This window comes from Cornus florida, unplaced genomic scaffold (assembly GCF_030987335.1).
Source record: "Cornus florida cultivar Cherokee Brave unplaced genomic scaffold, ASM3098733v1 CherokeeBrave_3.0.0_Hap2_Chr11, whole genome shotgun sequence".
NCBI classification, from domain to species: domain Eukaryota; kingdom Viridiplantae; phylum Streptophyta; class Magnoliopsida; order Cornales; family Cornaceae; genus Cornus; species Cornus florida.
Window position 1 is genome coordinate 33,281,638 of NW_026775581.1, and position 144,179 is coordinate 33,425,816.

The following is a 144,179-nucleotide window of genomic DNA, read 5'->3' on the forward strand; positions in this document are numbered from 1 at the left end:
ACCACCTTCCACCATTGCCACCACCGCCGCAGCCTTCTAATACAGCCACTACACTACTGCCACAACCTTTCATCACTACTATAGTCACCACCATTCACCACCGCTGCTGCCACCATTTATTTTTAAAAAAATTATAAAAGAATGTCATTTTGTTAATTTAATTTATTTATTACTAATAGGGATATTTTGGAGAACTCAATTTGAAATTTATTCCATTTTAAATTTTAAATTGGTGCAACCAAATACTAAAATAGTTATTATCATTCCATTCTTACACATTTCATATTTACAACCAAACAATAGAATAAGAATGTCCATTCCATTTCATTCTTATTTTCATTCTATTTTTACTTCCATTCCATTTCTGCACACTAAAAACAAAATTACTCTTCTGGTCTTCCTCTCCAATTCCCTACATTGGACACGTGCTAATGATTCTTTCCTTTTTCTTTTCCTTTCTTTTTTTATTCCAATTCCAATGGTCCAAACGCAATCAATCACAAATAATACACATTTGCTTGATTATTATAGTTCCGCCGTTAGGTTAGGCGTAGTAAGAAAGCAATGGCTGAGCAGCTAAAAGAACAAGAGCACCTGGATGTCCTCACCAAGACGGGACAGAAGTCTGGCATCTCCAAACCCAGGCTAGTTCCTCTCTCTCTCTCCTTTCCGAGTCCTCCGTTTGGTTGCTGAGAAAACAGCGAAAAGAAAATAAATTTAGATTACGTCTTAGACCCTGTGCTTCCTATTGTTTCAGTTCGAGAGCAATCATTCAGACCTCAACCCTTTTTTATGTTATGGAACACGTGGTTGTATTAGGCCTTTTATTATATGGTTGCCCAGTGACGAATACCTAATATCGACTTCTTGATTTCACAAATTTTCTCAGCTTCAAAACAGAGTGAAATGCAGATGTATCAATCAGTGCATCATCTGTAGTTTATTCATTTGATAAAATTGATTCTCCTTCTGGATTACGTTGGTGGTTTTAACTGTTTAGTTTCTATACTTATAGCCTGTATTTGGTTGCCTAGGAAATAAGGTAATAGGATGATTTTGAATATTAATATTCATATTGTTTTCATTTTTTTCAAGCGTCAACTCAACTATGTAACTGTATCTTCTGAATTGTTTGAGTTATTTATTTATTTATTATTATTTTTTTGGTCTCCACAAATAATCAGGGAGAAAAAATCTCTATATCTATAAACACATATTTTTTATTTACAATTCTCTAAGGGTTTTCTAAATTTAATGAAATTATGGATTCTATAATAAAATAAACACTTCATTATTGTGAAAAGAACTGCCCTTGTCTGATAAGAGTTCATGATAAATGCTTCATAGAAGATGCAAGTGAATATGAAAATGGTTGTAACAAGAAGATTTAGATTAGGCAGTAAAAAGAAAGATGAGTATTTGTTTACGGATCACTTGGGCTAGAATCGAAACAATTTTGGCACTTGTAGTGAGATTCATTTTTTTTACAAACAAAGGAAATTCTACAAACAAGTGTGACAGTTGCAGTGAGATTTGTTTTTTAACAAACAAAAGAAATTCTCACTGCTGGCAGCTTGAATAGAAATGGATTTTGTTTATGCACCACCTGAGCTGATTGTGCAATATCAAAAGTAATGAACTTTTATGCCTTTCCATGAGAGACCTGGAACATGATCTCCATACGGAACCTTATGGAATGAACTCACCCAAAACATGCTGCTTCTAAAAGGCATTCGGTGGCAAAGCGTCCTTCATGCCACTAACAACAAAGGTAACATACAACATCTCAAAAGAATCATCTACAAACTCCAATTGGTAATTATGAAGAGCCCCGTTAAAACTAGGCTAGAGTATGTAACTTTTAGTTTGGTTTAGAAAATTTCAAAAGTTTGTTAGTGTTAGTTACTTATCAGGGTCTAAGAAGGAATTCATGCTACATTCAAGGGTAATCTTCGTCTACAAGGACATAAAGGTAAATTAACACAGTGATGCACTTAACTAATTAGGGTTCGATGTGTACATAATTTTAATTTGATTGTTTTTTTCCTGGCAAAGATAAAAGATTTTAGTAAAAATAAACATCACAATACAAGGCTATCATGTTGGACCTCTGACAATAGTTTTAATTTGGTTTGATTCCCTATATCTTTTGTATTATGCATCCAAAAAGTTTTGAAAACTTCATTATTGATTGTTTTTCTTAATATTGAATTGCAATAGACTTTGATCTATCGATGGATCAATCGAGGTCCTTTGGAGTATTGTCGATCGATTACAGTGTATCTTGATCAATCGAGCTATTCGGAAAGCAATTTCCAACTTGGTTTTAAACTCTACTTCCCCTAATCTCTCTCTACGACTCTGTTGCCTATATATACATATTATGTGACTTATAGAATGCACTATTAATTTTCTTTTGCATTTATCATACTTAGTTTTGGTGTGTGTGAATTCACATCTTTTGCCCCATACTTCAACGAAGCGCTCAACATAATCATTCCATCCACTATTTTAGATTAAAGCCTGGACGACTAGTGGCTAAGAGAAAAATCACTAGAGAAGAAGATTTGTGAAGAGCGTATTGTCATGGCCTAGAGTTTTTCAGTGACACCCGTGCAACACTAAGGAGTAGTACCTCCTCACGTCAAGATCTTGGTCAGCCTAACTCTTGCACTCGCTCGTGCCAGCACACTCCCACTCCTGCATGTCACTTGTGTTGTAGTGTCTCATGCCCCTCTATTCGGCTTGCACACTCATACACACTTAGGCACTTGGTTAACAAGAGAGAATACTTCCAACATCTAGGACCAAAGCCCATCCTTTCCAGCATATACATCAAGAACTTCCAACAATCATGATCATGAGCCTTCTCGATATCAAGCTTGCAAATAATCCCTGGAATACCGCTTCTAGCTTTGGCTTTTAGACACTCACTAGCTACCAACACAGAATCCAAAATTTGACGGCCGCCAATAAAGGCATTCTGGGACTCCGAAATCACCCCATCTAGAACTCTTCTCAAACGGAGGGCTAAAACTTTAGCAAGGATTTTGTACATTGCACCCACCAGATTTTAAAGTACTTAGCCTCGATAGCACCGCCCTTCTTTGGGATAAGGGTAATGAAAGAATCATTGAGACTCTTCTAAAAGTGCCCATCAGAATGAAAAGATTCAAAGCTCCTAAAACCTCGGGCTTCACCACCTCCCATTTATGTTGGAAGAAAGACCATCTGGGCCTGGGGTTTTATCACCATCACAGCTCCTCAGGGACTCTAACACCTCCTCCTCCCCAAATGGCCGGTTAAACCAATCCCTATTCTCGATAGAGATCCCTGAAAACTCTAGCCCATCTAGCAACGGCCTCCAACTAGCAGTTTCCGTGAATAGCTTCTGATAAAACTCCACAAAGCTAGTCCTGATATCCTCTTCCCTTGACACCATGATCCCATCAAAACAAATCCTCCCAATATGGTTAACTCTTCTATTTGCATTCGCTAGACGATGAAAGAACTTCGTATTTTGATTATACTGGAATTTGAAACAAAATTCCCAAACGAAAATGCGAGAACATCGAGATCCAATGAAAGCCAACAAAGCAATTACACACAAACACAATATTTAACTTGGTTCGACTAAACTGGCCTATATCCACGGATGAGAGTGATTCCACTGTGATTCCTAGAGATATTACAACAATATAGTACCAACACCATGTACCACTCTATGAGCTTATCTTCTCGCTACTGGTGCCACCAGCGTTTTTCCTACTCTACCAACCCATAAATGAACCAATACAAAGTCCTCCTTGGTGCTCACATGTCGCCTGCGTGGCGTAGCCTCCCTGCACAATTAAGCGGGGTGTGACATTCTTCCCCATCCAATTCCTGTGATGCCCTCGTCGCAATCTCAATGCTCGTCCTGCAAGCTCATCTGGAACCCTTCCACGTGACGAGTTACTCCTACCGCCTGTCTTCTCTGCATGTGACCCATCTCTGAGCTTTCTTTCTCGCACGGGCGCTTGCTACTCGCAATGTCCATTGGCGCCCAATAACAATTGCCTTCGATGCGTAGCTTGGCTGCTTCTACTTGTCACGACTCCTTGTGATGTTGGCTTTGCTATTCTTCTACGCATCCTGACTTAGCAGAAGTGGGAGAAGAGATAAATATCTCACACAGGGCAAAAGCTCAAACAGATTATAAAACTGATATATTGTTAATTTCATTCAAGCTGCCGCAACAATAGAATGGTGAGCCTTATTTATAGCCTAATATGAACTTGTTCACCAAGTAAAGAATGCAACTTGCATTCACTTTCATAATTGCGGACCCCACTTTCTCACTTGTCACCTTACTAAGTAAAAGAATGCAACTTGCACTTGCTTTCATAATGATGCTCTCACATGTCAGTGATGTCACCTCCTTGCTCACTAAGTAAAAGAATGCAACTTTCACTCACTTTCATAATGATGCTTTCACGTCTCACCTCCTTGCTCACTAAGTTAAAGAATGAAACTTGCACCTTTTTGTTTACCCATATATATATATATATATATATATATATATATTACTGTATATTAAATCATGGATGTCCTGCATCATATCACATCCTCTACTGGCAAGGCGTACCACTCTTCTGTTGACTCCATGAAGGTCAAGGTCGTCTGCATGCCCTGCATGACTCTCGTGGACTCCCCTACTTGTTTCCCAGCGCACTCCATGATTAATTCCACGCTCATGGTCTTCTCATCTTTAGTGTTGCCCACAAACTCCTCGGTGGGCGTCAAGGACTCTTCCTTGCACAACACGGCCTTGCCTACCATGCCTACTCCCATGCTACCATCCGCTCGTCACTCCCGCACATCAGCCTCACTTACAGGAAGCTCCTCCTCCTCAAGCTTGCAGATGGGTGGCAAGCTCTCCTCCTTTCTTGGCATGGTCTCATCAACATGCCTTCACCCACTTGGCCCTCCTCTTGAGGCTCTCTTGTGCACTCTTGCACAACGGGTACAAACTCTAGAGCCTCCTCCTCCTTGGGCGCTAGTAGTTTGGCCATCACATAGGACACTCTCGCACATTGTGTGGCCCCTCACATAGAAGAGAACTTCACTGCCGGGACTTCTGCTCTACCAGCTCTAATCTCTCCATCTATATTATTGTCGCATAGAAGAAAACTCAATTCACGGTGCCCCTGCTCCCGCTGTTCCTGCAATCTCTCTAGCTATGAGTGCTGTCACATACAAGGCAACGCCACTCAACCTGCTCCTCAACCACTAGCTCGACATGGGGAATCCTTTTTTTTTTTTTTTTTTGGATAAATAAGATTGTATTACAAAAACAAAAGTGTTCAAAAGGGAAACACGTCCCTTGCAGGCAACAGAAGGCCAAATAGGGCCTCTAAATTCTCAAAGAGTCTAAAAAGTCAACTATCTCCTCCATGGATTTACAATTTCTCCCTAGAACCTAACAAAAAAGAGTGCTAATAATAGAGAACTTCTGCACAACAATAGGATTTTCCTTTCCATAAAAGGATCTCCTATTTCTTTCGAGCCATAAACACCGCCAAACGCATAAAGGTGCAACCTTCCAGAAATCACGGACTTGGGCCCTCACTATACACCCTCTCTATGCCTCCACCAAGTCTCTTGAGGACTTGGGCATAACCCACTGGAACCAAACAAACCCAAAAGCATAACCCAGCAATCCCAAGCCATAGGGAATCCTCTCGAGCTTGACGACTTTGTGATTGTGCCTTTGTGCCTTGAACGACTCTCCTCGAGTCCTGGCTTACCCAGCCTCCAGTTAGTGTGGCCTTCCATTGCTTCCTTGTGTATCTCTCCAATGCACTCGCCCAACGGATAGGGTTCCTCCTAGGCAGCACCCCGAGTGACCTCCTCACGCCGTCTCCTAAATGCTCGCCCTTGTCACCACAAGTCATGTGACCCAGGCGCACTTCTCACACGCATGTAACCAGTAACCTCGCTCTGATACCAGCAGTCATGGGCTTAGCGTTTCTTCACTACTCTAGCCACACCGATGCGGCACCAAGGCGTTGTACTTCCTTGCATCAAGACCTTGGTCAGTTTAACTCCCGCTCGCACGTGCCAACACACTCCCATTTGAGTCTGTCACTCGTGTTGTAGTGTCTCACGAGTCACGCCCCTCCATTCAGCTTGTTCTCTCACACACACTTAGGCAGTTGGTTGGCAAGAGAGAGCACTTCTATTATTACTACTCAAGTTGTTGTACAAGGTTCGCTCAAGTTTTCACTCTTACTTGGAGCTTGTTGGTTACAAATGAGCCTCCTCACCTATTTATAGGCATCCTCACTACTTTCTAGAATTCTCTACACAAATATCTACAATGCTTACAAAACTTCCTACACTTCTAGAATCTTCTATACACTAATACATATCTACACATACTCTAGATTCTTCCAAATCCCTCTATAATACTCCACAATCCTTTACTGAACTCTGGAAGAATCTAGAACTTCACTCTCCTCATACCATGCAGATGCCTCCTCAGCGCTTGTGTTTGGCCTTCATGGCGTATCTCCCTACACAATTAAGTGGTGTGTGACAGGATGCTGTTGATGAGCAGGAGTGAAGGATTGCCTGGAGACTTTCTGGGAAAAGTTTGAAGTTTTTTTGTTTCAGGAGGTAACTAAGGATTCTTGAAATAGAGTCTGTAAACCTAGGTTGTACTCTATTTTTAAATAGTGGATTTTGGTTAGTTTTTACAGAGGTACCGTCTTTTCCATCCTGCTAAAAGCTTTTCAAAACTTCTCAACCAAAGAATCTCACATCATTTTTGCCTTTAGAGTTGAGTCCAAAGGAAGTCTCGAGTATGAAGTAGGCAGAAAACTTGCCTTTAAACCACAGATTTCCTGCAGGACCAGTGACATCCTCTACTTCTCTAGGAGGTGAACCGTTAACCTTTCCATCGAACTAAGTACTAGAAGTTATTCAATCATTTTTTCTTAAAATTAACTTGGTCTAAACCAACAATGCAACACCACGTCTTTCTGAGAAAAAAAGTATAAAAATGTATGACCTATTAGTTAATGAATTAACTTAAAATTAAGCAGCCTCGATAGATGGCTTGCATCTAAAGAAGGTCATTACTCAATGGTCTCCCTATTGTTTCAACTTTCAAGTAGAATGGGTATGGAATAATTTCCCCATAACTTTTACAGGTCAGTAGGTCACCTTTTCAGATTTGTTTTTCACATGATTGTCAAATGGGGATTGATTTCCACTTGCAAGTCATTTTAGTGTTTCAACAATACAAAATCCTTCTTTTTTGTTATGTCTTTCTTTTTTTTTTGATAAGTAAAAATCGATTAGAAAAGCGTTCAAAAGGGGAACGCGTCCCTAATATAAAAACGAAGGCTGAACCTAAGGACTAATATAGTCCAAAAGATCAACTAAGTTAATGGTCGAGGAGCAAGCACTTCCTTTCACATAATAGAAAATAGAACGAAGAATATGAATTTTCAAAGTCGCCAAAGACGATTCCTTTCCTCGAAATTTATGCTATTCCTTTCTCTCCATATACACCACCAAACACAGTGTGGAACTATCCTTCAATAATCGAGAGCGTGATTTCTCACTAGGCATCTTCTCCACGCGTTAATCAGTCCTATGGAAGACTGAGGCATTACCTAATGTATGCCAAATATGCCGAAGATAAGGTTCCAACAATCATACGCCACAGGACAGTGCATAAGAATGTGATCCATAGACTCACCGTCTCTTTTGCTTAGACAACACCAATTAATGATAGTGTTGCCTTTCTTTCTCAAATTGTCCAACGTCAAAATCTTGCCCCAGACGGCAGTCCAAACAAAGAATGCTACTCTAAGTGGAGCCTTAGAGTACCATATAGTATTCCATGGGAAATAAGGACCAACGAAGTTGGAAAGACAAAAGAACATGGACTGAACACCAAATCTACCATGGGAGGAAGGAACCACAAAATGTCATCACTGCCTCTGCCAACATCCTTCTGCTGATACAACAAATCCAGAAAGACACATACCTCGTCCATCTCCCAATCTTGAAAAGAACGCCTAAAGTGCACATCCCATGTAACCCCACTGCTATCAAGCTAATAACAGTTAGCTATGCAGGCGTGCCTATCTTCGGCAATACTATAAAGTCTAGGAAAGGAATAAGAAAACAACTAATCTTCACACCATAAATCCTCCCAAAAGCGGACACGCCTACCATCACGAACTTTGAATATGATATGTGAGGAGAAGACATCCCAACCCTTCTGAATGAATTTCCACATGCCGACGCCTCCCGCAACAGAGATTGGACGGGAGGACCAGCCACCACTCTCCTCCTTAAAACGACACGAAACAATCCGTCTCCACTGGCGATGTCGTTCCCTACCGAATCTCCATAACCACTTTCCCAATAGAGCTCTATTAAAAGGAACCAACTTTCGGATACCTAAACCGCCTAACTTCAAAGGTTTGCAAACTTGCTCCCATTTAACAAGATGATACTTGAACTCCTCTCCCCTTCCACCCATAGAAAGTCCCTTTGAATTTTTTCAATCCTTTCAGCGACAGAGCATGGGATTTGAAACAAAGATAAAAAATAAGTAGGAAGGGACGAGAGAGTACTCTTAATAAGAGTGACCTTCCCCCCCTTCGACATATATTGCTTCTTCCAACCTGCTAACCTCTTCTCAAACCTATTAATTACCGGATCCCAACTCCCCACCCTCCTAGAGGAAACCCCCAAAGGCAATCCCAAATAAGAAAGAGGAAAAGCACCCACCCCACACCCAAGAATTGCAGCTAAGGAGGAAATATCCGGAACATCCCCAACTGGGACAAGCACACTCTTTCCAACATTGATCTTTAGCCCAGAAACCGCCTGGAAACAAACAAGAATACACCTCAAATATCTAAGTTGGGAGACATCGGCTTCACAAAAAACCAAGGTATCATCCGCAAACAGCAAATAGGAAATCTCCATCTGATGAGATACATCTTTGCCCACTCTGAACCAATTATGTCTTTCTTGCCAACAACCTAAAGCGTTGACTCGTGCTAGAATATCATGAAGGAGGATAAGGTGTGTCATCCCATGTATTGTTGTATCAGTTTGTTGAAACACCATCTCTTTTGACTGTTGCTAAAAAAAACAAACAGAAAACTAGCTATTAGCATGGCCACTACTTTGGAAGGATTATGTCTGAGAATATCTAGAGAGTATCAAACCAATAGCAGATACACTATAAATTAAACCATTTGGCAGAGGTGATATCATGTTACTTAATGCTCGGCGCCAGGTTCTTTTTGGATTCTTTAAGCACTTTGCTATATCTTAGCATGGGGGGAAAAGGGGAGGGGAAGAGGGAGGAGGGAGGGGTTCAAAACTCCAGCCATGTCTATAGGGGTAACTATCATTACCACATTAAACCCAAGGGCCGGTGGTCTCCGAGCTAGATGATAATGCAGCGCGATTAGTATTTTGTAGTTATTCTGGTGTCAGCCTCCTCTAGTGCCAAAGTGCAGAGTTCTAGTCAATAATATTTCTTTTATTTCAGAATGACAGAACCACATGAATTTATGAGCATTTTAATTGCTAGTTAATTTCTCTTACTTGTTTGATCTGGTCTGTATATTATTAGTTGTTTCTAAATCCAAATGAACATTTTTTTTTGATAAGTAAAATATATTAGAAAAGCGTTCAAAAGGGGAACGCATCCCTAATACACAAAAGCAAAAAACCTAAGGACCAACAGAGTCCAATAGATCAATCAAATCATCAATCGAGGAGCAAGCGCTTCCTCTTACATAACAAAAAAGAGAATGAAGAATATGAGATTTTAACTTTGCTAGAGACGATTCCTTTCCTTCAAAATTTATGTTATTTCTCTCTCCATATACACCACCAAACAGAGTGGCACAATCCTCCAAAAATCACGGGCATGACCTTTAACTGGGCATCTTCTCCATGCGTTAATTAATTGAATGGAATGCTTAGGCATCACCCACTGAACGCCAAAAATACTGAAAATAAGATTCCAACAATCATACGCCACAGGACAATGCATAAGAATGTGATCCACGGACTCATCGTCTGTTTTCCAAATGAATATTGTAAGTTGAATTTTTTTTTTACCTCGGGTCTCTCTCTCTCTCTCGATATCTTTATATATATATATATATATATATTTATATACGTACTTTATGTACTACATGATGGTTGAAAGGAAAAATTGTACACCGAATCTCTCTCTCTCTCACTACATATAGATTTATTGCATGTAATTTTTGTATTATATTGTGTGATAAACATATCCCCTTAAGTTTGAAAGGGAAGTTCTATTGAACCGCTATTACACCAGCCATACTTAATGGCACAAATTGGTAGGCAACTAGGAAACAACATATGCATAAAGTGAGTGTGGCAGAAATGTGAATGTTAAGATGGATTTGTTGTAAGACTAGAAAGAATAGAATTAGAAATGATCACATTTAGGAGATGGTTGGAGTAGCACAAATTGGAGATAAAATGATAGCAAATTGGTTAAGATGGTTTGGACATGTGCAAAGAAGACCTTTAAATGTACCAGTAAGGAAGAGCGACATAGTCCACATTGAGGGTAATAATAGGGGAAGAGGAATACCAAAGTTAATGTGGGCATAGTAAAGAACGATACGATAACATGTGGTTTGACTGAATCTATGACCTTTGATAGAGCGGAATAGAAACATAGGATTCTTGTAGCCGACCTTAAGTAGTTGGGAAAAAGGCTTGATGGTGGTTGTTGAATTTATGTACTACATGATGGTTGAAACATTTTATTCCTGTCTATTTATCGTTCTTTATAGTAATTTCACATTTTTTAAAACCCTTATCTAGCCGGCTTTCTATATCTTATTAAAAAATAACTTGCTATACCTTTTTTCTCATTTACATAGTTGTGATAATCGATTCTATTGATGGCCAAGATCTGTAGATGACCTCCATTGTTGCTCCACTTCATTTTATTTATTTTATTTTATTTTATTTTTTTGCTTCAAAATATTTGTATTAATCTTTCATCATGTTAAGAAACTAACATGGATTGTCACACCTTTTTCTGATATTTTATTTGCATTAAATCTTTTGCAACTCATATAGGGGGGACATTCACAGAGATGGGGATTACCATCGAGCTGTTCATGTGTGGATTTATTCAGAGAGTACGCAAGAACTACTTCTCCAACGACGTGCTGACTGCAAGGATTCATGGCCAGGGTTATGGGATATCTCTAGTGCAGGCCATATATCTGCTGGTGATTCTTCCCTTATCACAGCCAGGTAATTTATTCCTGTTCACCTGACCTACTTTCTGGCAAGGCTAGTTTAGCAGCGGTTTCTTTTCGTGTAGAAGTTTTTGTAAGCTGATCCATATGCTGCATCAATACTATGGATTAAATTCATTGTTTCTGTCTTTTGTGTTTTTGTTGCTCAAAGTTTACCAATTTTAATGAAAGTATCACCCACTTGGGCTAGCTGTTGCTGGTCTGCCATGGGAGGAGCAGGTGATAAGTAGCCATGCAACTAGGTGACTAATGCCATAAATAGTGTTGGCGAGGGACCAACGTCAAAAAATGATTTTGGGCTATCAATTTGTGATTTGTTTGGAATCATTTGCTCTTCCCATCATTTCTGGAAGTAACTTCCTTCGCTAAGAAGATTGACTTGTGAGCTTCAAAACCTTCAAGTTGCTTTCTCCATTATCATTGTGTATAAGATGCAATAATATAAGCTTGCCATTATTGAACTATGTTGGAGAATATTATTATAGGAACCCTTACTTAAATTACTCCTTAAAAGAATATTGCTACGAGACTTGTTGCCACATTTGTATTTGACTTTCCGTGTAATTCCTTTATTATAAAACACTTGTAAAGCAAGAATACTTGTAGAGCAAGTATTTTCTATTCTCTAGCTACAGGTCTTTCTCATTTCACCTATGAATAGAGTTGATCACTCTATACAAAAATCAGGAGAGTATAATAAGGATATGTAGCCCTTTGGTTTTGTGTGCCGTGGATATAAGCCCTAATGGCTGAACCATGTATATCCTCGTGTTCTTCATTTTCTATTTCTCTCTTCAATTTTGACATGGTATCAAAGCAGATTTATCATACCCTACTCTATAGTCTATACTCTACTTGTCTTGGATCTTTGGATCAACTTGTCTTGGAAATGAGCATGCGGAAAAATGCATCAATATAATTGATTGAGAAGTTGGCAAAAGCGAAAAAAAAAGGAAATGAAATAATAATATTTTTTTTTTTTGATAAGTAAAATTTTATAAAAGCGCTCAAAAGGGGAGCGAATCCCAAGAGAAATACACAAGGCCATAAAGGACCTCTAAGCCTTCAAAGAGGCCAAAAAAATCGACAATTTCCTCTAAAGATCTATGATTTCTCTCTGAAACCCAACAAAAAAGAGTGGAAAGAATAGAGAATTTAAGAGTAGAAATTGACATCTCCTTCCTATCAAAATATCTCCTATTCCTCTCGAGCCAAATACACCACCACACCTAGAGGCGTAGCACTCCAAGCATCCCGAATGTGAGCCCCCATAAGGCAACCTCTGCAAGCCTCAATCATCCCTCTAACGGATCCAGGCATAACCCAAAGAAACCTAAACAAGCCAAACATGAAATCCCAGCAGTCTCTGCCATGGTGCAATGGAGGAGAAGGTGGTCCATAGTTTCCTCATCCCGAAGGCACATATAGCAACGATTGACCACCACCTGATTTCTCCTCCTTAAGTTATCCTGGGTTAAATCCTTCCCAGAACAGAGGTCCAAGCAAAGAAGCCCACCTTGAGAGGAGCCTTAGAGCGCCAAACCGCCTTCCAAGGGGAGCGAATTCTTGGTTCATTTGTGAGACATTTGAAAAAGGACCTAATCTCGAAACGCCCCTGAGAGTTGGCTGCCCATGCCCAACTATTTGAATCCCTAACCACAATCCTCTGGCGATACAACAACTCCAAAAAATGAATGGCCTCCTCCATCTCGCAATCCTGAAACAATTGCTTGAATCGAACATCCCAAGCCAGTCTCCCGCTATCAAGATGATAACAGTTAACCACCATGGCCTGCCTATCCGTAGCAATCCTGAAAAGTTAAGGAAAAGTGAGAGCGAGAGGAGAATCCCCACACCAAACATCCTCCCAAAAACTGATCCTCCTACCATCCTTGATTCGAAAACGAACGTGTTTGGCAAAGTCATCCCATCCCTTTCGAATGACCTTCCAAACCCCCACACCCCGAGGACCACGCACCTCCAGAGAACACCACCCTCTTCTAGACTCCCCAAAACGACCCTCCTCTAAAGCCAATGCCTTTCCACTCCAAACCTCCATAACCATTTCCCAAGGAGAGCCTTATTGAAAGGCACCAGTCTTCTAAGACCCAAACCTCCATACCGAATCGGCCTGCAAACCTGATCCCAACGAACTAGATGAAACTTGAACTCTTCACCTCTTCCCCCCCGCCCCCGCCCCCCATAGAATATTTCGCTGCAATCTCTTAATCCTCTCAGCAACTGAAGAGGGAATCTGGAACAGAGAGATAAAATTAGTGGTAAGGCAAGAGAGGGTGTTCTTCATCAGAGTGACCCGACCTCCCTTGGAGAGATACCGCTTCTTCCAACTTGCCAACCTCCTCTCAAACCTATCCACCACAGGGTCCCAAACCCCCCCACATCTCGAAGGAGCCCCCAGAGGCAGTCCTAAGTAAGAGATGGGAAAAGAGCCAGTACGACAACCAAAAATATCAGCAAAGGACTCAATCTCAGGGACCTCTCCCATCGACACCAAAACGCTCTTTCCAACATTGACAACTTGGAACCCGATTAGAACACACCTCAAATATCTAAGCTGGGACACATTCGCATCACAAAGAACTAAAGTGTCATTGGCAAACATCAAATGGGAGACCTCTAACTGGGGAGTAGCATCCCTACTCCCCCGAAAACCTCTCAAAAACCCCAACTCAACTGACCTGCTCATCAGTCTGCTAAGGGCCTCCATCACAAACAGGAACGAGAAAGGGGAGAGCGAATCCCCTTGTCTCAAACCCCCCGAGTTAGAGAAAAAACCCGTAGGAGCTCCATTCACAAGAATCGAAAAGCGTGCACTGGAAATACAAAAAAGAATCCATCTCCTCGACGGATCACCAAACCCTATCCTCTCCATCAGGTAAAGAAGGAAGCTCTAACGCACGTGGTCGTACGCCTTCTCCAAGTCAAGCTTACACAGAACTCCCGGGACCCCACTACGCAATCGGGAATCCACACACTCACTAGCAATAAGAACTGAGTCCAAAATTTGACGACCTCTCACAAAAGCATTCTGAGAGTCAGAAATGACGCCATCCGGGACTTTTCTTAACCTTGAAGCAAGGACCTTGACAATCAACTTGTAGATACACCCCACCAAACTAATAGGGCGAAAAGCCCTAATATCCATCGCGCCGCCCACCCCCCCCCCCCCTTCCGCCGTCCCTTTCTTCGGAATGAGAACAATGAAAGTGGCATTCAAGCTCTTCTTAAAAGAGCCCTGAGCATGGAAAGCATGAAAAGTACCCCCCACCTCCCCTCTAACCACCTCCCAGCACTCCAAAAGGAATCTCATGGTAAAACCATCTGGACCTGGGGCTTTATACCCATTACAGCTCTTCAAAGCAATCAAAACTTCCTCTTCAGAAAAAGGCTCCTCAGAGGCAAACTGAAGCCCTTCAAGCAAAGGTCTCCACCCAACAGACTCAGTGAACAACTTCTCATAGAACTCTGAAATGCCTTTGCAGACCTCCTCCTCCTCACAAAAAAGCTCCCCCTCCACCCGAATCCTCCCAATATGGTTGCCCCTTTTATTGGCACTGGCCAATCTATGAAAAAATTTCGTGTTACTGTCCCCCTCCTTAAGCCACAAAGCTCTAGACTTTTGTCTCCACGAGATCTCCTCCACGATCGCAAGATTCCCGAATTCCTCCACACAAGATTCCCGAATACCTCTTTGTTCCAAATCTTAATACTTTCCTTCAAGAGACGCAAATTACCTGCAAGCGAATGACCGGGGTGCCAACCACCCCGAACCTCTCCCACTAGAGTCGGACCTTTTCTAGAAAACCCTCAGCCCGAAGCCACATATTTTCAAATCTAAAAGGAGAACGCCTACTTCGCAACCCACCACAATCCAACATCAATGGAACATGATCAGAGATAGGACGAGCCAAAGTAACCTGCACAACATCAGAAAACATCTCCTCCCACTCCCCGGACACAAGGAACCTGTCAAGCCGACAGAGAGTAGGGGGAGAATGGCCACTAGACTAAGTAAAAGGCCCTCCCTCCAAAGGCAGATCAATCAACCTAAACTCATCAATGAACTCTGAGAAGGACTCCATATCTGAAGTCCACCTACCTCCTGTCGACCACTTAAAAGGAGAACGAACAACATTATCTTCGACTTTTTGGTAATGAATCATGATATGCATCGATCTTATCTCAGTGTCGCGACCTTACCACGTCTCAACCTCCACGGAGAAATCAAAAGTTGCTCTATAGGCAATGATTTGGTTTTTAGGGTTGATCATCAAAGCATCAAGGAGCGAGAATCTGCCTTGCGATCATGTCTGGTAGGTCGCTTTGACAGCGATGTGGGGTGTATTGAAGGGATTGAGGTGTGGGCGTCAAAAAGTGGGGTGAAAGTTTCTCCCTTACCCGACTACTTACTCCTTTTCAGGTTTCCATCGGAGATTGAGGCCTAAAGGGTTTTGGATGAAGGAAGGAAGAGATGGGGCGACGCCTTATTATCCATCGACATTTGATACTTCGTGGTTGGCTGTTTTGCAGTAAAAGATCGAGTAATACGAAGGGTGATATTGTTTGGTTTGCCCCTCCATCTATGGTGCAACAAGTTATTTGAAGCAATTGGGAACTTATGTGGTGGATTTCGAGGTGTCGAGGCGGACGTCTCGGCGAGTGGACAGAGAATCCTCCTCTATGTCTCCGCTGGAAAAGTGATGCCAGAGTATGTTTTTGTTGAGGACCAACAAGTGGCTTTCAGGGTCAAGTTAATAGAGGAAATCACACCTCGCATCTACCAGCCGCAGTAGTAGATAAGATTTCTATTTCTTTTATTAACTCCAGGCCCAGCCCACCTATTTCTACATAAGTAAGCCATTCACAGAGCCGTCGTATTAACGACACCTTTGCAATTTTTTGGAACTCACCGGAGAAGAAGAGATGGATGAACTTATCTACTGCCGCGGCTGGTGGAGGTCCTGTTGAGAAGGGTTATCGTCACTCTTAGTGTTGCACATGTATCTCATCTTCATCCCTCCTGATACTGCACAGCAGAAGGAACGAATTTTCAGATCTTCGTCTCGGGACCTTTTCAGAAATCGTCATGGAGTTAGATGGTCTCAAAAAGAAAAGCAGAAGTGGACTTCTACTTTCGTTCCAGGTATGCCCTTCAGTTTCACATCCTCAGAGCTTTAACGTTCCATCCTCCTCTTCTACCCCTTCTTGTGAGGTGTTGAGGAGTGCCGGAGTAGTGACGGAATTGGAGAAGAGGTGTGGGCTGTCTGTTACGGATACTGGAATTGACTTTATGCATGGGTTGAATACAGAAGGACATAAAGTTAGTGAGTCTGTTGTTTCCAGGCAGATGGAACTCGCTGACTGTGCAGTCAAGGAATTGTCTGAAGGGGTTACAGTCTGTGTGGGAAGAGACTTGCATTTTCAGTTGTCTAATGATGAGGCTGTAGCTCTGTTCAAAAAGCTTCGATTAAGTGTAGCGTTGAAAGGCCTTAACTGCTTGCCTATTGCAGTGGCTGAGCAGAATGAGTCTGGTAGACTCGTTGGGTTGGGTAATTTTGCTACATAATCAGATTCTATTTATAAGAATGATAGAGAGTTTGAAGAGGAGGTGGTTGATGATTTGGGATTTATCCAACAGGTTTGCTCTAATGAGCTTGCACCGTGGATGGAGAATGGTTCTGAAGTCCTAATGGAGGAACCACTAGCTATGGTGCGACCTGATGAAGAGGTTTCTGACATGGGGAAAGATTGGGTAGTTGACAATATTGGAGTCACTAGTGAGCTGTTGGGAGTCTCTTCAGAAGGTAATGACGATCAGACATTATCTATCCTTCAAGCAATTGTAGAGGGGCGAGAGGTTGCAGTGACCAATGAAGTTATGAACACGAGGCCCTTATTGTCCTGGAAAGGGGCACAGGAGATAAAGAATCTCATTTCTGAAGTCAACTACGAAGGGAAGAGAGGAGTGGTGAAGGAAAGGGGAAGGACTAGGAGTAGGAGTCTTAGGAAGGGAGGAGGGGAGATAATTTTATTTGGTTTTTAATGAAGTTACGAATCATTACATGGAATGTTCGTGGTTTTAATGATCCGAACAAGAGAAGGGTAAGTGAAGGTAGCTTTAAGGAAGTGGGGTGCCCAGGTTGTTTGTTTGTAAGAAACCAAGCTGGCATCCATTTCAAACGGGGTGGTTAGGAGTTTGTTGGGTGGAAGGTTTGTGGAATGGGAGGCCTTGAATGCTATAGGTACTTCGGGTGGGATCTTAGTCATGTGGGACAGCAAATGGCTATCTAGAACTGACGTGTGGATGGGGAGATTTTCTGTGTCTTGTGTGTTTAAGATGGAAGAGGACAATTTCAGATGGGTTTTTACTGGAGTCTATGGACCGGTTGTTGATGATGAGCGACCTATTTTCTGGGAGGAGCTTTGCCATGTCCAAGGATTGTGGTATCTCCCTTGGTGCTTGGGAGGGGATTTCAATTCCGTCAGGTCCCCGTCAGAGAGGTCTACAGGGGGAAGAAGGTTGTTGGAAATGGATCAATTTTTTGATTTTATTGATGAGCATCTTCTTGTTGACTTACCAATGGAAGGTGCAACCTATACTTGGTCAAATGGTAGGGATCCAATCACTCTTTCAAGATTGGACAGATTTTTAATTTCTGGGGAGTGGAAAGAGAAATTCCCGGATGTCGTTCAGGCGGTGTTAGCAAGGGTCACCTTTGATCATGTTCCTTTGGTCTTGGATTGTGGGGGTTTGTGTTCTCGAAGATCCCCGTTTAGATTTGAGAAAATGTGGCTGCGAGCGGAGGATTTCCAAGGGAAAGTCAGATCTTGGTGGGAGGGAGTTATTGTTTCAGGTTCACCCAGTTTCACGATAACAAAGAAGTTAAGAGCTCTCAAATTTGCTCTTAAGTAGTGGAACAAGGATGTTTTTGGGAATCTGGAATGGAGGAAGAACAAAGTCCTTGCTGATTTTTCCGAGATTGATCGTCTTGAGGAGGTGGGAGGGGATGTGGAGTCTCTATGCTCTAGGAGAGTTTTCTATCAGGCTGTTCTTGCTGAGATTGCTAGCATGGAGGAGATCTCGTGGCGACAAAAATCTCGGGCTCTCTGGCTAAAAGAAGGAGATCGGAACACAAAATTCTTCCGCAGATTAGCTAACACTCATAGAAGGAGTAATCATATAGGAAGAATTCGGGTGGAAGGTGTGGAGTTGTGGAGTGAGGCAGAGGTGCGTAACGGGATTGCTTCTTTTTATCAAAAGCTTTAGACCGAGCCATTAGTTTGGAGGCCCAAACTTGATGGTCTCCATTTTGAGGCTATTTCTGAGCTGGATAGAGATAGGATTGAGAATCCTTTAACTGAAGAAGAAGTTCTAAAGGCTTTATCAAATTGTAATGGGGACAAAGCTCTGGGGCTTGACGGTTTTACTATGCGTTTTTTGATGGAAAGTTGGGCAGTAGTAAGAAATGAGGTAATGGGTACTTTTCAGGAGTTTCATTATTCTGGCGTCTTTGAGAAGTCGCTTAATGCTTCATTTATTGCTCTTATCCCTAAGAAGGGTGCTTCTGACATAAAGGATTTCCGTCCAATTAGTTTGGTGGGCTGTATTTACAAACTTATTGCTAAGGTGCTTGCTTTAAGGATGAGGGAAGTAATGGATGGGATTATTTCGGACTCCCAAAACGCTTTTGTTGGAGGACGGCAAATTCTTGATTCAGTCCTTATTGCTGGCGATTGTGTGGATTCCAGATTGCATGGTGGTGTTCCTGGAGTATTATGCAAACTTGATATTGAGAAAGCGTACGATCATGTGAACTGGAATTTCCTACTCCATTTGTTACAAAGAATGGGGTTTGGAAGCAAATGGAGGAAGTGGATTGAGACTTGTCTTTCGCCTGCCAAGTTCTCAATTCTTGTGAATGGTTCTCCCGCTGGTTTCTTTGATTGCACTCAGGGTATAAGACAAGGTGATCCTTTGTCATCTTTCATTTTTCTTCTTGTTATAGAGGGTTTAAGCAGACTTATGCGCAGGCAGAGGACCTTGGTTTTATTAAGGGATTTAGGGTGGGTAGAGATTTAGTCCATCAGATGGACATTTCTCATTTACTTTTTGCAGACGATACCTTGGTTTTCTGTGATGCTGATGTGTCTCAACTCCAATATTTGAGGTGTATCCTGGCTTGTTTTCAGGCGGTTTCCGGGCTAAAGGTCAATGTGGCTAAGATTGTGCTTGTCCCAGTAAGGAATGTTCAGGATATCTCCTCTTTAGCTGCAGTTCTTGGATGTAGGGTGAGTTCTTTCCCTATTCCTTATTTGGGTTTGCCCCTAGGGGTCTCTTCAAGGATAGTGGGGAGTTGGGATTCAGTGATTGACAGGTGTGAGAAGAGATTGGCAGGATGGAAAAAGCAATACTTGTCCAAGGGGGGCAAAGTTACTCTTATTAAGAGTACGTTATCTAGCCTCCCCACTTATTTTCTTTCTATGTTCCAAATCCGTTGCTCTGTTGTGGATAGGATTGAAAAAATTCAAAGGGATTTCCTATTGGGAGGAAGGGGTGATGAGTTCAAGTATCACCTTGTCAGATGAGAGCAAGTTTGCAAGCCTGTGAAATTGGGTGGACTGGGCATAAGACGATTAGTTCCTTTCAATCAAGCTCTCCTGGGTAAATGATTATGGAGATATGGGAAGGAAATACATCGTCCTTGGCGCAGGTTAGTCTCTTGTCGGTTTGGGGAAGAGGACGGAGGCTGGTCTACACGTCTGGTTTCCCTTGTGGGAGGAGTAGGGATGTGGAAGTCTATTCGGAAGGGTTGGGATGCCTTTTTTGCTCATATTAGATTCAAAGTCCATGATGGACGTCGCGTTCGGTTTTGGGAAGATCTTTGGTGTGGTGATCAGCCACTATCTCATACATTTCCTAGATTATTCAGTATTGCAGTTGATAAACACGTCAACGTTGCTGACTGTTATCGGCTTGATAGTAGTGGGATTACGTGGGATGTGCACTTTCGGCGCTCTTTTCAGGATTGGGAGATGGATGAGGTATGTGTTTTTCTAGATCTTCTATATCGGCAGGAGGGTGTTGGCAGAGGTAATGACGACTTGATTTGGGTTCCTTCTTCCCACGGTCGTTTTGAAGTTAGATCCTTGTTCAGTTGTTCTTATTTTTGCTAATTTTGATAATTGTGACTTCCCGTGGAAGACTATTTAGCGGTCCATGGCTCCAACTAGGGTGGCTTTCTTTGTCTGGACCGCTATTTGGGGAAAGATTCTGACAATTGATAACTAAAGGAAAAAGGGGCAATTGTATTGTTAATTGGTGTTGTCTATGCAAGAAAGATGGGGAGTTAGTTGATCACCTCTTTATGCATTGCCCTGTGGCGAACGACTGTTGGAATCTTATTCTTGGGTTGTTTGACATGTGTTGAGTAATGCCACGATCTACTAAAGAATTGATTCATGTGTTGATTCATGTACGCGATTTTTGGAGAATTGTTCCACATTGTGTATGATGGTGCATTTGAAAGGAGAGAAATAGTAGAATGTTCGAAGGGAAAGAGTCGTCTACGGCAATGGTGAAACTTTACATTCTTCGTTCTCTTTTCAATTATGTGAAGAAGAGCTCTTATTCCTCTTCTGAAGATTTAGTTATTTTTTTGGATTCTTTGGGGCCTTAGTCCGGTTCCACTTCTGTATAAGGGACGCGTTCCCCTTTTGAACGCCTTTTTATGTTATTATTACTTATCCAAAAAAAAAAAAAAAATCCCCTGCAACACACCAAGGAAACATCCAACGTCTTCGAACCTCCCCCAACTCCTCCCAAAGCAAATGACGCACACTGTCCTCTGTAGGTCCGTAAACACCAGAAAAACCCAAGGAACACCATCCTCCACCAAAGAAAAAACACGTGAAAGAGAGAAACTCCCAACACGAGAATCCACCTTAGACACCCATTTGTTATCCCACATGATCAGGATGCCACCCGAAGAGCCAAAAGCATCCAAAGCAATCCATTCCACAAATCTCCCACCCCAAAGGCTATGCACAATCCTATCCGACATCGAAGCGAGCTTGGTTTCTTGCAAACACACCACATGACCTCCCCCTTTATGAATAACCGACTTCACCACTTTTCTCCTGACTGAGTCATTGAGACCCCGGACATTTCATGAAATAATTTGTAGCTTCATAGGGAAACAACTGAGTTAGCAAACCCTCCCCTCCTTCCACTATCTCTCTCCCTGGACCCCTATTCCTTCTTTCATATGTGATAAAATCTGTGGGACTCTACAACAACATCTCTCCCACCCCATCTTGCCTTCTTCCCCTACCTTTCACCCTCTCCCTGAGTTGAGAATTAAGAACTTCATGGAACAACCTCATTGCCTCCTCCTCCCTCCCTTCGAAAGACACTCCCAACAAAGAGCCCATATCCATCCCCTTCTCGTTCACCCACTCCTCCTCCAAAACATTCACTCCTTCAGCATCAGAAGGACTTCTCATCCAATGTCCCTCTGGACGAACAACAGCCAAAGGGACAGCCAAGTCCACAGCCTGCCCAGGATTCTCCCACTGAACCAAACCCAAATCCCTATCAAGTGTAGAGCAAGCAACTCCCTCCCAATCATTAAGGGCAGAAGAGGAAAGGGAACAATCAGCCATCTGTGTTTCAGGTTCCTCCTCACATTGAACAACTTTCGAAGCCAAAAGATCCCAAATTTCCTTCAACAGAACAGTGGCAGAAGCATAATCAATCTTCACCCTCACATCCCGTCCCACACAAACTGTAACACCCTCACCATTAAGCTCAGAAAGCCAAGCGAGACCTAGCCCACCGCTATGCCCCTCATCTGACTTGATCACCGAGTCACCTTCACCAACCGGGGCCAAAGAATTTGAAGCAGTGACCATTGCACCCTTCTCCAGCCCCGACGACCTCTTCGACCCCCCAACAGACGGAGAAGAGGAAGAAGAGAATGGATAGAAAGAAGAAGACCCAGAAAAAACAGTGGACTTACCCGGCTCAGAACCCGACTGCAAAGGCAACACCCATTTCTGCTTATCCTTTCGAGTACACCTTTTATGAAGTGCAGGAAGGAGGACTTTCTTCTTAGAAAGACAATGACGTTGCACAGGCTTCCCTCGCCGATCATCTCTGCAGCTCGCACTGAAAGAGCCATAGGGATGAGAAGAATTTCAGTCCACTGAGAAAGGCAAAGACAGAGGCCCAAACCTATTACTTAATCCAAGCTTAAAGTAAGAAGGGTCTGAATTCGGCCCACTTTTCAGCCCAGAAAACCCACCAACTAAAACATCATTAACTGGTTGGGAAATCGGCCCACAGACCATGGGCCCCTCACTCGGCCCACCAGAAGATGGAGACACATCACTAACCACCAAAGCCCCATTCCCCGGCCCAAGAACATGCCCATCATCACGAGCAGGCTTCGGAGCCTTCCTAGCCCATGCGTACGAACGGAAGTTTGAAGAAGCATTTGAATTAAACGTGGATACAGCTGTATTCCACTTGAAATGGCCATGGCTTGAGCACCAACCATGTGTATGGTTGAGGTTGCCCCCCCACCCACGCACTTACTGCACGTGGAGATCACCGCGGTGCCTTCTCTGATCCCATCTCTGCAAGAAAGACTGACGGCCACTTCCAGTGAGACCTCCACCCCACTGATTCGGCCGGAGACCTGCTTGCCAGCGACGATCCGTCGAGGAAGAAGAACCATCCCGCCGTTTCTGAGTGAACAACCTTCTAAAACACTCCGTATTACGGATCCACAACGCATCCCTCCATTCCTTCCATTTCTGAAACTCTGCCATCCCCTTCTCCCCCGAAGATTTCCACCGCAACCATTCTTTTCTCCTTTAGCAGGTGCGAACCATCACCCCCTTCCAAATTGTCCGTCTTTGGAACAAGCTCAGGATGTTTCTCCTCACAAATAGCCACCTTATAGCAAAACCTATCATCATGAATGAATACGAACGGAGGACAAACCTTACCGTCCGACATTGTGATATGGACTCTCTCTGCATCAATGGCTTCGTCGGCCTCCTCCCAAATAAACTCACCACACAAATCTCCAACCGTCACGAACAATGCATGGCTCCAGAGGTGAAGAGGGAGACCGTAAATTGTCACTTTCTTCAGCCCCTTCTCTTTCAACACCTCCGAACACCCCACCCTGAAACTCCAAGCATCCACATGTAGAATTGCCTTCCCCCAGTCACGTCGACCCTCTTTTAGCACACGAGATGCCACCGCCGAAGATGGAAGCCGAAAGAGAAGAAGAGAGTTCGGCAAAGGCGAAACCCCCACACCAGAGGAGACATTCCACGCTCGCGATGCCCAAGCAGCGATTTGAGCCCCATTACCCACTTCCTTATCAAACTTTCCCACCAAACACGACCGAATATCATCTTTTCTTCTTCCAACCGAGTCGTCATCCAAGAAAATCGAAGGCCCTCTGTATGGATTTGCAGATCTCGCAGATCCACCTTGGAACAAATGTGGCAACCTAGCTACCTCCAAGAACGAACGCATGACACACACCCAAGACAAGAAATCCACAGGAAACACAAACAACAGACCCAATCAGAGAAAGAGAAACTCGAAAACGAAAAGAAGCAGAGGATTTCACTGGAGTTTATGACTCCGGTGACTGGTTGGAGTAGTACACTCCGACTGCATCTCTACCACAGCAAGCTTTCTCCAACAGGGTCAAACGTACACTAGATTCATGCAACTTTAAACTCCATATATATATATATATAGTTAACGAATATAGACTTCATTTTTAGAAATTAAGAGATTTCGACTAGTAAAACTCATTTAAATCTAGTAATGAAATAATAAGAATAGCAACTAGTGCTCAAAATGAACAGGCAACAACATAATCAATGGGGCACTAAATTATAGCAAAAGGGATTGGAGACCTAGCACTGCTCAACTGGACAACAAACTGCATAAAAATGGGATACTGTCATTACAACAATTAGAAGAAAGAGAGAGGAAGAGGGCCACTCGCAGCAATATTTAACTGTGAGAATCCAAGAAAGAGTTTCTAATTTTTCAGAAAGAGTAAAAAAATATTGTAAGAGTGAAACTTGAACAGGTAAAGACAGCAAACAAGAAAAGATATGAAAAAAGAAAAAGGAGAGTGACAGGTAGAAAGTTGGGTACCATTTACTCGAAAGGACAGAGAATTAGAGTAAAAAATTGGGTACGATATGGAGAGAAATAAAGAGAGGTTCTCAAGAGATAGTAAGGGGAGAGAGATCAGAAAGTTGGGGTTCTCTAATTCCTTGAGTGGTTATTAAGAGTGAGAGAGAGAGAGAGAGAGAGAGATCATTGGATTCTCAAAAGAGAATGGTAGGATTTTGTAAGGTCAACCCCTTTTGTCAATCTTTTCAATTCAGAGCAACTCTCAAATAATCATACTTTGATCACGTGTCTTGTGGGCCACCATAACATCATGTATGAAGTTAAGTCGACAACTCTTGAGTGCAAAGTTAAGTCAACAGCTCATATAAGTAGAATCAGTAAAATATACCAAAGGACATACTTTAATCAGGCACACTTTTGTAAGCCCTTTTTTTTTTTTTTTTTTTTGTCACCTTGGCAGGCCTTGAACAACTATGTTTGACTAATATATATTATAAGTTTTTCTTTGGAGATTTCATAAAATTCAAAACGCAGTGCAAATGCTTTACCACTCAAGATAAGATGAATCTCTCTGCTTAATGTTTACATTTGTCGGTAAATTGTGAGAAGGCGGAATTGTTTTCAGAAGATCCAATTAAAAGTATTTACATTTGTTGGTAACTTGTGAGGAGACAATATTGTTTTAAGAACTTCCAATTAAAAGTGCGTTTTTGTTGCCCGTGTATTGTTAGAATTATTTAAATGGCTCTAGTACAACGGCATGTAAGCTTGTTCCTTTTTATTCCATTGGTCTATCTGACTGCTGCATTTATTTAATCATATTTTGAATATACTAGGGAGTTAGGGCAGCTCTTGTCACTTTTGTGATATTGTGGCCTGAATTTGGTGCGCTTATAACCCGATGACCCGTTGGATAGGAAATTTTTTTGACCCATTTTGCTCATGGGTTGTGGACCCTAATTAGTCTGTTGTAGCCCGATATATAAGGGCGCTTAGGGTTTGGAGTGGTGGACAAGAGAGACTTTGATATTCTTATAGAAACAGAGTGAGGGGCTGAAATTTGTAATCTCCGATTTTACACATAGTGAAAACTTTTGCCGGATCCCAACTGTGGACATAGGCTGCTACCGAACCACGTATAAATCTTTGTGTTCTTTGTTTGGTGTGCTTAATTTTTGTCGTGATTCTTGGTTCAACTTGATTTTGTTGCATTTGTCATAACAACTTTCTTAAGGTGCCTTTCATATTAAGAATAACAAAAATTCACCGCAATATTCATTATTTTGATCTAAATTTTACAATTTTAATATTTTTATTGAAGTGAATCTTAAAGAGAAGGATTATAAAATGTTATAGTCCTTTTGCTGCTAACAACTAGTAATAGTAGTAGAAAATGCTGTTTTTATTCCTTCATATTTAAATACAAAATTTCCGAGCTATATCGCAAAGAAGGAATGGAGGGGCTTAATGAGGTGGATAAATGTAGAAGGGAGTAGTGTAAGGCAGAGTTTGGTGAGATAGCTGTGTTGGAGGAGATATCTTGGTGGCAAAAGTCTAGGTCTTTGTCGCCCAAGGAAGGGGATAGGAATGCGAAAATTCTTCCGTTGCTTGGCGAATAAACATCGAAGGGGCAACCTAATTGGAAGAATTCTTATTGATGGAGTTTTGTTGTCCAAGGAGGGTATTAATGAAGGGATTGTGCCATTCAATCAGCAGTTGTATACAAAAACATCTCAATGGAGACCTTTGCTCAACGGCTTGGAGTTTGAGAGCATTTTAGTGGAGGAAGAGACGAATTCATATCCATATAGTATAGGCCACCTCTTTCTCTACGAAGACCCTTCGCTCCCATAAGAAGATCCTGAAAGACACAATGAGTATCGAAGAATGTTATGGAACATTTAAGAGCCTTAGTAATCTGACTAATGCACAATAGGTTACCAGTTAAACATGGAACATGTAAGACAGTAGAGAGAGATATAGAAGAAGTTAGAGGAATGGAACCCTCCACAGACACAATAGAAGCAGATCCATTTGCTGTTTTAACACCTTTTGTACTAGGATGAGTGCTATAAGAAGGAAAAAAACTAGATTCATATGTCATATGAGCAGTGGTAGAAGCTTGGAGAGGGTGTGTAGTGGGGGCCCAAGCTCGTGATTTCTGGAGGGCCACGCCCTTTATGTGCCTGGTGAGGTTTATGGCTTGAAAGAAATATGCAATCTTTTGAAGGAAAGGAGACTCCTATTGGCATGCTGAAGATCACCTTTATTAACTCTCTTTTTTGTTGGGTTCTTGGGAGATATTGTAAATCATTGATGAGATACTTGATTTTTTGGACTCTTTGAGAGTTTAGAGGCCCTATTTGGTCTTTTGTATTTTCTGAGGGATGCGTTCCCCTTTTGAACGCCTTTTTAATACATCTTTACTTAATTTTTTTTGTTGATAATTAAGCAAATTCATTCAAAAAACGTTCAAAAGGAGAACGCGTCCCAAAAACAACAAAGGGATTAAAAAAAAAAAAAAAAAAAAAATTTACTTATATTGGCTTATTTACAGGAAGCATCTTTTGTGGATAGCTTTTGGTTATACTCTTTCATCATTTGATCTACCTGGGCGTGAGAATACTGTGGCTGGACAGAAGCAAAAAATTTAGAGGTAACCTCAGACATGCTTCTGTGTCTATGGTGTGAAGAATTGAGGCCTTAGGATGTGTCCAAGAATAGGTCAGCGGTAATTGCTCAGACCGGTGATCCACCCAGGCCACACTCCAATCCCTCATTCCGTTTCTTTTCTCTCTTTTTGACCCTATTGCTTTGGTACCATGTTAACAACCCTCTACTCTAAAAGCTTAAGCTGCTAGAGGGGTTGTAACTTTAATATTTAAATCCTTCAACATCGGATTCTTCTAGCTTTCGTTGTTTAGGGCAGGGGATCCGTTGTCCCCATTCCTGATTACCATTATGATGGAGGCACTTAGGAGGTTGATTAGTAGAGTAGAGGCAGTGGGCTATATTAGAGGTTTCCAGGTGGGGAGGGATCCCTCTATTCAAATGGAGGTTTCATATCTTCTGTTTGTGGATGATACCAGTAGAAATATAAAAAGTAGAAAAATGAGAGAATTGTGTAAAGGCTTGAATGAGATTTATAATATGTAAAGGCTTGAATGATATCAATCACTCATTCACAACTCTAGTATTTATGGATAAAATGAGAGCACATACTCATATTACAAGAAAAGAAACTAAATCAAATCTAAATTAAATCTTTGCTACTATGGCAAGTCATTTCATAAATCATGGCTATCATATATGTTAACATATGCATAATCAGATCTATGCTAATATGGTAAGTCATTCCATAAATCGTGGCTATCATATATGCTAACACTCTCCCTCAAGTTGGTGCGTGGATATCTGAAACGCCCAACTTGGACAATGCATCTTCAAACACGGTCTTGCTAGCACCCTTCTTCAGAATCTACAAGTTGCAGAAAGCAAATTTGACTAGATTAAAAATGTCGATCAATAAACCAAAAATGTCTCCTCAGACTATAAACAATTAATAATGTCTCCTCAGACCGTAAACAACCAATCACAGCTCCTCAAACCGTAAACAACCAACAAATTCTCCTCGGACCATTCCCCTTTATACGTATGTTTAAACAATGTAGAAGAAAGAATCAACAATGTCTCCTCAGACCATAACAAAGAAACAACTATGTCTCCTCAGACTGTTTTTGAATGGGTGGGTGCCGAACTCGCAATGCCCTCATTGCAGTCGGACCTCCCTGCCTACCCGACACCTCTCGGATGGGCGATGTCACCTTAGACCATTCCCGAATGGGTGGTGCCGAACTCGCAGTGCTCTCATTGCAGTCGGACCACCCTAACTCTGATACCAAGTAGAAATATAAAAAGAAGTTAAATGAGAGAATTGAGTAAAGGCTTGAATGAGATTTATAATATGTAAAGGCTTGAATGATATCAATTACTCATTCACAACTCTAGTATTTATAGATAAAATAAGAGCACATGCTCATATTACAAGAAAAGAAACTAAATCAAATCTTTGCCAATATGGCAAGTCATTCCATAAATCACGGCTATCATATGTGTTAACATATGCATAATCAAATCTATGCTAATATGGTTAGTCATTCCATAAATCGTGGCTATCATATATGCTAACAATGCCATTGTTTTCAGAGGTGCGGAAAATCAGTTGAGGCACTTGAGATGTGTGTTGGCGTGTTTCCAAGCTGTCTCTAGTCTGATGATTAATATTGGGAAGAGTGAGTTCCAGTGAGGGAGGTTCGGGAGATTGTTGCTTTGGCTGACATTCTAGGGTGTGGGATAGGAGCCTTTCCGATATCTTATTTGGGTTTGCCGTTGGGGTGCTCAATTGAGGGCAGCCATTTGTAATCTAGTGGTGGAGAGGTGTGAGAGGAGGCTTGTGAATTAGAAGAAGCAATATCTCTCGAACGGGGTTAGTTAACTCTAATGAAAAGGACCCTTTAGAGTCTTCCAGCTTATTTCTTATCTTTGTTTTTGATTCCTGCCTCTATTGTGAAGAGTAATGAGAAGTTGCAAGGAAACTCTTTGTGGGGTGGTTTGGGTGATGACGTCAAGTTCATTTTAGTTAATTGGGGAAGAGAGGGGGGAGGGGGCCTTGGAGGCTTGGGGTGGAGGACGTTTTTCTAGAAAAGTAGGGGAGGAGGGGTGGTTGGAGCTCAAAGGAGGTGAGGTCTCTCTGGGAAGGGTGGGTGTTGAAAATTCATTCGGAAAGGTTGGAACTAGTTTTCGAAGATATTAGATTCAGGGTGAGGAGCGGGAGGTTTATTTGGTTTTGATGGATGTTTGGCGTGGAGATTGGTCCCTTGCTTGCACTTTTCTGAGACTCTTTAGGATTGCAGTGGACAAACAGTTACTAACTGTTATTGTCTTGATAATAGGGTGGTGATTTGGGATGTGCACTTCGACTGGCCTTTTCAGGTTTGGGAGTTGTACGATGTTAGTGATCTTTTTTTTTTTTTTTTTTTTTTTTTTTTTGATAAGTAAATTGTATTAAAAGCGTTCAAAAGGAGAACGCGTCCCAAACTATACAAAGACAAAACGGAGCCTATGAACTCAAAGAGCTCATAAAATCAACAGTATCCTCAAGAGAGGAGTAGTCTCTCCCCTGACCCCAACAAAACAAATTACAAATGATAGAAAATTTTAACACCCCAATGGAGGATTCCTTTCCCTCAAAAGATCTTCCATTACGCTCTCTCCAAAGGCTCCACCAAATACAAAAAGGGGTCACACTCCAAAAAACTCTGGCCTGAGCCCCCACCCATTGGCCCTTCCACATATCTAACAACTCCCAAGATGACCGAGGCATGACCCAATGAATACCAAACAGGCCAAACATCAAACTCCAACAATCATGAGGAGTCGAACCTTAGACCCAATGCTTGTTGAGGCACTAGGGCCAAGTTCTAATTGTGATGTTGAGGCCCGAATTTGGTGTTGGGTTGCGTTGCGACCCATTTACGACCCGATGACCCGTTAAATGAGCATTTTGACTAGTTTTTGCTTGTGGGTCGTGGACCGTAATTAGTACTCTCTTGTAGCCCGATATATAAAGGCGTTTAGGGTTTGGAGTGGGATATAGAGAGATATTGAAAATTGCAGAAAAGAAAGTGAGAGCGAGAGTTAGGGTTTGGGGGCTAAAAATTGTAATCTCCAGATTTTCGCATAATGAAAACTTTTGTCGGATCTTCACTATGGATGTAGGCTTTGCCGAACCATGCTAAGGGCTCGTTTGGCATAGCTTTTGCTTCTGCTTTTACGTAGAAGAAAAAGAGAAGCGGAAGCTATCACTTCTATTTGGCTTCTACGTCAGTATTTGGGAACTATAATTTAAAGAGTTTTTAATGTCAGAAGAGTTTTTTTTTGCTTGTTTGGCAAAACATTTGCAGAAACTCTTTTACTATTGATATAACTATTTTGCCCTTACTATCCCGGATGAGAGTTCTGAATTATTAATAAACTTTTTTACTTGTATTTCTATTACTCTTACTTGTTCCTTTTACCTTTAACTGAAAATAAATGAAAGTTGTTAGCCCAATGGATATTTTTTTTTTGTGTTGTTATTATTTTTCTTTTCTTTTTTTTTTTTACTGAATGTATTGTACTATTAAAAATATGAAATAAAAGTACACATAATAGAGCATACCCTCTCAGAACCAGCAAAGCAAATACAACTAAGAATAGACAGGACTACTCATATAAAAGAAAACAAACTCAAAACAATAATATCTTCTAATATGATGTTTGCTTTCTCAAGAGTATCAAAGATATAACCATGGTTGCTCAAATGCTTTGGTTCCTAGCAAAGATCAAATTCTTCCCTCCTTGAACCTCTATGTATCCTTTGGTTCTTATCTAGTCATGTAGCATGCACAATAGCAGTAAACAGCATGTTGCTCAACTTGCTCCTCAAAGCTTTACCTCTCAATTTACTGGAAAACCAATCAGCAAGTGCATGAAATCTGAACCGGAGGAAGACTCCACTTTATAAGATTGTCAAATCATGTCCACAATGATTTAACAAAGCTGCTATTCAGGAACAAGTGACTCTTGAATCTTCTGCAGTAAAGCATGTTGTTCTTCCTTGACATTAGTAAACATATCAAACACATTTTAGTGGGCATTTTGTTTTAGAAAAAAAGTCATTGCCACATATATACTGAACCCACTTGCTTAAAAACTCAACAAATTGAATACAACTGATGTTGAATAATATTATAATATTAATAATTCTTGAATATAATCAGCAGCTTTCATAGCATACTCTCAAGTATTTATGCAAGGTATGATTAAGGGACATATTTCAATAGTTTTTGCAAATTTTTATACCAATATCTTTTTTAGTTCGACTCCTTGGAAACTAAAATCAATATCTATGACTGGGGTAATGAAATAAATTTTGAAACAAAAACCCAATTACAAGATCATATGATATTTTAAATAAAACAATAGTTCAGTACGTAACTTGTGAATGGTTTAATTTGCTTTCATGCTCTGCCGTTCTCTGATGCTTTGGACAAATTCTGGAATTTCCCTTCTTCATAATCAGTCCATCAATCAGGAATTCATCAATTGGATCCGTGAAAAAATAATAAGTGTGGGTCATTAGATGACAAATCCAACCTCCCCAAAATAAATAATTAAAGAGGCAAAAATCTAAGATTTATTCTTATGGCAGAATCCAAAAGAAGCTAAAACCAAGCTGTCTTTTCTGACTGCTAATATTGCAGAGTATACTTCATTCAAGTAGAGTCAAATAATAATAATAATAATAATAATAATTCTTAAGCGGGCATAAAACATGTTGGATACCTCTCAAATCTGACAAGTTTAATCAATGGGTTTCTGCAAATTACATCCTCAATTATACCAAGCCACTCTCATTCCAAATTTCGTATATTGGCCCTTCTCTCGGCATTGTCACTGGATTCTAAACTGCAATGTGATTGACATTCAACATCATATGATAAGAGAAAATCAGAATACCAATAATGAAGTTTCAAATTAAAAAATTAGTGGCAGCTGCTGATGGTCCTCTTCAGTTATATCTGAAACAAAGGATGAACTTGGTTGCCTGAGAGGAAATTTCAGAGTATATTGTCTCTGGCAGAGCAAGAGTCTTGATTGCATTAGGGTTTTGGAAGAAATAATTGGGACACATTTGGAAATTTATTTTTTTAGTAAGTAATAAAAAAGGTACGCTTGGGATTTTAAAAGTTTCATTAAATCACCCATTTGGCTTCCCCTTTTTTGTAGGAAGAGCGTTTTGGAGAAGCCGGGGGATACCAGCTTCCTCAAAACGCTCTTCTAAGTCCCAAAAGCTCTTTTGAAAAACTACCCAAACCTACTCAAAACAGCTTCCAATCTCAAAAAGCCAAAAGTAGAGTTTGAAAAGCCAATCCAAACAGGCTCTAAATCTTTGTGTTATTTGTGTGTGGCAGGTTTACTTTCTGTTGTGTTTCATGATTGTTGCTTGGGTTTGCCGCGTTTGTCATAACACTTATCCACCTAAGCCAACCCCTTGGGGTTGGTGTTATTTGGCTTTGTTGTATCACTAGAGAGTGGAAGGGGGGAGGACCTTGAAGGGTGGATTTGGGTGGATTCCTGCAGTGGGGAGTTTGATGTGGGATCATTTTACTGGGGGCTTCTAGATGCTTGGGGGGACTCGTTTCCGTGGAAGGCAGTTTGGAGGACAAAAGCTCCTCTGAAAGTAGCGTTCTTTGCATGTACGGCAGCCTTGGGGAGAATCTTGAAGATTGATAATTTGAGTTTAGAGGCGGTTGATTGTAGTAAATTGGTGCTGCATGTGCAAAAGAGACGAGGAGTCTGTGAATCTCCTTCTTTTGCTTTGTCAAGTGTCTCAGGATGTATGGACCATGTTCTTTGCTATCTGTGGTATCTATTGGGTTGTTTTAGATTCCACGGTGGGCATGCTTGAGGCTTGGCGTCAGTGTACAGTGGGTTTGCTGCAAACTGCGTGTGTAATGAGAACTGTGGTGAGAGTGTAATAGGAGATCTTTTGATGGAGTGGAAACTCCTAATTGGGCACTAAAGCATTCCATATGGATTTATTATTATTATTATTTTTCTTTTGGGTTTATGGGAGGAATTGTAAATCTTCAGAGGAATTTATGGTTTCTGTGGGTACTGGGTAGCTTGAGAGTGTATTGGGTGTTGTTAGGCTCTGTGTAGTTGTTCTTTGGGCGCCTCTCCTCTTTTGAATGCTTTTAATGAAATTATATTTGTCAAAAATATATATATTTGAATTTATTTTTCCAGAATTTTCCGACAAATCAGAACTTGTTGATTACTCCAGGTCTTTAATAAACTTCCGCTGAGAGGATTCCATTCAAAGCACCTTTCTTTTATTACCTGGATTTGGTGATATATATATATATATATATATATATATATATATATATATATATATATCCTTGACTATCCAAATATAATTTCTTTTCTAGAATTTCAAATCCGCATAGAAATTTATATTTCTTTTATGGTTTGCTGTTTCATTTTTCACTTAACAACGATGTTATGATTGAGTCAGTGCTGTCTTTGTGGTGCTTCTTGTGTTGTAACTCATTGCTTGTTTAACCACACTTGTAATTGATACATTATTACAATTTTCTGTGTGCAGGAGGGAGCTCCATGAAGAGCTTGGTGTAATCCTTCCGAAGGAGGCATTTGAGTTGATATTTGTTTTTCTTGAAGAGTGGTTGGTAGATCAAATCCCTTTGTTTTATGGTGGCATTAAAATTCCTCTTTATTCTTTTTATCATATATATATATATATATATATATATATTTTGTATATGTATACAAACTATTGTAATGCAATATTAGTCAATTGTTTGAGGTTTTGCTTTTTTATAGTTTTATTTATTTATTTTGAAGCCACAGATACATTTTACTCCGTGTTTTCAGTTTAGGAAATTATATATTATGAAGTTTATAACTGTTATATCTGCTGTTGTTCCTCTTTAATGTTTAGATGGTATTAGTTTTAATTATTGTCTTGAATAGTTGGGACGAAGGTTTTTTGATTTGAGCTCTAATAGGAGGAATGAAAGAATAAGAGGGGACAAAAAGAAATCTTATAACATGTTTAAGAAAAATGTCTCAGAAATCTCTTTATTTATTTATATTACCTTTGGGAAGTAAAAACCCTTTTACATGTTTGATCCTCACAGTTCTAATATATGTGCAAAGGAGATTGTATATATAATTTTTTTTTTTTTCGGATAAGTCAAAAGAGATTGTATTTCCGAAGAAAAGAAATCAAAAGATCTCAATGTGCAAATTTTTTACCTTCCATTTGTCTGATAATTTTTCACGGTAGTGCCAGGACAATTTTGCTCTTAACTACTTTTCTTCAAAGTGTCCTCATAGTCGTTCAGGTAAATAGTTCATATTGATAATACTTAAATTATTACCTCAAGGGAGGGAAGGAGGGTATGCCCATAAACTCCGACCCATTACTTATGGGGTCATGCGATGGAGAAAATTGGTTTATGATTACGGCTGAGGATTTCAAGTTGTACTGGAAATTATGATGGCACTGCTTTGGGTTGTGTCAGAGCAGGACTAGCAGCTGATTTGTATCTGTTGGGGTAAGATGATGAGAAAAACTTGGATGAGGTTTAGAGTGTTTATTCAAGGGATCAATTTGCAGCCTTGCCTAGTTAGTTTTGCCTTCATGCAAGGAAGCAGATTATATCTAAAGAGGAGCCTTGGTTGTTTTATTTTCTGGCTCTCATGTGAAACTTTAAAATTTTGAAAGCGTGCATCATGAACATTATTGTAATATCAAAACTAGTATGTGGCAGACCCAAGCTGTGATTTGGTCTAATGCTCAGTGTAGTACTTGAAACACAGCCCGTTAGTGGGAAAAAGAAAATTATTTGTTAAGGAGAATTAAAATACAGGCCTTTAAAGTTATTTACACTTGGGTCAAAAGTGGCTTAACAAACTGTGAAGGTTAAGATTTCCCTGCAGTTATCATTGTGTATTATTTATAGGCGTGTGTTGACTTGTTCATGCCCTCTTGTCAACGAGAAGTTTCCTTTGTCTGACCATGTTCACTGTGTCACATTCATTTGTTGCATGTATCCATGTCGCATGATTTTAGTTGACTTATGTCATGATTATTTCCTTGAATATATGTTTGGTTCATGAAACTTAATGTTACTTCAGGTGCTCTTGTGCTTGTGCCATTATTCTGTTTTAAGGTGGCAAACTTGCCACTTTAAGCTTTGGCCTGTTTAGACCTGAAACTTCTGTTAGTCAATTAACTATTATTGGCTTTTCATTTGATTGCAGTGTCATAAATGATGGAAAATTCATCAATAATGAATTCAATGATGTATATCTAGTGACAACTTTGGCTCCAATTCCTTTGGAGGCCTTTACTCTTCAGGTGAGGAGGTTAATGCATGACACTAGCTCAGTTAGAATACTGTTAATGAATTTAATCCTCATAGTTTAGTAATAAATGTGTGCATCATAAAATAATCCTTTATGGCAGCATGAAGCATCTGTTGCTGTTGCAATAGGATTCTCTTTGTTTTACTCACTAGATTTCCATCTTATTTTATTTGATCCAGGAAGCATCTTTGCAAAGTATTTACATGTCTTATTTAACAAAATAATTGATTAACAACTTACTTATATACCAGTAGGAAGTTCACTTACCTGACATCTACGTGGACTGCTTTTTATACCCTAAATAAGCGCCTATTAGGGAATGTGCATGGGAAAGGCATGCCATGCCTCGGACTGTGAAGTTTGGCTTCTTTAGTGGTTGAGTTAGACTTTTCTAAATAAGCAAAAGTTGTGATGGAAGGTATTCATTTTTTTAGGAAAAATATTAGAGCAAGAAGTCATAGGAAGACCTATGAATAGATAGTTTGTGATCTGTAGGTGTGTACAATTTTTTAGGGGCCATTACAGCTCCTCAAACATGGAGGGTATCTCCTCTTTCGATCCATAACTTCTCGTTTGTAAGGGGGCTAGTAATTGCCCCCACAGTTCAATGGGGGGTGACCTTTGTGGCCTCCCACCTTCATGCCATACTGGCTGAGGCATGCCTAGCCCATTAACAACCTTGGTGTGGCATCGACATGCCTTTGGCATGGTGCTTGTGTCTTCATGAGTCTGGTGGCAGCTTGTGGGACTGTGGGAGTTGGTGGAATAATCACGCACTATTTGTGGGCAGCTAGTTTTAACAACTAGCACATTGACATTTAGTTTGTGGAACTTGGACTTGGTTGCAATCTTTAAGTATGGGATTATAACTCCTTAAGCAGGATCACTTTTTTATAATCACAGAGTGACAAATTTATATTTTGCAGACATAAGGGGGTAACGAGTTTCCTTCTGTCTCGTCTCAAGGGTGGGCAGCACTTGTGGGTGCTTATCCTAAGCCATGTGCTAGGCATGACACACTTGGCAAATATGGACCATTGGTGGTGCTAACTTTCATTTTTGGCAAGGTTGTGCCATTGGTGGGCTAAGTGAGCGAGATCAAGCACTAAATCCCAAGACAAGTCTTCCCACAAATTGAGGGTGGCAATGCATGGTGGGTAGGGTAAAACTCAGGCGGGTTGGCGGGTTGGAGGCCCAATGATGTAGGACAGAGTAGTGTGACTGATGTAGAGCCAGAAGAGAGAAGGAAATTGATAAGAAGAGAGGAGAGAAGAAGAATTTGGGGGTGAAGAAATCAATAGGTCCCTACTCAATATTATTCAATAATCATCAAGAGTTTCCCCTGTTAGGGTTTGTGTATGATGAACAAAGGCGGTGGGCTTTGGTTGGCTCGAAACAGTGATGTTTGTCTAGGTTTTGTGGTGCTGATGATTTTTGGTTGGGTGTTTTAGCACTGAATTTGGGGCTGATTTGATGAAATCACTTGAGGTTGCAATAATGGTAGTGGATGAATAGTAGGGTTGCGTGGGGTTTAGGTGAAAGTGACTATTGAGAGAAATAAAGTATGAAGAACACAAGTCAAGGATATACGTGGTTTTGCCACTAGGGCTTACATCCACGGTACATAAAGCCCAAAGGGCTACATATCTTTCATTATACTCTCTATTTTCATCTGATATCTCATTTCGTACACAATACAATGGTGGAGGCTCCTGTATATAGGAGAAGAAATGATGAGAATAGAAACAGATAGAAAATAGGAAATAAAATCAATACTGGAGGATTTTTCTCCACTCACTCCACTAATCAGTAAATCTTGAATGTTAGGGCAGTGGAAACGCGCGAATAAGAAAGATTCAAAGAAAGCCAACAAAGCAATCACACACAAACATAAGATATACATGGATGAGAAGAGATTCTACTATGATTCGTAGAGATATTACAACAATAGAGTATCAACACCACCGCTCCACGAGCCTATTTCCTCACTACTAGTGTTACCGGTGTTTTTCCTACTCTACCAACCCATATACTACCTCTACCCATCAACTCCCTCATGAGACTATATCTCTCTCAATCATATAAGTCTTAACCCACGACATATGTACCTATTTATAGAGTTACAAACATAATTCCTTGTTGGACAATTATTACAATTCCTTAGAGGCCAAGACTTGCCAAATAAGAAATTACCTAATAGAATACAACTCTAAAATAGAATCCCAATTAGAATAGGAATTTGAGACACAATTTTCAACAATCTCCACCTTGACTCAAATTCCATCCAGCCAATTATCGTTTTCCATGGCATTGATCATGACAATTCTTTTGCAGCTTCAATCTTGAGGATACTCCTGCAAAACTACGATTGTCCTCCACATTATACATTGCTCGATCAATTAAACCTCCAAGGCTCCACCTTGACTACTCGAGCTCCATGCCGTGTAACCAAGCCGATTGGCTCCACTTACAACTGAAGCTTGTTGCTGCACATGTTGAGACTTCTTGTGTTTTTTGGATTTCCTTCACCTTTGGCTCTGATACCAATTTGTTGGGCAGTGGAGGCGCGCGAATAAGAAAGATTCAAAGAAGGCCAACAAAGCAATCGCACACAAACAAAAGATATACATGGTTCTGCCAAAACCGGCCTACGTCCATGGATGAGAAGAGATTCCACTATGATTTGTAGAGATATTACAACATTAGAGTATCAACACTACCACTCCACGAGCCTATGTCCTCGCTACCAGTGTTACCGGTGTTTTTCCTACTCTACCAACCCATATACTACCTCTACCCATTAACTCTCTCATGAGACTACATCTCTCTCAATCTCATGAGTCTCAACCCACAATATATGTACCTATTTGTAGAGTTACAAACACAATTCCTTGTTGGACAAGGATTACAAATCCTTAGAGGCCAAGACTTGCTAAATAAGAAATTACCTAATAGAATACAAGTCTAAAATAAAATCCTAATTAGAATAGGAATTTGAGAGACAATTTCCAACATTGACTAATAGGAAACGACATCAATACTGGAGGATTTTCCTCCATGGCTCCAGTAAATCTTCAATACTCCCCAGACTTAACCATGTTCGTTTTTGGGAGGATCTTTGGTGCGGTGATCAGTTGCTGCCTCACTCCTTTCCTAGACTTTACAGTATTGTAGCCAATAAGCATGTCTACGTGATTGATTGTTATCAACTTGATAACAATGGAGTTACGTGGGATGTGCGGTTTAGGCGGCCCTTTCAGGATTGGGAAATGGAGGAAGCTTGTGTTTTTTTGGATACGTTGTATAGGCAGAAGGATATTGGTAGAGGGTGTGATAATATTTTGTGGGTTCCTTTAGCTCATGGTCGGTATGGCGTCTGATCTATGTTCTTATGTTTGTCCAATTTCGTTGGTCCTGAGTTCCCTTGGAAGTCTGTTTGGCGTTCTAAAGCTCCTCTTCGAATTGCATTCTTCGTTTGGACTGCCACATTGGGAAAGATTTTGGCATTGGACAATTTGAGAAAGAGAGGCAACATCATTGTTAATTGGTGTTGTTTATGTAAAGTTGATAGTGAATCCGTGGATCACATTCTTTTGCATTGTCCTATGGCATATGATTGTTGGAGTTTTATTTTTTGCATGTTTGGCGTTTTTTGAGTAATGCCTAAGCACTCCTCACAATTGATTAACGCTTGGAAAAGGTACCCTGTTAAAGAACAAGCTTGTGATTATTGGAAGATTGTTCCACATTGTGTCTGGTGGTGTTTGTGGCAGGAGAGGAATAACAGATCCTTTGAAGGAAAAGAATCGTCTTTAGCTAATTTAAAAATTCATATTCTTCATTCTTTGTTCTGTTATGTAAGAGGAAATGCATGCTCCTCGATTGATAATTTCTTTGATCTCTTGGATTTTATTGGTCCTTAGACCTTTTTTCTTCTTGTATTAGGGACACGTTCCCCTTTTGAACGTTTTTCTAATATATTTTCTTATCAAAAAAAAAAAAAAAATCTTCAATACTCCCTCTCAAGTTAGTGTTGCCAGGGACTTGTTTGTTATTATTTATATAATGTAGTGTGTTATGGGTAATTTCTGAAACTTCTTAGTATAAATATAATGTGGTGGAAGGATGAAAGGATTCTTTCATGCTTGCTCTCTTTCCCCATCTCTTTTTTTTTTTTTTTTTTTTCTCTCTCCTCCTCTTCCTTCTCCTTTTTTTTCTTCATCATCATCATCATCATCATCATCATCTTCTTCTACTTTACTCTTGTTTTGATTATCTCTTAAAGTCAATGTGTATTAGAGCATGGTTTGTAAAGCTCTAGGTTGTCTAGTTGAAATCCTAGGGCAAGTTTGTGTAAACCCTAGCAGGTGTGAAGGGTTTTGAAGAAATTCCATGATGGGATTTGTTTGCAAGGAAATAGTTTTTTTTACCCGTTTTTGATCGATTGGAGTCTCGATCAGTGGCTTTTTCATGTTTGTGTGGTTCTGCAACAACGGATTTTTCTTCGTCGTTTATGAATTTTGCAAAACTGTATTAGCTTCAACAAGATATTTTAAGATTCAAGCAGGAAGACCAAACTCTTGCTACATATTACCACACTCTGCGTGGTAAATGGGAAGAGTTAGATCACTACCAAGATTACATACCCGTGTGTCTGCAGTTGATGTTAAAGCATTTCGGACTATGGTAGAAAGGGATCGAATCTATGAGTACTTGGGTGGTCTACATCCGAAAAACAATTATCCCAACTTACAAGTGTTAAGCATGTATCCAGCCGAGGTGTTTTCATATATCTAGGCTCAGGAGAGTAGAATGAAGGCTATGTATGCACTAGTATACACTAAGCCTGGCCAAAAGTACTATTGTCTCAAAAGTTTGCTCTTGCCACACAACAATGGAACAAACCCAATCCTCCAAAAGGTGGGAAGCAGCATGATAAGAGCAAGTTGAGGTGTGATCACTGTGGGCAGCGTACACTAGGGAAACATGCTGGAATCTACACGATCACGCTACTCTAGCTTTACCCCTATTCATGCGAATGCTAGGCCAAGGCCTGGTCCATTTACGAGGTTATCGACAACACATGAGACTGCTCCTATTAGTCATGCTTTCTCAGGGCCACCGAGCTCTTTGTTCGGGGTTAAAGTTGACGCTCTTCCACATCTGCTAGCTCAAAATGCCTTCACTTCCACCTCTAACTTTGCTCGGTAGGTAACCTTCATTCGGCACATCATGTTTCCACATTATCTGGTGAGCTACCCTGGATCATTGATTTGACTCTTCGTATAGTTTATAATTTGGTAGGAATCAGGTTAGAGTGGCTGATGACACCTTCTCCTCCATTGTTTTTGCCTCTCCTAATCTTACCTTATCATATGTTCTTCATGTCCCAAAGTTTACCAATAACTTCCTTTCTGTCAGTCACATTACAAAAGGCTTGAATTATAGTGTAACCTTTTTTTTTGCCTCTCCTAATTTTACCTTATCCTATGTTCTTCATGTCCCAAAGTTTACCAATAACCTCATTTCTGTCAGTCACATTACAAAATACTTGAATTATAGTGTAACCTTTTTTCCATTTCACTGTGTGTTTCAGGACTTGGGCACAGGAAGACGATTGGAAGTGGATGTGGGGACAATGGCTTGTATTTGCTGGACGCAAGACCAACTTTTTATTATCTTGCAAATCAATCTAGTGTTAGAAATAGTAATGTCAATCAAGATCTATTGATGCAATGTCATAGTAGACTCGGTCATTTACCTATTCCTTTTTGAAGCATGTGCTTCCCTAGTTTGCTTCTATTGAATCTTTTAAGTTTAATTGTGAAACATGTGTTCTTGCCAAACAATGACGTGTTTCTTATCCTACTAGTATTAATGAAAGTACAATTCCTTTGCAGCTTGTTCATTCTGATGTGTGGGGTCCTGAATTTACTTCTTTACTTGGTTTTAGCTACTTTGTTGTGTTTGCTGATGACTTTAGTCGTTATACTTGGCTTTATCTTATGAAAACCAAAGTTGAAGTTCATTCCATCTTTAAAACCTTTCATAAGATGGTATGTACTCAATTTGGTTGTCCCCTCAAAATCCTTCGATCTGATAATGGAGGAGAGTTTATGTATGGTTGTTTTCCTCCTTTTTTACTGATAACGAGATTGCCCATCAAACCTCCTGTGCTGATACACCACAACAGAATGGTTTAGTTGAAAGAAAACATCATCATATTACAGAGGTAACCCGTTCTCTTCTAATTGGGATGGTAGTGCCTAAAAGTTATTGGGCTGATGCAACCTTAATGGGTGCATACCTTGTCAATCGCATACCTTCTAGGGTTCTTGGCTATAAATTCCCTTTCTTTGTCTTGCATCGTCGCACTGCCTTTGTTTACTGTCTCTCCGAAAGTGTTTGGTTGTGTTTGTTATGTTCATATTCATCATTGCAAGGAAAAAATGGACCCTAAGGGAATCCAGTGTGTCTTTCTTGGATACTCCTCCACTCAGAAAGGGTATCGATGTTATAACCCTACCACTTGTTGTCAGTTTGTCTCCATGAATTTTACATTCTTCGAGTCTGTTCCTTTTGCTTTTGCCTTGCTCGGGATTCTCTACGGGGGGAGACTACAATTCATGTGGAGAATTCATCTTTTACTCAGAGGGAATGTCCCTTTCCATTGTATGTTCCCATTCAGGGGGAGCTTCTCACTCAGGCGATTGTGTCTACTCCTCCTTACACTAGTGATTTGCAGCAAGGAAAGCAGCCAATTGTCTATACTAGGAGAGGGCAAAACAAGCCATTGACTCATCCCAGGACCAAGAAGTTTCCCTCGATCCACATAATGCCTTAGTTGACATTGATACTCCCAGTAACATGCCTGTTGATCTTGATGTCCCTATTGCCTTTTGCAAGGGTGTTCGTAGTTGTACAAAACATCTCATATCTTACTTTGTATCTTATGATGCCCTATCTCCAACATATCGTGCTTTGATTTTGTCTATCTCGTCGGTTTCTGCTTCTAGTGTTTCAAATGCTCCAAGTCAAACTCTGTGGAAGGAAGCTATGCTTGGGGAAATGAAGGCTCTTGAGAAGAATGGTACTTGAGGTATTGTGTTATTACCTAGGGGTTAGAAACCAGTAGGCTACAAATGGGTCTACACAATAAAGTAATAAAATATCATACAGACGTATAAGATTGATTATCAGGACACATTTGCTCCAGTTGCCAAGATGAACTCTATATGTATCCTTCTTTCTTTGGCAGCTAATTTGTCTTGGCCTTTACAGATGTAAAGAATGCTTTCCTTCATGGTGACTTGGAGGAAGAGGTGTATATGACGCTATTAGGGTTTAAACTTGCCAATGGTCAGAATTTAGTGTGCAAGCTAAATAAAGCCTTGTATGGGTTAAATCAGTGTCCGTGTTCTTGGTTTGAGAGGTTCAACACTGCTATCAAGAGAGCAGGGTACACAAAATCAGACAGATCATACTCTTTTCATCAAGAAGCACACCACTGCCCTTATTGTATACGTTGATGATATTATTATCACTAGAAATGATCCAGAAGAAATTCATCGAATGAAGTCATTCTTGGGGATAGAGTTTGAGGTTAAAGATATCGGATCATTGGATACTTTCTTGGCATCGAGGTGTGTAGATCCAAGAAAGGGGTATTCATTTCTAAACTAATGTATGTGTTAGATTTGTTGGCAGAAACTGGTACGCTTGGAGCTAGACCTATTGGTATTCCCATTAAGCAGAACCATAGGCTTAATGATGTGGATGGCGACTCGTTAGATGATGTGGATGGCGACTCGTTAGATGATGTGGGAAGATTTCATCGATTGTTTGGAAGATTGATTTACCTATCTCACACGCTCGAATATTACCTACGTGGTTAGTGTGATTAGTCAGTTTATGCATGCTCCACGTACACCTCATCTTGAGGTAACTCATCATGTTCTCTATTACCTCAAGGGTTCACCTAGTAAGGGGATATTGTTTGGCCGTCATAGCCACTTCCGCGTTGAAGCCTATATAGCTGATTGGACAGGGTATTTCACATTTGTTGGAGGTAATCTTGTTTCATGACGAAGCAAGAAACAATATGTAGTAGCTAGTTCTACTGCAGAGGTTGAGTTCAGATCCATGGCACATGGAGTTTGTGAGTTGTTATGGCTACAAATTATGTTGGATGAGTTGGGTTACCCTGTTCGCGAGTCAATGATTTTGTATTGTGACAATAAGGCTGCTATCAGCATTGCCCACAATCCAGTTCAACATTACAAGACAAAGCACATTAAAGTTGATCGACACTTCATCAAGGAAACGCTTCGTCTTAGGCTGATTTGTAGATGTCCGGTTCTGGGAGGATTATTGGTGTGGGGATTGCTCGTTGTCTTGTTTGTTTCCAAGACTTTTTAAGATTGCTGCAGATAGACATGCTATGGTAGAGGACTGTTATCGGCTTGATTGCGGAAGGCTAATGTGGGATGTGTGTTTTCGGCGTTCTTTTTCAGGATTGGGAACTTGATGATGTCCTTGGCCTGTTGGATCTTTTGTATAGACAGGATTTGGATGATAGATGGTTTGATTCCTTGGTTTGGATGCCTTCTCCTTAGGGGAGGTTTGATGTCTGTTCTTTGTTCCTTTGCCTCGCCGGTTTTCATGGTTCTAATTTCCCGTGGAAGACGGTTTGGCGTTCAAAGGCCCCTCTCAGGGTGGCATTTTTTGTTTGGATTGCGGCTTTGGGCAAGATTCTGACTTCGGACATTTGAGAAAGAAAAGACAGGCAACTGGTGTTGTATGTGTAAGAATGATGGAGAATCTGTGGATCACCTTCTTTTGCGTTGTGCTGTGGCCTATGATTGCTAGAGTCGTATTTTTGGTCTTTTTGGCATCCATTGGGTTATGCCTCGGTCTTCAAGGGAGTTGATTGACGGTTGGAGGGGCCAGAGGGTGGGGGGCCATGCTTGTGTATGGTGGAGGGTGACCCCTCTTTGTGTTTGGTGGAGCATTTGGAAAGAGTGAAATAAAAGATCTTTTGATGGGGAGGAAACCCCCATTGGGGCGCTGAAATTTGCTATTATTAATTCTCTTTTTAGTTGGGTGATGGGGAGAAATTGCATATCTTTAGATGAGATTGTGGACTTTTTGGGTTCTGTGGGTCTATAGGGTTGTATTTTGGTTTGGTTCCTTGCATATCTCTTGGGATGCGTTCCTTTTTTGAACGCTTTCTAATACATTTTATTTGATTAAAAAAAAAAAAAAAATTGTACTCCATACAATAACACTTGATTAGGTTGCTGATGTTTTGACAAGGGTGCGAGCAAGAGTTGCTTGCAAAATATGTTAGTCAACTTGGGCATGATAAATATTTTTTCACTAACTTGAGGGGGATAGTTGTCAGGGACTTATTTGTGATTACTTATACAATGTAGGGTGCTTATGCGTAATTTTTGAAACTTCTTAGTATAAATAGAATGTGGTGGAAGGATGAAAAGATTCTTTCATTCTTTCTCTCTTTCCGCATCTCTCTCTCTCTTTCCCTCCTCCTCTTCCTTCTCTTCTTATTCTTCATCATCATCATCATCTTCTACTTTACTCTTATTTGGATTATCTCTTAAAGTCAACAATTAGAGCATAAATGGCATGAATGCCCAACTTGTCACGGAGATGATGAGTAGCAGCAAGGGTGAATGTTAAAGAGGTACAACAAGACCTCAATAAAAATGGATTTGAAGATCCGATACGAGTGGCAGCACACTCGATTGATGAAGAGGTGTAAGAAGACGACCTCAATAAAAATGGAACCAGAGATCCGAGACAAGTAGCAACAGTCTCGATTAATGAAGAGGTGTAAGAAGTTGACCTCAACAAAAATAGATCCAGAGTTCCGAGACGAGTAGCAGCAGCCTCGATTGGTGTCGAGATATAAGAAGACGACCTCAATAAAAATGGATCCGAAGATCTGAGATGAGTAGCAGCAACCTCGATTGTTGAAGAGGTGTAAGAAGACGACATCAATAAAAATGGATCTGGAGATCCGAGATAAGAACCAAAAAATGGCTCTAATGAAAGGAGAGAAATGAACACAAGACATTGCCTACTCTGATACTGTGTTAAAATTAGTGAGAAAAATAAAGTATGAAGAACACAAGGCAAGGATATACGTGGGTCAACCACTAGGGCTTACATCTGCGTACACAAAGCCCAAAGGGCTACATAGCTTTCATTATACTCTCTCTTCTCATACACAATACAATGGTGGAGTCTCCTCTATATAGGAGAAGAAATTATGAGAATGGAAAGAGATGGAAATTAGTAAATAACATCAATACTGGAGGATTTTCTCCACTCATTCCTCCAGTAATCAGTAAATCTTGAATAATAGGAAACAGCATCAATACTGGAGTATTTTCCTTCATTGATTCCTCCAGTAAATCTTCAATAGTGTTTGGGCATATGGACTGAAGGACGAGGAACAATGGGTTTATTTGGGGTATTTTGTTTGAGTGTGGTTTTTTTTTTGGTTGGGTTTTAGGTTGAAGGGCTGTAAGGTTGGAAGCTTGGTGAATAAGAGTGATGGAGGGCCTGTGTGATGAACAGTGGTTTGGTTTACGACCTTCTCTCTCTCGTTCTCTCGCCCCTTCTCTCTCTTTTATTTCCGGGTAGATAAATCTGCATGCACTCACCCATTTGTCCCATTGCTCAAGATCTTTTTGGTTTTGCTATTCTTGCAGGTTTGGAACATTATTATGTCTTAGTCACTAAATTTATTTTTGTAAATGAAGGTGTCCAAGTTTTATAACCAGTTGCCGCAATTTGGGCCTTTGCAACTATTTTTCTGTTGCATTCTAATGAGAAGTGATGCTTTGAGAGGCATATAATATGTACATTTAGGCTTGGAGGAGTGTAAGAGCTTACTTGCTATTCATTTCTTGCAGGAATCAGAAGTCTCAGCTGTTAAATATATCTCTTTGGAGGAGTATAAGAGCTTACTTGCTAATGAAGATCCTGAGTACGTCCCCTATGATGTAAATGGGCAGTATGGCCAACTCTTTGACGTAATTGTAAAACGGTATGTCATATGAAATGTTATACAACACCTATATTTTTCAGTTGTCAAATTATTTGTCACCAACAAAAGGGAGTGACGATCTCCTGGCTCTGTAAGAAATGAATGTAGTTCTTGTTTGGGTTTTGCTTTTGATACTTTATTCCTCGTCTTTTTTCCCCCAATAAATACTAGTTTGATCAGCAAACATATTTGTTATTGATAAATAAGACTTCTCTTTGGGAATATCTAAGATATTTATGTGGGTGTGTAGATATATATATTACTCAAGTAACTTTTTAATGGAATAAAATCATTCTTTACTTGTTTAGACATAACAAAATAAATTGCTGCACAAGTAAAATAATTTTTTCTTTCGTGTGAGTTTTCAAAAAGCATTTGATTTTTGCCGCCCATTGGAAATTGACTTGTCAATGCATCGGATGTTGTTCTAAATCAATCCGATAACCTTTTTTTTTTTTGATAGATAAAAATGTATTAGAAAGAGTTCAAAAGGGGAACACATCCCAAGAGATATACAAGGAGCAAAACCAACATAAAGCTCTGTGGACCCAAAGAACCCAAAAAGTCCACAATCTCATATAAAGGTATACAATTTCTCCCCATCACCCAACTAAAAGGAGAACTAATAATACATCCCCAATGGAGGTTTCCTCCCCATCAAAAGATCTTTTATTTTGCTCTTTCCGAATACTCCACCAAACACAAAGGGGGGTCACCCTCCAACAGTGAGCCCCCACCCTCTGGCTCCTCCAAACGTCAATCAACTCCCTTAAAGACTGAGGCATAACCCAATGGATGCCAAAAAGACCAAAAATACGACTTTAGCAATCATACGCCACAAGGCAATGCAAAAGAAGGTGATCTACATACTCTCCATAATTTTTCACATACAACACCAGTTGACTGTGATTTGTCTTCTCTTTTTCAAATTGTCCAGAGTCAGAATCTTGCCCCAAGCTGCAGTCCAAACAAAAAAGAGCCACCCTGAGAGGGGCCTTCGAATGCCAAACTGTCTTCCATTGGAAATTTGAACCATGAAAACCGGTAAGGTGAACAAAGAATGAACGTCAAACCTCCCCTGAGGAAAGGGCATCTAAACCAAGGAATTAGAACCTTTACCGTTCACATCCTGTCTATACAAAAGATCCAACAGGCAAAAAACATCATTAAGTTCCCAATCCTAAAAAGCACGCTGAAAACGCACATCCCACGTAAGCCTTCCGCTATCAAGCTGATAACAGTCCGCTACCATAGCATGTCTATTTGTAGCAATCCTAAAAAGTCTTGGAAACAAATGAGACAACCGGCGATCACCACACCAATAATCCTCCCAGAACCAGACATCCCTGCCCTCCCGAACTTTGAACCTAACATGCTTAAAGAGCTCGTCCGATCCCTTTCGAATGAATTTCCACACTCCCACGCCAGCAACAGATCTAATCGGCTTGGAAGACCATCCCTCGCTTTCCTCCCTAAAATGACATGATATAATCCTCCTCCATAAACGATGTCTCTCACTACCAAATCTCCATAACCACTTCCCAAGGAGTGCCCAATTAAAGGGGATCATCCTCCCAATACGAAGACGACCCATCTGAAGAGGCCTACAAACATGCTTCCACCTAATAAGATGATACTTAAACTCCTCACCCCGACCACCTCAGAGAAAATTTCGTTGGAGATTCTTGATTCTTTCAACAATAGTGCACGGGATCTGAAAGAGGGATAGGAAGTATGTTGGGAGACTAGACAAGGTGCTCTTCGCAAGAGTGACCTTCCTGCCCTTCGAAAGATTTTGCTTCTTCCATCCAGCCAATCTTTTCTCGAATTGCTGAATCACTGGATCCCAAACATTCACCCTCCTGGACGAAGCACCCAAAGGCAAACCCAAATAAACAATAGGAAAGGAACTCGTTCCACATCCTAGAACCACAGCAAGCGAAGTCACCTCCTGAACCTCCTCCACAGGGATAAGCACACTTTTACCCACGTTAACTTTCAACCCGGACACTGCCTGAAAATTGACTAGCACACACCTTAAATATCTGAGTTGGACACGTCCGCATCACAGAAAACCAAAGTATCGTCCGTAAACAGTAAATGAGAGATATTCATCTGTTGTCCTGAATCCGGGCCCATCCTGAATCCCCTGATAAAATCCAACTCCATTGCCCTCCTTATCAATCTGCTAAGGGCCTCCATAACAATAATAAACAGAAAAGGAGAAAGGGGATCCCCTTGTCTCAAACCTCGAGAGCTTCCAAAAAAGCCGGATGGGGACCCATTCACCTGTACATAGAATCTAAATGAAGAAATACAAGCTTCAATCCACTTCCTCCATCTCTTCCCAAAACCCATCCTCCCTAGTAGATATAACAGGAAATTCCAACTAACATGATCATATGCTTTCTTAATATCAAGCTTGCACAATATTCCTGAAACACCGCTCTTCAACCTAAAATCCAAACATTCGCTGGCAATGAGAGCGGAATCCAGAATCTGCCTGCCCCCAAAAAATGCATTTTGAGACTCAGAGATGACACCGTCCAGAACCTCCCTCAATCTCAAGGCAAGGACTTTAGGAATAAGCTTATAAATGTAACCCAACAGAATTATTGGTCTAAAGTCCTTAACATCACACACAACTCCTTTCTTAGGAATGAGAGCAATGAAAGATGCATTCAGCGACTTTTTGAACCTCCCATTAGAATGAAACTTATAAAATGTACTCATTACCTATGTTACATGGACTCGGGTATGGGTGTCGGACAGACTATATCCATGCGTCGGACGTATCAAATCTCCAAACACAAGGACACACAGACACGGCTAACTATTCATTTTATTAATTATTTTATTTTATTTTCCAGAGTAAAGTAATGTTTTTATCTAATATAATGTTCAATATAGACATTTAACTCATTTTAAAGTAATAATATAATGTAATTAAATGATAGGATATGCTTTTTAAGTACATGTCCAACCGAAAGTGTCGGACACATATCCTATACCCATGTCTGAGGGATATGTGTCCGACACGGGTACTTCACTACTTTTGAAGAGTCCATGTAATAGAGCCTATCACCTCATGTCTCACCACCTCCCAACTTTCCAACAAAAATCTCATAGTAAATCCGTCCGGACCCGGAGCCTTATCCTCGTTGTAGCTCTTCAGCGCCCTTAACATCTCCTCTGAAAAAGGATTTTCCAAGCCATCCCTATCATAGAAATTGAGTCAAAATAAAGGCCATCGAGGACTCCATTGTAACGGCTCAGAATAAAGCCTCTGTTAAAAAGAAGCAATCCCCCTACGCACCTCCTCCTCTGTACACAACTCCACTCCGTCCACTCGAATCCTCCTAATGTGATTGCCCCTTTTGTGGGCATTGGCAAGTCTATGAAAAACTTCGTATTACGGTCTCCTTCCTTGAGCCAAAGAGCTCGGGATTTTTGGGGCTGCAAAATCTCATCCATAACAGCAATCTCTGCAATCTCTGCCTGACAAACTGCTCTCCTATTCCGTTGGGAGTCAATGATACCACCCCCTTCTTCCAACCCATTAATTACAAGGATCTCAGCTAAAGCCCTGTTCTTTCTTCACTCCAAATTCCCAAAAACCTCCTTATTCTATCTTTTAAGCTTCGTCTTCAGAAACGAAGCTTACCAGCCAAAATGAAGTTCTGAATACCCATCATCGAGGCTTCCTCCCACCACCCCCCCACTTTTCCTTGAAAATCATCCGCTCTCAACAACGTGTTCTCAAATCTAAAAGGAGTACTCCGTGGCCTCAAACCTCCACAATCGAAAACCAACATAATATGATCAGAAGTCACCCTAGCCAAAGTAGCCTGGACCACATTCAGGAACTTCTCCTCCCACTCTACAGAGATCAAGAATCTATCCAAGCGGGGAAAGTTGGTGAATCCTTACTGTTGGACCAAGTAAAAACAGTGTCCTCTAAAGGAAGATCAATAAGATGATGTCCATCAATGAACTCCGAAAACTGTAACATAGCCGATGACCATCTACCACCTGTAGATCTCTCAGATGGCGACCTAACCACGTTGAAATCCTCGGCTACACACCAAGGAAGGTCTTTCACAGCACCGAGCTCTTCCCACAGCACAACTCTCTCATTAACCTCTACCGGCCCATAGACACCGGACAATGCGCATTTAAAACCATTCTCCTCCATCACAAAAGTACATGAGATGGAGAATCTCCCTCTCCACACCTCCACCCTAGCCATCCATCTCCTATCCCACATGATAAGAATACCTCTACAAGCCCCTAAAGAATCCAACACCTCCCATTCAACAAACCTACTACCCCAAATGCTTTTAACCGCCTTATCCGTTATCAAAGCAATCTTCGTTTCTTGCAAGCAAACCACATGAGCTCCCTATTTTCTCACTGCCAACTTCATAACCTTCCTCTTGTCAAAGTCATTCAGGCCTGGACATTCCACAAAGTGAGTCGTAGCTTTATAAGGAAACAGTATCAAGAACCCCTCCATTACCCCCCCTCCCTCTCCAGCGCCCCTCCATCACTCCCCTCCCCCCCCTCCTCACGCGGGCTTAGTATGAGGAAGCCCAGTTGACGATCTTAACCCAATTGAGTTGGGCTTAGCCTGGTGCGGACCAGCTGAGGAGGATGACCCAATAGACTTGGGCTTGGACTTAATCTGATGAGGCCCAACTATATCATTAAATCCATGACGCCCATAATGTGGCCTAGTTCCAGGCCCATCGTTAGCAGAATTCAAATGCCCCAAACGCTCACATGCTAAATCACGTGCACCTACAGTTTTCTTGCACCGACAACGGGAGGCGCATGAACACCAACCACGTGCGCCACTCCTATCTCTGCTCACCCCACTCTCCTTTGGCGCGTGCATCCCCATACGTCCTTGTCCTTTGGTTAGACCACCGTGGCAATCCGCAATCTACTCCTCCAGTGAAACACCAAGACCACTTTCAGGTCATCGATATGCTCGATTCTTCCTATCCGAAATCAATTGGGTTCTCAACTTATCACTCCCATCATAAGAATTGGAAAAAGGCACAAGGGAAGGACAAATCTCTTTAGTCAACTCTGAAGGCCCACCATCTGTCTTCCACGGTGATAAACTCCGGGATCTCGCCTCCTTTGAGCACAGTATTAATGATTCTCTCTGTATCACTCAATTCATAAGCCTCAACATCCCAATATCCTCCATATAGGTCACCAATGGCAACAAACAGCTTCGACACCAAAGATGCAGAGGAAGACCGTACAAAATGACTCGCCGGTGCAAGGTCTTCTTCCTCAGCCCAGAGCACCCAACCCGATAGCACCACAAACCAATAAACAACTGTGCATCGCCCCCAACTTTCTTACCCCTCTTCAAAACCTGTAGAGCTTCCAAAATCAATGGGAATCTGAACAAAAGCAACCCATCAGCCAGAGCAGAAACCCTAACCCCACACGAGATTTTCCATGTCTTCGAAGCTCACTGCTTAATATCATTCATAGATCCCACTTCTCTGTCAAATCGCCCAACAAGCCAAGATGTGCATGGATTCACGACTGTCCGTGCTGTGGTTGTCCACCCTAAGAACATGCCCTCTCTTTGTAAAATCACATTCCACATCCTCTTTGAGATCCAAATGAGGAAGCCTTGCAACTTCAAGAAACGACAATCCTTGACCATCCAGAGTACTCATTGACGAACACAAGCGAAAAGAGAAGAAAATCAAAGAAACGGTAATAGAGGATTTCATCGGAATATATGATTCATGATTGATCCAATTCAATAATAATCCGATCCTAGATAATATAATATATATTATATACTATATACATATTATCATATTTTTTGTGTGTTTGTTTTTGTATTTGTTTTTCACTTTCTCTATTCTTTCTTAATCTATTTTGTTTCTACTTTAACAAAGAGTCAAATACCTGCTTTTCTTTTTTTTTTTTTAAATCTCTTTTGACATTAAATTTTCTTACAAAAAATTACACCCTTAACAGATCGGGTTATAAGATTGAATATCCAATTAAGACAAATCAGATATGACCTCATTAATAAATAATCGTTATTGTGTTAGATCAGAAAATAACCTTGTCAGATTCTGATTGCATCAAGCCTAATCTGGGTCCGAATCCAGTCCGCTTACAAGTCTAATTAGAAATATTTATGTTAGTCTCCAAAGACATCTAAACATGGTTGAGTTATGCCATCTTCCCCTGAATCCCCGAATTTCCATACATTCTCATACGAATTACTTATTGTAAAAATTGTTGTATAGGTATAATGAAAACATAGAGGCACGGAGTTTGGCTATACAAAAACAGCTCTCTCGTTATGCTCGTATCTCGCTAGATGCTGAGGTTGTGAACTTTCTTTGCCTCTTACATTTCTGTGTTAGTAATTTATAATTGCTATAATTTGCATTGATTTTAACTACTCTGTAGATAACTTTAGTAGCCAATAGAATTTGCATAGAACCCTAGTTACATTATCATTGTCTCGATCCTGAAGCATTTTAACAATCTTCTATGTGACATAAAATGCTCGCTTATACTTGCAAGAAGATGCTTAATCTATGACACATTTGTACTTGTAATTTGTTTTGTGTTTCATGTTGAGTGGGTGAATAAACTATGCAGAACAAAACATAGAGGAACAATATAATTAACAAAAATTATGTTAGTGATGTTATCTTTCTGCAGTAAAAGAGAAGGAAGAAAGAAGAGAAAAGAGAGTTAGTGATGTTTTCTTTCTGTGGTTAAAGAGAAGGAAGAAAGTGTTAGGTTGTGTGCCCTGCAGAGGCTTTGATTGTAAATTGACATTTATTTAATAAAATCTTATTTATATATCTTAATATAATATTGGTGAATCACTGTATTGAGTAGTTCAAAGGGTTTTTGAGCTAATTGTCCATTAATTGTGAAAGGATGAATTTATATGCATATAAAGTAAAGGTTTGATGCAGGACATCCATGATTTGATATATATAACATATGGTAATATATATGTGGGTAAACAAAAAGGTGAAATGATGCATGTGAGAGAATATGTGAGGGAATATTTATGGGGCCCACTTATTAAATGCTTAATGGCCACCTCATGCATTGCCATTACGATTGTGGGGTCGGCATCATTATGAATGTGAATGCAAGTTGCATTCTCTTAGTGAGCAAGGTGACATATGAGAGAGAATATTTACGGGGCCCACGTATTAAATGCTTAATGGCCATCTCATGCATTGTTATTATGATTGTGGGGTCCGCATCATTATAAATATGAATGCAAGTTGCATTCTCTAACTTGGAGAGCAAGTTTGGATTATGCTATAAATAAGGCCCACCTTTGTATTGTTGAGGCATCTTGAATTGAACGAAGTTAACAATATCAGTTTTATAATTTGTTAAAGCTATTGCTTTGTGTGAGATACTTATCTCTTTTTTGCTTCCGCTACGTCAATTGGTATCAGAGCCTTGATCTACCCTAGTGTGATGGCAAATGATGGTAATGGTAGCAACCAGAATCGTGATCCTATTCAGGCTCGTGTTAGAGATGTTCCTCATGGCCAACCAAATATGGGTAACCATTAGTCACATAAAGCGGGAGCTGGAGCTTGAGAGCGGCATAATTAAGTTATAAATAGTGAGAATTTGAGCCAGAGCGTGCGCGGAAAGTGAGAGCTGGAGCGCGCTCGGAGCGTGAGAGCGACACCCGTTGAGAAGGATTGTGTGACTTGGCCTGTACCTCCACGTGGGCCTCCAGTCCATGTTGAGTATTCCAACGATGAGGAGTTCGGAGGACTTGGCATGGATCGGTGTGATCGAGCTATGCCCAAAACCGAAGAAATCCAGGCACTCGTGATTTTCGAATAAAAATTGATCTTACTAGTTTCAATGGACATCTTCATATTGAAGATTTCCTTAACTGGATCATTGATGTTGAGCACTTTTTCGAGTATATGGAGATTCCCAAAGACAAGCAAGTTAATCTTGTACAATATAAGCTTAAGGGAGGTGCTTCTGCTTGGTGGGGGAGCACACACAGAGCAACCGTAGGCGGCAGGGGAAACAACTTGTCCGAACATGGCACAAGATGAAGCAGTTGCTGGGATCCAAATTCCTACCACCAGACTATGAACAAATGTTAAACCACCAGTACCAGAATTGCAAGTAAGGTTATCGATCGGTTAACGACTATACGGAGGAATTCTACAGATTAAATGCACGCAATAATCTATCAGAGACGGAAAGTCAGCAGGTGGCAAGATATATTAGAGGATTAGGGCGGCGATCCAAGATCAAATTACGATGCATCTAATCTGGAGTTTATCAGAAGCTGTCAACCTGGCCTACAGCAAGGCCACCCTCACGGGTTCAGGAAACGAACAGGTTTAACTCTGATTGGTACGTTCAACACTGAATAAAGGGAAACAAGCTGTAGTTTCTCAACAGCATTCCTCAGGCGCTGTAGTTCCCAGTAGCAGGATAAAATAAGGGTAAAAATGATAAAAACCCGTTTGCATGTTCTTGGCTAGGCAAGTGCTATCGCTGCAAACAGCCTGGTCATCGTTCCAACGAGTGCCCTAACCGTGGGCAAGTGAATATGGTAGAGTCTGAAGATGATGAGGCAGATGTCAACGAAGAAGATCAAATTGATGATACTCAGAATGAATATGATGGTGCTACTTTGCTGGCGGTGACGATGGTGATCGGGTTAACTGTCTAGTGCAGAGGTTGTTATTTGTGCCAAAACAGGAGACTGACTGATAGCGATGTAGTATCTTTTGAACCAGATGCACGATCAACCAAAAGGTTTGTGATGTGATTGTGGATAGTTGTAGTAGCAAGAATATTGTGTCAAATGCCTTAGTCAAGAAACTGCAGTTGAAAATTGAGAAGCATCCACCCCCTTACAAAATTGGGTAGATAAAGAAGGGTGTTGAGGATAATATTACCACAATTTTCCGTATACCATTTTCCATCGGCAAAAATATTTCAAAGATGAGGTAGTATGTGATGCGGTTGAGATGGACGCATGCCATTTATTATTGGGGTGTCCTTGGCAATATGATGTGGATAACTTATAAAGGGTAGGACAACATATATCTGTTTTGGTGGCATGATCAAAATGTTGGGTTGGTACCAACGGGGGAAGAACCACCCAAAGCTTCTAAAGTGGAGGGGCGTTCTTTTCTTACTATCCCTGATGAGCAGTTTGTGGAGGCAGTGAAAGAGTCGGGCGAGATCATGGTGCTCATTGTCAAAAGCGTGGAAGTGACAGGAAATTTACCTGTTCCTAATGCACTACAACCATTACTGGAGAATTTCAAGATTATATTATAGATGAGTTGCCAGATGGTTTGCCACCCATTCAAGATATTCAGCATCATATAGATTTGGTACCAAATATACGGGCACTGATTTAATATATTTAACATATAGTAATATATATATGGGTAAACAAAAAGGCGCAATGATGCATGTGAGAGAGTATGTGAGGGAATATTTGTGGGGCCCACTTATTAAATGCTTATGGCCACCTCGTGCATTGCCATTATGATTGTGGGGTCCGCATCATTATGAATGTGAATGCAAGTTGCATTCTCTAACTTGTGAGAGAGGCAAGGTGACATGTGAGAGATGAATTGCCAGAAGAACAACCTCCCCCCCAAAAAACTGTAAAGGGATCAATGTGAAGGAGATCAGACTTACTCATAGTGGTAGGACTAGCGGAAATAGAGAAGAAAGGGATGTGCTCGAGGAACACTTCATGACGAGACACATATGACCTTTGAGTGATAGGTTCATAACACTGATACCCCTTCTGACTGTCATCATAACCAAGAAAAACACACAGCAGAATGAGCGGATAAGTTAGTACGAACATGTTTAGGAAGAAGAACAAAACAAGTGCAACAAAAAAACTTTCAATGAGAAATAATCAGGAAGCTTATAGCATAGTCATTTTAAAAGAGAAATATCAGAGGTAACAGTAGTTGGTATTCTATTTATAATATGAATTGCCATAAGAACAACTTCCCCCAAAAAAAAAACTTGGAACATTGACAGATAACAAAAGAGAACGAGCAATCTCCATGATGTGCTTATGCTTTTGCTCAACCACACCATTCTACTACGGAGTATCGGCACAAGAAGATTGCAGAAGAGTGCCATCTGTTTTTAGCAGATCAAGAAAGGGACCTAAATCACATCTAAACATTTGATAATAGATGAATATTGTGTGGGAAGCATAACACGAAATTTACTAAAGATAGAAAAGAATTTAGAACGACGTTTCATAACATAGACTTGACAATGCCGAATAATCATCAGTAAAAGGAACATAATATATGGTCCCTTCTTTAGTAGAAATAGGAGCAGGTCCCTGCACATCAGAATGAACTAAATCAAAGGGTGCCATAGAAGTAAAGGAAGTCTTATTAAAAGGAAAAGCAGAAAATTTGGCAGGTTTGTTGCCACTACAATCAGAGATCATGACTATGCAAATTATCCAAAACCCCGGTAGATATTAAATTTTGTGAACGAGAAATAGAAGAATGCCAAAAGGAGGACAGGTCAATAGAGGAAGCAACAATGGTTAGGACATGGTGATTATTGGAGCAGTGGAAGCGCACGGATATATAAATCCAATGAAAGCCAACAAAATAATCACACACAAAAAAAAGATATACATGGTTCACCCAAACTCAGGGCTACATCCATGGATGACATCAAAGAGATTCCACTATGATTTGTAGAGATATTACAAAAATAGAGTACCAACACCACGTACATGTCTTTTCACCATGTACCACTCCATGAGCCTATCTCCTTGCTAACAGTGTCACCGGTGTTTTTCCTACTCTACCAACCCGCATACTACTTCTATCCATCGACTCCCTCGTGAGACTACATTTCTATCAATCTCATAAGTCTCCACCTAAAGCCTATGTATCTTTTTATAGAGTTCCAAACCCAATTCCTTGTTGGACAAGGATTACACTTTCTTAGAGGCCAAGACTTGCCAAACAAGAAATTACCAAACAAAATACAACTCTAAAATAGAAACACAAGTAGAATAGGAATTTGAGACATAAAGACACAAATTCCAACAATCTGCACCTTGACTCAAATTCCATCCAACCAATCATCGCTTCCACAACATTGATCAAGACAATTCTTTTGCAGCTTCAATCATGACGATCCTCCTGCAAAACTCCGATAGTTCACACTTTAGGCTGCTCAATCAGTCAAACCTCCAAGCTCCACATTGCTCAAGCTCCATACAATGTAACCAAGCCGATTGACTCCACCTACAACTGAAGCCCGTTGTAGCACATGTTGAGACTTTTTGTGTTTTCTGGATCTCCTTCACCTTTGGCTCTGATACCAATTTGTTGGAGCAACGGAAGTGCACGGATATATAAATCCAATGAATGCCAACAAAATAATCAGACAAAAAACACAAGATATACATGGTTCACCCAAATTCAGGGCTATGTCCATGGATGAGATCGAAGAGATTCCACTATGATTCGTAGAGATATTACAACAATGGAGTACTAACACCGCTTACGTGTCTTTTCACCATGTACCACTCCACGAGCCTATCTCCTCTCCAACAGTGTTATCGGTGTTTTTCCTACTCTACCAACCCGCATACTACCTCTACCCATTAACTCCTTCATGAGGCTACATCTCTATCAATCTCATAAGTCTCAACCCAAAGCCTATGTATCTATTGATCTATTTATAGAGTTCCAAACCCAATTCCTTGTTGGACAAGGATTATAATTTCTTAGAGGCCAAGACTTGCCAAACAAGAAATTACCAAACATAATACAACTCTAAAATAGAAACATAAGTATAATATGGATTTTCAGTGATCCTCAAACACACACAGCCCTTCCTCTCTACTGCGTATTCCAATCAACTTCTTAGAATGAGGATCCTACACAACACAACTAATTGAACATAATTTCTAGAGTCAAACAATTGACTAAAATTTAAGGTATGTTGAGGAATAAAATAAACAATAGGAGGAGACAAATAAGGAGAGATAATAGTTCCAACACCAGCTAGTGACATAGGAGTGCCATTAGTTGCTAAAACTGAAACCGATGAAAGAGGAGAGAAAGTAGACATGAATAAAGAAAAATCATTAGTCATATTGCGTGTAGCACCTGAGTCAAAAACCCAAGTGCTCCAAGACAAACATACAAAGGGAGAGTGTTAGCATTTATGATACCACGATTTATGGTATAACTTACTATAATAGCCAAGATATGATAGGCCCAAATCATGGGACGTGATTTACCATATTATCTGTGAGATATGATAGCCACTAATCATGTATTTGACTTTATTTACGCATATGTCTAGGCATAGAATATGCAATGATTTGATTTTGTTTCCTTTCTTGTAATATGAGCATGTGCTCATTTTATCTATAAATACTAGAGCTGTGAATGGGTTATTCATCTCATTTCAAGCCTTTACGCAATTCTCTCTTTTCTCTTCTTTTTATATTTCTACTTGGTATCAGAGCCAACAGCTTTCCACACCTTTCAGCAGCCTTGCTACTTGTGCAACAGCTACCTTAGGCTGTTTATGACATCGTGTGACGTTGCCTATACATGTTTTTCTGTGTTGCTGTTTTGTGATCGAAAACAGGTATTTTTAAGTTTTACAATTTCTTTTTCACTCTTCTAGGGTTGGGTAAATTGGGATAGTTGGTTTCCAACACCTAGAAGGGCTTGGGTAAAAAAAAAAATAGTTTACAAAGAGGTTCCAAATATTAAGAAGGAGGCTGTCTGGCTATATGTAAGTGGGCAACGCTCCTTAAAAAAGGTATGTATTTGGATTTTTTAGGAATGGTCTGAGGAAACATTTTTTATTGTCTGAGGAGACCCTTTGATTTATTAACAAAATTTGTGGTGTTTTTGGAGTTCTTTTTATTGTCGTGTGACAGATTATGGCAGATTCAGGGTCCTCGATTGTTAATTCTCTTGGTTCACGTTCTGTGGGTGGTGGTGCCATTTTTCCCACCAACTCATCAGAAAATCCAGGACTTCAAATCACCACAGTGAAGTTGGATGGTTCCAACTATTTGATTTGGGCACAGTCTGCCAAGATGTTCATTGGTGGCAAAGGCAAGATTGGCTATATTACTGGTTCTGAGAAAGAGCCAGCTGAGTCAGAGAAGGCATATCCACAGTGGTTTGCAGATAACGCTATGGTTATGTCTTGGCTAGTCAATTCGATGCAACCAAACATACTTGTTGGCTATATGTTTATGAAGACTGCTAAGCAGATTTGGGATTCAGTTCAACGCACTTATTCTCAGAGGCAGAATAATGCACGAATTTTCCAGCTGGGGCGAGATATCACTAGTATTTCTCAGGGTGACTTGACAGTTTCAGGTTACATTGCCAAGCTTCGTGCTATTTGGGAGGAGATGTCATATTATGATTCCTTCCACTCTTGGAAGGATCCAGATGATGCAGTTTTATATGCAGGAATTGTGGAGAAGAATCGAGTGTTTCAGTTTCTTGCCTGGTTGAACGACGAGTTTGAGTATGCTCGTGTTCATTTATTGGGCTTATCTTCATTCCCTACTCTTGAGGATGCATATTCCTATGTGTTGTCAGATGAGAGCCGCCGGACTCATTCATTAGGTGTTGCTTTTGTTGATCGTTCTGCTATGGCAGTTCGGATTCCCAACCTTTCAAGAACTTAACCATCCCTATCAGTTCAGAGCACTACCACCGGTCCTCCTCTGGGACAACAACGTGGATGGTGTGACCATTGCGGAAAAATTGGTCACATCAAATCTCGTTGTTATGCTCTACATGGACGTCCACCGCAACAGAAACAACAGCCTCGATCCTCTGCACATTCTGTTACACAACCAGTCTCGTTGTTAACTCCTGACAACCCTGCCTCTACATCTTCTGCCACAGTTACCTTGACTCAAGCTGATTTGGAGAAGTTTAAGCAATTCTTCAACCAAATGGAGGCATCATCTCAGCCAACCTCCACTTATGCCCACTCAGGTACTATTGCGTCTGCACATAGCGTATCTACATCTTCAACACCATGGATCATTGATTCTGGTGCTTCAGACAATATGACTAGTATGTCCTCACTCTTCCAATCTTTTAGTATCTGCTCTGGCCAACGCAAGGTCCGCCTTGCGGATGGCTCTCCATCTTCCATTGCTGGGAAGGGTCACATATCAGTTACTCCTTCATTAACTTTGTCAAATACACTTCATGTTCCAAAGTTGACTACAAATCTTATTTTTGTTAGTAGCGTTACCAAACAATTAAATTGTAGTGTAATGTTCTTTCCCTCTTATTGTATTTTTCAGGATCTGGTGTCGAAACGGACGATTGGCTGGGCGTGAAGTGGGCGGTTTATACCTGTTGGATGCTCCTTTGTCACCGCAAGCACATTCAGCTTCATTTTCTAATATTGTTTCATCTAATAAAGCCCAGCTTATGCGTTGGCACATGCGTTTAGGACATATTTCTTTTGGTTATTTGAAACATTTATTTCCTTCCTTATTTTGTAACGTGGCAGTGTCATATTTATCTTGTGAAACATGTCATATGGCTAAACATGTTCGTTCCAATTATCCTGCTAGTAGTAATAAATCTGCTTTAACACCTTTTGATCTTGTTCATTCAGATGTGTGGGGTCCTTGCCCAGTTACTTCTAGTCTTGGATTTCGATATTTCGTGTTGTTCATTGATGATCATAGTCGTGTTACTTGGGTTTATCTTATGAAAACCAAAAATGAGGTATACACCATTTTTAAAAATTTTATGACAATGGTTCAGACTCAATTTGGTCGTACCATTAAAAAATTCCGATCTGACCAGGGTACAGAGTACACTTATGGGGAGGTACAACGGTTATGTATAAAATTTGGGATTGCGCATCAGCTGGCCAATGTTACAACTCCTCAACAGAATGGTCGTTCTGAGAGAAAGAATCGCCACATCCTTGACTTAGCCAGAGCAATCTGCATTGGCATGAATGTTCCCCAGTCATTTTGGGGAGATGCAGTTCTTACCGCTGTTTACATCATTAATATGACTCCTTCTAGGATTCTTAACTTTACAGCCCAATTCATCTCTATTTTTGATTCCTCTACGAGTCTTCGGGTGTGTGTGCTTTGTTCAGCAGTTGGGGCAAACTCGTACAAAGCTTGACCTTAAGGCTTTGAAGTGTGTCTTTTTGGGCTATTCTCACTCTAAAAAAGGTTATAGGTGTTACCATCCTCCCAGTCGTCGGCGGTTTATATCCATGGATGTTTCTTTCTTTGAGCATACACCATACTATAGTGGTTCAGTTGGTTCTCAGAGTGAATGGTTCCCATTGAATATAATGGATGATCACCTTCTTCCATCTTCAACTCCTCTACCATTACCTGTTTCTTCTTCTATAATTCCTCCTCGTGATACCCCTCCAGCAGGGGGAATTGTTCCTTTTTCACAGGTTTATAATCGGAGACAAAAGGTACAAGCTTCTACTCCCACGATCGACTGCCCTGTTCCTTCGGCACCAGCTCCGCCTTCTCAAGCTATTGTTTCGCTTGATGATCGCCCCATTGCTCTTCGAAAGGATAAACGTTCTTGTACTTACCCTATTTTTAATTTTGTTTCTGATTATGCTCTCTCACCCTCTTATCGGAGTTTTCTTGTTTCTGTTGCCTCGGTTCCTGTTCCTTCCAGTGTTGCAGATGCGTTAGCACAACCTCAATGGCGTGATGCCATGACAGAAGAACTACAAGCACTTGAGAAAAATCAAATTTGGGACATGGTTCCGCTTCCTATTGGATGAAAGGCTGTGGGTTGTCGTTGGGTGTTTACAGTCAAGCATAATCCAGATGGATCAGTTGCTCGTTACAAGGCCCGATTGGTTGCCAAGGGTTATGGTTAGACTTATGGCATAGATTATCAAGAGACTTTTGCCCCTGTTGCCAAGATGAATACCATCCGTGTATTATTTTCCGTTGCTGCAATTCGATCTTGGCCTCTATTTCAGTTAGATGTCAAGAATGCCTTTCTTAATGGTGATTTGCAGGAGGAGGTGTATATGGTTCCTCCTCTGGGCTTTCGTTCTCCTGCTCATTCTGGTATGGTATGTCGTCTTCGTCGTTCTCTATATGGCCTCAAGCAGTCTCCTCGAGCTTGGTTTGATCGCTTTGGCACTGCTATGCTCAAGTTTGGTTTCCATCAAAGTGCAGCTGATCATACCTTGTTTTTAGGTCATTCAGGCGGTGACAGTTGCTCTCATTGTGTATGTCGATGATATTATTCTTACCGACGATGATACTACCGGAATTAATGAGGTTAAGAGCTATCTTGGCCGTCAGTTTGAGATTAAGGATCTTGGTCCCCTACGATACTTCTTGGGCATTGAGGTGGCTCGCTCCAAGACTGGCATTTTCATCTCTCAACGCAAGTATGTTCTTGACTTGCTTTCTGCTTCTGGTCAGCTTGGCGCTCGTCCTGCTGATACTCCGATTGAGCAGAATCATCGGTTGGCTGATTCTGAGGGGGAGTTGTTGTCAGATATTGGTCAGTATCAACGACTTGTGGGGAAGCTCATCTATTGTGGGGAAGCTCATCTATTTATCCATGACTCGACCTGACATTGCTTATGCCGTGAGTGTCGTGAGTCAATTCATGCACTCTCCTCGTGCCCCACACCTTGATGCAGCTATTCGGATTCTTCGCTACTTAAAAGGGTGTCCAGGCCGTGGTATTTTGTTTGCTAATCATGGTCACTTACGTGTTGAGGCTTGGACAGATGCTGATTATGCAGGATCAATTTCAGATAGGAGGTTTCATTCAGGTTATTGTACCACTATTGGTGGTAACTTGGTTACTTGGCGCAGTAAGAAGCAGGATGTTGTCTCTCGATCTAGTGCAGAGGCAGAGTATGGGGCTATGGCTCTTGGGTAGGTGAGTTGCTTTGGCTGAAAACCTTGATGACAGACTTGTGCCTTCCAGTGTTGCTTCCATTCTCACTCTACTGCGACAACAAGTCTGCCATTAGCATAGCAGCAAATCCCGTTCAGCATGACAGGACTAAGCATATAGAGGTGGACTGTCACTTCATTCGAGAGAAGATCATCTCTGGTCAAATTTGCACTCCATTTGTCACAAGCTCTCAGCAGCTTGCAGACATTCTTACAAAGGGCATCAGCAAGATTGTGTTTGAGAATGCATTGTCCAAGTTGGGCGTTTCAGAAATCCACGCACCAACTTGAGGGGGAGTGTTAGCATTTATGATACCACGATTTATGGTATAACTTACCATAATATCCGAGATATGATAGGCCCAAATCATGGGATGTGATTTACCATATTATCTGTGAGATATGATAGTCACTAATCATGTATTTGACTTTATTTACGCATATGTCTAGGCATAGAATATGCAATGATTTGATTTTGTTTCCTTTCTTGTAATATGAGCATGTGCTCATTTTATCTATAAATACTGGAGCTGTGAATGGGTAATTCATCTCATTTCAAGCTTTTACGCAATTCTCTCTTTTCTCTTCTTTTTATATTTCTACTGAGAGACTGAAAGCGCATTCGACTGAGAGGTGGGAAGAAGCTTCTGTGATTACTAACAATCAAAGACCATGAGGGAACTAGTGGAGATGGCTCATCCTTAGATGGTGCAACTGCTCAAGTGTAAAAATCCTTACTCTATGAACACTGCTGTTGCTGTCCATGAATTGCCTTATTCACCAGTTTAGGACACTGAGCCTTCCGATGATCCTTTTGTTGACAAAACTGTAATTGTCATTACCAACTCTACAAACTCAACGCAAAGAGACTAAGTTGTATCCAGTAATGTTTATGGCGCGCCTAGGCTTGAGGCGTAAGTCTAGCGCCTGTTGTCATCCCAGGCTCACTGATGTTTACTAGGCGCGCGCCTCGGTTGTGCCTTCTCCTATTTGTCAGGTTGTGCCTAGGTTCTCCTCACTGTTTTTATTTATTTTTTAAAAATAATTATTCTATTTCTTAGGCCAAAAAGGGTACTTTTGGAAACTTAATAAACTAATAAGAAAGCCTAAGCTTATGAGAGAAGGAACTTTTGTTCAGAAGAATAAACAAATAAGAAAGCGCAAGAGTCAAAGATTTATTTCTTTTTGTGCTTTGTTTTTCCATTCAAAAAAACAAATTATCGTTTTGCCTTTCAAGAAAACAAATTTGTGCTCAGTTTTATGGTTCTTGAATACTTATACGGTTGATGGATTACCTTTTTATATTTGATATTAATTTTTAGAAAATTGATACGACTTATAAGATATGAATGCTCTTATGGTAGTTTAAAATTTCAATTGGGCGCCTCACTTCACTCAGGCGCGCGCCTCGCTGTGTGCCTCGTGCCTAGGCTCCAAAGGACCTCTAGCGCCTTGGTGCGCCTTGAGCCTTTAATAACACTGGTTGTATCTGAATGGTTGCAAGGAATTCACTCCTTTTAGCTAGGCCATTCAGGTCTTCATTAATTGATCTCCAGATACAATGCACTCCCATCCCAACTCTAATGTCATGCATTAAATTCCTATTTAGCCAGTAACTCAGACTTACGATCAAAACAACTAATGACCACAGAAGAATCTCTCTCAGCCAAGATGCGTGAAAGCCCCTATCAAACTGCCTTTCTTGACCTTCTAGAAGAATGGGACTGTAGACTTTGACAGCAAATCCAAAGCAAACCAGTGTAGAAAAAGGAAACTGATCTTATCACCATGTACTTTGAAGAGAATAAAAATTATTTATAAGTTGATCGGGATGAGGTAGGTGCCTCCCAGCCTTGAGGAGGATTGAAACATATTTTCCTTAACATTCAAGTTTGTGCTTCTTTAGTGGGTTTGGACTTACATTGGTTTATATATATATATATATATTTTTCATCATTGTTGAGTGGTTTTCGACCCGACACAATCTTTACCTTGTCTTTAGTTCTGCTTCCCCTTTGTGTGGATTTTCCTCGAGCTCCCTATTATCTTAATAATCTAATATACTACTATTAAAAAGCATTCACAAAGTGGTGGTACAGTGGCATATCATGGGTTGTAAAAACCTCTATTAGACTCGACTGTTTGTGATTTGCTTAATGGTTCTACTCATGTTTATGGTTTTATTTCTTATAGCTGTCTTGAGAAGCAATTAGTTGATAATTCTGCTGACTTGCTTTTGGCTCAAATTTTATCATACTAGTTTCTGAATCTCTCTCTCTCTCTCTCTCAGAAAAACATGTGATATAATTTCTCACCTCTATATATTGCAACAACATTTATTGAAAGTTTTTTGTGAATTGTGATGCAGTTGATTGGGCTCACTGATGTAGACAAAGAAGCTCTGGTGTTACTTATTCAAGCTGCGGCAGTGATAGATGCAATTTTTTACCTGCAGGTTGTATGAGCAAACACAGGCTTCTGCATATCTGAATGTATAAACAAGACTACCCCATAGATGAGCACTAGTCAAGAGATTTTACCACCTATTTAGATATTCAGATCAGGTTTTCCTTTTGTGCTGTCAGTAAAACAAAAATGTTTGGAGCAGTTCCATGAAAACTGGATACTTTCACCCTGAGATAATGCAGATGATGTGGCTTTATTTGTCTTCTTTAGTTCAAAAGAGAAATGACCCTCATTCTTCCATTTACTATATTTGTATCCTTGCCACAGCAGAAAGTAAGTGTTATCGGTCTATATGTTAGGAATGGTTCCGAGTCAACGCAATCTAACCAGAAGGATTGGGTTGCTAAAAATGTAAAACATTTTGAAAATTTTGAAATTCAATTCTTAAAAGAGCAGCATCATTTAAGCTGCGCTAGTAACATTTTGAAAATTTTGAAATTCAATTCTTAAAAGAGCAGCATCATTTAAGCTGCACTAGCTTTGTGCACTCCATTTTTGTCTGGATAGAACATTTAGAAAAAACAAGAGGAAAGTGCATGTATAAAGGTCGTTCAAAGCATTATATACTCTAGAAACTTGAAATATTTTTGTAATGTGCAAGTTTTTGATTCGATACTTCCACATGTTTCATATCATCCCCTGTTGAACCTGAATATAGAAACAAGTACAGCAGCAGCAGCAGCAGCAACAACAAGAACAACCAAAGCCTTTCCCCAATTACTTGGGGTCAACTACATGAATCTTTCCATCCCACTCTATCGAAGGCCATGGCCAAAGTCAAACCACATGTTCTTAATGTAGAAACCAGTGCAGACAAAAAATGAAGTAGAGTTCACTTTCAAATTTCAATATGATCCAGGTAGTCAGAAAGGGGAAAAAAATGATTTAAACACAATATAGGGAGCAGTAAAACATTCATATATGCTGCCCTCCTACATGGTAGGAAACATATTGGAGATGGATCAGGTTGGTAAATCATGGATTACTTGTCGCAAAGGCGAAATCGCTAGGAGCTTAGAGTCTCAACATAAAGTGCTTCCAATTTCTGGAAAATAGGATTGAAAATTTTCTGTTAACCATCTTTTTATATTGATTTTTACATTAGACTTGATTTATTTTCAATTATTTGTGAAACCTCTCAAAGTAATTGTTTGCATCATGATGCATAACAAGGAGCTATCTTTTTTCTTTGGCCTCTATAATCAGGTTTGGTGCAGTAATTCAACTTTAAGGGATTGGTTGAAGAAGCATGCAGATATATCTCCTCTGGACAAGTTAAAGTGGATATATTATTTGATTAATGGAAGTCCATGGTAAGTTTACGCCCAGAAAATTGCTCTTTTAGGCTATCTATCTGTATCCATCTCTATCTCTATTTCCCTCTCTCTATATATAATATATGTCATTATCCAATGCTGGACCCGCTAATTGGCAAATGTAGGATTTGTTTTTTGAAAATTTTCCACCAGTCAAAGGAAATAAATAATTTTCTTCATAAACCTACCAGTGCACAATCTACAAATATGACTTGATTCCCAGTAACTTAGACACATATTGTTAAGGAATCTGAATTGAGATGCCAATAGAAATGAACAAATAGGTGAAAAGGAATAAATTCTGATATTCTCTTTTTATATATCATATGTTAGTTTACAGGCCTATATATATAGAAGTGTATTACAAATTCTATCTAAGGAAAAGATATATACAGATCATAATTTTTAAAAAGTAAACTATTTAACTATGGATAATTCCTAAAAATCCTCCGTAACTAATTTCCTAACAATTCAGCCTAGATCTTTCCGCACTCCCCCTCAACCTGGCTCGAAAAAATATCTTGCATTCCCAGCTTGCATGTAAGATTGTCAAATTTCCCCTTCGGTAATTCTTTAGTGAGGATATCTGCTACCTGTTCTCTTGTAGGAATATAGGGCATACATATCACTCCTCCTTTCAATATCTCCTTAATAAAATGTCGATCAACTTCCACATGCTTAGTCCTATCATGTTGGACAGGATTGTGAGCTATGTTGATTGCAGCTTTATTATCACCGTAAAGCTTCATAGGCATCGGACTTGAGATTTTAATATCTTCAAGTATCTTTTCAGCCACAAAAGTTCACAAATTCCTTGAGCAACTGCTCTGAACTCAGCTTTTGCACTACTCCTTGCTACAACGGTTGCTTCTTGCTCCTCCAAGTTACCAAGTTTCCACCAACATAAGTACAGTAACCTGAAGTAGACCTTCTATCCATCACACTACCTGCCCAATCAGCATCAGTATAGGCTTCAATCCTTAGATGGCCGTGGTTTTCAAATAGCAAACCTCTTCTAGATGATCCCTTTAGGTATTTGAGAATCCGGTAGACTGCCTCAAAAGTGTTCGTCTCCTGGTGAGTGCATAAATTGACTCACTACACTCACTGCAAAGGCTATTGGCCGAGTCTGTGAAAGATAAATGAGTCTTCCAACCAGCCTTTGGAATTGCTCTTGGTTCACCACTTCTTCTACACTTGCTGCCTGCAACTTTAAATTGGGCTCCATAGGTGTTTCCACCGGTTTGCAGCCAAGTAAACTTGTTTCCATAAGTAAATCCAACTCATACTTCCTTTGAGAGGCAAATATTCCTCTCTTGGATTTGACAAATTCCATTCCTAGGAAGTATTTCAAAGCTCCAAGATCTTTTATCTCAAATTCCTTTGCAAGAAAACACTTCAAATCCTCCAATTCTCTTTTATTACCTCTGGTCAAGATTATGTCATCCACATAAACAATAAGTATGGCTATCTTACCATCACTTGAATGTTTGTAGAACAGAGTGTGATTAGCCTGACTTTGACGATATCCATGATCCTTGATAGCTGTAGTGAATCGATCAAACCATGCTCTGGGTGATTGTTTCAAACCATATAGCGATTTCTTCAATTTACACACCTTTCCAGCTCCATAATCATTTTCAAATCCTGGTGGTAGATTCATAAACACTTCTTCCTCTAGTTCACCATTTAAGATGCATTCTTTACATCTAACTGCTGCAATGGCCACCTCAACCTTGTATCAAGAGACAACAGCACCCGTATGGAATTTACCTTTGCCACCGGGGCAAAGTTTCCTAGTAATCTATTCCACATGTTTGGGTGAAGCCTTTAGCTACAAGTCTCGCCTTGTATCTCTCAACATTACCATCAGCCTTATATTTGACCGTGAACACCCATTTGCAGCCTACGGTCTTCTTCTCCCTTGGCAACTCAACAATCTCCCGAGTTTTGTTCTTATCAAGAGCCCTCATCTCTTCCATAACTGCTGCTTTCCACTCAGTATGATTCAAGGACTCCTGTATAGTTCTAGGAATTGAAACACTAGAGAGATTAGTGGTAAAAGCTCTATAATTTGGAGACAATCTATGGTAGGACACATATTTTGCAATAGGATGCATGGTACAAGAGCGAGTGCCCTTTTTAAGTGCAATAGGAATATCAAGGTCATGAGAAAGGCTCTCTTCATTGCTGGTTTCAGGAATTAAAGATGGATTAGAGACAGAAATACCTGTTTCATTCAAGTTGCCTTTATCCGGAGAATTTTCTTGGCAGGTAGTAGGTTGGTGCTCTTTATTTTGATCCTTTCTTCTTTGAGAGTAAACACGAAGCTCAAATTGAGGTTGGATTTGAAGTGGTTCTCCCCTTGAAGTGTAGTCTATAATGTTTGACTCAATAGGCTTCGGAGAGGTTGAAATAGTGGGTTGAGTAGGTAAAGTAGAGTTTGGTGAAACACTTGGCAATGGTAAAGAGCCCAATACTTCCCAAAAATGGTCTTCCCTCTCATTACTCTCCCCCTGAAGAGTATTTTTGGTGAAATAGGGTTGAGTCTCAAAAAGGGTCACATCCATACTCACAAAGAATTTTTTAGAGGTGAGGTTATAACATTTATACCCTTTCTGTTTAGGAGAGTACTCAACAAACATGCACTTTTCAGCCCTAGGATCAAGTTTTGAACGGTCCCGTGTATGAACATGTACAAAAGCAGTGCATCCAAATACTTTAAGAGGTAATGAGGTGAAGATCCTAATATGGGGAAAAACTGAGAGCAAGCTATTTAGGGGCATCTCAAATTTCAACACCCTACTTGGCATTCTGTTGAACAAGAATGAAGCTGTAAAAACAGCCTCACCACATAGATATTTAGGAACCCCCATAGTGAACATTATTGCCTTAGCAACCTCAAGTAAATGGCGGTTTTTTTTCTCAGCTATCCTGTTTTGTGTGGGGTATCAAAGCAAGTGGACAGATGGAAAATACCCTTTTCTTTCAAAAAATCACCAAGAATAGAGTTAAAGAATTCATTTCCGTTGTCGGTTCTAAATACTTGAATCCAGGTTTGAAACTGGTTTTCAATCATGGCATAGAACTCTTTAAACACTCTCGCAACCTCAGATTTTTCTCTCAAAAGATATACCCAACACATTACTAATGGTCATCAATGAAAGCGATGAACCACCTAGTTCCAGTCACATTAGTAACCTGAGAAGGCTGAAGTCCCCCAAACATCACTATGAATCAGATAAAATGGTTTGGATGCTTGATATAAATGAGAAGGATAAGAAACACGATGATGCTTTGATAATTGACAAGATTCACATTGAAATAACAAGGGATTTAAATTTTTGAACAGGGATGGAAACAAATGTTTTAAGTAAGAGAAACTGGGATGGCCTGACCTATAGTGCCATAACATTGTTTGACTTTTAACAGAAATAGAAATATCACTACTACTTGCAGCTTGAGCTTGTCCACTCTTAAAGATTTCATTATCAAAGCAATAGAGTCCATTAACCATCCTAGCACTGCCAATCATCTTCCTTGAATATAGGTCCTGAAATTCACACTGAGAATCAAGAAATTTGACAACATAGTTAGAATCTTTGGTGAGCTTACTAACTGATAAAAGATTGCATGAAAGGTTAGGCACATGGAGGACAGATTTTAAAACAAGGTTTTCTGAGACAACTATAGAACCTTTTACTGCAACTGGAGACAAACTACCATCAGCAATACGAATTTTTAAGTGATAGAATTTGGAAAATTTGTACTAAACAAATATGATAAACTAATCATGTGATCAGATGCACCAGAATCAATGATCCAAGGTGCCGGATTTAAAGAACTAGTGAGGGCACTTAAAGAGCTACCTTTTTTATCAAGATAATTTGATGAGACACTTGAAACCTGAGTTTGGTTCTGCAGTTTGGAGAGATGATCAAGTTGCTCCTTACTGAATGGAGATGTCTCAGTTTCAATAGTAGCCTGCATTCCACGCCCATTCTTGTCTCCAAATCTGCCTACTTCCAATTTGCTAGTTTTCCATTTAGTTTCCAGCATGTTTCTTGCGTGTGCCTTGATTTGTTACAGAAATCACACCAGATCTTGGTTTTCTCTTTAATCTTCTGCTGTGGGTGATTTGTTGGTTTTGGATTAACTGCAGCTGCTGCCATTTCAGTGGATGTTACATTGAGTGCAGAGTTCTCACTATGAGTGCTAGAAGATTTCTTTCACATCATCACCAACCCGCGGCTTTCTTCCCTCCTAACTTCCGAGAAGACTTCTCTAGTGGTCGGCAGTGGGTCTTGCCTAGAATACATCCTCTCACTTCGTCTAACTCAGCATTGAGTCCAGCCAAAAATTCAAAACATGGTCCTTCTCAACTATTTTCTTGAACGCCCACCTACACACTTCCTTTCAAAATCATAAAAGAGGTCAAGTTCTTGCCACAAACCTTGTAATATGTTGTAATACTTTGTAACAAGTCTGATGTCCTTGTCTTGTTTCTCAAATCCTTGTTTTAATTTCATAAACTTGTGCGGAATTGTCTAAGTCTGAGTATGTCTCTCTCATTGCGTCCCAATATTCTTTGGTAGTGGAGAGATACATAAAAATGCCTGGCCTGTCTCCGATTCCATGGAGTTCACTAGCCATGACATAATTATGGAATTTTTTGCATCCCAAACGACATATGCTGGATCATGTTCCTTTGGGGCCTGCTTTGCATTAGTTAAATAATCAATCTTCCCCCGCTCTCGGATGAACAACTTTACGGATTGAGATCATCATAGAAAATTCTGTCCATTCAGCCGATGAGTGGTAATTTGGAGGATTGGGTTGTCACCTGAACCGGATGAAGTGATCTGGGATTTCTAAGTATTTAAAGAATTGACGGAACTTCCTCAGTGGAGATTCCAGACATTGCGGATTTAACCAAAGAAATCATCCAGAAACGACGAAGAGAAATAGAAGAATAAGTCTTCTATAATTCTGGTATAAACGACTAGAACTAACGATGAATATTTCCTTATTTTATTAGAAAAGCAGCAGAACGATGGATAATTTACCGTCCTAGTGAGGGTGGCTCTGATACCATGAACACAAAGGTGAAGAGGAATAAATTTTGATATTATCTTTTTATATATCATATGTTAGTTTACAGGCCTATGTATATAGAAGTGTATTACAAATTCTAAGGAAAAGATATATACAAATCATAATTTTTAAAAAGTCAACTATCTAATTATGGATAATTCCTAAAAATCCTCCCTAACTAATTTCCTAACAATTTAGCCTAGATCTTTCCACAAGAAATAAAGTTGCAACATTCATATAGGAAGCATAATGACTGTGGGCATTTGGAATCAATGTTTTGTTATCTATTAATATTTACTGATCCAGGAGGGTGAACATTCTTACCTGACTTTCGTATTAACTTTAGAAGGAATATTGGGGGTTTAATTATTAAGAAAATAAAATTTTGCCATGTCATTGTCATTATGAGAGTGACTATGTAATTTGAAAGGACCATAGGTAGCATTATCACTTGACTTACATTTGTGATAGGTTGTGTGATGTTGTGGCCCGAATTTAGTGTCGGGTGGCGTTGCAACCCACTTATGACCCGACAACCGGTTGGATGAACATTTTTGACCTGTTTTTTGCACATGGGCCGTGGACCCTAATTAGTCTCTTGTAGCCTAATATATAAGGGCGCTTAGGGTTTGGAGTGGTGTAAGGGAGAGATTTTGAAATTCGTACAGAAACAGAGTGGGGCTGAAAACTTGTAATCTCTGATTTTACACATAGTGAAGATTTCCGCCGGATCTCCACTGTGGACGTAGGCTGTTGCTGAACCACGTATAAATCTTTGTGTGGTGTATTTACTTTTCTGTCGTGATTCTTGGTTCTATCTTGGGTTCGTTGCGTTTGTCGTAACAGGTTAGTCTATGGATTGGTTTTAAGTTGAATTCTCAGTCTAAGTGCATCAAATAAAGATAAGACCAAAGCCGGCAGATCTGGAATCGTGTTGGGTTTGGACATGTACTGTAGTTGTGACCTGTGGCTTTAAACTTAGATTATGTTATTGAGTTCTTATACGGAGTTTTTAGTAAGTCTAAAATAGTCTTAATTGCTGTGAAGCACGGATATGGATCTATCAAGTGCAAGGAGTTCAATCGATCGAAGCTTGTTGGACTAGGTTCTACCAATCGAAACTAATTTGGATCTATCAAACTAGTCAAAAAGGCAGTTTCTAAAAAGCTTTTAAACTCTTAAACCTAATCTTTTCAGCCTCAAACTCCTATATAAAGGATCCAATGCTTTTAGAATAATATGCCAAGCATATTAAAGCGTTGAGAAGCATAAGTGCATTCTATTTTTTTTCCTGGGTGCATAAATGCTTTCTAGAAATCAAATTGCTAGAACTTTTGTTTATTTCATTCATTGTAATACCATCTAGATGATGAGTTTTCTTGAGTGTTGATCATCTATAATCCTAGTGCCTCAAGAGTTCAACACTAGACAATCCACAAAACCTACAAGCTTGGATGACTAGTATTGGATATTAAACACAATTTGAAGAAAGAATTGCATGAGGAGCGGATGTCTTGCTCAACAACAAAAGTGTCGAAGGAGGAACAAGTGGCATGAGTTTGATCTATTAGGTAGCTTAGGCAATTCTAGAGTCTAGAATCTGATTTCTAAGGTTGAAATACATTGAAACTGGCCTTCTTTGCTTGGATGATTGTGTGGGGTAAAATTTTGACGATGTATAATTTGAGAAGGAGAGAGCTTAACACGGTGAATTGGTGTTGCATGTGTAAGTGCAATGGCGAGTCGGTTGATCATCTTCTCTTGCATTGTCCAGTGGCGGTTGATTGTTGGAACCTTTTGCTAGATTAATTTGGAGTTTGTTGGGTCATGCCTAGATCTACAAGAGGCCTGATGGACACCTGGAGAGGGGGTTGGGTGGGAGCACAGGCTTGAGGGTTTTGGAGGATGGTGCCTTTGTGTCTTTGATGGTGTTTGTGGTGGGAGCGGAATAGAAAATCCTTCGAAGGAGAGGAATCTTCCATCACTGTTCTGAAATCTTCTGTTATTAGCTCTCTTTGTTTTTGGGGTTCGGGTAGACTCTACTCTTCTACTGAGGAGACTGTTGAGTTTTTGGCTTCCCTGGGGCCTTAGGGTACCCTGGTTTTTGTGGTTTTGTTAGTGACGCGTTCTCCTTTTGAGCGCTTTTTTAATGAATTATTTATTTATCAAAATAAATAAATAAATACATTCCTTCTATAGTAGATTTGATCTGCGTGACGTCTCGTGGTTTTCTACATAATTTTGTGTTTTGTGTGGCATGCTATATATATTTATGCATTATGCTGATTTTTTCATGGTTGATTAGTTTTATTTAAATTTCAGGTTTTCGAAGTTGGTTGAAATTGCAAAAATCATTTTAAAATAGTTACTTCTTTTTTTTTTTTTTTTTTTTTTTTTTAAAGTCGTATTAACCTCCGCTATAAGTGTAGTGTGGGGTTCTGCATACTCTGAAGAATCAAAGCCTAAGGTGTTGGTCCTATCCCTCAAGTTCTCCCATGTACTTGTCCTCCTCCAAATAATCGTTGGTTGTATGTACATTATTCGTTTGCTTATTTTACCAAAGGGCTATCAGCTATGGAAGTTTTGGCAGTTGGCTACTATTCTTTGCTATAAGCCTACAATTTGTTATTTCACAGTCCACTGTATGTAATATGCTTTAATGATGTGTACACATGGTGCTGCTGTTTCCACTACTAGCAGCTGGTTTGTTTTTCATTCTAATTACTGCAATCCTGCATTTGCTAAGATCAGCAGCAGTTTGCTGCTACATGAAGCCATTTAGGGTTTTGTAGATTGGTGTTTGAAAAAGAAGGGGAAAATGGAAGAAATATAAAAGGAAGAAAAATTTATGAGTTATAGAGTGGGGAAAAACATGTCTAGGCTACAAATATCGTTCCCAGGTGCATCTTTTACTGTGTTCTAATTGTTGCAGATTATGTGAATATTAGAGCTGTCACCAATGGAGCATAAGAAAAGAGAAAAGCAGTGATTGGACCTGTGAGAAAGAGTGGTTGTGCTTTATTTTGCCAGTTTTTGCAAGGATAAAGGAAGGGCAAGATGGGCATGTGCAGAGGTAGTGAGAAAATACATGGTGTCATGTGAATTGAAAGCATGGTTCTAGATAGAGTAAAATGGCAAATTTGGTGTACACAATGAACCAGTAATGGCTGGAAAGGCTATGATAAGTCAAAGTTGATAATTGTGTTTATCATAGTGATGAAACTAACCTTATATAGTCTTTAAGACCTTTTACACCCCACAAAAATAAAAGCGGCAGTTTTGTGAATTCCCCATGAACTGATTTTATGATTTTTCAACAGTAGGCCAACTGCTTACTCATGCTTTCTCATAGACAAAGTCCTTTCATCAATGACTCTTGTTGGTAATACATGGTGCTGATTGATATTCAAAGTGGAGTATAGTCTTCATAAAAAGAAGGCAGTGCATGTCAAAAGTAGGTGAATTATAGCTAGACATTGAACTTCATACAAACTAGTACATTTCATACCGATGGTGAGTATAGGCTTAGTGTTCAGTGCATATTTATTTACAACAGGTTTAGATCAAAGAACGAAAGATATCCAAAAAAGACAATCTATGGTGCATGTTGTTTACTGATGACATAGTTCTATGAGATACTTCTAAGGAAACCTTAGTAATAAAATTAGAAATATGGAGAAATGCCTTCAAAGTGAAAGGCCTAAAAATTAGTAGGAATAAAATAGAATTCATGACATTTTTTTTTTTTTGATAAATAAAATGTATTAGAAAGAGTTCAAAAGGGAACCCAAAAAACCAAGCCAAGCCAAAATAAAACCTTATGGACCCAAAGAACCCAAAAAGTCCACAATCTCATCAAAAGATATACAATTTATCCCCATCACCCAACTAAAAAGAGAACTAAAAATAGAAAATTTCAGCGCCCCAATGGAGGTTTCCTCCCAATCAAAAGATCTTTTATTTTGCTCTTTCCAAATGCTCCACCAAACACCAAGGGGGTTCACACTCCAACAGACACGAGCATGGCCCCCACTCTCCAAATGTCTCAACTCCCTTGAAGACTGAGGCATAAGTTAACCCAATGGATGGCGCCGTTGTGCTCATGGTGGTGTCTATGGAGGGAGCGGAATAATAAATCTTTTGAAGGAGAGGAATCCTTGATTGTTGTTCTTAAGTCAACTTTTATTACATCTTTATGCTTTTGGGGCTCCGGAAGGCATTGTTCCTCCCCGGAGGAGACAATTGATTTTATTTCTTCCTTGGGTCCATAGGATCCTCATGGGACGCATTCCCCTTTTGAACGCTATTTATTGAATTTGCTTAATCATCAAAAAAAATAAAAGAAGATTGAGGCATAAGTTAACCAAATGGATGCCAAAAAGACCAAAAATAAGACTTCAGCAATCATAAGCCATATGACAATGCAAAAGAAGGTGATCCACACACTCTCCATCATTTTTACACATACAACACCAGTTAACTGTGATATGTCTTCTCTTTCTCAAATTCTCTTGCCTCAAGCCGCAGTCCAAACAAAAAAGGCCACCTTGAGAGGGGCCTTGTCTTCCACGGGAAATTTGAACCATGAGAGCTAGTAAGGCAAAGGAACAAAGAACGAACATCAAACCTCCCCTAAAGAGAAGGCATCCAAACCAAGGAATCATACCCTCTACCATCCAAATCCTGTACATACAAAAGATCCAACAGGTTCCCAATCTTGAAAAGCACGCCGAAAATGCACATCCCGCGTAAGCCTTCCGCTGTTAAGCCGATAACAGTCCGCTACCATAACATGTTTATCCGCAGCAATCCTGAAAAGTCTTGGAAACAAGCGAGACAACGGGCAATCACCAGACCAATCCTCCTCCCAGAACCAGACATCCCTACCTTCCCGAACTTTGAATCTATTATGCTTAGAAAACTCGTCCCATCCATTTCGAATAAACTTCCACACTCCTACGCCACCACAGATCTAACCGGCTTGGAAGACCATCCTCCTCTCTCCTCCCCAAAATGACACGCTATAACCCTCCTCCATAAACGATGTCTCTCACTACCAAATCTCCATAACCACTTCCCATGGAGCGCCCTATTAAAGAGAATCATCCTCCTAATACCAAGACCGCCCATCTGAAGAGGCCTGTAAACATGTTCTAACCGGCTAGGTGACCTGTGATTTTTGGTTTTTGCTTTTGGGTTTTGTCAACAACCATCTACTCTAAAAGCTTAAGCTGTTAGTGAGGGTGTAACTTTAATATTTAAATCCTTCAACATGCCCCTTCACATTTGGCCTTCTTTTGGTCCAACATGTGTTTTTCAATTTTTAATTGGGGTGACGGTGAGGTTTGAACTCGAAACCTTTGGCTCTTATACAATATTAACTATCATCTGTCCTCCACTATAATAAACTCTGGGATCTCACCGCCTTCAAGCATAGTAATAACAATCCTCTTAGTTTCGCTCATTTCATAAGCCTCCACATCCCAAAACCCTCCACAAAGGTCTCCAATGGCTACAAAAAGATTTTGACACCAAAGATGCTGAGGAAGACCATACAAGATGACTCGCTGGTGCTTAGTCTTCTTCCTCAACCCAAAACACCCAACCCGAAAACACCACAAGTTGATAAATAACTGCGCAACACCCCAAGATTTCTTGCCTTGTTCAAAACCTTCTGAGCTTCCATAACCGATGGAAATCTGAACAAAAGGAGTCCGTCAGCCAGAGTGGTAACCCTAACCCCACAGGAGATGTTCCGTGTCTTCGAGGCCCACCGTTCTATATCATCCAAAGATCCCACTTCTCTGTCAAACCTCCCAACAAGGCAAGACTTGAGCATGTGTTCGTGAATGTTGGTGCTGTGGTTGTCCACCCTAAGAACATGCCCTATATTTGTGATAACACATACCACATCTCCCTGTAAGTCCAAACGAGGAAGCCTTGCGACCTCAAGAAACGACAATTTTGACTAGTTAGAGCTCTCATTGAAGAAGAACCCAAGGAACCCATAATAAACTAAAGGAAGGACAATACTAACCCGCAACAATAAAAATAAAATCCTACTCATAACACCCCCCGCCCACCCCCACCCCCACCCCCACCCCCTCCTCCTCTCAAACTCACGATGTGACAGTGAGGAGCATCGAGTGTTTGCTAAGAAGAAAACGAAGATGTAAATAGTGTGGGACTTTGTGAAGGAGTCAGGCAACTGCAGAGAAGAAGAAACAAATGGTAGAGAAATGGTGCCAAGCTGAAGGTGTTGGCGCTTGAAATGACAATCAATCTCAATGTGCTTGGTGCGTTCATGAAAAACAGAATTGTGTGCAATCTGAATAGCACTCTTGTTATCACAATACATAGAAGTTGGAGCAACCAAAGAAATACCCAGATCATCAAGCAACAACCGTAGCCAAACTATCTCCACTGTAGTTGCAGCCATGGCACAATACTCAGCTTCAGCAGAAGAACGAGCAACAACTCTTTGCTTCTTGCTTTTCCAGGAAATTAGAGAATCACCAAGAAAAACGCAGAAACCAGTGGTAGACTTACGATCTGTGGGATCTCCAGTCCAATCAATATCAGAAAAAGCACAAAGCTCCAAAGCTGATGTAGAAGAAAACCACAAACTTTGGTGCAAAGTACCTTGAATATAACGCAAGATACGAAGAACTGCAGCCCAGTGAACAGTGGTAGGAGACGATACAAACTGGCTGACAACGTGAATAGCATAGGTAAGATCAGGTCAAGTGACAGTGAGATATACAAAACCACCAACTATTGTTCGATATAAAATAGGATCAGCCAAAGGGACACCTTCGGTATGCATCATCCATAGCAAATCCCAATCGCTGACAATTAACACATAGTAGTTCTTCTATCTCCTCTGGTTTGAATAATATAGAGAGCACTCTCGCAATTTCATAGCATTGCAGCATCCTCTATTTGTTTCGCTCTCACTTTGCAGTTGGTGTCACTTATGATGTTATGGCATCAATTCTCTCTCATTTGTGCAACAGCAATTGTATATATTATCACTTATAATTTTATCTATTGCAGCAGTCGCATCTGACAGCACCATAGCATCAATTGCAAACCCTAGTTTCTCTGATATGAATCTCTGGGTCTCTGTTCACAGCAACGATCTCATCACGCGCATCTGTTTACTCTCTGTTTGTATTGCACAATCTCAGTCCAAGTCTGTTTGCTCTGTGTTTGTATTGCACAAACAATGGTGTGTTTGAAGAATTGCAATCGATGGTGCGTTTGAAGAGTTGCAATTGATGATGCGAACTGAACCAGTAGAGAAGCTATTCAAGTTGCAAAGAGAGAGAAATCTGATGGGGCAGCAAACTGTAAACTGCGATGATGCAAACTATGCAGCTGAGATGCAAATCATAGTCGAACACAGAACTTCAAGTCTATTGCAGATTCGATTGAAAGTACTGCTCTGATACCATGAAAATATTGCGCAGAGAAGATGAGAGAAGAAAATCCAGTAGTCGTATTCTTGAATGTTACATAAGAGTACAATACAATACATAATAATATAATAAGCCCTAAACTAATAAACTAAGGAAAGGTCAAAACTACCCGCCAATAAAAATAAATCCTACTCTAGCATTCCCAAGATCCACTGTGGATTTGGTTGAGGCCTGGAGAGGATGTCTAGTGGAGAGTGGAGCCATGGATGCTTGGAGGGCCATTCCCCTTTGCTTATGGTGGGGTTTGTGGTGTGAGAGAAATAGGAGATCCTTTGAAGGACTCCTATTTGGACTCTCAAATATAGTATACTGTATACTTAATTTTTTGGGGTGAATGGGCATAATTGTAAATCTTTGGGGCATCTTTTGGACTTTGTTGATAGCTTGAAGCTTTAGTTGTCAGCTTTGGCGTCATGTGTGTTCTTTTGGGTGTGCTCCCCTCTTGAGTGCTTTTAATGAACGTTACTTATCAAAAAAAAATTTACCCTAGTCCATCTAGGTGTAGATGACCAATTATAAGGTATCCCTCGCATAACCTGCTGTGAGGCTTGGTGGGCGGGAGCAGGCCTGTGAGAGGCAAGGCTCTGGTACGAGCTACATGTGCTCACAATTCCCACATTGCCTGGGTGTGGACAAGGCAAGTGCTATATTTAGATTCATCACCTATCTATGACACAACGCGTTTTAAAGTCGTGATGGCTGTGAACCTACTAGAACTTCAGAGTTAAGCATGCTTAACCCTGATTAGTATAGGGATGGGTGACTCCCTGGGAAGTCTCTGGTCCAAGGGAGCCAAAAGCAAACAATATTGTGTCTGGATAGGGTGAGAGTCGTTACAAATGGCATCAGAGCTTGACCCAGCCGGATGTGTGCCGACGGGGACGTCGGGCTCCCAAGGGGGGTGGAATTGTAAGGCTCGGTGGGCGGGAGCAGGCCTGTGAGAGGCAAGGCTCTGGTGTGAGCTACGTGTGCTCACAATTCTCACATCGCCTGTGTGTGGATAAGGCAAGTGCTATATGTAGATTCAACACCTATTTATAACACAACGCGCTTTAAAGCCGTAATGGCCGTGAACCTACCAGAACTCCGGAGTTAAGCGTGCTTAACTTGGAATAGTACCAGGATGGGTGTCCCCCTGGGAAGTCTCTAGTCCGGGGGAGCCAAAAGCGGACAATATTGTGTCTGGATAGGGTTAGGTCGTTACAGTTTCAAGGTTGCTCGAGGTTGTAAAAAGGTGTTGGCTCTGATACAATAAGAAATACAATTGAAATATGTAAAGGTTTGAATGAGTATTAGTCACTCATTCACAACTCTCGTATTTATATACTAAAAGAACACGTGTTAAATATTACAAGAAAGGTACCAAATAAAATCACTGAAGATTCTATGCCTAAAAATATGTGTAAAAAAGTAAAATCCCATGATTCTAGGCTAACATATCTTGTCTAATATGGTAAGTCGAATTCCATGATTTTGGGCTAAAATATCTCAGCTAACACTAACATATTGGTAAAATTGAAGAATTTGAAGGTTTTTGTCTGTCCTATACTCCTGAAACTATGATGGTGAAAATTGACCATTATATTTGTCAGTTTAGTTCCTTTCAGCTGACGTTTTCACTCTTCTTGGATGCAGTGTATTTGTTTCAACAATCTTAACCATTTCAGAAGATTTAAATTGGTCCACTCTACTTGGTGTCTTGATCTAGTACTCAGTCATTATGCTGAATGTATGTATTTTGTAACATAAACTTTCCTGGTCTCTTGAGATCTACGAAATTTCTGCTATGGCATTAGGCATTAGGACTTCAGACTACATTCTGATTTTGTAGTCTCTTATTAAAATGCTCACAAACATTACATGCATCACCTCTCCTGTATTGCAACTTTGGGAGGCATATATTATAGACTGCTGAATATGCAGTTTTTTTTTTTTTTTTTTTTCTTTTCGTCGGGTTATCTGGAGATCTTTTTGTAGTTAATATTACATAAGGATTTAAACTAAATGCTACTGATCGTATCTGATAAGTTTTGTAGGCTAAGCTCCAAGTCTTTCTATTCTTAAGATTCTGAATTGCTATCTAGTGAAGTTTTTTTCTTTTGTCTATATGGTCTGTTATTATGTAAAAGAATGTATAGTGTATTAAAATTCATTTATTTCTTAACAGGTCTTGCCTTGATGAAGATGAGGCATTTTTGACAACTGCAGACTCGGCCATTAAGTTGCTTCCCGAAGCTACAAAGCCGTCAAAAGGGTGGAAGGGGCTTGAATATAGGGCTGCTTTTCCCATGCTGAAACCACCTGGTGCAAATTTCTATCCTCCAGATATGGACAAAAAGGTATAGGATGGGATGTTCCATCAAATGCTTAAAAAATATATTGTTCTACATCCCCTTAATCTACTGTTGTGACCCTGCCTCAAAATTTGCTACATTGGCTGTCATTTAAAATTCATTTTCTTTAATTTCCAGCCTGAAAACTGACTGAGCTCTTTCTTGTTATAGGAATTTAATTTATGGAAGGATACTCTTAAGGAGGATGAGAAAAATGATGCAACAGGCTTTTTCACTGTTATCAAAAGGCGCAGTGAATTGAATTTGGACGCATCACTTTCCAAAACTACAGTAGGTAGCACGAGTCATTTGGTGGGATCTGCTCATGATCTCTATACCGTTCCTTACTCTCAGGAGTATAAACCTTTCCTTGCCAAAGCTGCTGAATTACTGCATAAAGCGGGAGACTTGACCAGCTCACCTAGGTCTAATGCTCGTTGGTTTACTATTTTTCTTAGCCTATCGTTAGAAATCATGGATAACTGGAAGTATTGAGCTTCTGATGGAATAATTCTTGCATTGTGTAGTTTGAAGAGGTTATTACATAGCAAGGCTGATGCTTTTCTTTCAAATGACTACTATGACTCAGATATTGCCTGGATGGAATTGGTTAGTATGTTGTTTATATTTAATCCTCCAAATTTTGTTCGCTGCATACAACGCAAGTGCAATGCTTTATTTTCCTGTAGCATAGTGTTTATATGTTCTTCTTGACATAGCTTCACTGTGACCATATTATCAGAAAGGTTATTGTTATCATCTTTTTATGATCAGAAGCTTCCAAATAAGTTAAACAAAGACATCAAGAAGTGGTAGTCGCAGGAATCTCCTTCTTTACCTCCCTCTTTTTATTCTTTCTTCTTTTAAGTTGGTTTTAATTGTCTTCTGTACCATAGTATTTCCACTCCAAAGCTATGATTCTGCTTTATTCCTGCGTGACTATTGTGAATGGGCCTTCATTTGACTTTAAAAGTCTGTGAAACTCAAAATATGTATATGATAAAATAGTATACTTGGTACAGCTTCAAATATATATATATATATATATATATATATATATATATATATATTTGCCTAGTTGGTACTCACACACTCCCTCTCCAAGGAATTGTATGAAGAATCCATTTGGGATTGCGTTTGTCACCTTCAAAGGCACGTTGAATTTAAAAAATAGCGTTTAGTGGTATTTGGTGTAGAAAAAAAGCACGTCTAGGGAGGAGAGGTTTAATAAAAAAAAAGCGCGTTTAGATGAAGCTGGAAATTGGAGCTTCTGAAATTGCATTTTGCTTAGAGGTTAGTATCTAATTTTTTTTTTAGACAATCTAATCCCTCTTTAATACTTATAATTACAAGTTTATTTAGGTAAAAAACGATTAGATAAATAATGTGTTTAGTTGGAACTCTAAAACCATTAGTCGTATTGATGCATGGTCATGGTTTTGGTTTGCAGATAGGTATACATGCGTATTACCATTAAATATCATTATTTCGTTAAATTTTATTATTAAATATCATGTGTAAATATGCATATTTTATTACTAAAAAAAATCTTATATCAAATAGAAATTAATGTTCATTAAATATGTTTAAATTATTTATATTTGAGATGCACATGTTTATTACTATATGGATAATATAGTAAAGTTAGTAATAAAAGTGCTTTAAGCAATATTGTTACCAAACAAATTTAAAAGTACTTTAAATATAACATTTACTTTATATGATGCATCATGAAACGCCTAAAATGCTTTTTACTGGCTGCACTTTTATGACAACTTTACTAATAAAAGCGCTTTTACCATTACAACAGCACTGCCAAACGGGCTCGAACCCAAAAAGAGTTGAACCTTAGACCTGTTGCTTCCTGAGGCACCAGGGCCAAGGTACTTACCTACTTGAGCCAACCCGTTGGGTTCGCTTCAAAAATAAATAAATTGTGCTTTGTTGGTTCCTTTTTTTTTTTTTTTTTTTTTCCTTCTCCCCTGGGCCTTTCTTGGTTGTTCTTATTTAGTAAAACAGCTACCCATTAACTACCCTTCAAACAAAATGGACCTATTCTTATAGTTGATTTAATACAAATAATGGCTTATACATAAATTATAGGTTCACTATTGGCAGTAAAAGTTTAATAATTTGGACTTTAAAAGTTTAATAATTTGGACTTTTTTACTTTACCTGGGTTATATTATATTGTTTGATAGTACAAGTGTTGGTCTTTAATTTTGTAAAATTTTGAAGAGTAATTATAATTTCAGATAATTAAAGACTTGATGCTGTGGATATACCTAAAGATGGATATATTACATGTCATCTTAGTATTGGTACATCTAACCCTCCCCACTTGACATGCTGGTGAGAGGTACTCACCGCATGGTTTGCCAAAACAAGTCACTCTAAATGTATTTTCTTTAAAACTGAGCAAAGTCAGTTATTCTGATTTCCAAGGCTGAAACAGCAAGTAAAATCACATTTAGTAATGCCTACTCTTTCCAACAATTTGAATGCAAGAAAACAAATGCAAGGTTTAATAATTGTCTTCTGATTTTTTTTTCCCCCTTAATTGGAAATTATTGTACACTTATAATTGTTCATGTTCAACAAGATTAAAATTGGATAAAGTAATTCTTTTTAAAATCCAATATCATGTCTTATTAATTTTTATAAGCCAAAATACTTCTTTTCCTACCCAGACATGCCACAAGGCCATATTATCTGCACAGACGCCAAACTGTTAACTACCATCTACTCTAAAAGCTTAAGTTGTTAGAGATGGTGTTACTTTAATATATAAATCCTTCAACACGCCCCCTCACATGTGGCCTCCTTTTTGGTCCAACACGTGTTTTTCAATTTTTAATTAGGGTGACGGCGAGGTTTGAAGTTGAGACCTTTTGGCTCTGATATCATGTTAACTACCATCTACTCTAAAAGCTTAAGCTGTTAGAGGGTGTAACTTTAATATATAAATCCTTCAACACGAACACTTTTTTTTTTCAGGTTCATAAGAACAATTTTCTCTTATAGGTAAGCGGATTTTTATTATTAAGAAAAAAGGCATAAAGCTATGCAAAAACACAGGGAGCATTCCCCCTGATACATATCTTGCTCATGACTGCTTTATCCATTGACCTTCCCAGTTTCTCTTGTGATAAATTTTAGTGTATACCATAAGGTTGGTCCTCTAGGAAAAGGAACAAGAACAATTAACTAATACCTCTGCTCTTTCATCATAATTTTAGTACCCTCCATGTAGCAAACAACAATGTAATTGCACGATTAATTCAAAACCTTCAATCTGAGGTGACAATATATTTACTCTGGTAACACACTAATTACATCTCCCAGGGACAATGGTAAGCTTTCTTGACTGCTTACCAATATTAATTACCCTTCTCATTACCTATTATTGAACAAGTAACCAAATTCAAGGCACATGATATCATACAGTAATTATTGAAAGGATATTTCAGTATATAATTTGTATCCACATTCAAAAGAATTCTATCTATTAACCATTGATACCCAAACCTGTTCATAAACCTGTCTAAATGAATTCTATCCGCATTCAACATTCAAATCCTGGACAATTGATTATCAAACCTGTCAGCAAACCTTTACAAAAAATTCTGTTCACGTTTAACATATTTTAAAACACCAACGGGCCAATGGCCTAGCAGTATCAGGCCCTTACTTCCCCCTTACTTCCCAAAGGGAGGTTAGGGGTTAAAGCCTCGGTGGAGCATGTGTGTGTGAGTACCAACTAAGGAAAAATAAAAAAAATATTTTAAAACAGCATAAAATGCTTGAAAGACTAATAGGAACTCCTAGAGGCTAGAACTGTTTCCCTGATATGGGGTTTTCCATTACTAGAGGTTTGTATATAAACAAGCTATATAAGCCTGTGCATAAACTCCCTGAAAAAAATAAAATGTTTAGCATGAACTTTCTCTGTTTATCTTTCATTTTTGCTCTAACTAATAGAATATATAAATATCATTTGCTAAAGGGAGGTTAAGGATATACCACTAAGCTACCGCCCTTGGAAACTAGCCGATTTCTTCACTCAGGGCTTGGATAAAAGAAACTTTTGTTCCTTTGTTTATAAGGTGGGTACAAAAAGGATATTTATGCACCACTTACAGGGGAGTGTTAGAATACTTAAAATATTAAATACTTACGGGGGAGTGTTAGAATCCTTAAAATATTCAGTACTTATTATAATACTCTAGAAAGGAATATTTTGTAAATTTCACCTATTATAATAATATAATTTTGTGGATGTTGAGAGGTGTGTATCTCACTCTCAATGTTTTTGTACGTTCTTTCTTTCATTCAATCTCTCTCTACTTTCTCTCTTCCAACCCTAATCTCAGACTATATTACATTCCAATTTCCAACTATATATCTTCAATTCATTCAAATGAACCAACCACCCTTACAGATTAAGATTTATGTACATGCCACACATTCTATGTATCAACAGCAGGAACAACAATTTTCTCTCCATTGTCTTATCCGTACTTTCACAAATGATGTTGCACCTAAATCTATTGTGTTCCAACAATAATCTCCAAACGCAACTTGTAAAGTAGGTCATGACAAGCAAAAAATGAGAAACGTATTACCAAGTTCCCATCACTTTTGCTGCAACAGACCTCCGTTTCACATGATATTTGATATTCTTTCCCCATTTGAAATGAAATCTTCATTGTCTTCCGCAAGTTCGTGGATAATAACCACAAAATATGACGAGAAAGATATCAAGCAGTCATGAGAAGCAAAAAGTGAGATACATATTACCAAGGTCCCATCACTTTTGCTGCAGCAGACCTCCGCTTCAACTGATATTTGATATTCTTTCCCCATTTGAAATAAAATCTTCGTTGTCTTCCACAAGTTCGTGGATAATGACCACAAAATATGACGAGAAAGATATCAAGTAGATCATAAGAATTGTGTAGAATATATTAGAAAAGAGAACTTCTTATTTCAAGTCTTTATTTTCTTTTTTTCTTTTGTTTTGATAGCAAGAGAAGACTTCGTTCTTTTCAGAAGTAATATGCTTGTGACTTGTCCTGGATGCATGCAGGAAGACTATTTTGACTCAGTTATTAACAACCTTTCACGGGGCAAGGGAGGACCCAAATCTAAGTATTGTTTCTTGCTAACAGAAGCATCCTGGATTGAAAAACCAATCTGTTGAAAACATTTTTAGCTGAAATGGGAAGGAGTCAGACAAATTCTTGTAAAATCTGATTATGGAATAAGGGCCACAAATGTCAAACACCCTGCATCATCTTTCACATCAAAGTTATTTAAGTGTAGAATCCTTTGTATAACCATCTTTCCAAACCTTTGCTTTCATTTTTTATTAAATCTTTGCACCATCGTCAGTACACCAGTAATAAATGTTTAATAAGAAGCTAGTAAGGCTCTTTCATCATAAGAATGTTTCTTCTTAGTAATATTTTGACATCCAACCACATTAGTGTTGTTATTTTTTTCTTCTTCACATGTTTCGCTGATGATGTTAGTTTTCTTTGGTTCATTTTTCTTCTTCATTAGCATTAGGCATAAAGCCTAATTATGACATCTAATTATACAGTTACTTTAAAAATCGCTCAACCCTGGAAGGTTCCTTGAATTTTATTTTTTCCTAGTTATTCTTTGAATTCTCTAAGCAACTATCATTGCCTTGTTATCTTTGTGGATATAACTACCACGAGTATCGACTGTTATTTACATTTTAGTCGAGCTTTTAGTAAGAACTTCTTATCTTTTCCTTTAGTGAGCTGACTTTGTGCATTCATAAGACCAAAAAAATTGTGATGACTTCTGTTTTAATTTTGATTTTGATTTTTTAAAGGACTCTAAGTTGGATGTTACAATTGGCCCATATGAAACATATGAAGATTCACTTTTTGGGTACAAGGTACTAGCTCCTTCTTCTACACCCTTGATTCTCTTTTATCTGTAATAGTTCAAGCCAGTTCTTCAACCTCGGTGGTGATCTGAAATTGGTAATGAATTTTGTTCTGCTATGATGTATACTTGATTTTAATCCCAGTGTGGATCTGAGATTCTCCATGTGGACGAGCTTTCACAAAATTTGAATGAGCAATTCCCGAACTCCGGGTAATAGAAAGGCATGGCTTGTTGTTTTTCTTAATGAAGTTATCTACGGGTGGCACAATTAAACTTTATTATCCTCTGGGTTATTAATTGTAAAGGTCTATCTCAAACTCTGGTGCTTATGTTGGGTGTGGTATCAATCTGCATTGGATTCCCCAAAACTGGACATGGCTAAATATTAGCAATTTAATTCAACTCAACAAACAGTTGTACCAACTGTTAGGAGGGGTCCAGTACGTGAACTATGTTTCGTCATTCTGCTTTGTCTATGACCAAAACTTCATTTAAACCACACACTCCTCATCTTTCCTTATTATGTTGACCCACACTAATTTTGGTTTGTACCTGTGAGGTCAACAGGACTCTAGTTGACAAATTTCATACAAAACGGAGTCTGTTAATTTTGATCTTGATTTTTTATTTTTGTCTTCAATGTTAGTTAAGTTAATTTAGTTGAGTTACCGTTGTCCAAGGGATATTTGGAAAATTCATCGGTTTAGCAAGGGCAAAAAGGTAAATTTAACTCAGTATTGTGCTCTCACCAATTTTGTATTCATATGCATTCATTTATATGATTAAGCCTGTTAGGGTTTTTAAATTGCATATTTTGATCCATAAAAACGTGTTTTGGAATGTATAAAATTATTTTGAAAAGTTAAACTTTAATGCTACGTTTGTTGTGCAGGATTGGAATGGAATGGAATACCCATTCCAACCATTCTTTTGTTTGATATGCAATTTAAAGTGGGAATGGCCATTTCATTGGAATGAAAATCCATTCCACAACAAAACTTATGGAATAACCATTCCATTCCAAGTAAATTTTTTTAAAAAAATCAACTTCCCAAAAAACCCTCATGTTCCAACTCCAAAAACCACCACTACTACCTCCGTCTTTCACCACCACCACCACCGACTTCCACCTCTACCACCGCCCACCGCTTTCCACTACCACCACCGACACCGCCTTCCTTTGCCGTAACCGCCGCCACCGCCTTTCACCACCGCTACCTTCCACCACCGCCATCGTCACCGCTACCGCCTTAAACCACCATCACATTCCATGACCACCACCATTGCCACCTTTCACCACCGCCACCGCTTTCCACCACCACCACCAACACCGTCTTCCACCACCAGCAACACCGCCTTCCACCACCTCCAGCACCTTCCACCACAACCAGTGCCACCGCCACCGCCTTTCACCACCACTACTGCCTTACACCGCCACCGCCTTTCACCACCGCCACCACTTTTCGCCACCGCCACCACCTTTCACTACGGTCACCACCTTCTGCTACCGCCTTCCACCACCACTACCGCCTTCCATTGCCACCACCTTCTATCACCACCACCACCGCCATCTTTCACCACCACCACCACCGCCACCGCCACCGTCACCTTTCACCACCACCACCACCGCCACCGCCTTCAACCAGCGCCACCGCCTTCCACCACCGCATTCTCCACTGCCTTCCACCACCACCACAGTCACCTCTATTGGCTTCCACCACTATATCCTTCCACTACCACCACCACCACCACACTACTACCATCGCCTTCCACCAACACCGACACCACCTTCCACCATTGCCATCGCCACATCCTTCCAATACCACCACCCACACCAATACCACCTTCCACCTCCATCGCCATCTTCACCACCATCAACCACCACCATTGCCTCCATTTATTTTTTAAAAATTATAGAAGAATGTTATTTTGTTAATTTAATTTATTTGTTATTAAGAGGGATATTTTGGAGAACTCAATTTGAAATTTATTCCATTCTAAATTTTAAATTGGTCCAACCAAGCACTTGAATGGTTATTATCATTCCATTCCTACACATTTCATATTTACAACCAAACAATAAAATGAGAATGGCCATTCCATTCTCATTCTCATTCCATTCTCACTTGTATTCCATTCCATTCCTGCACACCAAACGCAGCATAATATAATTGGATCATAACTTCTGACCAGTTGAGACTCAGTGAGCTAGGTTTGAACAATGAAAGCTTTTGTCGCTCAATCGAAATCTTCGGAATGGCAGTTCCCAAATCTGATTTGAACTCTTTTAAACCTAAACTTTTTCAGCCTCCAAGGTCTATAAATAAGACCATATATTCTCAGAGCCTATGCAATCCTACAGCAACCTTAAGGAGCATATGTTGAGCATAATATTTTTTATGAGGCATAAAGTGCATCCTAGCAATCCAATTGTTGGACTTTTTCTTTCGTTCATCATGCATATGGATGGGTAGTGTCATGAGGTTGAAACATATTATTCCTAGAGCTTCAAGGATTTTCAATATTGCATCAAGTTCCACACAACAATTGTGGTATCTTAATTTACAATTGTGTCAAACAAAAGTGAGACAAATGCCTTTCTTCCAAATATTTGTGAAAGAAAGAAATTTGACTTGGAAATCAAGGCAACAAGTAGTAGATATTCTTGAACTCCACCCATCCGACACAAAATATACCAAGGAACCTTAGCATATTGTGTTCTACAACAATTCCAGGCTTGGATCGAAGGAAAGCGAAGAGAAATTCCCGGATGTCGTTCAAGCAGTTTTAGCTCGGCTTATTTCTGATCATGTTCCTTTGGTTTTAGATTGTGGAGGTTTTTGAGTTCTCAAAGGTCTCCGTTTCGATTTGAGAATATGTGGCTAAGAGCGGAGGACTTCCAAGGAAAAGTTCAGTCTTGGTGAGAGGGAGTTGTTGTCATAGGCTTATCTAGTTTCATGTTATCTACAAAGTAGAAGGCTCTCAAATTCGATCTTAAACAGTGGAATAAAGACGTTTTTGGGAATCTTGAATGAAGAGTAGAGTCCTTGCTGATTTTTATGAGATTGATCGCCTAGAAGAGGCGGGTGGGGATGTGGAGTTTTTGCATTCTAGGAGAGCTTCTTGTCAGGCAGCTTTTGCTGAGATTGCTAGTATGGAGGAGATATCTTGGCGACAAAAATCCCGGGCTCTTTGGCCAAAAAAGGGAGATCGCAATACAAAATTTTTTCACAGACTCGCTAACGCTCATAGAAGAAGTGATCATATAGGACGTATTCGGGTGGAAGGTGTAGAAGTGTGGAGGGAGGAAGAGCGTAATGGGATTGCTTCCTTTTATCAAAAGCTTTATACCGAATCGCTTGCTTGGAGACCTAAACTTGATGGTCTTCATTTCGAGGCCATTTTCGAGATTGATAGGGAAGGGCTTGAGATTCCTTTTACTGAAGAAGAAGTTCTACAGGCCTTATCTAGTTGTAATGGGGACAAAGCTCCGGGGCCTGATGGGTTTACCATGCGGTTTCTTTTGAAAAGTTGGACAGTTGTGAAAAACGATGTCATGGGTACTTTTCAGGAGTTTTATTCTACTGGTGCCTTTGAGAAATCGCTTAATGCAACTTTCATTGCCCTTATGCCTAAGAAGGGAGGTGCTTCTGACATTAAAGACTTTCGTCCTATCAGCTTAGTGGGATGTATTTACAAGCTTCTGGCTAAGGTCCTTGCTCTTAGGTTGAGGGGAGTAATGGATGGGATTATTTTAGATTCCCAGAATGCTTTTGTTGGAGGAAGACAAATTCTTGATTTAGTTCTTATTGCAGGTGAATGTGTGGATTCCAGATTGAGAAGTGGTGTTCCCGGAGTCTTGTGTAAACTTGACATTGAGAAAGCGTTTGATTATGTGAATTGGAATTTCCTGCTTTATTTGCTTCAGAGAATGGGGTTTGGTAGTAAATGGAGGAAATGGATTGAGACATGCCTTTCGACTATCAAATTCTCTGTTCTTGTTAACGGGTCTCTTGCTAGTTTCTTTGGGTGTTCTCGGGGTTTAAGACAAGGAGATCCCCTGTCATCTTTCCTCTTTCTTATTGTTATGGAGGGCTTAAGTAGACTTATGCGAAGAGCAGAGGATCTTGATCTTATCAAGGGCTTTATGGTAGGAAGAGATACTGTCCATCAGATGGAGTTCTCTCATTTACTTTTTTGCGGATGACACCCTGGTTTTCTGTGATGCTAATGTGTCTCAGCTTAGATATCTGAGGTGCATTTTGGCCTATTTTCAGGCTGTCTCTGGTCTGAAAGTTAATGTGGCTAGAAGTGTGCTTGTTCCGGTTTGAGATGTTCAGGATATTTCTTCTTTAGCGGAATTCCTTGGGTGTAGGGTGAGTTCTTTTCCAATTCCGTATTTGGGCTTGCCTTTAGGGGTTTCCTCTAGAACGGTGGGGTGTTGGGACCCTGTGATTGATAGGTATGCGAAGAGATTAGCAGGATGGAAAAAGCAATACGTGTCTAAGGGAGGGAAAGTTACGCTTATAAAGAGCACTTTATCGAGCCTTCCCACATATTTTTTATGTTCCAAATTCCTTTGCTCAATTGCTGATAGGATTGAGAAAATTCAAAGGGATTTCCTTTGGGGTGGGAGAGGTGATGAATTTAAGTATCACTTTGTCAATTGGGAACAAGTTTGAAAGCCAATGAAGTTTGGTGGTCTTGGTATCAGAAGATTGGTCCCCTTTAACCAAGCTCTTCTGGGTAAAGGATTGTGGTGGCATGGAAGGGAAAGACATCGCCCTTGGCGAAGGCTTGTTTCATGTCGATATGGGGAAGAGTGTAGTGGTTGGTCTACTCGTCCGGTTTCTCTTGTGGGAGGAGTTGGGGCGTGGAAATTCATAAGGAAGGGATGGGACGCTTTTTCTACTCATATTAGATTCAAAGTTCGTGATGGCAGATGTGTACGCTTTTGGGAGGATCTTTGGTGTGGAGACCGGCCTTTATCTTGTTTATTTCCCAGGTTATATAGTATTGCAATTGATAGACTTGCCTACGTAGCCAACTGTTATCAACTTGATAGCAGAGGGATTACGTGGGACGTGCAATTTCGACGCTTTTTTCAGGATTGGGAGGTGGACGAGGTATGTGTTTTTGTAGATTTGTTGTATTGACAGGAGGCAGTAGGCAGTAGGCAGAGGTAGTGATGATATGACATGGATTCCCTCTTCCCAGGGTCGCTTTGAAGTTTGTTCCTTATTCTTATATCTTTCTGATTTTGATATTGTTGATTTTCCATGAAAGACTATTCGGCGTTCTATGGCTCCAACTAGAGTGGCATTCTTTGTTTGGACTGCTGTTTGGGGTAAGATCCTTACGATTGATAATCTAAGGAAAAGGGGCAATTGTCTTGTTAACTGGTGCTGCTTGTGCAAACAAGATGGTGAGTCAGTTGCTCACATTCTCATGCACTGTCCTATGGCGAGGGATTGTTGGAATCTTATCTTTTGTCTGTTTGGTATGCGTTGGGTTATGCCTCGTTATCCTAAGGATTTGATTTGTATATGGAGAGGATGCCGTGTGAGTAGCGTTGTTCGCGATTTTTGGTGAGTTGTACGACATTGTGTTTGGTGGTGCATTTGGAAGGAGAGGAATAGTAGAATATTCGAAGGGAAAGAATCGTCCACGGCGATTCTGAAACTTCACATAATACACTCTCTTTTCAGTTATGTGAAGAGGAAGTCTTGTTCTTCTTCTGGAGATTTAATTATTTTTTTGGCTTCTTTGGGATCTTAATCCCTAGTTGCACTTTTGTATAAGGGATGCGTTCCCCTCTTGAATGCCTATTTTATTTTAATTATTACTTATCAAAAAATTGAAAACATTTTCCTTTAAAAGGAAAAAAAAAAAAAAAAAAAAAAAATGACTTCAAAGTTCTTTGAGCAAGCAATATTCACACTGTGAGTTACGCGGTGCGCAAGCTGTTAGTTGATTTAGTTGTGATTAAATCCCTAAATGACCTAGATGAGATTATTAGGTCAACTTGCTCAATTTTTGTGATTGATTAATTTACTTAAGTAATATGATCAATTAAACATCCAAAATCCCAAAGATAAATACTAAAAAGTAAAGCAAGTAAAGTTAGAGAGATAACAACAGGATTTTTAGCAAGGAAACCCCGACTGGTGGAAATCTACCAATCGTTATGGGAAAAACCTAGTGGACTATGTCGTCCAGTGTAATACGATTCACTAAGTTTGAAGCAAAGTACGCTGAACTTTGACTCAGGCTCACACCCTATCGTTCTACCAAAAACCAACTGCTAACAATCCCTAGCTTTGCGACTCCCGTCCAACAGCTCTTAACTTCAGGCTCACTCTTGATCTCTATAGAAGGATTGCCGATAGATCAAACAACACTTTACAAATGCTTTGACCACCCCTTTAAAGTGTGATCGCTAAACCCCTTTTCTTCAGATCTGAATTTGATGAAACATGAATGAATTCTGCTTTTCGGAATCTCTGAATCTTTAATTATGCTCCAATTCCAATGAGATAGAGAACAACACTACTAAATCACTCGTGTATATATGTGTGTGTTCTCAAAACAAAAACAGAAAAATTAGATTTGATTTTCTGAAAAATATCTCTCAAAAGGCTCTCTCAAAATAATGAATTTTTGTTCCAAAAAGCCATACCTTAATGTTGAATAAAAGAGAGATTATATAGAAATTTGGAAGACCTAAAGATACTTGGAAACCAAGTCAAATTCGTGCATAGGTTTTTGGAAGGAAGTCTACCCACAATAGGAATCAAATCAGACCAGGAAGGTAAGTTACCAAAATAGATCTAAAGACCTTGAACCGGTTCAGGGTGGTTGAAACGGTTCAAGTTGGCCAGTAAGTTTTCGAAGAAAACAATCTAAACTTTCTGTGACACTTGAACCGGTTCAACCCCTGAACCGGTTCAAGTTGGCCAGACTTGAATTCCACCAAAAAGCCTCAAAAGTTGAACCTGTTCCAAAATTCTTGAACCAGTTCAAGTTGGGTGGAATGTAAAAGCTTCCTAAAAACTTGTGTTTTAAACTTCTAAAACTTCCCAAGTGTTTCCACACACTCACATACCTTTCTAAAACATTGTTCTCATCAACACGTAGTGTATTAAAGCATGAACACTTGAACTTCTTCAAATTCGCTTCCGATCTTGAATCTTGAAATTTTGAACCAAAATTTTGCAACTCGATCGAACTCGTTTTGACAACGACATTAGCGAATTATAAAATATATATCTCACAATCTCCCCCTTTGGCAATTTCGTGACAAAACCCTAAAAACATGTAATCTACCCAAGCAGAAAAGGCAAATTACAATGATTGTCAAAGAAATAAAACGCCGAAATTTTCTTGAACCACATGAAGCTTCAACACTTGTAGCATCTCGAACCTGTAATTTGTACATGAGCTCAACAAAACTACCCGTGAAGCTTAATTAAGAAAGATAAACACAAACATAAAATAGCAATGAAAAGCTAATAATACCCGAAAGTCAAAGCAATGCAAATGCAATGATCAAGGCTATGTTTGGGGGAGCTTTCAGTTTCTAAAATTCCTTCCACTAAATCGACTTTGAAGAATGCATTTTGATGAAAAGAATTTAAAACAAAAAAGTTGTTTGGTAGGTAATTTTTTGAAAGAGATGTAAAAAGAATGAAAGAAAAATAAAACGATAGAGAGATATGGCAGCAAAAATATCCAATTTATATATATATATATATATTTTTGAGATAAAGAAAAGTTATTTAGAATTCTACATAGGATTTAATTTTGGATGAGAGTTCATAAATCTTAGAACTCTTCAGGCTTTGAAGTCAAATAGGAGTCAATAGTAATTTTTCCTACAACTCCTAAATCTTTTTGTTCTTGCTTTGTTGAATCTTTTTTCAACAATATTTTTTTCAATAAAGTTTTGAAATTTTGCTCAGCATTTTTTTTAAATTTTTTTTTGGGTAAAAACGAACAAAGAAGATGATGTAGAAAGAGAAAGATAAAAGTTTGCAATGAAATTCAGAAATAGAAATAGGTTAAATAATGGACAATATAGGAATTTTATATCTATTACTTAAAAAAGTGTGTAGCTTGCGGGAAGTCGATTGGGAAGCATGTTTTATTGGCTTTAGTCAATCGGGCTTCTAAACTACTTAAACTTTTTAAAAGACCGTTTTTAAAAAATTTACCAAACGCTGTTTATTATTGGCAAAGGGCTTTCTGGGCTTAGAAGCCCGTTTTGAGGTTACAGGAAGCCCAGCCAAACAGGCCCCAAGTGTTTCCCCCCTCAATGCAATAGTATCTCTTCCCCTGAATGATAACACTGTCAACTCTCTCCCCCTTTTTTGTCAGAAATGGACAAGGGTCTAAAGGAAGAAATATCCCAGAAGAAGGAAGCAACCAACCATATAGAACTTGTAAATTGAACCCAATGAGAATATAGACTCTACAAGACTGTATGATCAAAACAAATATAACCGAGATCAATTCATTGAAGTTCTACAAACTTAGTAAGTGTAGTAAAATTACCACCAAGTTCCAAAAACATATATTCTGTCAATTATTTCGATTTCAGACAATAAATCAATGATATCACATATACTTAGAAATCAAACAATCAACATGTGCAAAAGACCCCTTTTTTTTTTTTTACTCTCTTTGTGCTCCATTTTCTTTTTGCACATTTGGCGACTTTTATGCTTATGGGTAGTCAGCTCTTTCCGTTATTTCCATTTGTTTCGAATCAAAGTAGCTTCGTATAAATCCCAAAGGTAGCCTTTTCCAATTCTCACATATTTCCATCAGCAAATATTTTTTATATATATAAAACTTTTCATTCCATGCTGTTTTTCATTTCATTTTCACTGTTTTTTTTTTTTTAACTTGTCACTCTTTTGGTCTAAAACACATAAAGCAAGTTTAAATTCCAAGACAATGCTTAATCATGTTAATATCATCTTTGACCAAAACAATGACATAAAAAATATGTAAATGTACTATCAATGAACCATTTACTATACGAAATAATTAAGCAAAATCAATTTCATCAATTTATAGCCATAGTATGTTTTACACAAATAATCTATGTGTCAGTAAATTACTTGTGTTCAACATACTCAATCAATATGGTTTGCTTGACTTCCCAAAAAAAAAAAATCCTAGGCTCCACCAAACTAGAAGCATAATCTAGATACTCAAGATATGTATGAAGATCCTTTTTAGATTATGTCTATGCAATGCATTCTAATCAAGACAACAAACGCCTATAGATTTCCTAAGATGAGAAAATGTAGGAGTATCTAATGGCTTGGTGAGAATATCAGCCAAATTCTTATCAGTGTGCACTTTTTCCAAAGACACGACATTTTGTTTGACTAGTTCCCTAAGAAAATGATGTTGAATGTCAATGTGCTTAGTCCTAGAATGCAAAACACCAGGATTTTTAGTGAGGAAACCCCGACTGGTGGAAATCTACCAATCGTTATGGGAAAAACCTTGTGGACTACGATCCACTATTTTATTTATTTATTTTTTTTTTTTTTTTTTTGGGAAGGTAAAACGATCCACTATGTTTTAAGCCAAGTACACTGAACTTTGACTTAGACTTACACCCTATCATTCTACCAAAAACCAACTGCAAACAATCCCTAGCTTTGCGACTCCCATCCAATAGCCCTTGACTTCAGACTCACTCTTGATCTTTGTAGAAGGATTGCTGGTAAATTAAACAACACTCCACGAATGCTTTGACCCCTTCAAAGTGTGATCGCTTCATCCTTTTTCTTTAGATTTGAATTTGATGAAGAATGAATGAATTTTGCTTTTCGGAATCTCTGAATCTTCAATTATGCTCCAATTCCGATGAGATAGAGAACAACACTACTAAATCACTCGTGTATATATGTGTGTGTTCTCAAAACAAAAATAGAAAAATCATATTTGATTTTCTGAAAAATATCTCTAAAAAGGCTTTCTCAAAATAATGAATTTTGTTCCAAAAAGCCATACCTCAATGTTGAATAAAAGAGAGATTGTATAGAAGTTTGGAAAACGTAAAGATACTTGGAAACCAAGTCAAATTCGTGCATAGGTTTTTGGAAGGAAGTCTAACCACAATAAGAATCAAAACAGACCAGGAAGGTAAGTTATCAACACAGATCTGAAGACCTTGAACTGGTTTAGGGTGGTTGAACCTGTTCAAGTTGGCCAGTAAGTTTTCGAAGAAAACAATCTAAATTTTCTGTGACACTTGAACTAGTTCAGGGTGGTTGAACCGGTTCAAGTTGGCAAGACTTGAATTCCACCAAAAAAACCTCAAAAGTTGAACCTGCTCCAAAATTCTTGAACCAGTTCAAGTGGGGCAGAATGTAAAAGCTTCCTAAAAACTTGTGTTACAAACTTCTAAAGCTTCATAAGTGTTCCCACACACTCACATACCTTTCTAAAACATTGTTTACATCAACACGGAGTGTATTGAAGCATGAACACTTGAACTTCTTCAAATCTGCTTCCGATCTTGAATCTTGAAATTTTGAACCAAAATTTTACAACTCGATTGGACTTGTTTTGACAACGAAATTAGCCAATTATAAAATATATATCTCATACACACATGTACACAACACGCAGCAATGGCAGATGCATGCATAATTACAGCAGAATCCAATTCAAAACCCTTTTTAGGTACTTGTTATCGTATTTACATGAAGTTATGTTCTGTTATCATATATACATTGTGTATTCTTTAGGCAACATTTGAGGCATTTATTGGAATTCGGGATGATGAAGCAACAGCACAACTTAAACTCTTTGGCGATTATCTAAAGGTATATTCATCAACAATCGAAGTTCTGACTCCTTTTTTCATATTTTATTTGAAATAAAAATTTCATTACTCCAGGTTTTGGAAGAAAATCTTCCAATGGAAAATGTGTACAAATCAAAAGATGTTATTTCAGCTCCTATTCGTGTCATCCGACTCCTTTATAATGCAGGGGTAAGTCCTTTGTAATTGTAGAAAAAATTGTCAAACTTGTAATGTTTTCTTCTTTTGACATGCATTTGTTCACAAGCAAAGGGATTAGATACTGCCTTCAATTGTAGCTTTCAAGAGGCTTACCTTCAAAAGACAAGACAAAGTCTTAACCCAATGTCTTTGCTGTCCACAAGGCTTAAAAAATTGTAAATTCTGCTGCTATGATTGCATAATGAAGGCTTTATCTACTTATTTCTTCATGGGCTCAATATTTCTTGAGTTGAGAACATTGTCCTACGTACCAGAAGATCAGAATTGCCAAAACTATTGTGTTAAAAATTCTTGACATCTTAAAGGGAGATGTGGGAATAAGGGTTTCGCTTATCCTGTATTAATGAAGTGTAAAAGAGAACCAGAAAATAGAGTCCGGTAGAAAGGCTTGAAATGTGCAAGGTGTGTGAAGATCTGCTCATAAATTTAAAAGAGGAAAACAAAAAAAATCATTATTTTTAGAAGTGGTTATACATTTAAAACATGATCATGCAGTTTCCACAAGGTGGTGTAAATCTCCTACCTTTTAGCAGTGAGGATGTTCATTTACTTTTAGAACCACTAAAAATAAAGATGATTCTATAAGAAGCTGTATCCTCACAAGCAGGGTTATAATACCTAGCATGGATCCATTGTACCAACAGCTTATCGTTTTTTTTTTTTTTTTTTTTTCCCTCCTTGAGCAGAAACTCCCAGCAAAGAGTTACTTTGGTTTCAAAGTTAATATTGTCAACCTTTCTGACATTGAAACCTCCTTCTGAATAAGGGAAAGCAACTTACTCCATTTAAGCTGTGCAGTCTTTTTAGATTCAGATTTTCCACTCCACAAGAAATGTTTAAACTTCTTTTCTAACTGAATTTTGCAACTCCATGGAATTTTAAATCCAAACAGCTTATAGTAGAGATAAGAAAACAAAACAGGCCTCAGCAGCTCCAACCTACCTGCCATAGACAGGTTTAGAGTGCTTCAGTGGTCCAATTTGGCATTCACCTTATGGTCCTTATCCAATAAAGGTCTGAAGTTGATAGTCCTCCCACTTGTACTAGAAAGAGGCACACTCACATATTTGAATGGAAAATTTTCAACTTTGTACTGTAGTATGCCTTTAATCCTTCTCCTTCTAACAACTTTAAAGAACATGAATGAACTTTTATCCTTATTAACACATAGACCTTTAACAGCTTGAAACTTGTTGAAAATGTCATCAATATTCTTAGCATTAGAGATATTTTCCTCCACAACTATGAATAAATCATCATCATAGAAAGCATGAGCGATCTTCATACCAGCCTTGATAATTTTTTGCAATATTACCATTTAGCAAATTTCTTATTTACCTTTTAAATTTAGGGTTATTACATAACTAATGAAAATGTTCACTTTTTTGTACCTCTTGATCCTCTTTTATCTTATTTTTTATTTTTATTTTTTTTTCTGATAAGTTTGTACCTCTTGATCCTCAATCTTCGATGCATCCCTATTTATTTTTCTAGATTTACTAAATTTTCAAATTATATATTCAGTTTTCTTCCTGCATATCTTTAATCTTTTTAATTCTAAAGCTCCTCTCCAGACCTCCAATTTAGCACTTATTCCTTCTCAAGTTTCATCATTTAAAACAACCAGTTCTTCTGTAATATATACTATATAGCCATATAAAATCAGAAAAAAGTATGTAAAAATAAATAAATAAATTTGAGAGGGGGGAAAGAAAAATTCAATCTGTGGTTTTCGGTTGGAATGAATTTTTCCATCATGGCTGAAACACCGTGACCTAATTAGAAGAAAAATGGTTTCTAATGTCACTTGCACAGCTGAATGCAGAATTGGTCAATTAGATAATTCAAAGATTTATTCATTCGTAAATCAATGTGGGTAATTATATTTTACTTAATAGAAGTTATTATTTATAATATGTTAGTTTTCTTGAACTGTGCTTGTATTTTTTTTACTCTTAACTTGTGTTCCGTGTTTTACAGAATAAAAATTACTGCAAAAATCTGGGTTAGAACCTGAGGTCTGTTATTTCATTTTGTGGCAGGATGTCAAGGGTCCTCAAACTGTTGCGTTTAATCTTCCAAATGATGAACGCATTGTAAAAGATAGAGGAACATCAATGGTCATTCTTAAGAATGTTTCAGAGGCGAAGTACACTTCTTTTCTTTAAGTACATGTGATTATTTTCTATTAAATATGGATGACCAGATTTTACAGTTGGTGATTGTGTGAAATTTTTTATTAGTTGAATAGGGAAGCCCTTGATATTTCATACTTTCCTGTTAACCAGGTTCAAGCATATTCTTCAACCTATAGCTGACGTCTGTATTACAACGGAACAACGTGAATATGTAGACTTCAATTCTTTCTTCACTCACACAATTTGTCACGAGTGCTGCCATGGGATTGGACCTCATACTATAATACTTCCAAATGGTCAAAAGTCTACAGTGAGATTGGTCCGTTACATTATTTATTTTTTCTTGGTCTTTCTTTATTACTTCTTACCGACTCATTCAGTTTAAGCTTTGGGGCCTGTATGCATGCATCTCTCTCTCTTGTTAAAGAAATGTAACTTATAAATATATCTCTGTATGGGACTGCAGGAATTCAATAATAATGGAGCACTGCAGCAATTACTGAAATCTTAACATTGGAATTATTATAGAGCAGACTTAAGAGATAAGGCATTAACTCATTAGTTGCATCTCCTAAAAGTATGGATGTTTTCAAAGAGGTCTGAGATATACCTGAAGTATGGATGTTTTCAAATAGATGTGAACAGAGAAAAATCACTAATCATATGATGTGTAGTCCCAGAGTCAACAACCCATGTAGTCCAAGATATACCTGAAGAAGACAAACCTACCGAGGAAGCTGAAGCAGACCAACTGTAAGAGACTGAAAGAGTTTGAAGAGAGCCCAATTCCTACTGGCCATCTTTAAAAAAAAAAAAAATTAAACTGCCAATATTTTGCTCAATATACAACTAGTCTGTATTACCACCGACGAAAAGTCCCAAAGTACCTCTGCCCAATATTCAGCTGATCTGTATTACCACTGCCCAAAAGTCCCAAAGTACAGAAAAGCAACGAGAGAAGAATACAAATGAGTTGCAACAGGTCACTATTATACCCAAAGTCACACGATGCAAACCAGAATATTGCGAGACCAATTCAAACAGAGGAGAAACTTCTGAACAGAAACCGAGAAGACGAATTGCGATTTTGGTGCTGCGAGCAAGCTGGGTCGAAGTCAAAATGATGCAAAGTCGTAGACTGAAGCCAGACGAAGTGTGATTGTTGCTGCAATGTGTTGCGATGAAAGGGCAAGAACAAAAATAAAATAAAATGTTGCAAACCAAGTCGATAGTTGTGATTAGGGTTTGCAATTATGCAAACTAGATGAGGTCAATATATTACTGTTGCGATGCTGGTGTGATGGTGCGAAAAATTGCAGTTTAGGGTTCGTAGTTGCTGTGAGAGACGGTGCAAACGGAAACACAAAATCGATGATACGTTGTGAGACATGGCTGCTCTGAACAGAGAAGAAGAAAGAGAGGAGATATGGACAGATTGCAACTGGGAACTTGCTGATGCGAACAGATTGCTGAGGTGATTCCTATTACAGATGCAATTGCTGCCATAGGGTTGTGAATAAATTGAAGAAGAGAATAGAAGATGATGCGATGCAAGTTGGTTGACTGCAAAGTCAAACAAAGTCCAGTAGCGATTGCAATCTTAGGGCCGGAAACAAACATGCTCTGATACCATGAAAACTTGAAAGAGACTGATATGTTATTCAATTGTGTATTATTCAGTATGTAACAGCAATAATACAAGTACAAAAGAAATATAATATATGCCCTAAACTAACTAAAGAAGAGAAAATACAATATTGTCCTCAACAATAAAACTAAACCTCAAAACTAATACTCTTAACAGTCATGAGTCTATAGGATGTGCATTATTGCTTGTAAAAGATCCTCATTCATCACCTCATTTTTTTCAGCTTCATCAACCTGAGGCTTCGTTGTTTAATAATGTATCTTCTCTCACATTCAGCTGAAATTGACTCATCAATTGCCAAAATGTGTTATATTGCTTTTTGGGGGGCTTTCAGAATTCATGTGTGGAATACTTGAGTGCTCATGTATTAACACTTAGTGTGAAATATGATGACAAATAATGTCTTAGGAAAATTGTGAGGGTAGATCTAACTAGTATCACATCCCTACTGTTTCGTATTTTTCAATCCATTGAACTGTAACTTTTTAATTTCATGGTAGAGGCATCATGATGTTGCCAGGGGCTTATTTGTTATTTCTTATATAATGTTGGGTGCTTATGTGTAATTTTTGAATCTTGTTAGTAAAAATAGAATGTGATGGAAGGATGAAAGCATTCTTTCTCTCTTTCCCATCTCTTTCTCTTTTTTCTCTCTTTCTTCTCTTCTTCTTCTTCATCTTCTTCTACTTGACTCTTGTTTTGATTCTCTTAAAGTCAACATGGTATCAGAGCATGGTTTGTAGAGCTCTAGGGTGTGTAGTTGAAACGCTAGGGCAAGTTTGTGTTTTCCCTAGTGGGTGTGAAGGGTTTTGAAGAGATTCCAAGGTGGGATTTGTTTACAAGGAAGTAGTGTTAATCACATCCACATGCATGGTCTCAAGTGGTGGTTTTTTTTCGTGTCTGTGTGGTTCTACAACAACGGCTTTCTCTTCGTCATTCGCGATTCTGGTATGGTCTACTTTGTTGCTTTCTAGGGTTTGTGTGGTGACTGTGTGGTCATTTTTTTATGCATCTCAGAAGACAGTAATATATTTTTTTGATGTTTGTGTGTTAGAGGGGTGGTTCTCTTGTTCTGTTTCTGAGGAGCGTATACCCAGAAATTGTTTGATAAAATGTCTAACTCATAGGTGACTTCAAAATAGGCGGTCTTCTTCTAGTTTGACTCCAGTGTTGGGAGGTAGTAGTGATCACCATCCAAGCCTTTGTATTACGACTGTTATGCTGGATGAGACGAACTATATGAAGTGGACTCAATCTGCTCATATGCATATAACTAGACCTAGGATGATCCCCATGTGGAAATGACTATCACATACCCTCCAAGAGCGATCCTGAATTCAAAGAGTGGATTGCAAATTATGCACTAGTTATGACGTGGTTGTTACAGTCAATGCAACCACAGATCTGCAAGGGGTTTCTGTTTGTGAAAGTAGCTAAAGAGCTATGGGATGCTATGAAAGAGACATTCTTCGGCTGATAATTTTGCAAAAGTGTATGAGCTTCAACAAGAGATTTCAAGATTCAAGCAGGAAGACCAAACTCTTGCTACGTATTACCACACTCTGCGCGGGAAATGGGAAAAGTTAGATCACTACCAAGACTATATACCTGTGTGTGCAGTTGATGTTAAAACATTTCAGGCTATGGTAGAAAAGAATCGAATCTATGAGTTCTTGGATGGTCTGTATTCGAAATACGAGCATGCCAGGGTACAAGTGTTAGGCTGGCATCCATCTCCTAATTCTATTAGAGATTTGTTTTCTTACATCCAAACTTAGGAGAGTAGAATGAAGGCTATGTCTGCACATATATGCACTAAACCTCAGCCAGAAGTACCATTGTTTGAAAGGTTTGCTCTTGCCACACAACAATGGAAACCCTCCAAAAGGAGGGAAGCAGGATGAGAAGAGTAAGTTGAGGTTTGATCACTGGAAATACGCTCCACACTAGGGAAACATGCTAGAATCTACATGGTCACCCTACTCGAGCTCCTGCTCATGCGAATGCTAGGCTAAGGCTTGGTCTATTTAGGAGGTGATCTACGGCACATGTTACAGCACATGAGACAGCTTCTACTGGTCATGTCTTCTCAGGGCCACTGAATTCTTTATCCATAGTTGAAGTTGATGCTCTTCGACATTTGCTTGTTCAAAATGCCTACACTTCCACCTCTAACTTTGCTCAGACAAGTACCTCTTATTCGTCACATCATGTTTCAACATTATCTGGTGGGCCACCCTGGGTCGTTGATTCAAGAGCCATTGATCACATGATTGGTATGCCCTCTGATTTCTCTTCATACAGTTTATGTTGTGGTAGGGATAAGGTTAGAGTCACTGATGGCACCTTCTCCATGTCCCTAATCTTATCTTATCCTAATCTTACCTTATCCTCTTTTCTCCATGTCACTGATAAGGTTAGTTTCTACCTCTCCTAATCTTACCTTATCCTCTTTTCTTCATGTCCCAAAGTTTACAAATAACCTCCTCTTTGTCAGTCACGTTACAAAAGGCTTGAATTGTAGTGTAACCTTTTTTCCATCTCCCTGTGTGTTTTTGGACTTGGACACGGGGAAGACGATTGGGAGTGGACGTAAGGACAATGGCTTGTATTTGTTGAACGCAAGGCCAACCTTTTATTATGGTGCAAATCAATCTAGTGTTAGGAATAGTAATGTCATAAAAGATCTGTTAATGCGATGGCATAATAAACTCGATCATTTACGTATTCCTGTTTTGAAGCATGTGCTTCCCCAGTTTGCTTCTGTTAAATCTTTTAAGTTAAATTGTGAAACATAAACAATGTTGTGTTTCTTATTTTACTAGTATTAATGAAAGTACTGCTCCTTTGCAACGTGTTCATTATGATGTGTGGGGTCCTGAATGTACTACTTCATTACTTGTTTTTCTTTATTTTGTTGTGTTTGTTGATGATCTTATGAAAACCAATGATGAAGTTCGTTCCATTTTTAAAACCTTTCATAAGATGTACTCAGTTTGGTTGTCCCCTCAAAATCCTTCGATCTGATAATGGAGGAGAGTTTATGTATAGTGGTCTTGCCTCCTTTTTTGCTAATAACGGGATTGTCCATCAAACCTCCTTTGTTGATACACCACAACAGAACGGTGTAGTTGAAAGAAAACATTGTCATATTACGGAGCTGACCCGTTCTCTTCTAATTAGGATAGGAGTGCCTATAAGTTATTGGGCTGATGCAACCTTAACAGTTGCAAACATTATCAATCACATGCCTTCTAGGGTTCTTGGCCATCAATCCCCCTTCTCTGTTTTACACCATCACACTGCCTTGTTTGCTGCCCCTTTGAAAGTGTTTGGTTGTGTTTTCTTATGTTCACATTTATCATCGCAAGGACAAAATAGACCCTAAGGCAATCCAATTTGTCTATCTTGGATGCTCCGCCACTAGAAAGGGTATCGGTGTTATAATCCTACCACTTGTCATCGGTTTGTCTCTATGGATGCTACATTCTTTGAGTCTGTTTCCCTTTTTTTTTTTTTTTACACTGCTTGGGATTCTTTATAGGGGGAGACTGCTATTGATGTAGAGAATCCATCTTCCATTCAAAGGGAATGGCCCCTTCCATCGCCTGTTCCCATTCAGGGGGAGGTTCCCATTTCGGAGGAGCTTCTTACTGAAGTGCCTATGTCTGATCCTCCTAACACTAATGATTTGCAGCAGGGAAAGCTGCCAATTGTCTATACTAGGAGGGCAAAAGAAGTCACAAACTCAGCCCAAAACCACGATGTCACCCTCGATCCAGGTAATCCCACAATGATACTCTTGATTTTCTTCCCAATAGCATTTCTGTTGATATTGATGTCCCTATTGCCTATTGTAAGGGTGTTTGTAGTTGTACAAAACGAATCAATCCAATGAAATTGTATTGTGACAACAAGGCTACTATTAGCATTGTCCACAATCCAAATCAACATGACACGAGAAAGCATATTGAAGTCGATTGACACTTCATCAAGGAAAAACTTCATCTTGGGCTGATTTGTACTCCATACGTCAACACACATGATCATGTTTTGACTATGGGTGTGAGCAAGACTTGCTTGCAAAATACGTTAGTCAAGTTTACCTCCGGAAAAAAAATATATGTTAGTCAAGCTGGGCATGATAGATATCATAAAATATGTTAAGGGCTTATTGTTATTAGTTATATAATGTTGGGTGCTTATGATTAATTTCTGAAACTTGGTAGTATAAATAGAATCTGGTGGAAGAATGAAAGCATTCTTTGATTCCTTCTCTCTTTCCCCATCTCTCTTTCTTTTTCTCTCCTCCTCTTTCTTTTCTTCTTCATCTTTTACTTTTACTCTTGTTATGATTCTCTCATAAAGTCAACACATGACTTACAATATCAACTCTTTAAGTGACCTATGCTTGTATGGACTTCATCCTTTACAATTTAATGCACTATTGGTAACTAACTTCTCAGCTGTGAATTTGTTGTGTTTCGTAATGGAAGTGTTTACAGGTCTTTCTCCTAGCATGGTTAATAGAAATCATCCAAAGAAGACTGAATCTATAAAGGAAAAAGAAACAAGAACAAAAAGATATTGAACAACCTTCCTGAATTTGCTATTTTTGTTAGAATGCTTTTGAAAAACCATTTGTGATCTCCATGTTTATACTTCTGTTTAATGTCTCAGGAACTGCAAGAACTCCACTCAGCTTTGGAAGAAGCTAAAGCTGATATTGTTGGCCTTTGGGCCCTAAAATTTCTAATTGGCCAGGTCAGTAACTAGATATTTAAATGAATGTTGCTCTATATTCCTAGATCTTGTGTATGAGATAAAACTGGCGCACAAATTTTTTTTATGTTATATATTCTTGCTCCCAGTAAAGTTTTAACTTATCAGAAAGAGTAATCAACTCTCTTATCCCCCACCCCCTTCCCTTCTTTCTCTAGAAGCCACGCTACTTAAATTTTTTGTTATTTTAGTTTTACATGCCTATCTTTTAATAGTTGTACAAATGCCCCTACAAAATAATAAAAATACCCTTGATCTTAAAACCCAGAAGCATGTTTACACAACTTGTGTGTTTCAAAAGGTGAAAACTCAACTAATAAAAATATAAATGTATTGAATGGAAATATTATCAATCAACATCTATATTTTTGTATTTATTATTTTGGTTCAAATTTTTTAAAAATTTATTATTATTCAAGGTCACCCCCACTAAAAAAAAATTTGGGTCAATCACTGAGCATTTTTTATTTATTTTATGTATTCAGTTTTTACATCATTATTTGTGTTGTATTTTAGATTGTTGTGATGTATTCAGTTTTTATTTTAAGTTTTATCTTTTAAATTCAGCGGGCTAATGATTACTCATTAATTTTGGGTATTGAATAAATATGACAACTTGATGAGGGGTATCCACATCCATTTAAGTTGTCATATTCTGGGCACGTGACTACTTTAATGACGTTGCATTTTCTTTTTCCTGGATGGGGTGATTTTATAAAATAAAAGAAAAAGAGAATAGAGTACAAGATAACAAAGTAGAGGCATATCCCTACAGAGACATCAGCAACTGGTCATGGAAAGAAACCATTTCCAGTACAAAAAACAAATGAGAATGAAACAAAAAGAATACAACAGAAAAACTATCATAGAGGCAAAAGGTCTTCAACTGATAAGCCTATGATGGCAATTGTCTCCATAAAAGCATCAATACCAAGCTGGGAAGCACTCCTAACATCTCCACCAAGAACCTTGCAACTCCTTTCCTTCCAAAGATTCCATATAACAATGACAAAGGAACACTTGATGATCTTATCTCTATGAGAATTCCCTTTAGCAACCTGAAGCACCCATTCAGCCATACTAAGATTGGAGTTCTGAAACCAATAGAGACTTCCTTGATTAAACCATCCTTGATAGTACTCCAGAACTTCTGATAAAACCTTGCAGGGATACCACCTGGACCTGTAGCTTTGTCAAGGCATGACATGGCATTTTAGCCTATAGGATTTTGACACGTAAGGGAAAACCAGGGGTTAGGATCTTATAGTTCTAACATGTTAGAGGCATTCGGTTGGGTATTTGGAAGAACTCTACAGTCTACTCTCTCTCTCTCCCTCTCCCTCCCTCCCTCCTGTTCTCTAGCTTTTCTACAACTCCATCTCTTTAACATCTTCTCTCAACTTAGTTAGGCTGTTAAGCAGTCTTCCTTGAACAAGTAGTACTTCCATGAGCTCATAGAAGTCAACACCACGAGTTTGGTAAGATCTTTCCTATACATTACCTATTATATATAACCTTTCCCCTTCACAGGCATTTTGGACTTGGTTTCTCTTGTGCTTATGGTATTTACTTTGTTGACACATTTTGTTTGCACATAATGGACTTGAACTTGATTTTTCAAGAGTTGTATGATAAAGGTCTGCTTGCAAAAATAATTACTGGTCAATTCCCATTGCGATTTAATTGTTCTTGTTTCTCCTTTCTTGGGGTGATTATAGCATGCTTAATTGAGTCGTGGTGTTAGAGGCTTTAGTTTTCAAATAATGCATTCCATTAAATTACAGACGTCTTTCACTGATCCACCATGCATGTGGAAAGTCAAAAGAATAGATAGTGCTGAGAAATATAGTGGATATCTGTTCTGGCTGTCTTCATGTCTCCATTCGGGCTTTTTGGTTGTTGGTGTTATTTGTGTTGTACCTTAGCATATTCCGTTTGCCTGATTCTCTTGGCTCATGACTCATCATCATCAACAAAAAGCCACTGTCATTCCTTACCATATATGTTTTTAGATCAAAGATTGGAACTATTGTTTGTGAACGTGCATTGATTGGTTGGGATTTTGGCTTAATGGTGGTAACTGATGTGGGCCAAACCCCCTGTAGTTTGCTCTTTGCGGACGATAGCATTGTTTTTTGTGATGCAGGGGAGGACCAGTTGAGGCACTTGAGATTTGTTTTGATTTGTTTTCAAGCGATCTCTGGTCTTAAGATTAACGTCGGTAAGAGTGAGTTAGTCCCATTTGGGGTGGTTGAGGAGATCCATAGATACGCTGATATTCTGAGGAGTGGGGTTGCCTCATACCAATTTGTTATTTGGGATTGCCTTTGGGAGCATCATCGAGGAGGACTTACATTTGGGACCTAGTGGTTGTGCACTTTGAGTGGAGGGTTGTTGGCTGGAAGAAGCAGTTCCTTTGAAAGGGGGGTGTCTAACTCTTATGAAGAGCACGCTTTCGAATCTTCCAACTTATTTCATATCCCTTTTTCCAATGCCTATCTCAGTTGTCAGGAGACTAGAGAAGATCTAGAGGAGTTTTTTGGGGGGTTGTATGGGAGATGAGTTTAAATACCACTTGGTGAACTGGGAAAAGGTGTGGACCCCTATTCAGATAGGGGGCTTGGGAATTAGGAGGCTGGAGTTGTTCAACAAGGGAGATTTATGCAAGAGAGGTTCAGATTGTGGAGGAGTGTTATTGCTTGCCAGAGCGGGGAGGGAGATGAGGGGTGGTTATCTAGGGAGGTGAGGTCCCCCCTTCAGGGGTGGAGGTTTGGAATCTCATTCGGAAGGGTTGGGGTGAGTTGTTGGGGTGAGTTTTTCAAATGCATTTGCTTCAGGGTTAGGAGCGGGAGGCATTTCAGATTTTGGGAGGATATCTGGTGTGGGGATACTGATATGGCCCGCAGGTATCCACAGGTTTTCAGGATTGCTACGAACAGACACACATGGATCGCTGACTGTTATCACCTTGATAATGGAAGGATGATTTGGGGTGTTGTGCAGTTTCGGAGAGAGTTCCATGATTGGGAGGTTGCGGAGGTAGCAGAGTTGGCATTGTCATATAGTCAGGTGATGGAGGGGGAGGGGATGGATGAGATGGTTTGGATGGATTCCCTGAGAGGGGTGTTCTCAGTCCGTTCTTTTTACCAGAGCTTGTTAGAGAGTCTGGGTCCGTCATTCCCTTGGAAGGCCATCTGGAAATTGAAAGCCCCTTATGGTGGGGCTTGTGGCGTGAGAGTCTGTGTCCGTCTTTTTTCTTTGGGTAAATGGGCGAAATTGTAAATCTATGGGGGACTTGTGGATTTTGTTGATAGTTTGAGATTATAAGCGGCCGTGTTTGGCCCCTTGTGTTTTATTGGGAGCATTCCCCTCTTGAGCACCTTTTAATGAATCTTTACTTGTATTAAAAAAATACACACACACACACAGCAGTATCTAAAATTTTCCCAAGATATTTCTAGTCTCAGATATGCAACTGGAGGTTGAAGGATTTCGGGTCTATTTTCAGTTAGTCCCTGATGCTCAATTTATTTTATTGTAGACACCTGTTTTAGGAACCTTAAGTTGTGTAGTTTAATGCCAATACTGATATCCCCTTTTTTTTTTTTTTTTTTTTTTTTTTTTCCTGATGGTGACTAGGATTTGCTTCCAAAGGATCTAGTCAAGTCCATGTACGTCTCTTTCCTTGCAGGATGCTTCCGCTCAGTACGTTTTGGATTGGAGGAAGCTCATGGGTAAGCTTTATTTATCCTGCTTTAATCCACTGCACACTGTTGACTTCACCAAGCATTGTAATTCACTGAATATTATCAGAAAAGGACAAGCACTGCAGTTTAACTGGTTATTTGAGAAAGGAGCTTTTATTTTGCATCCTGATGAAACGTTTTCTGTTGACTTTGCTAAGGTATAGCTTCTTCAAATTTATTCTTATTGAATTATTCTCTTATATTGAAATAATAGAGGCATAAATTTTATTCTCTCCTCTTCTTCTTCGTTTTTTTCTTTTTTTTTTTTTTGAAAAAGGTTGAAGGTGTAGTTGAAAGCTTGAGTAGGGAGATTCTTACCATACAGGCAAAAGGTGACAAAGATGCAGCAAAAAGGCTTCTCGATGAATATTGTAAACTGACACGACCATTGAAAGTTGCATTGGAAAAGTTGGAAAAGATTCAGGTGTGGGATTTAATGTTTATTAGTTGCTGATGCATTAGTCTAGATTGAATTGGAATTGTTTCAAATGTGGAAGATGTCATACCTCACCTATAAAACTTTATTTATTTATTTTTATACCTCACCTATAAAACATAAGTCTATTGCCACAAAATTGGATTTCGCAAGGGGCTAGTTATGCTTAGACTCCCAATGTTTGTAATTTGTAGTGAGAGTTGATTATGTAACTCAACATGTCATTCCATGTGAAGTAGGTAGGGCAAGTTGGTCAGTGATAGAATCTGGTAAAAATATATATATATATATTTATTTTTTTCCCCTCATGTCCGTCATTGATGAATATGAATCCTCAAACCAAAAGGCTATAATAATTTTCGGGGTCTTCAAATTAGTTGAAGTCATAATAAGGTAGCCATAAGGGAACTTGTGGCTAGATTGAATCCGTCATGATGGAAACGCCCTCTTTCCCCAACCATGGGAAAATACCTACTCCTAACAAAATGAAAAGCAGAGAGCTCCCTAACGAAAACAAAGCGAGCCACGCTTTTCAGCTTGCATCAAATAAAATCTTGACTAATAGGGGCTAGACCCTAACATTTTTCTGCTGGCCCTACCACTTGTGTCCTTAGAAAAAGAAATCCAGCAAGGTCTTTGGCAGCCAATCCCTTTCTATTTCTATATCTCTAGCCGTTCTCTCTCATTGTTGACCAACCAGTGCTCTCTCTCTCTCTCTCTGACATTTTCAGTTTATTTATTTTATTTTTCTTTCTTCCTTAGCCACACTTCAACACTCCTAGGGCTTTCTCTCTCTTTAACACACACACATATATATATATAGATATTTGGTCATACAATGGGTAAACGCACTTCCCACTTCAGTGGGATGGTGGTGTTCGATGGGCAAACTTATAACCCATCCTTTTGCTTAACTTAATATTTAATTAAATTTTCTTCCTTCTTTTTATTATTATTCTTACTTGATTAGTCTTCTCTATACCCATGGTACCCACATCAATTAATAGAATGCTTCCAATATATTACTTATTTGGTCTCATGCACCCACCTTGCTTTCCTACATGTCGCAACTCTAGCTTTTTTTTTTTTTTTCTTTTCTTTCATTTCATTTTTGAGAAGGATAGGAGAAGTTATATCCTTCAAACTTTATATTATATTATATGCACAGACACAATGATAGATCCTTACCTATTTCTAGCACCACCTTTAAATTAACCATTCCTATTAGAAATTGTCGAAGGATTTATATATTTAAGTTACACCCTCTCTAACAGCTTAAGCTTTTGGAGTACATGGTAGTTAACAGTAGCCAAACTTAAGTTTCCAAAGTCAATTTAATACAATTTAAAATTATGTTTTAAATGTATAGCCATTTTTCATAAACAATGTTTTTTTTTTTTTTTTAAATGTATAAGCATATCTTCACATACCTTGCATTTCAAGCCTTTCTGCCTGACCATATTTTTTGGTTCTCTTTTTCTCTTCCTTTGCCCACATTAATAAAAGGATAAGAGGAGCCCTTAATCCCACATCTCCCTTTAATATGTCATGCAAAAAAAATTTACCACAATGGCTTTGGCAATCCTGATCTTCTGATTCATAAGAGAATGTTCCTATCTAAGAGAAATATTTAGCCTATAAAGAAATTAGTAGGTAAAGCCTTCAACAGTGTTGTTAAAGGAGTGCTTAGGCTCGAGGCGCAGGTGTAGCGCCTGTTGTCATCCCAGGCTCATTGATGTTTACTAGGCGCGCGCCTCAGTTGCGCTTCGTCCTGTTTGTCAGGCACGCCTCGCCAATTTTTTTTATTAAAAAAATTATTATTTTATTTCTTAAGCCAAGAAGGGTACTTTTGGCAACTTAATAAATAAATAAGAAAGCCCAAGTGTACGAGAGATGGAACTTTTGTTCAAAAGAATAAACAAATAAGAAAGCCCAAGAGTTAAAGTGTTAACCGAATAGAAAAAGAGAGAGACTGTTAGACGAATGACAAAGCCCTAGTTGCAAAGACAAACGACATAGCCACGTCAGTTCTTTCTTCTTCTTCTTCTTCTTCTCTCTCTTCTCCTCTACTCCTCTCTCCTCTCTTCTCCTCTACTCCTCTCTTCTCATCTTTGTTTACATCTCTCTCTCTCTTCGTCTAGTTCTCTTCTCTCTCTATATATTTTTTTGGGGTCTATTTTTTCTCCTCTTCTCGTCTACTTCTCTCTCTTCTCGTCTACTTCTCTCTCTTCATCTATAGTTACAAGTCTTCCCCAATTCACCTATAAATAGAGGTGGTTATTGCAAACAAAATTAAGAGAGAATGTACTGAAAGGGATGTAGCCTTTTGGGCCTTTTTGTGTCGTGGATGTAAGCTCTAGTGGCTAAACCACGTTATATATATCTATTTGTTCTTCAGATTTTAATTTCTCTCTTCAACTTTGATATCTTTCAACAATTGGTAAACCATCACCGTTTCTTCTTCTTGAAAGCTCTAGAAACACCTTTTCTTGTCTGCATACTCCTTACACTTGGCATTTAATAGTTCAATTTTTAGCCTGGTTTGGTCGTGCTACCTTTCCTCCTTATCAGCCATGATTCACCATTGACATTGCTCTTCCCAACTTGTAGTATATTAGCGAAATCATAAAATGAGTTGGTTTTCTTGCATATACTATTTCAAAGATACTTTTGTCGGTAGTTCAATTCTTGAGTAATTATATGCAAATTCAACTTGTGCAATAATAGCTTCCCATTGCTTCAGATTCTTGCCTACTAAACACCTCACGATATTTCCAAACTTCTGTTGATGACTTCCATTTGGTCATCCATTTAAGATGGGTAGGAACTGCCATAATGCAGCTCAGTACCTAATCTTTTTCTACAAGGTTCTTTTAAAATGTGACAAAAACTTGGATTCTCGACCGATAGTGATTGTTTTTTGCACTCCATGCAAGCGAACACCTTCCTGAAAGTAGATTTGCAATATTTGATGTATTTGTAGTCTTTGTGTAGCAAATTAAATGAGCCATCTTAGAAAATCAATCAACAACAAAAATAGAATCCATTTTTTTTTGAGAATAATTATAGGAGTTAGATCTCCCTTAAATCACAGAATGTTAACGTTGCTATACTTGGGCAACAAGTTGTTGCCATATTTGTATTTGACTTTCTGTCTAATTCCTTTATTATAGTTACAAGTCTTCCCCAATTCATCTATAAATAGAGGTAGTTATTGCAAACAAAATTAAGAGAGAATGTAATGAAAGAGATGTAGCCTTTTGGGCTTTTTGTGTTGTGGATGTAAGCTCTAGTGGCTGAACCACGTTATATATATCTATTTGTTCTTCAGATTTTAATTTCTCTCTTCAACTTTGATATCTTTCAACAATAGGTAAACCATCACCGTTTCTTCTCCTTGAAAGCTCTGGAAACACCTTTTCTTGTCTGCATACTCCTTACACTTGGCATTTAATAGTTAAATTTTTAGCCTGGTTTGGTCGTGCTACCTTTCCTCCTTATCAGCCATGATTCACCATTGACATTGCTCTTCCCAACTTGTAGTATATTAGCGAAATCATAAAATGAGTTGGTTTTCTTGCATATTCTATTTCAAAGATACTTTTGTCGGTAGTTCGATTCTTGAGCAATTATATGCAAATTCAACTTGTGCAATAATAGCTTTCCATTGCTTCAGATTCTTGCCTACTAAACACCTCACTATATTTCCAAACTTCTGTTGATGACTTCTATTTGGTCATCCATTTAAGATGGGTAGGAACTACCATAATGCAGCTCAGTACCTAATCTTTTTCTATTAGGTTCTTTTAAAATGTGATAAAATCTTGGATTCTCGACCGATAGTGATTATTTTTTGCACTCCATGCAAGCGAACACCTTCCTGAAAGTAGAGATGCAATATTTGATGTATTTGTAGTCTTTGTGTAGCAAATTAAATGAGCCATCTTAGAAAATCAATCAACAACAAAAATACAATCCATTTTCCTTTTGAATTTTAGGCGGTCCCAACATAAATCCATACTTGCATTCTTTTATGATGCGAAAGGAACTAGCAATGGTGTATAAAGGCCGGTATTCTTGGCTCTTCCTTTGGATTCTTGACATTTTTGGCATCCATCAAAAAACCTGTACACATCAAACCTCATTTTTTGCCAAAGTTACTTCTAGTCAATCATGGCGCATGTTTGTATTGTCCAAAATGTCTACCCAAGCCACATATCTAGAATGATTCTTTCTGGAATGCACAATTGATTGCCTTTGAAGAGAAATCCCTTCTGCAGCACATGTTTCTTGTCAATTACAAAAAAGTACCCCAAGTTTAGCCAAAGTATGGATCAGTAAGATTATCTTTGAAAGATTCAAATCTATCAATCGTTGTAGACATAATATAGTAATATGGTCCTCATGTTGAGAGCATCTGCCACTATATTGCTAATTCCAGATTTATGTTTTAACACAAAAGTGAATTGTTGGAGGAAAGAAGCCCACTTTGCATCCCTCTTCTCAACTTCTTTTGGCTATTGATATGAGAACAGAACTTGATTGCTAGTGTTGTATCATCGCCTTGTATCAGATCAAATCCAAAGTTCAAATCTCCGAAAATGAAACAAATTAAAGCACGGTAAAGAATAAAAACATCTGAAATATCAAAATCGTGTTTTTTTTACAATCACGTAATTGAAATAAACCAAAAATTAGGTCAAAACTGTATAGTTAAGCCATACCTACATGACAAGAATGAATGAAGAAAGATATCATCAGGGAAGAGAGAAAGAGAGGAGGAGGATAAAAAAAGGGGCTAGCCCATTGCATGAGGCTCCTGCCATTGCAGGGTCTTGGGGGAAAGTTGGTTGATATTTTTGGGTTTAGGCATAGTAAAAATGTAGGGATCGGATTATAATTTTACAAATAGGGGGCATTTTCTATATATATAATAAGAAAAAAAAAAAAAAAAAAAAAAAAAAAAAAAAAAAAAAAAAAAAATCAGGTGTGCTCCCTGCGTTGGTGGTTGCAACAGGATTAAGTTATTGATATATTAAATGAACAAAGTGTGTTATATAGGGGGAGGGGAGAGTTTTAGAGAGAAATAATTGGTACAAAGAAATTAAGGAGTCAGACTCGGAAGAAATAGTGCTTTTAAATTGCATTGACTTTTGTTAATCTTTATGAACAAAGTATTAAAATATGGGTGAATAGGTAATTATCCACATTCTGTTTAACGGAGTTAACTGACGAGGGAGGCCAATGTTATTTTAAAACAAGTGGATAAGTTCCTGTAAGTATGACAAACCTCAAGTTAGGTAAGCGTAATTTTTTAAACTGCTGCAATACAAAATTCATAAAACAATTATCCATTTAGATAATTTCCCTTGTCAGATGCTGTGAAATAAAAGTAATGATAGAAGGAGTTATGGAAACTCTCAATGTCGCATTAAAATTCCTTATTTAACTTGCCAAACTTCCAATGTTTGTTATATCTCTACATTGTACTTTGTGTTTTCTTAACCATTTCTTACACATATATGTTCACAATTTCTTTCAGGTTCCTGTGGATATAGCTCCTGAGTTTCCTACGGCTGACAAAATATTGAACAAAAGTCACTGAAATTTGTGCCATTAGCCACCTCTATTAAAGAAGTGTACAATTAATTATTACTGCCGAGGAACAAAATGTTTACTTGTATTCGATTATTGTTCACTAAGTGGTGTCATGCCATTTCTTTCCAGTGACAAATGTTGAATGTGCCCTTTGGCAATGGCAACTTTCTTTGTATCAGTCTAAGGGATGAACAGTTGATGATGATGTACAACATCTGTTCTTATTCCATCACACAATAAATGAATAAAGGGAAAAATCAACTCCTTAGTTTTGAACAGATAATAACTTTATGATGGAATAATGAGGGAGCTTACTATGTTTTTTCTTTTCATTCTGTTGCTATCTATACTATGAACAAGATATATTTCTTCAAGTTCCAAGATTAAATTTCCTCGTTTTAAAGCTGAACACAACACAGGAAGAAGAATACTTTTTTCATACTCAAATGCCAAGAGATTACAGCCTATTTAAAGATAATTTACAACTAATAAAATTTTAATCTACTCCAAAAATTATGGTAGCAGATCTGATCCTACCTAGTTGTACAACAAATAAAATACATAGTTGTACATTACACAGCTATATAAAATCTTAGAAAATCATTGACTCTTTCAACTCTCCCCTCAAGGTGGTTCGAAGATATCAGTCATTCCCCGCTTACTAGTTATTGACTCAAAAAAAAACTTTTTTCATATTCCTTTCGTGAGAATGTCAGCAAGTAGTTGTTCAGTTGGAACGAAAGGCATACAAATCATGCCCCTTTAAAAATTTTACTTAATAAAACGGTGATCCACCTCAACATGCTTAGTACGTGTTGAACAGGATTATGAGAGATGTTTATCCTTATTATCACAGTACAGTTTTGTAGGACTAGACACAAGAACCTTCAATTCTTTAAGTAGCTTTTTCAACCATAACAGTTCACAAACTCCTTGTGCAACTGCTCTGAATTCAGCCTTAGCGCTACTTCTTGTAACCACAAACTGCTTTTTACTTCTCCAAGTCAGTAGATTCCTCCAACAAATCTACAATACCCAGAAGTTGATCTTCTATAACTAACTGAACAAGCTCAGTCAGCGTCAGTGAACGCCTCAACCTGCATATGATTATTCTTCTCAGAGAATAAACCTTTCCCAGGAGTTCTCTTCAAGTACTTAAGAACTCTGTAAGCTGCTTCTAAATGTTTCTCATTTAGAGAGTGCATAAATTGACTGATTACATTAACTGCAAATGCAATGTCTAGTCTAGTATGAGAGAGATAAATCAGCTCCCCTACTAATCTTTGATATTGCTCTTATCTCTAGGGCATCCCTTGGTTTCACTACCGAGTCTGTGATTAGGATCAATAGGTGTCTCAGCAGGTTTACTACCAAGCAAACCAGTTTCCTTGAGTAAGTCAAGGGTGTATTTTCTTTGTGAGACAAATATTCCCTTCTTGGACCTCGAAATTTCCATTCCAAGAAAGTATCTCAAAGGGCCTAGATCTTTTATCTCAAATTCACCAGCCAAAATTCGCTTCAATTTCTCCATCTCAACATTATCATTACCGGTCATAATTATATCATCAACATATACTATAAGAATAGTGATTTTACCATCTTCTATGTGTCTAAAGAAGAGTGTATGATTAGTGTAATGTTTCGTATTTTTCATTTTTCGGGATTTTTTATTTTTATTTTTTGGGATTTTTCTTTTTCGTACCTCGTTTTGCGTGTTGGACACTGTGGGGTGTATCGGGTGAGTCCTGAGAGTTGGTTGGGGTGTTTCTTCGAGTTCGAGACTCTTAGAAATGTATTGTTGGTCATTTCGGTTTTTTCAGTTTTTCGAGCCGAGCGGGGCCCACAACCAATATTGTTGTGCATGGGAATTATTTTTCGGAGCCGTTACTCTTCATATATTATTTGATGCGTATTTAGGTGATTGTGTTTAGACATGTCATATGGTGTGTTTAGTGTACGTACATGTATATATGTTTATATATAAATGGGATATAAAGAGATATTTTCTTTTGGGTGGGCCCCACATGATATAACTTATTTCATTTATATCACATGGCATATCTTTTACCCATAATCTCATTCGCTCTCTTGCAACTCTCCATTCTTCTCCTGTTTTCTTTCATTTTTTTCTTTTTCTTTTTTCTTTTTGAAGCTTCAAATTTCTCTTTCATTTTTCGGCCGGTCAAATGGGTTTCTGGCCTCTGTTCCTTGACGGAAAGTGTTCCTCTTATCATCATCTATCACATAGTCCAAGGATTTAATTTTTAGAGGAGTGATGATTATTTTACGAATTTTTGAAAATTTCAGATCTAAGGCTCCGGAGGGGGTTTTGAGCCACTTCGAGTTGGATTCCAGAGCCGCGCCTTTGGAGTAGTTTACCCTCCTCGTAGTCAGCTATGTTGTCCTATTTTTCATTTTCAAGATTTTTCTTTTTCGTACCTCGTTTTGCGTGCCGGACACCGTGGGGTGTGCTGGGTGAGTCCCAAGAGTTGGTTGGGGCATTTCTTCAAGTTCAAGACTCTTATAAATGCATTGTTGGCCATTTCGGCATTTTTTTTATTTTTCGGGACGGGAGGTACCGGGCGGGCCCACAACCAGTATTGATGTGCACGGGAATCATTTTTTGGGACCGTTACTCTTCATATATTATTATTTGATGCGTATTTGAGTGACTATGTGTTTAGACATGTCATGTGATGTGTTTAGTGTACGTACATGTGTATATATTTATATATATAAAGGATACAAAGAGATATTTTCTTTTGGGTGGGCCCAACATGATATAACTTATTTCGTGTGTATCACATGGCTTATCTTTTAGCCATAATCTCATTCTCTCTCTCGCAGCTCTCTCTTCCTCTCCTGTTTTCTTTCATTTTTCATTTCTTTTAAAGCTTCAAATTTCTCTTTCATTTTTCGGCTGGTTGGATGGGTTTTCGGCCTTGGTTCCTTGACGAAAAGTGTTCCTATCATCATCATCTACCACATAGTCCAAGGATTTAATTTTTAGAAGAACGACGATTATTTTATGAATTTTTAAATATTTCAGATTTAAGGCTTCGGAGGGGGTTTTGGGCCACTTCGAGTCGGATTTCGGAGCCGCACCTTTGGAGCAATTTACTCTCCTCGTCATCGGTTACATTTCCACCGAATAGTTTTCCTTTCGGTAGCCATTGCCCGCCGTTGACCGGCATTGACTTTCCGTCCGGGGATGCCTTTTAGATGCATTTTGAGGTAGGGATGTTTAAGCCATTATGTTTTGACTTTGGTTGAGTTATTTTGCTTAATTTCTTGCCCAGCATGCTTAGAATGATTAAATTTGGAATTTAAATGTTGGATATGTGTTTATGTGATGAGGCATGTTCAACATAACGTTAATTATATGTGTGTGTGTGTGCGTGCGCGCGCGCGTGCTTGGTTTCAAAGTTGTTTAAAGAGCATTCCTTTTGTCAAATTATTTTCTTGGGGTTACATAAATATACATGATGATGATGATGAGTATGTGTGACTAAATTGATAAAGTTGCAAGTATGTATATGTCGATTTTATTCATGCATAATTCCATTCATGGCATGGGCATGGTTTGGGAAAAGTGAGATTGAAATGATTCTTTTTAAAGAAATGTGTTTGGAAATGGTTGTGAGAAAAATGTTTTGTAAATGGAACCAGGTTTCGCGAGCCCGAGGCTAATTTGACTTAGAGGGAGCGCGGCCCGGTGTAGGGCGTGAAAAAATTAATACTAGGCCTCAAATGGTTGCCAGATTTAGAACCCAGGATAGCTATCAATCTCTCCTCGATAAAGTCAGTTAGCGGTTTTCAGTGTGTTTTGTGTTGGGTCGAGACTATGGTCGAGAAGGCATTGCATTTCATGGCATGTTGACATTTACAAAAATGATTGGTTATGTGATGATGATTTGTTAATATGAATGGTGTGAATTGTGATTTTAATAATTTCCTGAATATGATCCTGACTTCTTTCTCCCATTATTTGGTTATTGGCTCAAGGGAGTCCAAAACTGGTGTTTTAGGCATTACCTACTCAGCTGTTGAGCTCACCCCTTATCTTAATACTTTTAGGAAACCGGAGGAAAAAATGCATATTACTCGCATTCACGGACTTAGACGACGCTAGGATTCTCTATAATGTATAACGTTGTATTTACGGCTATGACGGCCTCATTTATGTATTTAAATTATTTGTAATCATGTAAAGACAAATTTGTATATGTTGTGGCCTTATATCTTTAATTATGTTCCTCGGACATGTATAAGTGTATTTGAGAGATGTATGTTATGGGTGAAAATTCATTTTGTTTTAAGGTTATGCAAGTAAAGAACTGTGTTGATATTTAGAATGGATGGGATGGATGTGAGCTATTTTGAATGCTTATTTTTAACGATCATGGTTATGGGACTTTATATCATATCTGCTGTGAGTTAGGACAGGTTTTACATTGTGCTTTGGCTCACAAAAGAGTCCGGTTGGTTATAGGACTATAGAGGTTACAAACTGCAGAACTTGCAGCTTTCAGGGACTGTTGGCAGGCAGGCAAAGCTAGTCAGACTGACAGTGCATTTCGTGCCTGTCCAGAGAGTTGGATTCTTAGAGGCATCATTTCTGTGACGGCCTTGGTTTTTGGGCCAGCGCGTCCTGTGATGAACTGAAGATTGACCCAATAACGGATCCAGATGTGGAAGTAAGAAATAAGACAACTGTCTCCCAAGGCATAACACACCTTTAAGACACTTTGATGACTTTTCATGAGGTCGTGGAACTCAATGAGAACTGACGCGAAAGCAAAAGATCGAAAATATGTCGAATAAGCCCCCAGGGGCAAAATGGTCATTTTACATGAAAATGACATCCCTAGAATGTATATCATTCCCAAAACATATTCGCAACTTCCCATGAAGTCACCAAACTCAAAAGAAAGTAGCAAAAGCGAATTACAAGAAACCGGACAAAAATAGCCCCAAGGGCAAAATGGTAATTTCTAAAAATATAAAATCGGGTGCTACCGAGCACACCATTGGGAAGATAGCGAAAAATTAATCAAGTTAGACTCAAGAATCACTTGATTCGGAATCCGGATGGAAGAGAAAAGTCAAAAACAAAGTTTTGACGTCGTCGCGGCCGTGAATAGTAACCTGGGCAAAATACTGAAGTTCGTGTGCCATTTTGAGGTACTAAACGATATTTTCTGGAAAAACATAAAGAAGAAACCCCCCTTAAAATAATTTTTCCAAGCTGACCATGTCAAAAGAAAATTCTATTTTTGACGTAAAATTCCCAAAATGCCCTTACAACAGACTTTTTCAAATAGTGCAAGTGCGCACAGGAAATCAGATTTGACACGGGGTTTTCGAGTCCGAGACGACATTTTCTGGAAAAATATTATGAAGAAACCCCCCCCCCCTCCCGCCCCCTAAAATCACGTTTTCTATGTGACTATGTCAAGACTGGAATTTATTTTTCAAAGGAAATTCCCGAAATGTCCCTAGATCAGTTTAGACCAAGAGGGTTAAAAAATGCTACAATGACTGTCTACAATTAAGAGCAAAAACGGGCTAGTAGATGAATTTTTTTGGAAAAACACGGAAAAGAAACCCCACCCGAAATCAAATTTTCTACCCGGTAAAGTGGATAGAAACAAAGAAAATGGAATATAAAATGCCCAGAATGCCCCTCCATGAAATCTGGTCATGAGGGTCATAAAGCTGCTAAATGTAAAACTGAAAGCTGAACTTTGCAAGGGATTTCCGGTACCAAGACGAATTTTCTGGAAAAACACGAAAAAAAACCCTCTCTAAAATCACATTTTCTAAGCGACCATGTCGAAAGAAGAAAATAAACCTGACGCAAAAAATTCTAGAATGCCCCTAGATCAGATTATGCAACAAAGTTTCAAAATGAGTTCATAGGAGGCTCATTTCATCAAAGAAGAAGGTTTGCCCGGAGACAACCATGCACGCAAACATAACTTACCTATTAGGACGTGCTATAATGGTCCATGACTTAAAAATACCACCGATGCAAAATTTGACCCCCCAATGGCCAAAAGGGCAAAAATGCACATGAAATGGAAAATTTAAAATTTAAAATTGACAAATGATTTCAAATTACCGTTCGGACCTTGGCCACACTTCATGCATGATTAATGAGACCTAGTGGAGGTGCTGGAACACACTTTGCACTACTCGATTTGAAGATGAACTCTTAAAGGCTCGGTTTCTACTATTTTAGCCCAAAAATGCAATATGTGAACTAAATGCAAAAATGAAAACTAAATGGTGTTTGGCCCTTGGCCACACCTCACATATGGTAAATGAATGCTAAAGGATGAATTTCACACAAAATGCACACACCGGTGCGGAAATTACATATCAAAACCCTAGTTTTCATACTTTTCTCATTAAAGGCAAAATTCAACATTCATGAATATTCATGGATTTCAAATAAAGTTTGGCCCTTGGCCACAAATTATATACGTGGAATGAGTGTCAAAAAGTGTGCTTAAGCACATAATACAAGTTTGGAATCAAATATACACATTTGACAAAATGGCTACAAATGACATTTCATGCTAACACTTGCATGAAATGGAACTTAAAAGCTATAAGTCATCCCAATGAACGATAAGCATCACGAACCAAGTCTTCGTACTTGAAATAGCCCCCCAGTAACTTCGGGGTGAGTAAACAAGTTTACTCGTAGAGAATAAGCATGCATCGACTCGATTTCTTTAGAGATTTTTACATTGACTTGAAACAATTTAAAAAGGGACATGCCACCTAATGTCTATGTCAAAGGTTAGACTCAGGGAGCATCTTAAGCTACTCATGCAACTGAATTGAACCACGGCATACAAGTATACATGCTCAAGTATACAAGTCAATATTAAAACATGATATTCGATATAAAAGTATACATTTACAAGTATACTAATCTATATTAAACAAGTTATGCAATGTCTAAGCATGCATATACAAATATAAAATTAACATGGAAAACTCATGAATCAAGTATACAGGCACAAGTATACTAAGCTAAATGAATTACGCATAAGATAAGCAGACACGACCCAAGTATACAGAATGAAATCCGATTGCACAAATCAAACATACAATGCGTAAGTATACTAAATAGGGTTTAGATATATAACCAATGATACAAGTTCAAGTATGCTAAATGAGATCTAAATACACAAAACAAGTATACAGTTTCAAGTATACAAAATAAGATCTAATACATAAAGCAAGTCTACAATCTCAAGTATACCAAATAAGATCTGAAATGCAAGATAAGCACAAATTCACAAGTTACAAGTTACAAGTAATCCATGATTAACAAATTGAATTTAAATGCGAAATCAAATAGTGGAAAGACTAGGATCCTTGGCTGCAGACCAATCGAGTTATTCCGGGCTACTAGCCCACAAGGTATTACCTAGTGTGCACGTGTATAAGTTATTCTGGGTAATTATGACCCACAAGGTACTACCTACTGCGCACTTTATATGACTTAGGAAACTCACGAATCCGTACTAGGGCTAAACCCTAGCCGTCACATGAACATGATCCTTACAAGCCTCAAAAAACAATAAGTTCAAAACTTCTGCAACATCAATAAGTTAAACCAAACTTATACATTTCAAATAATGTCTAGGAATGACTTTACATGCACATGCAAGATTGAATCCACACAACCCATGTCCTAGAGTTCAAGTCTACAATGACATTCACAATGTCGAATCTTCAGTGTGTGATTCATTACACGCTATGACAATTTCATTTTAATATTAAAATGCAATCTCTTTCAAACGATCTCAATTTCAAATATGTTAAACAACATGGTATGGTCACTACATGAACCAACTCAAAAACTAATTTGGACCATTGAGACAACAAAATAGAGTTTAATTGAAATATGTTAATTAAATCTCTAGATTTTCTAAAACAACCCCAAATGGCCCCAAATGGATATATACAAGTGAGCAAGCCCAAGTCACTACCATTATCAAGTTAAAACTCAATCAAACTAGTGGAACCATTAATTAGATTGTTAATTAGTTCATTTAATTCAAAATCTCTAGATTTCTAAACTTATCCAAATGCTCTCAATTTAACATAGGTTAGAGAACATGCCAAGGCCTATTTTAATTTCACATTACAAGTTGTTTTCATGCTTGTTTCAACTATGTGAATTAAACTTTCATAAAAGATAAATATTAAATAAGTTTTGCAATTCTTATTCAAATGTTCCGAATTTAATATATGTTACTCAACATACCAAGGCCTAATTTAATAGCATGCCACAATTTAATTCCAAGGTGCTTACCATCATGAGAATTAAATCTTAAACAAGAAATAATTAAATGAAAGGTTTCAAAACCTAATCAAATACTCTAGATTTAATATATGTGAAAGTTCATGGCATGCACATCAAGGATATCAAGTCGGAATTTCAAGGAAATGAATAGTGCACTTGGAGCAAATTAATTAATCAAATTAATTAATTATTACTAGATTTTAAAACATCCCCGATTACTTTCAATTTCACATATGTTGAAGAGTGCATTAAAGCCTAACATAATATGCTACCACATATTGATTTCAAGCTAGATAAGGCCACATGAATTAATCTTTCACTTAAGATAAATATTAAATAAAAACTTAATTACTTGTCCAAAAGCTCTCAATTTAATATATGTCAATGACCATGTCAAAGGGTAATATTCTATCATGCCACATGTTTAAACCAAATTATGAGCAACCGGGAAAATTAAATCTCATACAAGAAAATAATTAAATAAAATCTCTAGATTTGATATCAAAGCAAGTAAACAAGTTGTATAAGTATCACAAGCATGCAATATAACAAGAAAATAAATTATAACACCCCCTACCTCAATTTGAGATGAAAATCTCAAAAGCCCATCGAAATAAAAGTGCTCCGAATCCGACGATACCGAAGCGTTTTGTCGTGGACAACACGATGAACAAGAATCCCCAAGAAGCCCCATGAAAATCACAACTTGACTTCAAACCCGAACTCAAAATTTGGCCAAAAACGGGTTCTAATAAGGGTAAAAGGTAAAGTACGACAAGGCAAACAACAAACATTAAGGCCGAAGACTTTTCAATAAGGAAATCAAATGGAGGAGAAGAAGAAAAGGTGGCAGCCCAAGGAGCTCCCATGGCTGCCGGCCAAGAGGGGGAGGAAGATGATCAAAATCAGACTTTTCTTCTTTAAGTCCCCTATTTATAGAAAATCTCAAAAAGTGCCCCAAAAGGGCCCCGCAGGGTCCGAAAAAAGTGAAATTTGAGCAGACGCGCTCAAATGGTGAAACTCCGTGAACAAAAAAGATTCAAAATGAAAAAATATGAACAACGGAGAAACGGCGCCAAAAACCAAGTCCTGAGCAGAGAGATATGCCCCGAACAAGTTCGGCGGCAATTGGGGTCAGAAACTTTGAAACTGGAGAAAAACAATTAGAACGAAATTCTAAGAGTACACGACTTGATGAAATGTGAAAATGAATTCCGTACGAGGATCTAGGCTCCAGACGAGGTATTTTTGTAATAACTTTTGTTAATTGCACAATGGCCCCTCTAAAAAGTGAAAACTGCACTAATGCCCCAGAATGAAAATATCTTCCAAAAATATTTTTTTAGATACCCCTCAAATAAAATATATTCAAAAGATATTTATGAAAAACACCCCAAGAAAAGAAAAAGATTTTAAAGAATTGTGCATCCATGCCCCTATGGACACCGGGAGTAACCAGAGTACTTTCTTGCAAAAGTAAAGATACGTATTTCGTGGAAACCACTCAAAATGAAGGCACGTGAAGTCAAAAAATAACTCCAAGCACGAAAAGTGAGATTGTGCCAAAAAGTAATAAACGGGGAAAAGATGAAATAGGGAAAAGGACGAAAAAAATGAATAGTGTCCGAAAAGTGAAAATATGGAAATGACTCGATCCTCAAAGGAAGTTGTCAATCCAAATGAAAGAGTCTCAGAAATCATTTTTGAGCACTCGAGGCGACACTAAGTGACGAGAAACAGAACTCAGAAAAGAAAATTAAACGGAAAAAATTTATCCGTAAATTTTTAGGAAAAAAGGAAAGGAAGGAAAATGACCGGGTCATTACAATTTCGGCCGACTGGCTAACTCAGTCAGCCGACCGACCATGCAATTTCAGCAGGCCGACATAAGGCTATCAGCCGGTCGACGCTACTCTTTTCACCTACACTTGAGACTTTTCTGTGATGTTTGAGATTTGGAGTACTATAAACCTTAGGATGATATTTAAAAATGTGTATTGACATTAGTTATGATTTCTACACCCTTAGACAACCTCAGGATCAGGTAAGGACCCGGTTAGCGATACCCCCGGGTTCGGGTCGTTACAATTAGCTTGACTCTGGAGGCATCCATGTTGTAGAATAGACTTGGTAAACCTCTCTAACCATACCCATGGAGATTGTTTCAATCCATAGAGAGATCTCTTCAGCTTACACACCTTATTACTTCCACGTTTCTTCTCAAAGCCAAGAGGTAAATCCATGTGCACCTCTTCTTCTAACTCCCCATTTAGGAAAGCATTTTTTATGTCAAGTTGGTGAAGTGGCCAATCAAAATTAGTAGCCAGAGACAACCAAACTTTGATTGTATTCATTTTTACCACTGGTGCAAATGTCTCCTAATAATTAATACCATATGTTTGTGTAAAGCCCTTTACAACCAGCCTTGCCTTATATCTTTCAATAGATCTATCAACTTTGTACTTGACCGTAAACATGGGTAATGAAACTTCCCAGAACTTATCTTCAAGCATATGATTCTCCCCCTACGAGAAGTTGTCGGAAAGAAAGACTGGTTTTCAAAAAAGGTGACATCCATAGTGACATAGAATCTGCGAAAGGTAGGATCATAACACTTATAATCTTTCTGAGTTGGGGAGTAACCAAGGAAGATACATTTTAAGGCTTGGGGATCGAGATTGCTTCTGTTTAGACTGTGGTTATGGTGGACAAAGGCAGTGCACCCAAAATTTTTTAGGGGTAATGAGGTTGTAACATCTCAAAAATTCATAACACAATAATTACATTAATAATCTCGCATATATATATATAAAAAAATCTCCGAGGACCTAATCAATTACATCAAACATCCTCAATATACATAAATTAATACTAAAAATACATGTCCAAAATAAATCTCCAAATAGGCAAAATAGATCCGCAACACAAGTTCCTCCACATTCTTTCTATTTCCTAAAAATGTTAGGGAAGGGGTGAGCAACACTTGCTCAGTAGAGAGTGGCTAAAACACATCTCATATAACCACGTGAGCTACACAAACAAAGAAGAGAACTAAAAGGGAACGGATCACACTTTGAATGGGAAAGTCATGTTTCATCATATGGGTATCGTAATAAAAAAGAAAAGGATGATAGAAATAAAAATATCTAAAGTAATTCTAATTTAATTTAATGCAAGGTCACCGGTCACAAAGCACAATTTAGTAATGAGCATGCATGATATGAATCATGATGCATCCCATCCTAAATTTGGTCTATACCGACCCAACCTTCAGTTTTCGAAAACTCGCTAACTGACTTTATCGAGGCGAGACTGATAGTTATCCCCTGTTCCAAATCCGGCAACCGTTAAAGGGTCTAGTATAAACTTTTTGACGCCCTACATTGGGTCGTGCTCCCTCTAGGTCAAGGTAGCCTCGGACTCCTGAAATCTGGTTCATTTTTTTTTTTTTTTTTTAAAAAAAAAAACTTCCCTTCTATTATCAAAGACTTCACTTTCAAAAAGAAAATTTTCATTTTTTAAATACTTTCTAACAACTTTTGGAAATCAATACTTCATTTGACGAATCTGGTGTGTGTCTTTCGTGTCGATGCACCAAATTGCAATGAAAATGTGTGTAGTGTGGCCAAGTTTAAATTTATGAAATGCCACTACCACTTCTAACTAAAAATATAGCTAGAGTGAGTAGGGATCGTCCCAAGGGATTGGAGGTGTATTTGTGATGGAAATTAATGTCGGATTAGTTGGTCGAATGATCAAAGATTGTTGGTGATTGATTACTTAAGCTACAATGCAATTAAAGATTAATGCAAGTAAAAAGAAAATAATCTAGAAAATAGGGAAAAGATATAGGAGAGAGGTCTTTGGGCATAGAGTCACCACTAAGCTTCACTTCAACAAACACTAGCAATTGTACATTAATGGGGAAATTTAAATTGTAACTTTGTGTGTGTGTGTGTGACATTAATTGAAACTAAGCATGGATGACAAATAAGTATAGATTGTCTAGTCAATTTTAATGAATATCACAACCTATCAAATGAGACCAAGATTCCATTAAATAAAACCATTATTAATGCACACACTAATATCTAGAGATATACACTTTTTGCATTCAAAAGTATAGAACATCAAGAAACAAGAATGATTTGTTTACCTACCTAAGAAATTAAAGCAATTACACTACAACTTGGCTAGAGACATGAAATTAAACTAGAAATGTGATACAATCCATCAAAAAACAAGTATGAACGATCAAATAAATCACAAAAGTGTTCCATTAAGCACCATGCCTTGACCATTACTAGATTAACATCATCAATACATATAAACATGCATCAAATTCATTAAATTTAGAGATAAAAACATGAACATCAATTCTAGCATACATAAACATATGACTAGAGCTAAATGATCGATTGAAAGCACTAATCCATACAAATCAAGTAGAAATCACAAGATCTATATTTATTCATGGTCAAAAAATTTATTACAACTAAAATCCCCAAAAATACACAAAAGCTAGGTTTGAGAAGCAAGCCTAGGGGCTATCTCTAGCCCTAAGAGAAGGATTTAGCCACTCATTGTAGTGGACATGAAACCCTCAAGGGCTAGCTTGGAGGTTGGCATCATCATCTTCATCCTTGCTTTCTTCTCCAAAACCTTAATTCTAGAGAGAAAAACTATCTATTCTATAATTGGTAATAATAATTCTTTATCTACTACAATGATGTTCAATAAATCAATTACACACTCCTTTGAGTAAGGACCAAGTTAGAATAATAACCTCTGATTGGAGGAAATTCGCAGCTATGCACGGCAGGTAGAAATCAGCGCGCTCGGGAGTTAGACAGCTTACTGCCAGCAGGCATTTCGATCGATCGAGCGATCAAACACTTAGCTTCGATCAATCGAAGCTGACGTGGCATCAAAAATATCTTTGGGCTTTATCGACTTTGCTGAGCTGGCACCGCCTTCATTTCGATCGATTATAGACCATTTCGATCAATCCGGACTTCCCTTCGATTGATCGAAGTTCCTCTGATGCAATTTTCTTGGCTTATTTCCAACTTTGCTCCTTAACTCCAAAAATGGTCTAAATGGCTCTTGTTAGCCTGTTTGAACATTATTCACCTAAAATAGGCAATAACACGAATAAGTATCTAAGACATGAAAGTAAGATAGATGAAATTGCTAAAATACCATAGCTTAGGTGCTAAAATGCATCACATTTGAGCACTTATCATACCCCTAAACTTAGATATTGCTACTCCCTAGCAATGAACTACAAGGAAAGAAAAGAAATAAACAACTAGGTAACTATGAACTAGAAAGCAATAAAATGATAATGCCACTTTCGTAGGGAACACGATTGCATTTAGCGTATGCAACAAGCCTTTTAAACCCCTAGGTTACCCTAGTGGACGAGTGAAGTCTCGTGAGGGTTTCCAGAAATGCTACCCACAAACATTGAGCTATTTCTCATAAGAGAGGCACTAATATCCAAAACAAGCATTGGGAGAAAACTGCCTCAAGTATACAATTTTTTAACCCTTTCCAAGCAATCTCCAAAAATCTCAACATCAAGCAAGTAAGTATGGTCTTCCACACATCAAGACAAAGATCATGTAAATCAAAACAACTCTAGAATTCTTTTAAGTGGACCGGTATCAAATATGTTGCTATCTAAGCCAACTAAAGAAATGATCATATCCTTACCCTCAAACTAGCACACAAATCTAGTACCGATCATCAAAACAAAGAGTGAACCTTTTATTAAAGCTTTATTCATCTAGGTGCGCTTATTCTTTTCACTCAATTTCTTTTTTTTTTTTTTTTTTTTTTTTTTTTTTTTTTTTTTTTACAATTCTAAGGATCAAAGATGGAAGCATGGTACAATGTGTTGATCTATTAAGCTTTCTAGCGATCCATGAGGTCTAACGTTAGGTCAATGACTCCCAAACCAGACGGTTTTAGGGCATTAGGTGTTTAAACAACCCTAAGGACTTACAGACTCAAATCAACTAGGTTACAAATCAAAACAACCTCCATCTAATCATTTCCCACTTCTCACCTTTTGGGGAGAAGTCCTCACTTTTTTTATTACTTTTGCAACTTTTCTTTTCTCTTTTCTTTTTTTTTTTCTTTTTTTTTTTTTTTTTTTCAAAAAAAAAAAAAGCATTCAATTATTAACCTAGAGTTTGGACCCTCCACCTTTCGGCGCGAGAAATTCAGTGCTTGATGAGGCTAGAATCCCGACCACTCAATGAAAAGGGTCTGTTATTCACTTTTGTCAAAATGAAAGCTTTCAATGCACTACTAGCCTAATTGGGATATAACCAATTCAATAATCAACAAAGCATGTACCCCATAAATGAATGCTAGTATGCGTCTGTGCTAGTGTAGAATCCTAAAGTGAATCAATTTACTCCTAAATGGCATTCACAAGGCATACAAGGAGTATTGTACTCTCAAGTCAAGCAATTTTTAAATTCTAAGTATCATGGTCCTCAAAAGATCAAAATCATAGCACAAGAATCATAGATTATATCACATGTATAGAAATCAAGTGCGACATGTAAGATATGTTAATACACCCCCAAACTTAATATGTGCATTGTCCTCAATGTACAAAGAAGCAACAGATAATGGAAAGAGTATACCAAATGGGTGAAGCAAAAGGGACGCGGTAACAAAAGCTTAGCTTTGGAAGGCGCACCCCCAAACTTAGATTCTGAAAACCTGTCTGAAAATGGTCACACTAACAACTGGTCAAAACATATGCATCAATGATATAAATGAGAAGTGATACTGAGAACTGGGCAAAAATCATGGCATATAACAAGATATAGCATAGGATGCCCAAAACTAATATCAAAGATCTAAAAATCCATAAATAGAGTCTAAGTGTAAGATCAAATATCCAGTGAATATCCTAAAATATCCAAAAACAAATATCCAGATATCCAGAAACCAGTGCAAATATCCAAATAGTGCAGAAATATCACAGGCATAGCAGTGTAGATAATAAGTATGAGAGAGAGAAAATGGAATCAGGTGGTAGGATCAGGGGTAAGCATGTAGGCAATATGCTGTAAGATGGCAGATATCTCAGTATTGTAGCAAGTGAGTGAAGTGGTAAGGTCAGTCCTCAAAGCTCCAAGCTCATGTCTCACCTCAACTACATCATCTCGCAGCACATCGGATCTCCGAACTAAGTCATCATATCTCCCCACCAAATCATCGTGTCTCCTCACCAGGTCATCATACCTCCTCGAAATATCCTCGTGACGTCCAGTCATACTAGCTCTGAAAGATATGAAATCTGTATGCAATTGAGCTACCTTTGATCTGTAGCTAGAATCAGTGCTGGTATGGGCTGTCGGCTCAGTAGGAAGAGCATGTGAAGGGCCAGTGTATTGAGATGCACCAGGTACATCTGGTTGGGAGGTAGAACCGGAAGTAGTAATGCGACGTCTCTGTCTAGGAGGAAATCTATCAGCTGTATCATCCTCTGGGACATCGCCTACTGCGGCTGCCTGGGCTGCCTCTCTCTTAGCTGTGCCTACAGTCTCTTGAAGTCTCTGTTGTCTCTATTTTTGCGGCATGAATTGCAAGTCTTGTTCCACCGGGCCAGATCATAAGCTCTCTTTGCCCTGTCAGTGTCAGGCTCTGCAATCTCCTCGGGGTCAAACTGATACCCCTGGTCTAAGAGAAGCTGTGTGATCAAATGGCCAAATGGTAATGGCCAGGTCTCTGCTCTGGTGGTAGGTGAAAAATGCAAGTTCTTTCAGAACTTGTGGATAAGCTCCCAGATGAGTGCAGGAATAGAGAACCAGTAACCCTGATCTAAACAATATAAAGCCTGAAATATCCCTTCTCGCCTCTAAGTGCCATAACCAGTAGGGAAGGCATTAAGGTGAAGCACGGAATCGAAGAACCAGTATCGGGGATCAATCTCAACCTGGTCTACAAATGTGTGCCCATCATATGCCACCTATGGAGATAGTATGGCTACCATGGTCAACTCAGTAGGAAATGATGGATGGTCAGGGAACAGAGGCTCCTGAGAATCATCAGCCAGTGGAGAAGTGTGGGGGCATCGACTGGCAGCAGCTATGGTCAGGAGAGAAATATCGATCTCCTGACCATCAATGGTAGTGTATAGAAGAAGTCTATCATCCTCATCCATCCGGAGGTGCTAGTAGAAGAGAGCAACCAACCGAGGGTAGATAACTGTATCTGCTTGATTCATAATAGCGGCAATGCCCCACCTCATGAGCTCATCATAAGACCATCTGGTCTGGTCTAGTGTAGCAAATAGCGTTGTATCAAATCTATACTCGTTCTCCCGTGTCTTACTGTCGTAAGACTCAAGTGGGACCTCTCTGATAATGGCATGTTCGGCATCCATAGCAGATGAAGAAGAAGAAGATGAAGAGGAAGACTCTACAACTGGAGATGCAGGCTGTGGCACTTTGGAAACTCTCTTTCTGGCAAGAGTCTTTCTTCTAAGTTGCATCTGCAAAAATAATTATAAATTAGTGCACATGTAGAAAATATGGTAAGCAACTGATAAGGAAACACAAAGCATGCCTGAAACAGATAGAAATGGTGAATAGACAAATAAGATCATGTATGTGCAAGAAGTGATTAGGAAAGCTTCAGAATCAACATTCTATATGCGTCAGCCAAACAAAACAGATTATATAGGCTATAATAGCATAGAGGGCAGAAAAGTCACATATGAAACAGATGGAGCAGAAATATGATCAAAAGGACAAGCATAGGCTGTGATGTGCATAAATGATGCAACGTGCATTCATAAACCTAAAACTCAATAAGATGCTGCAATGGTATGACAAGTAGACTCTAGGATGACATCGCATCAATTCCTAGCAAGAATGTCTACAGGTGCAACAATGAAGATCAAAATAGAGCAACAGGATAACATAGAGCATATAGGCATGTCAAGTGTCAACCTAAGACTCAAGAAACAGGCATGTCTTGCAATAAAGACTAAGTGAAATACACGGTTGCAAAACACAGCAATCCAAGGCATGTTATGACAGGCAAGTTCAAGAAAGAATCCTGGACATGGTATGCAACTAGATGGCGTATGTCTGAATGATGCACAAATAAGAACAACTCTAGACAAAGAAATATCATGTATAGCAATGCAACAAAATCAAAGTTCTAAGATCACTTGTGGCTCGTGACCTCTTCTAATGCTCAAACAAAGCATATAATGGATAAATATATGAATACAAGAAACTTACCCTCTGGAAGTCAAGATCTAGACCAGAAAGAACCTCGGTCATCAAGAATAGATCACAAGTACATAAGATATCAAGGCAATGGCATGTAATCAGATAAACAACAATATCAAGTAAACACAGTCCTAACTTGGTCCACATTTCAGTTCAAAATCTCAACTAAGGCCAAAGAACAGATACAACATCCAAATTATGCATTTGAAATTCCCAAGATCCATAACATACCCCTAAACTTAGTCAGAAACCTCATTTGGCAGGTCTCAAAGTCAGTAAGCACAAGGAAATAAAAATCATGATAAAGAATGTCAAGAGATATCAAACTGCTGCCCTAACATGGCAAGAATTAAGAATTGGATCACATACAAATTCAAAGGCACTTAAATCATGCAAATGGATGCAAAGGAATCAAATGGAACAAATTTTAACTTAGTCAAGGGCATTTTGGTCAACTTTGGAATTTCTTAACACTTTTGGGGTAAAATTGGAATTTTTGAAAACTTTGGGGTCAAGACATTCAATTGTATTGCAGAAAAGCTTCATGACAAGAATCATGCAATGTCTGAAAACCAAAAGAAGGAATCATGCAATTCAACTTCACATTTTTCAATCAAAGCTCAAAAATTTCCCTTTTTAAATCATTTGAAACCCAACAAGTGTGATCACAAAGCATGTTAACAATGAAAGTTCATTTTACCAAAATAATGCACTCAATCCAATCAAGATTTTTCCAAAGAAGTCTATTTGAAACATTTTACATGCATTAAGACAAGACTTAGCATTTTTAATTTCAAAAGCACAAAATCAAATCAAGTCATGCTTGCAATCAATGGAGACAACTCAGAAAAAATCCATGTATTCCTTTTTCAAAAACAAATAAGACAAGATGGAACTATGCTCACAACAATTTAAACTTTCAAAGCCATTTCAAATTCAACATCAACATTTCTTCTTTTAAAACAAATCAAACACCTCTTTTATTTTTAACCGCAAGATCAATTTTAAAATTCTTTTAAAATTCTATCTTATGTCCCAAAGATCAAACCACATGCCTTGTTTTAAAAACTAAGTGTAGAAATTTTTCAAAAATCCGGCATGGTTTCCCCTTAAAAATGGACATCTCAAAAAATTTTCAACACAACAATTCAATAATTAAATCAACTTCAACAATCCATTTAAGCAATTTCAAAAATTAAGAGGGACAATGCCCACAACCAAGCCACAAATCCAATGAAATTTGCCCATTCTCCTTCTAGAAACTACCATTAACAACCACTATTTTCACAATCCATCTTCCATTGTTTTTATCAACATTCAAAGTTTAGTTCAAGTCAAATGTTCCCAAAAATTTTAGAAACAAAGGCAACGAAAATTTTTATTTTATTTTATCATCATTTTTATTTGATTTTGTTATTTTTCAAATTTTTTTTATTTTGCGTTCAATTTTTATATATGCACAAGAATATATACAAACTAGCAATTAAAATGCAAAACTAACAAAATTAAAATTGAACTAAAGATAAAATTTAAAGAAAACAAAAATAAAATAAAATAAAATAAAAATAAAAATCGGACATACCCGACTCAAAGAAGTGAAGAGAAGGGTAGAGGGATAGATTTGGAGCGAAAAAGGAGGTTTTTCAACCTTGCCAGCATCGAAGAAGCTGACCGGAGACTTGTCGAAATTTCAGGAACTCGCCGGAGCTTGATTCAGGTCTTCCTTGGCCTAAATCAGCTGGAGGTGATGAATAAAATGTAAAATGAGAGAGAAATAGAGAGATTAGAGGAGAAGGAGCTTAGCCGAATGGCCAAAAGCGTCACCGGCGTTAATGGAGGTTACCTGTGATAACCCTCAAATCCGAGACATGGGTTGATCAGGCCCAAGCCCAAACCCGAGGGAATATCAAACAATTAAAGTATTTTAAAACGAACACAGATGACAAAATGAAATAATAAAGATGGAAATAAAACTGAAAGAACATTTAATTATAAAACCCTCCATGCATAACTGAAAAATAAAATTCCAATCCTCAAAAACTCCAAGGTTACAACTTGGGAATCCATTGGTGGACCCCTAACCAAAAGATTCAATTGAAACTGAAAACTGGAAATAGATAATGCTAGAAACATCGAGAGAAGTCCTACGTAGTCAGATGGATGTGAGACTGTCCTCGACAAGCACGATCAAGCTCTAAGGCTGGAACCGTCCTGTACCTGAAAAGAATAATGAAGGAGTGGGTCAGACCCACGAGCAAGTTCTAATCTAACTGCAATCCATACAGTGACCCGATACGCAGATACACTGTAGACACCTCACAATATCTATCTAGTCCATACGTATAAATATATCCATACTAAGGGACATTCACTAGCCTATAATAGGGGTCTCAACCTGAATAGAAGGCAACATGCGAATACGCACCCAGAGGTGGGCATGAGTACCTAGACCTAACAGGGTACACCTCAACCTATTATAACCAGCTACGCATCCACTGCATATACGCACCCTAACTAACGAGTCTGAGACTCAAGCTCAACTCGTGGTACCATAAACATATATATAAAGTCCGTCCAAATCCAGGGTATGCAGTTCAACTATTTATTAAACTGACATACAATAAACCAACTAGTTAGTCACTCAACTTATTCAGTTGATATGACTTAACTACCATCCGTTAATCCAGGAAGTCATCCAACTTGGTTATAGCTGAACTGACTTAGTCACAATTAGGATTCGATATCTTTCAATCCATTCCATTAATCCATTAGGTCAGGTTTATGCGTTTTGAGCTAAACCGTCCCTAGTATGTCACCGTCCTATACCGGTACATACAATCCTCCTATCCATGTAAATTACAACATATATAACAGTTCAATAATTTACAGACCCGAAAACCACTATCCAAATAATTACAGAAAAATATTTAAAGCTTCAGCAATTTAAATCCAAGCATTTAACCATATAGTTGCAGGAGACGATTTAATAAATCAACAACTAACATCCAGAGCATGCATAGACCAAATTTAATATGTCAGGGACTCCATCATGCATGTGAATAGGTTAAATAATCCTATTATTATCCAATAAATTGTTAAAACAATTTCAAAAGATTGTTTAATAATTCAGCAATTTAAATCCAAGCATTAACCATATAGTTGCAGGAAACGATTTAATAATTCAGCAACTAGCCTCCTAAGCATGCATAGATCAAAATTAATAATTAAACGACCTTATCATGCACTTGAATGCATTCTAAAACAAGTTTTATAAACACATTATATTCCATCAAATTGCTGAAATTTAATTCAACAATTAATTTATCTTCCATATGTTAACAACATAGGGAGTGTCTTAATTTTTACACTGTTTGTCCCGCCAATTTAGAATTAAACCCTAATCAATTTAAGGTCCTAATAACACCCAAATTCATCCTTCTAAACTCTCTGTGGAACCCCAGACCCAACATATTTAAAACCCATGCTCCAATAGTAAGCACAGTACGTAGAAAATTAAAAAAAAAAATTAAAACAAATCATAAAATAAAAAGGGAGCCTGCTCCAAATTTTGGAGCAGGCTCTTTTTCAGCCTAGAGCCGGCTCTAGGACTCCTTAGAGCCGGCTCTACTTGTTGTGGGAGCCGGCTCCCACTTCTATGGAGCCGGCTCTCACCTCCTTTGAGAGCCTTCAGTCCCCGATGCTTCGTTTTAGCTTTTGTGCTTCGTCACCGGGTTACTCCTACCACTCTGTGGGTTTTTAGAACAAATCAAGGAGCCTTAATTAAGCCTTGAATCATCTCCAAGATTTGTTTACAATATTGGAAATCGTTACTGAGTTTAAACTAAACCAATGAACTAGAGATATTAATTAGTTCATCCCTAGAGATAATCTAAGTGCACAGAACACGAGCCAAGGGAAGGAGGAAGATAAGAACTTGCCTTTGAGTTACAGACTTGAAGTTCTAAATTCCCAGTTTCTGTAGTCTTCATTGAACTGCTCTGCCAATTCCCCAGTTTCACGCTCTGTTTCTTAGCAGCTCTTGGTGATACAGACATAGCTTTATGTTTTCTAAAACCCTAAACCCCAGTATGTACATATATATATAGGCTTTAATTTACCAAGCCCTATTCCAACTCTAACTATAAGTCGGCCAACGATAAATCCTAAAACCCTAAATTTAAATAAATAAAATAATTACACCGTGAAAAATTAAACATTTAAATTAAACCAATTAAGTTAAATAAATTAAATAAGTCAATTTAAAACAACCCATCAAAAAAGTAAGAAACAAAATAAAATTCATAATTAAACAATTAAAATTCATAATTAAACAATTAAACACTTCAACAATAAATGCCAATTAAATACATGTCACATAGGTAAACAATTAAATAAAATAATTAAACCAAATAATCATGCAAAAATACAATAAAAATAATAAATAAATGCCAAGACTATCCTTTTAAAATTAGAGGTATTACATTTTTCCCCCCTAACGAAAGGAATTCCGTCCTCGGAATTCGCCCTTACCTTTTTCCAATATTTCAGGAAACTGCGAGCGAATGACATCCTCCCGTTCCCAAGTGGACTCAGCCTCATTGTGATGACTCCATTGCACACGAACCAAAGGGATAACCTTATTGCGAAGGATTTGATCCCGACGGTCAACAATATGACATGGTGGCTCCAAATAAGTTGCATCCGACTGCAACTCAATCTCCCCAACATTGATATGCTGATATCGATCCTTAACGCGCAGAAATTTTCACAACATGGAAACATGAAACACGTTGCGAACGCGATCTAAGTTATCCGGAAGTGCCAACCGATAAGCCACAGCTCCCACTAGATCCGTAATCATGAATGGACCAACAAACCGCGGAGACAACTTCCCTTTCTTCCCAAAGCGCATAACCCCTTCATAGGAGATACTTTGAGAAGAACCTGATCCCTAACCCGAAATTCCAAAGCACGAGTGCGACGATCAGCATAGCTCTTCTGCCTACTTTGGGCAGTACGCATGCGATCTCGAATAAGAGCAATCTTTTCAGAGGTATCCTTGATGAACACAGGACCTAAGAATCGATTCTCTCCAACCTCCATCCAACAAACAAGTGATCGACACGGTCGACCGTATAACGCCTTAAAAGGTGCCATCCCAATAGTCTTTTGGAAACTATTGTTATAAGCAAACTCCACAAATGACAAATATTCCTCCCAGTGGCCCTTGACATCCAGGACACACGACCGAAGCATATCTTCCATAATCTGATTCACCCTCTCAGTCTGTCCGTCAGTCTGAGGATGATAAGCAGTACTAAGGTGTAACTCCGTACCTAAAGCCTGCTGAAAACTCTTCCAAAATCCAGATACAAAGCTCGAATCCCTGTCCGATATAATAGACAATGGAATGCCATGTATCTTCACAATCTCTGAAATGTAAAGCCTCGCCAACTGTTCCAAAGTGTAGTCAGTGCAAAAAGGCAAGAAATGAGCTGACTTGGTCAACCTATCCACAATGACCCATATAGAATTATGCCCCTTGAAAGAATTTGGCAACCCTTCCACAAAATCCATAGATATGCTCTCCCATTTCCACTCCGGAATTGGTAGTGACTGTAGAGCTCCTAGTGGCCTCTGATGATCAACCTTAACCATCTGACAAGTACTACACTAAGAAACAAAAAGAGCAATGTCCCTCTTCATACCTGCCCACCAAAATTGCCGCTTCATATCTTGATACATCTTATCGCCTCCTGGATGAACAGAGAACTCAGAGTGGTGAGTCTCAGTCATCACATCCTTCCTCAAATTATCAGCAGAAGGTACCACTAACCGTCCCTTGTACCTTAAACCTCCATCAGCCCCAACATAATAGAATGGAACCTCTTCGGAAGCTATCTCTGCGACCTTGTCAACACATTGCTGATCGGTGAGTTGTGCTTGTAAAACCTTGCGAATGATGGAAGGTGTAACCACCATGCAAGCCAGAAAAGTGTCCGACAACTCATCTACATTCTTCAAAGCATTCCACTCAGTAGTGAATAGAGCAGAAAGACTACCAACAGGTCGGCGACTGAGTGCAACCGCCACTACATTCGCTTTCCCTGGATGGTACTGTATAGAAAAATGATAGTCTTTTACAAACTCCAACCATCTGCGTTGTCTCATATTCAGCTCCCGCTGAGTGAACAAATACTGCAGACTCTTGTGATCACTGAATAATCTGAAGGACTCACCCAACAGATAATGCCTCCAAATACGCAAGGCAAAGACCACTGCTGCCAACTCCAAATCATGTGTTAGATAATTAAGCTCATGAGGCTTAAGTTTCTGAGATCCATAAGAAATCGGTCACTCCTCCTGCATCAATACACATCCAAGACCCTGCAACGAAGTATCCATGCAAATAAGATACTTTATCCCGCTCTGCGGAGTAGCCAGAACCGGTGCAGAAGTCAGCTTCCTTTTCAGCTCATCAAAAGCTCACTCACAGTGTTCATCCCACACGAACTGTACACCCTTCTTGGTCAGATGAGTGAGTGGTCCTGCTAACTTGGAGAACCCCTGGATGAATCTCCTGTAATATCCTGCCAGACCGAGAAAACTCCGAATCTCAGTAGGTGATGTAGGCTCTCCCCACTCAACCACTGCTGAAACCTTGGCTGGATCCACTGCTATCCCCTTTTCTAACACCACGTGACCCAGAAATTTCACCTCCCGCTGCCAAAATTCACACTTCTCGAACTTTACATATAATTGGTGCTCACGAAGCGTCTGCAAGACTATGCGAAGATGTCTAGCATGATCATCCTCTGACCGAGAATAGATCAATATGTCATCAATAAAGACAATAACAAACTGATCCAAATAAGCCCAGAAGACTCTATTCATCAAGTCCATGAACACCGCAGGTGCATTAGTCGTCCCAAACAGCATAACACGAAACTCATAAGAACCATATCTCGTGAGAAATGCTGTCTTAGGAACATCCTACTCCCTAACCCTCAGCTGATGATACCCAGAACGCAGATCAATCTTGGAGAAGTATGTGGCTCCCCTTAACTGATTAAACAAGTCATCAATCCTGGGTAAAAGATACTTGTTACGAATCGTAACCTTGTCAACTCCCTGTAATCTATACACAGACGAAGCGAACCATCCTTTTTCTTCACAAACAGAACCGGTGCTCCCCAAGGTGATGTACTCCTACAAATAAAACCCTGGCTGAGTAACTGCTGAATCTGATCCCTCAGTTCTCTCATCTCCACCGGTGCTATCCTATGGGGTGCCCTAGCAATAGGCGCAGTGCCTGGAGCTAAGTCTATCACAAAATCAATCTCTCGACTAGGTGGTAACCCTGGAATCTCCTGATATACATTCGAGAAATCCTGTACAATCGGTATGTTATCCAATGGCACAATAATCCCCTCCTCATTTTCCCCCTTCACATGGAACAAATAGGTGCTACCGCCCCCTTTAGAACGTGGCATAGCTACTACATACATATCCTGACCAGGTATGGTAAAAATAATAGATCTATCAAAATAATCAACTTGGGCATGGTAGTGAGATAACCAATCCATCCCAAGTATCACATCATAAGTGTGTATGTCCAGGACCAGTAGATTGGCTAGAAATCTGAGTCTGCCAATATCTAATGTCACCAGCCCATCACTCTCATGTAAAATAGCTGTATCACCCAATGATGTAGAAATACCCTGAGGTCTAGTGCATACCCTCGTCCTCATCCCAGATAAAGCAACAAAAGTCCTAGCTACAAATGAGTGTGTAGCACCTGTATCAAATAAAACACGTCCATGTAAACCATGAATAGGAAACTTACCCTCAATAGTCTGAGGTGCCTGAACATCGTGTAGCTTGGGGTGATACACCCTGCCATAATGCAACTGCTGTGGTGCCTGTCCCTGAGTCTGCGGCGGTGCCGGTAAAGCCAGATATGTCTGTCCCTAAATCCGTGGAACCTGTGGAGCTGGTAGAGGCACTGGCGTCCTCTGTCCCTGCTGCACATACTGTCCCTGTCCTGCTTTAGGACACTGCCTGGTGGTATGACCATACTCTCCACAAGTGTAACAACTACCCTGGAAAGTACCAAATGGCCTCCTCTGTCTGTTAGCCTGTGGCTGACCCTGTCCTGCCTGTGGTCCTCCATTCTGTTGCCTCTGAATAGGTGCCCCATTCCGGTGAGCATCTGAACCACCTTTGTGCTTCTTCCAAGGCTGTTGTCTCTGGAACTTGCCTTTGTCATTCTGCCGGTGACCATTGCCATTCCCCTTTCCAGCTGACTGATTAGTAAAGTCTTTATCTCCCCGCTTCTCACCACGAGCCTGTCTGATGTCCACAGTCAACTGATACTGTTGTAGAGCGGTGTCTACCACCTGAGCATAGGTAGTATAGGCTGGACTACCTGTAATAGCTCTCTTGATAGACCACATCAGTCCCTTGACTAAACTGTTACGTTTCTTCTCATTTGTATCCACCTCCTCCGGTGCAAAGAGAGACAAGCGTGTGAATTGCTGCTCATACTCCGCCACTGTCATATTTCCCTGCTGCAGATTTAGAAACTCGGTCTTCATAGCTGCCCTGACTGCATAGGAAAAATATTTCTCGTCAAAGCGAGCACTGAACTTATCATAAGACAATGTCATCCTCTCCTCTAGGGTGGTAACTGACTCCCACCACAGTAGTGCATCCCCAACTAACTTGAAAGTAGCAAGCATCTGCTTCTGAACCTCCGTGCACTGAACCAAATGAAGATGACGCTCAATGTCCTGTTTCCACTGGTGAGCTGCTCTCGCATCAGTTGAGCCTGAGAACACAGGTGGACTCCCCTTTGTGAAAGATCTCTTCGCCTTTCCCCAAGAATCCGTCTGAACCACTGGTGCTGGTACAGGTGCCTACTGAACCTGTGGTTGGTTCCGGAGTGCAGCTGTTAC

General features: G+C 39.0%; 1 protein-coding gene across 4 annotated transcripts; it reads left to right on the forward strand.

The window, feature by feature from the left end:
- Window positions 1-488: 488 nt before the first annotated feature.
- LOC132283162 (nudix hydrolase 3) lies at window positions 489-117,956 on the forward strand. Of its 4 annotated transcripts, XM_059785077.1 has the most exons (22): window positions 492-644; window positions 11,152-11,331; window positions 33,746-33,823; window positions 35,428-35,524; window positions 41,129-41,239; window positions 46,473-46,606; window positions 52,900-52,981; window positions 65,980-66,066; window positions 67,284-67,390; window positions 82,136-82,307; window positions 82,473-82,726; window positions 82,829-82,910; window positions 88,168-88,233; window positions 98,999-99,076; window positions 99,151-99,246; window positions 101,319-101,425; window positions 101,565-101,733; window positions 107,743-107,826; window positions 111,484-111,578; window positions 111,658-111,748; window positions 111,868-112,014; window positions 117,569-117,956. In XM_059785077.1, the coding sequence occupies exons 1-22, from the start codon at window positions 565-567 to the stop codon at window positions 117,629-117,631; spliced, it is 2,460 nt and encodes an 819-aa protein (XP_059641060.1). In that variant the 5' UTR covers window positions 492-564; the 3' UTR covers window positions 117,632-117,956. The 4 variants fall into 4 exon arrangements, 3 of the variants coding, with proteins under 3 accessions (XP_059641060.1, XP_059641061.1, XP_059641062.1); XM_059785078.1 differs by lacking the exon at window positions 88,168-88,233; XM_059785079.1 differs by lacking the exon at window positions 41,129-41,239 and having other exon boundaries at window positions 493-644.
- The last annotated feature ends 26,223 nt before the right edge of the window (window positions 117,957-144,179 follow it).

Bases quoted from the DNA above. Each gene is read 5' to 3' on its own strand.
- LOC132283162 (XM_059785077.1), top strand. From the start codon at position 565: ATGGCTGAGCAGCTAAAAGAACAAGAGCACCTGGATGTCCTCACCAAG. The intron at 82,727-82,828 runs GTCTAATGCTCG...TGCATTGTGTAG, and splicing joins GACTTGACCAGCTCACCTAG to TTTGAAGAGGTTATTACATA. The intron at 111,579-111,657 runs GTAAGCTTTATT...GAATATTATCAG, and splicing joins GGATTGGAGGAAGCTCATGG to AAAAGGACAAGCACTGCAGT.